General features: G+C 34.1%; 4 protein-coding genes across 4 annotated transcripts in view; 1 reads left to right on the forward strand and 3 right to left on the reverse strand.

Annotated features, from left to right (window-relative positions):
- The window catches only part of LOC129005390 (zwei Ig domain protein zig-8-like), a 9,890-nt gene extending 3,057 nt beyond the window's left edge, over positions 1-6,833 (reverse strand). The window contains exons 1-5 of the mRNA XM_054434260.1: positions 6,749-6,833; positions 3,675-3,841; positions 3,277-3,368; positions 2,209-2,330; positions 1,233-1,410 (exon numbers count right to left, since the gene is read on the reverse strand). Of these exons, the coding sequence (XP_054290235.1) occupies positions 1,233-1,410; positions 2,209-2,330; positions 3,277-3,368; positions 3,675-3,841; positions 6,749-6,806 (617 nt within the window). The 5' untranslated portion in view covers positions 6,807-6,833. The remainder of the gene's footprint in view (positions 1-1,232; positions 1,411-2,208; positions 2,331-3,276; positions 3,369-3,674; positions 3,842-6,748) is intronic.
- Positions 6,834-46,070: 39,237 nt separating this feature from the next.
- On the reverse strand, positions 46,071-88,663 carry LOC129005359 (uncharacterized). The gene is made up of 10 exons (XM_054434224.1): positions 88,604-88,663; positions 85,207-85,430; positions 83,057-83,221; positions 81,535-81,637; positions 79,919-80,133; positions 77,190-77,326; positions 48,901-49,027; positions 47,111-47,275; positions 46,793-46,929; positions 46,071-46,538 (listed from the first exon to the last, which is right to left on the reverse strand). Exons 1-10 carry the CDS (start codon positions 88,638-88,640, stop codon positions 46,397-46,399), a joined length of 1,452 nt encoding a protein of 483 aa, XP_054290199.1. The 5' UTR covers positions 88,641-88,663; the 3' UTR covers positions 46,071-46,396.
- A 6,251-nt stretch (positions 88,664-94,914) lies between these two features.
- Positions 94,915-95,448, forward strand: LOC129005391 (uncharacterized). Its single transcript, XM_054434261.1, has one exon. It carries the CDS (start codon positions 94,915-94,917, stop codon positions 95,446-95,448), a length of 534 nt encoding a protein of 177 aa, XP_054290236.1.
- Positions 95,449-102,061: 6,613 nt separating this feature from the next.
- LOC129005392 (sodium-dependent serotonin transporter-like) lies at positions 102,062-121,664 on the reverse strand. Its single transcript, XM_054434262.1, has 9 exons — positions 121,656-121,664; positions 119,633-119,767; positions 117,969-118,072; positions 115,507-115,631; positions 107,878-107,976; positions 107,100-107,245; positions 105,269-105,469; positions 102,469-102,636; positions 102,062-102,227 (listed from the first exon to the last, which is right to left on the reverse strand). Exons 1-9 carry the CDS (start codon positions 121,662-121,664, stop codon positions 102,144-102,146), a joined length of 1,071 nt encoding a protein of 356 aa, XP_054290237.1. The 3' UTR covers positions 102,062-102,143.
- Positions 121,665-124,418: the final 2,754 nt, after the last annotated feature.

Genomic DNA, 124,418 nt, shown 5'->3' on the forward strand with positions numbered 1-124,418 from the left:
CATCTAAAATGTCACGGATTAATTTAAAATGACAATATCACGTTCTTTTGATATCAAACGCTTTGTCTTATAGCATTTCGGTATCTGGCTAGGATATTACATTTAGTACTTGTATGTGTATTGTACCTTGTTATTACTGTTCTTAATGTTAAACCAGGGTAATCATTTTCATGGTTATAGACGACCATAAGACGTTAGCATTTTAGGTGAACGAAATTAATTCTGTTCTCCATTTTTATGTCATAATATTTTTATAGCACAAGTGATTGTTTTTTATGTGAAATCATAATTATTTTGTACTATTCTTACAACACAGCTGGGTGTATTTTAACCCAAATAAGCAAAACAATGTTTATTGAATCGACTGAGATGTCTTGTGTAGATATGTCACTGACAAGACAAGTGTTTTCCTCAGTTGAATTGATAAACATAACATAACAAATATTATTGTTTTCTATTGAGTCCATAGTTCATAACATATTACATTTCCTTCATTAGAACAAGTGATATATAGATAACAATATTTTACCTCACTACTTTGCTATATTATTAATGGACAGCTTTTATTTTTATTTGTGCTGTTAATTCATAATTCTGTAGAATCACTTTAATTAATTAGCTAGAGGTTATCAAGTGCAGATTTAGCAGTGGTATTTTAAATCGACACAGTGTACAGTATAGACAATCTGTTAACTGGTTTTATCTAATAAACCCACTGTACTCCTTTTGTAGTAAAATTTGCAATAAGAACCCTTGAAATTGCGGGACAGTCTTTTTATACTTTAATACTTTTCAATGAAATGGCAACCTACAAAATAGAAATCTTTAGCCAAGTATGAATGAAGATGAGTGTAGGATGAGTGGCGCGATCATGATTCTTGTTATTGACTAAGGCCGACATGTTCCTTAGACACAGCTGTTAATTAATGGCCCATACAGCCAATGGCAACTAAGGGACCTACAGTTTATAGTGGTATCCAAACCCCATTTTTGCCTTGATATATACGAATTTAATCCTCTTCCCTGTTTAAAAAGGATTAAATTGTGAAGTGTATAAACACTTGAAATGAAAAATTAGCTATTTTAGTGGTAGAGCGCAGTCTTCAATCCCCAAGATCATGAAACAACGATGTGAGGTAAGACATGAAAATACTACATCTCCATAATCAATTCAAAAACCTCAGTTAAAACACCCGCCAATTCTTCTGTTCCCTCCAAATACACCGTCTCACCTGATGCCACCTCGGACGGTGTCAAAGTTGAGCACATGGTCTCCGTGCACCCAGGACACAAAGTGCTGAGGGCGAGGTACCCTAGTGATGCGGCACTTAAGTTCCAAAGTGCTACCGGCGTCGTAGAACTTGCTGAGGATACGCAAGCCTCGCTCATCCAGAATCTCGAGGTTCGGTACTAGCCAGAGAGAAAGAAATTATCAGTGTGCTGTTGGATAGTAAATTCATACATAATCATACATAAACTGCAATGCATTATTCATGTACTCCGACTCTATAAATTTCATGTCAATTCTACTAAACAATTTGCAGCTAATTAAGAACACACTTTTAAGTAAAAAATGTACTAGAGACGAAGGTTTGAAGTACACAAAACCAGTGAGGTTTTTTTCTTGAGGATGTAGCAAGGAGATGGACAGTGTTTAACCTAAGTCCAAGAACATTGTTACAACATCGTCAACCCAATAGGGGAGAGATTAATTGTATATTTCTATGATATGTGATATTACCCTTAGGCCTAATTAGTATATAGACTTGGCATTTCTGCTGTAAATTTGACTTTGTTAATGCTTATGTAGCCTGAAAGACAATAAACATATTCTTCTTCTTCTTATTCTTCTTCTTCTTATCCCCACTCTGCTACTGTAACCCCTTTTATTCCTATTGTATGTTTTCACCTTAAATTTGTGTAGTTGCCCAAATCATCGTTCAATGTATTTTAAACTACTAAAAAAAGTACTGAGACCAAAAAAAATGTTCAAGAAATGAGAAATTCGGAACTGCTACACCATCTCGCTGCGTCTTTACCCAGGGTTTATCTTAAAATGAGAATTTGAGAACAGCAGTCATTGGCTAGGCAAGGTGGAGAAGACGGGGTTTCAAACATTTTAGCATTCAATGATATCAAAACGATAAACGGTTAGTAAACAAATACGACTAGATACATCAAGATATTTGTGATCTTCTGGACTCGTACCTGTGACCTGTAGATATCTGTAGTACGTCACCGGAGGATGTGAAGTGACTTGACACTCGTAAAGACCTCGGTCGTCTTCCACCACTCCAGCGATGGTCAACTGCCACTCATTGTTTTCTGATCTACAAGAACAAGTAGATCAAACAGTGATTAACTTTGTGTCTTAAAGTTGTAGTTTAGATTCGGCTCCATTTCAAATTTACTTGTAAATAGATAAACCTATATAAATAATATTTTAAATTAAACAAAGATAACCATAAACTTTTAGGGGCCCTGTTGGGTGAACTTAGAGGTGATCCAAACGTTTAACATAGTCTCACTTCTATGTCTTGTCATGAAATAATAACTGCAATAATGTCACTCAGATGATTTTATAATTCGTTTCAGTTCAACTCAAGTAACTTCTAACCGTTTTAATTTGCACGAGTCCCTAAATGCTCCTAATAGTTTGATCATTTGTATGTCTAATGCATACACAGGTTTAGTTCTAGGTTCCCAGTAAAGTAATACATTCAAGTCAGTACTATTCAAGCTAAAAACTAATTAAATCTAATTATTTGGAACGTTTCTGACAGTTATTTTTAATTACTTAATTCCTTTTAAAATTATTTTTCTCTTTCATTTAGTCTGATGTTTTACATTGATAAAGTATTATTCCCATAGACCAACAAAAATCTATCCAATTTACCTTAAAGACCAATGGCAGAATTCAAGCTCACTACTCAAAAATGTGCATTCCTGTTCATGATAAATTTATCTTGGATAGCCTTTCAACCAGAAGATGATGTAAACAATAGTAGCGCTATTAAGTGTGGGGGAGCGAGCTAGTCTAGTGGTTAGAGCGCGGGACTCCGGGTCCTGGGGTCCCGGGTTCAAATCCCGCCAAATCACCAATGGATTTTATCTAAGTGATAATGCCGTAACACCTAGGTCTAGCCTGAAGTAATGTGAAAAACAATTCCGGGCTCGTGCCTAGCATCCTAGACAAAAAAAGTATGTGTACAACCAAAAATATGACTCAAAATGTATTGCGTACGTTATTTAATTGATATAGATCAAACTACTTACCTTTGAAACGTATATCTCGGATCCCTTGAGTATATCTCCAGCCCGACAGACAACAGTCGCAGCTGACCGTCATGACGTCTCAGCCAGGAAACCTGAACAAGATTGCCATTGTTTATCAATTAAAACCAATCAAAAATCAATATCTTACTTGGATAAAACATACTCATTCATGCAGACTCTTCATATAAATAGATCAAACGAATTTTAATGTTACCTAGAGGAAGTTTAATTGTTCCACCAAATTGGACACTATTACTAAATTATAAAAAAACAATATTTGCATTAATTTAATACCCCTAATGACTACTAGTGTGACCCTAGGTGTTGGGGAGGGAGTTATGAGGGGAGGGGGGTATTCCTCAAAATTCTAACCCACCATACTAATTGCCACTACTGACCGTGTTCCTCTCAGTAAGGTCGTCGAAGGCGCACTGGAGGATGGCGGTCGCTCCCGCCTGGACCGTCAGGTTCAAGAATGGGGCGGAGTCCTTGGTCGGAGGATCCTCTCCCAGACTGAGGTCCTCGTCGTCCCAGAGCGGGTAGAGGGAGTCATTGTCACTCAGGTCTGGAAAAAATATTTTATTGGTTACAATAACAAAATTAAACTTTTGCGAAAGTTAATTCTTTAGAGGTTATGTGGCTTATTGTATTTTTTAAATGTTTAAAGTTCTCCACCAAGCAGATAAATAAATATACATGAATTATCGATTCAAATTCATCGTAAATTACTTGTGTACATTATATGGGTGTCTGCAGGTGGTTAATTTATATTTAAATGTGTTTATCAATTATCAATGATTCATTATCAGTTATTGAGATGGGGGACGCGACTTATTTCACTTCATCATAAATGTACAGATTAAGTATTTATTTATTGTTGTTCGTGTAATATGTATACGTAAACCCATAAACAAATAAGACACATATTTCCCTCGTCCTACCGTAAACCATAACAACATGGAAGTCAGTAAAATTAGATTAGGCAGTGTGAATTTAAGCTGTCTATACTCTAGTTTAGTTTGGCTAGGCTGGATCGGTTTTCAAGTAGGAGTACTATATTTTAATTATGTTAACGTCAAATATTATTTGTTTAGGTTGACCAAAAACGTATGGTAGAAAATATAAGCAGTCAAAACAGTGTTTTCTCTTTATGTTCCTCGATTATACTTAGTGCTGCATTTAAAATACATTACTTTTAGTGTTACTTCGGGGTTTTAATCCTTATTGCTACACCATCCAAACTTGATTGATACATAACCCATCAAATATTTCTTTGATACTCAACATTTACACGATATTCCATTATCGATATACAAGAAATGAAAATCAATGGTTATCAAGGCAATTCACTGAGGTTTTTAAAATGAATATCTCACGATTGGGAAGTCATTAGTATTTATAAAACCTAGTAGAATAATTGTTGCAATGTTTTATAGATACATTTATAGTTATGTATGAATTTATGAACTAACTAATTATGAATAAGTACCGGTAGTCCCATAGTTTGCAATGAGAGGACAGATGCTATATTGCAGATGTTTTACCCTTTAATGCACTCAACACTGACCTTTGCTAGGATTATACAACTGGTGTAATTTATCACCTGCATGGAAATACTGCATTTGTACTGTTGTAGAAAAGTAACAAAAATAGAAAAAGTCAAACACTCTGTTTTGTCTACTCACTACAAATAGACCAAAACATACATGATATTGGTCGGAAAGAGTTACAAATTTTGTACTTTCACGGTAATTTCCATACTAGTGTTTTGATAATTTTACCATGGATAATCCAATAAATATTTCAGTAAAGTGTTCCTGTCTTGTCGGATTTTAGCGAATTTCCCTATAGGGAAGTAGCTATTACCGTAGGTCTCATGGTAAGACCTAAGCCCGGGACCGATTTACTTTTTCATTTTGATGTCCCCAGAGGCCAAAAACACCATTTGTTCAAATTTTTATATATCTATATATATATATATATATATATGTGTGTGTGTGTGTGTGTGTGTGTGTGTGTGTCCATCCGCACGATAACTTGAGTAATTTTTGTCCGATGTTGATCAAATTTGGTTTGAAGGTGTAAGGCGGGATAAAATTGAATGAGTTCGCAAACCAGCATGATCGGACTATGGGAACGGGGGTTTACGGGGGGTTTTATGGGGTAAAAATAGGTTTTTGCCATTTTTTACCCTAAAACACAAAATTTCACAATTTCTTTTTAAACCATTTTGTATAGCTTAAAAAAACAAATAATTTAGTATATTGAAGCGTTATTATGCGCCTAATTGTTATGGAGAAAATTCAAAAAAATTGTAATTTTAAAATTCCCATGTTATTCTTATGGAGAATAAGTCAACTGTTGTAGTTTGCTTGTTTATGAACATATTTTGATCGATTTTGGAAAATACTTTTATTTCTTACTAAACTATTATCATTAAAAAAAAAATCTTTTTTACCCTCCCTGTTGCAGCAAACCTAAGTACTCGTTAAACTAATTCTATTTAAATAGGAAATAAATGTGCTATTTTTATGGAGGCATTTTAGTGTAAATCCAGTCGGGTTAGTGGAAATTCGCTTAGTCTGCAGGTTTGCTGCGGCGGGGGTATTTTATTTATTTAAGTATTTTCCATCAGCACCTCTCTAGAAGGTGCCAGCCCGTCCATTCAGGTGTCAATTACAGTATTGGATTTAAAGAATGAGAATTAATTCTGTGCAAACAATAAATTTAAAGCTGCAACTGTGATATCAATCATTATGTAAGAATGTAAATTGTACATAAATTTAAAAAGTATAAAACTAGTGTAATATTTTTTAATAGTTGAATAACAACTAAACTATTAGTGTTACTACACTTATTTGAAATAATTATTTGAATTATTCTGCTATCCATAATTTTCCTATCAAATACAGATAAAAAAGGGAAAAATTTTAAAATAAGATTTGATCCCATTAGGATTCAGAGGAAAATTGGCTTAATAACTGGCTGGATAGCTGAGTGGTTAGTGCTCGCCTAGTAATCAAAAGGTCACCGGTTCGATCCCCACACCATTCTACACTCATCCTTCACTCATATTTGGGTTAAAATACGCACCTAGGTGGCGTCCACATCTCAATGATTGATGATTGATAATTGATAATAATTGAAAATGCTAAATGAGAGCATGAATCAAAATATATTAATTCATAAAGGGTTTGCCGAGCTGACGAGATCGGTTACACAAACTGCGCTGAAATAAATTGGTCCAATATAAAATGCTTGACATCCAAAGGTTATTGGGAAAGACTAAAATAGCTAACACAAATTGACATCGATCAATAGTGTAATCTAGATAATCTTTTAGGTTTACTTTTCTTTTGATCAAATAGTTTTGTTAATGGATAAACATAATAACTAAACTACACGAACAAAACGTGTAAGTACTTAAAGATTAGTTATTGTCATTTTTAGTTTTTACAAAAACAAATCTTACCGTTTTGAGCTGAAGGACAGTGTATCCACAAACTGATTAAAACAAGCTCCAAGATCATCTTGAGATCATCTCATAATGGAATCTGAAACAATTATAAAATCCTAGATCAGAAGATGTTTGGCCATAACGTCACAAAACATTTAACGATTTTCATCAACCATTTAGAACAAAATGATATTCTGATTTCTAATTTTGATTTCTTAGGTTCAAATTTTAGTTTACAAGCAAATTATGTCTGTACTTCGTCGATTACCTAATCAATGAACTGACTTACGGGTGCTTACGGTCAACATATTATGACTGTAACTCCATTTTGATCCATGATTTAATAAGCCTATACAGTATACAGTAATAATACTATACTAATAATAAACGAAGTATAAAATACAGATTCATATTTGCTTGCAAACCAAAATTTGATCCTAAGAAAAATCTAAATATGAAATTATTTATTTTTTCAATCGTTAAATGAATCTACATAATTAATCTAAAGTAGTATTGCATGTTTAAAAATATAACTTTAAAATATTCAATGAATACTGAAAGCCTAATTCTACGTTATTAGTGAAAAATGTAACTATTGTAATTAACCGTTACGTTTAAACAATTTTATAGTAAGTTAAAAATGGGGTTCGCAGATATTCAAAAAGGTGTTACGTATGAAATTTCAGCAATTATTTCAAGTTGGTGAAACAAATAATTGTTGTCTTCCACTATAAACATTGTAAGACATACTTATATTTAGCCTCATTGTGGTGCTTGGGCACATGGGTTGGCAAATCACAATATCAATACAACACGTGTATATGCTATGACACTATGCAACTCTAAAGGGGAATGGGGAGATCAACCCATAATAATCTCACCACCCTTAACAGACGTGATCCTGAAACTCTCAAGGGGGTATAAGTCGGGTTATATTGGTTTTGCGTGGATTAGTAATCGAACAGCTGACATTATAACACTTATAGCATATGTATAGGGATTAAGCTATTACCATTGACTATTGGATACAGAAGAAGACATCCCTATATGGATCAGCTGTCGCAAATATTTTACTAAAAAAGAATGTAGTTGAGCCAGTCACAGATTGTGCTAGTGTCTAAAACTCTATTTTGTACCTTATTTTTCGTTCTTGACATAGTTGCTGGGTCACAACAGTTCTATAGCTCATAATAAGTTATTCTATCAGTTTAACTTGGTAAAAACCATCATGTTATCGGCTGAAATCAGTAATTTAGATCAACGCAATCTGTAGGTGGCTCACATCAACTAAGACAAATTGTATTAAAAACCCCTTAGGTCTCAAGGTAAGACATAGACCAGGACAGATTTCTTTTCGTTTTACATACTTGATTACCTTACCCGTATTAGCAAACCTATGTACTCATTAAACCTAGTGTTCTTTCAAAGAGAAATACATTAATGAATTGTCTTAGTAAAAATCCAATTGAGCAAAGTCTGCAGGTTTGATGCTGTGTGGGTGATTCAATATTGACAACGTTTAGTGGCGTATTTTGCATTAATAAACTTCGTATTTCAGGTTAAACAGGTTTTCGTATGGCAAAATGTTACCATTACTGCCATAGTTTGCCAAATGCAACTTTTTTTCAAATTTGGATGCAAAATGTTGTTGTGTTATACAAATGAATATAGCACAATAAGTTGGAACAGTTTTACTTATGTTGTGAAATAATTTCTCTATCAAAGATAAAGGTTTTCTCGCAATTGAGACCTATGGTTTATATGTCTTTCTACAAGAGATATATTGACCTACAATTTAAAGTACCCTTTAGAATACCAGGTTATGACATAACGAAATAGCCAGTTATTGGTGACTAGGAATTTGATCATAGATTTCCTAAACAGAAGGCGTGCGTTCTAGCTTTGACTACAATAGTCAATGGTTCCAGCCTAGACTACTACCAAGAAAATTTCGCATGAAACATAAATACAGTTTACAACACTGATTTGTTTTTAACGTAAGCTAACAATGGTATAAATCTGCTGTTCTGTAGTTTTTTAGTGAAGCGACTTGTTAGAGTAAAATACAAAACCGTTTTGCACAACGGCACCAGGACATCAATAAATCAGCAACCCATAACGCCATTTCCATCCAAGTTTACTTGCGGATATTGAAAAACATTCCACAGTCATTTATCTCCTTAAAATGTTTCTGTTCAGTCTTCTTGTAAAATCCTTTAGATCTTTTGCAGACCACTTATTGAAAAAGGTATGTTCGATCAACTTTCTGTATCCTTTAAGTTTATTGTATTGCACATATAAAGCTGTAATTTATAGATACAAATTAGACACTTAAATAGATTTGGATGTGAAACTGTATTTAAATTGGTAATTTGTTTGTTTACGATCCTTATTGAGTACACAAGTTAGTAGTTTTTAATGTTCATTGAACTAATAAAATATAGGAAATTCAGTCAACTTACATTTTTACAATTCAATAGGAGATTTAATTTCGAGACCATTTTTTACTAAGTTGCCAAGACACAATGATTTCTAAATCTCTTATATTAATACGTGAGGGCTGTTTTTTGTGAACAAAACTCCTCCGTTATTTCTGGATCGATTTTAACGTTTGAGGTGTCAAAAAATAATTCGTCTCAATTCGTAGTTTTGCATAAAGGTTTTAGAATTTAAAAACTCTAACCCTTAAGGGCACGAGACGCTCTCAAAGGTCGCGGTTTCCCCATAATAATTACATTGAAATTAAATGTTAAAACAAAAACAGATGTATATAAAAAGAAACTCTGGACACTTCATGTTGTCACAGTGGTAAAGTAAACCTACCTAAAGTCAGATCAAATAAATACATGCAAGAAATGTTTACTGGTAATAGCTTTAAGTTGGGAAACATTCGTAGAAAACACTAAAATATAAGGTCGGGTCCAAAAAATTCTAAATTATTTTTACAAGAAGCGTTTATTAATTCAAAGCGCTATTAAATAGCGTGAGTATTTCAATTAGTTACATAAGTATTTAGTGTGGTCTTTTAAACTCATCGAAAATTATGACCGTTATTACTGTAGCTTTAAAATAACTTCTGTATAATACCGGTACTTGAAAATTGCTCGATTTCGAGCAACAGGAACACTAGTTAAAGTGAATATGATTGAAAAGGAATGTATACTTCATAAATATAAAATAAATAATTTTGTTTTGTCAACTATTGTCTGTGAAAAGCACAGCTGTGGCAGCTATTTGTCTGTGTGTTGTTTGTTGTGTATATTTAACAATATATACACAACGACATATTATAAGCAACGATTATTTCTAAGGGTCTAAAAGTGGTTAACTATTATTTTGTTTTCAAATGTTGGACCTTCAAAAAAATGTGTTATTATTTTTCATCTTGACTTTAGAAAGAACCTTTTGAGGCTGTTTCAATTACAACTAACCATCATGTTTGTTTGTTTCAATTTAAAACCGCATCACCTCAAACATTTTAGAGTTTAAATTTACTTACATTGTTTACAAGACAATGATAACTTACAACGTCTGAATAAACAATTCTGGGCGAGGTTTAGAAAAAGATAAGTCAAAGCACGTTCCAAGTAAATTATTACTGCTGGTGAACCCGAGACAAGAGCTTCCTCCTTCTAGCGACAGTTTTTTTGTGGTATATTTTAGGCTACAAAAATAAAAATTGTTAATTCAAGTTATTAAATAGTCTATTTTCATATTCAATAAACTAAACAATACATATTTCGGCTCGTTTTTTAGAATAGTCTGTGGATGGTCTGTATTTAAAAAAGAAATTGACTTGCCTTGAGAAATATCCACAAAAAAGTTATAATGAGTAACCATACAATATTCGTCTATGTTTTTCATATGGGTATACAATTTACGAAATAAAACTATATACAAAGACAATCCTTACCTTTGACTGTCCCAAGTAAATATGCAGCAATTACGTTATTTGATATAATTAACATAGATTTCAAATAATTTATAGACGAAATTATATGACGAAACAATAATTAGTCTACGGTTGTTGTATTATTCTACTACCTAATAAATTATTTGTCTAAAATTATTAGTACTCGAAACAATTCAAGAATAATGTTTAAGATGTTCATTTGGCTATTTAAATCACATTTGACTTATGTGTAATTTCAATATGGATACAGATTAAGGTTGTCAAACTAGTATGTCATTGAAATAGTTAATTACTCGATGATTTGAAATATTCTCAATCATAGATTTACAAAATGCCACGATCACAAAACCTACATTGATGCTTTTTTATAAGACGAATTCTTCATTATTTGATAGTATATATACGTGGAATAGACGTTAAATAGTACATATACGTAAGAAATTTAATTTCAATAATGGCTATACTCATTCAAGATAATATATAAAATAGACAAGCTCACTCAGTTTACCTATTTCAGAAATAAAAACTCATATAGCCATCTAAAATAAGGTTATATAATAACCGAAACTAAAATAAAATCAGATTGATAGTGTTGAAATACTTGCAAAATTTTAATAATTATCTTTAGAATTCCTGTTATTGTACATTTGAGGAAAGCAATTTAGTATTTCCTTAAATGGACATAGCATCATATATTTTAAATTTCTATCAGTAAAAATGTATTTAAATGTCCTGAATTTGTGTTTATTTTTAAGTGCCTATGTATAAAATAAATTGTACATACTCTTTTTTAATAATTTCATACATACTATATAGAATATGCACTACACGAGTGTTGAAAATATTATATTAGTTGAGGAACATAAATGTGCTAAGTAAGAATCTAGAAATCTAAAATAACTCGTCCAATTTTTTACCGGTCATGTTTAAGATACAGAAAATATGTATTAGAAGTTGAAAATTAACAGCCTACAGTAGTAAACTTGAACTCAAAACAAACAGATCAACAACATTAATCTTTTGTGTCACAGAAAGAAGACAAAAACTATAAAACGCCACTGCCAAAGTTGTCGACACCTCGGAAAAGGTTTTTTGTTCGTCTCAACCCAGAGCTGTTCTTCATTCTGTTTGTAGTTGTAAATAAAGGTAAAAAGAAAAGTTTAAGTTTTCAATGTGTATTAAAAAACGTATATATTACTTTAATGATATCTTAGACGCTGTAATCTTTATGGTAACAATTAATTGTTCAGTTAGAATTATATATAAAATCCCGTTTGTGAGTAAATAAAATTTAACAAGTTTGTAACTAGTATTACTAAAATTGTGATACCGAAAATATAGTCGACTGTGAATGAAACCATAGAAAATAAAAACTATTCTCTATTAACATAAAATGGTAAAATGCTAATATTTTTTATGATTGATTTACAATAGGATGTTTTGACAAATCTTCAATAATTTTATGATTTTAACTAGTATTACAACTTAAAAATGCTTCTTAGCTTCATTTTATCATTCTAAAAAGAATTGAAACTTAGAAAGCCGAACGGAGCGTTCATTTCGAACAATTGTTCGGTTTGGTTTCAAATCCCGTTTGTGAATTTATAAAATTTAAATATTTTTTTATTATTATAGTTCAAAATGTGGCCATTAAAATATAGTCGAATTTAAGAAAGAAACAATCCAGTAATTGATAAATATCTTATATTGATATAAAATTGAAGTAGCTATTACCGTAGGTGGCACGGTAAGACCACCAAACACCGATAGACCCGGGACCAATTTACTTTTTAATTTTGATGTGGTAATATGGTATATATGTGGTATATATATATGTGGTAATATGTGGTGTATATGTGTATATACATATATACATTTCAACGAATAGCGTTTTTGGCCTCTGGGTACATTGTATATATATACAATGTACCCAGAGGCCAAAAGGTTTGTATATATATATTTATATAGGTTTGTATATATATATATACAAACCTATATATATAGGTTTGTATAGGGTTATATATGTGTCCATGAACTCGAGAATCGTTGTCTGATTTTGATGAAATTTGATTCAAAGGTTAAGGTGGGATAAACTTGAATGAGTTCGCGAACCAGCATGATCGGACCACGAGAACGAGGATTTCTGGAGAGTTTTATGGGGTAGAAATTGGTTTTTGTCATTTTTAGTCCTCACAACACAATATTTCCCAATTTGTCTCTAGACCTTTTTAAAGACCTTAAAAAATCAAACCATTTAGTATATCAAAGTGTTTTTGTACAATCATTGGTAACGGAGAAAATTTTAAAATAATTGTAAATTAAAAATTCCCGTGTTATTCTTACGGAGAATATTTTAAAATGTTGTAGTTGCTTGTTTATGGATATATTTTCATCAAACTTAGCAAATTTCTTTCTTTATACCAAGCTATTAATATTTTACTAAAAACCACACTATATTAGTTTCCTCGGGGCAGCAAACCTAGGTACTCGTTTAACCTAATGTAATTTAAATAGATTCAATGGAAAATCGATTCACTTAGTGGGTAGGTTTGCTGCGGCGGGAGTATCATGATTTTAAATAATATTTCGACTTTAAATAGCTTCACAGTTTCAATTTCTCTCCAAACAGTCGAAACTTTTGAAAGCCAAACGAAGCGTTCAATTTGAAAGTCTCTTTCGTTTCAAGTTACAGACAATCCATTGTTTGTGCCGCTGCCGGAATGCTAAATATATCGTATTGATTGGATTTACTCGAATTTCAAACTGCTTTCCACATTCAGTGTGTTAATATTAGAGAACGAGTCATTACGTGTTAAATTATTATGATTCTATACCAATAATGTTTAATCGTTTGTATCTCTATGTTGATTTTAAGAATATGAAATGGGTAAACTCTGGAATTGAAAGGTAGTATTTAAGTGATTTAATTATATTCGTTGAATTCTGTTTTAAGACTTTTTTGGATTTTCAATCTACATTAAGAAATTGTAATTTTTTGTATTTTTAAATGTTAAAAAGTCGAACGTACTAGAAGCATATTCTAATAACATGCTGTGTGTACAATGTAGTTGTTAATGTATGAAAAAGTATGAATATAATTATGTACAGTAATTTATACAAATAAATATTCAAGTAAGCCTCAAAATTAAATACGCCGTCACGATATTAGGTAGTGTGCTTAGAAAATGTGTGTGTTAGAATGAGTTAATAATTATATTATAATGATATTTGTTCATAACTTAGCTTAGCTTCAACCGTATTTTAACAACACCAAATAGGAGGGCATTGGTGAGAAATTTGTTTTTATTGTACTAACTAGTATTACAATACACTCTAATAAATTAATTATTAATATATAGCAAGTTTTTATATAGTTTTATAATATCATTAAAGAATTCAATGATCTTTACAATTCAGAAGTAAAATCATTTAATTAATTAGGCAATTTAGTTTATATGCAGACATGAAAAATCCCTGTCATTGGAATTTAAATCAATTTATAAGACGATTTTTAGTAATTTAATACTATTTAGCTACACTTTTGGCTATTGAAAAAGGAATACATTATTTATTATGTTTACCAGTTTTTTCCCTCATCAATCTAAATTAAATACTATGTGGGTGCAATTAAATAATGCAGCTAGTTCCAACAAAAGACATGCAGTAAAATTATATTAATAGATTATTTATGATTTAGCAACCTGGTCCTGTATATTCCTTATGCAAGAATCACTGCACCCAACATCAGCTCCCAACAACAGTCTACGCGCTACTGACGCTCTTACAACTGTGAAACCACACCAAGTTAGTTCGGGTGGTTCCGACACAGTTCGGGAATCATCGGCTTGGTTCGTGAATGTTCGGTTATTACCAATTTATAATTTATAATTTTTATTTATGTTAAAATGTCATGCCTTAAACGTCTCGTTCAAAATAGTAACGAATTATGTGAAAATGTAAAATGTGTTTAAAATCAATAAACAAAATCGACAATAAACGAACATTATAATTTTTGCCGTATTTTCGTACGCAATTCTGCTTACTACAATATCAACTGTCCTACTAAACCGATTTTTACGATTAAGGTGTCATTGTAAAGCTTATGATCTTGCTACCCCTCTAGCGTTTGATTCTTTTAGATTTTGTTTTCTAAGATTTTGTGTTCGCTGACTAAGTTTCTTAAAACGTTTTGAATGTGAATTTTAATGGGAACAGTCAATCTTTTTATTGATCTTTTTAACCAGTCAGATTGTAAACAAGAGACAAAACAGTTTATGAAATTGATTTTACATAGTCTACTTTTTAATCTGTGACCTGATTGAGGATCGAAATAGTATATTACGTTACTAGTCCTGAAAATAAATGTTTACCGGACGAGTGTGGTCGTTTCCGTGCGAGACGAAGTCGAGTACGGGATTACCATACGAGTCCGGTTAACACATTTTAGACGAGTTACGTACGCTAGTTTACGCCATACTACTAAATCTGTACAAATCCTTACATATTACCACCAACTAAAGGACTAAAAATCACTAGTCATAACCTTTAAGAGAGGTTATGTTGTTGTTTATAACCACTCATTGTCATCCAAATACAGTATAATCAGCTGATTGGTGTCCGGTAAAACTCATTACAGTACAGTAGTACGCAATGAAACCCCATTTGATTAAGCTGGCGGCAAACAGCTGTTTTCTGGACTAAATCCTTGCGTGGGAAGTTTGTCAAAATAGTGTAGTGTGGGGTAAACTACTTTTTCATTACACTGTCTCAAAAACAGCTGTCTTACGGATCGTTTTAAGTCCCTACTCCGGATTCGAATCATATGGTCATGTCAAAGCTTATCTCAAAAACAAATCAGCTGTTCTGATCCTTCAAAATGCTTTAACAATATAGAAACAAACTTTTTTTGTTTCTTACATAACCTAATTCATTCGGTGTTACTGTATTTTGGAGTAGTGACAGTGAAAATGGAACCAATAAGTAATCGATTTGTTTGGTAAAGTAAACGTTCCTTTTTAATCAAACGGGTTTGGCTATATTTTGTATTTTCTGCTATAATATATGACAATGTAATGAAAAATATTGTTCGCAACTCATCCTAAAATGCTTTATTGTGACTTAATCAAATTTCCGGACCATCGTCTCAAAAAAGCCTACTTTAGATTGGCCTTTAAAAAAAGTTTAACTCTGATAAAATACGTAATTTGCACACGGATCCACTCATTAAGTTCATGATTCCACACCAAGAAACAAGCTCAATAGTAAACGTTAAAATCATTCTAAACGTAGGAAATAACCTTTCATAAAACTCAATGAATGTACTAGTTACATTTCCTCCAAATTATCAATTAAATTAATTTCCTTTCACTAAATAATGCAATTCTTTATTAGGGGTGATGTTTGAAAAGCTGCACACAATTTAAATCGAATTCATACAAAAATCTGTACATCATACTTTATAACTTTGATATATATATTCACACTATAAAACTATAATCTAACATTGCTTTTCCTCTGTTGTTTTCTACGAAAGAATATATTTGACAATCACACACCACGCCGACTACAGGAAAGGTTTATAAATCACTATTGTCAACAGTTTTCCGTTATCTCAACTCCACAACGCATCAACGAAGCTTGGATTGATATTACAGTTTTCGATGGCTTTTATCCTGTTTATAAATACCGCGTTAAACTGAAATGTGACAACAGTAGGTTGAATGACTGTTTGATAATTAATTGAAGAAATAATTAATGGGATTAAGCTATTACCAATCGTGAAAACAATTACTAGAGCAATTTTGTATTTTTGGTTATTTGCAAGGTAATTTTCCAAATTCAAGTTCACTAACAGGAAATCTCTGAGTTGTAAGTTTAACTATCGACGTTTTTATCATAACTCGTACATAATTAAAAGGAAAATTAACACAAGAAGTGTTTATACTAAATGGATAAGATATGTAGTTAATACCTTCACTTTTGAATAACTTAAACTTTTTATATATATCTTGTCACGGATTTATAAAAACCCACTCTAAAAACTTTGAAATTTTATTATTCACGAGATAAAAGTTAAGTTTTGTCAAGTTGTTATTTACTAAATCTATAAGTATAAAAGAGGATGTTTGTATATATATATGTTTGGCAATGATAAACTCCGACACCGCTTAACCGATTGCCACGAAACTTGGTACATACGTGTAGAATTTCATGGAATAGGTTTATACACCATCAATTTTGTGATCCGTCCAATCGGCTCCGCCCCAGTGGCTCCGGAGTTTCCCATGTTAACCTTATGAGAAATGGAATTAATGAATCTTAACAGCTGTTTCAATTAAACAAGTTGGTTCTGTTCTATGATGTTCAATAGCATTAAAGTTACAAGGATTACCAACAGGGTGCAGCACTATTATTTCTTTTACATTTATGACAACAGCTAATTTGCAACCAAAAGGTGAGTGAGCATAGCGAACGAACTTCAACCTGGAGTCGAGTTAGCGTAGTGAACGAGCTAACCTGAAGGCAAGTGAGCGTAGCGAACGAGCTAACCTGAAGGCAAGTGAGCGCAGCGAACGAGCTGTAACCTAAAGGTGAGTGAGCGTAGCGGACGAGCTCCAACCTAAAGGTGAGTGAGCGTAGCGAACGAACTTCATCTAGGACGTTATTTAGCCATGCGAACAAGATCATCTTGAAAATTAAGAAGTTAAACGGGGCAAAGCCCGCGGGTTACAGCTAGTATGAATGTAATAGCTATTTACCTTACAAGTGTAGTAAGAGCGTTTTTACATCACGCAGGTGAATGTTGTGCAACGAGCGGAAGCGAGTTGCATAATTTACCGAAGTCATGTAAACACGCTCTTGCGTAACGTGTAACGTACAAGATTTTACCTGACCCGACAATATACAGGAGGTTACGAACAATATTTTTCATTATCCATATCCATCTTCTAACAGTAACGTTCATTTACAAACAAAAGCTAGGTTAGGAAAATTCTTCAAAACATAACAATAAAATTCAAGCACACAGCTGATTTCTAGCGTTAAACGTCGTTGGCTCCATAGAGGTATATTTTTTAAGTTAATCACTCAATGTTATTTAAATGGGTTTCATTACATCACCGAGTGAGTTTTTTTAACTTTACATCACTCGAGAAGTAACGAAGTTATATACATCACGCTTGGGATAGGGAAGTTTAACATGGCGGGTTAGGTAAAATAACAAAATACTTGCATAAAGATCACGTAGAAACAGCTGAAATCCTTTTTAATTTGTTTTTGGTTTTTTACTACCTACCTACTTCTAAAGTTTAGAAGTTGAAAACTTCTACTTAGGATTGTAGCATGTATAAAACATACTTTCAAAAGTGGTACCTACTCAAACAAATATAATTTAGCAAGGCATAATTTTACTCTTGATTTATTTAATGAAAATGTCGAGGATATAACCTTTTAGGACTAAACAATAGAACAAACATTATTATTTGTCGCATACAATTTTAGCTTCTCGTCAAAGCAAACTCAATAAAATGAATTAGACTATAATGAGCACAGCAATGCATCCCTAATTGCAGTGTTTCATGATCAAAAGACGCTGCTAAGTAAAGAACAGCAAGAGAGGCCAGTAATTATGTCTGCATTACCCTCTTAATGATGGTTCAGCTCCTATGTTTTGTACTCGTTTCCGTATCTTGTTCTTATATAAAAGCTGTGAGTCAGAGTAAGATGATTTGATTCCTTGTGTTTTAATATTTGATCAATACAAACTATATCGGTATGATTATGTAAAGAGTTTTTAATTTCTTCTATGTGGGCGAGCTCAAAATTTGCAAGAAAAATAAGATTACTTGTAGGAGAACCTTGGGGTACCTTATACGTAACGTATACAGTATATGCTTAACTGGCTTATCTTGAAATAATCGTACTTATATGAGACGAAATGTTAAAATACGTGCATTTATCCAACGACTTAACTTTTAAGATGATTCCAAACTCTCATTTTATTTTTTTTTTATTTTTTTATTTTTTTTATTTATTTTTTTTTATCTACGCCAGTGGCATTTTTCTAATGAAGTCAAACACTTTTAAGGGAAAGCGGTCCAAACCCATTAAAGTTTAGTGGATGTGCCGGGGATTGAACCCGTCCCTCCCGCACCGAAGTCCGAGACGCTAACCACTAGGCTAGCAACACAACCAACGTTGTTATTTATTATTTATTTTATCTTAAGGATTTTAATTCATAATATGCCATGTACAATCACTAAAGTAAAACACGTTTGACCTCCACGTAATAGATTACAATATTCCATACTTAAAATCTGTAATCTCGTTGGTTATATTTATAATTTTACCGAAAACATTCCTAACGAGTAGTCAATCAAATGCTCAAGTAACTTCAAAATAATCTCTTGACTTTGTATTAGGTTGTTGAAGCCTCATTAATTCCTGAAGTAAATTTCTTTTCAAGTGGTGAGTAACTTGTTTGTTTATCAATACAAAACAGAACCTCTTTTTAACCAAACAATTATTTAAAGAGTCATTAACCTTTTCAATCACCAAAAACCAAGGGTTCACAAAGTTTCTACTTAAAACTGTATGTGACATAGATTCCACTTTTGAGGGTTTTAGTTTTTTTTATTATTATTAATTTTGTAGCTTAATAATGTTTTGATTTCCTGGAATTATTGGTAGCCATTTCCATCTATTAGAATGAAAATACCTTAAAAAGGTAGGTAATATCCTAGAATCGGAATTGAACTGGTATAAAAAAGATCAAACACTCACTATTTAGACCTGGTTGGTTGTATTTCACTGGTCACTGCCCCCCCCCCCCTACATTCAACAATACCCTCCCCCACCATTTAAGGTCAAACAAACTGGAGGGAATGTGGCATTTTTAGGTAGAGAAAAGGTTATATTTTTATTTTAAGTTTTATATAAATTGTTACGTAATATTTTACTTGAGCTGGAAATTCTGTTCAACGTTAAGTGTACTAAGCACATAATATATTTGCAAATAAAGTCAGGTGAACTTTGGCTTTGGATTAAAAGGAAATGCAAAGCGTGAATGTTTTCCCAAGGGAAGGAGGCAGGTGAAATAATGCAAGGAGGTCAGAACAATAAAGAGCTGCGGTGCTTGGTTAAGAGCAATGTAAATAAACCGATTGTGAAGCCAATGGAGCTGTTTACAAGGCCCAGAGGCCTATAACTATAAACTTTTGTTTACACCTGGAGTAAATTATAATATAAATAGTTTAAAGTCTGTTTATCTATTAACTAGCAATTCCATATCCTTACTTCTTACTAAACACTTGTGTTAAAATCTATATATTTTATAATTAGCATAAAAGGATACCAATTAAGTATATAGATGAGAACTAGTAAGTTTTAGAGTAAAATGAACGTCCTTTGTAATAGTTCAATTTTTATAGCTTCTTCATTCAATTTTGTTATTATTTCGATTACATTATTTTCTGTTTGGATTCTATTCCGGTTATAAAATTTAAAATAATATGGGGAAATGTTGCTAAAGGGCAGTTATATGTCATATAAATAAGATAACCTGTGGTATGTACCAAAATACCCCCACCGCAGCAAACCTGCAGACTAAGCAAATTTCCATTTGCCTGACTGCATTTACACTAAAATGTCTCCTTAAAAGTATCACATTTATTCCCTATTTAAATAAAATTATTTTAACGAGTACTTAGGTTTGCTGCAACAGGGAGGGTAAAAATGAATTTTTTTTTTTTTGTAAAATGTCATAGTCTAGTATAAAATGAATACATTTTTCAAATTTAATCAAAATATGTTAATAAAGAGTAAACTACAACAGTTTACTTATTCTCCATAAGAATAACATGGGAATTTTAAATTTACATATTTTTTGAATTTTCTCCGTAACCATTAAGCGCATAATAACGCTTCAATATACTAAATTATTTGTTTTTTAAGCTCTACAAAATGGTTTGGAAAGAAATTGCTAAATTTTAAGTTTTAAGGGTCAAAAATGGGAAAACCTATTTTTACCCCATAAAACCCCCCATAAACCCCGGTTCCCATAGTCCGATCATGCTGGTTCGTGAACTCGTTCGAATAAACGTAGGTTTACACGTTTGTACCTCTAGGGACCTCAAAACGAAAAAATAAATCGGTCCCAGGTCCAGGTCTTACCATGAGTAATAGCTTATTCCCTATAGGGGAAATTCGGTAAAAGGTTAACTTTGGAATTTAAAAATACATTTTGGACTATCTTATATCAAAAAAATAACTTTCTGGAAATATCTCAAAGGAGTTATCTCTTATTTTTATAAAAAGAATAATGAAATATTTTTGATGGATAATTCTGTAGTTAATAGAGTTTATTACGGGCAACTTAAATAATAAAAAATATGGGTCTATTTGTTAAATTAGTGAATGTAACAGGCCTACAGTCATTCAATTTGTCATTACTATATCATGCACATTATTAAAGTTCCACATTACAAAACTCCAATACCAATAATATACCAATAAGGTATATTAGGTTTATGATTGCTAAACCTCAAATTGGTAGATAAATTTACGAAAATGAGAAGTGGAACACATTACTAAACACAATTGGACCAATTTAAAAGTATCAAAATCAAAAGCAACCTAATATAAAATATTCTTGTATGTTTTATACACAACAGTTCTTCCTTATACAACTTACAGTCTGCAGTGTTACTTTAACTATGAACATATCTCATACACGATATCACATGGGAGGGTTGTAACTCTTGTTTTGTTTTGAAAACTCGACTTTTACATTATACTAAACTTTGTGTTTCCTGAAATATACTGTTGCAATACACCTTCTCCCAAAAATATGTTTTTGTCTTAGGTCTATTTATTCAATATTTTTAATTTATACACGCAAAACTGATTTGTTGTGGTTAAATTATGTGTATTTAGACAAACAACTACTGTATTTATCAATATTTTCCTTTGTTTTAAGAATATTTTAACACCTTGAATCATTGACTTTGGATACTGTGGTCTTCCACTAAAAATCAACTGAAACCGATTTTTATTCAAATATACAGTTGAATGAGCCACAGTCAAAAATTATATTTTCCGCCTTAGATTGTGTTACTAAATTGATTATCATACTAATATTATAAATGTGAAAGTTTGTGTGTTTGTTTGTTTATTTGTTTGTTTGTTTGTTTGTTTGTTTTAAATGTGAAAGTTTGTGTGTTTGTTTATTTATTTGTTTGTTTGTTTAAAGTTCAATCACGCATTAACTACTGGTCGGATTGTGTTGAAATTTGGTATGATGATAGCTCACATTCCCGATTAACATATAGACATATTCTTACTACAAAAATCCTTTCGGGTTCCGCCCCAGCGGCTCTGGAGTTTCCCATGTTAACCTTATGAGTATTCATATTTAAAAGAAATTATATAATTTTGCCAGCTGTTTCAACTACACAATTTGTTTCTATGATATTCAATAGCATTAAAAGGTTATACGGTTTACCTACAGGGTGCAGCACCATTACTTCATACATTTATGACAACAACTAATTTGAACCAAGCAGCAACAAAAACCTGAATGTGAGAACTCTACTTCTTTCTATTGTTTAGGTGAAGTGGTAGAACATTATGGCCATGGTAGATGTTCTATATACTATATTATACCGTAGATTATAGTCAACCAAACTTTCTCAAAACGTGTCCTCTCTCATTGCAAATGCAAAGCACGAGTATTTAACTACGATAAGCAATGTATTGTAGCAGCAATACATTGCTACGGGGTAGCAGCAATGTATCGTACCAACCCCGTACGAAGGATGGGTACTCAGCTAGTGCGAGATAAAAATAAATAAATTAAATTTATTGAAATTGCAATTATTTACTTAATTTATTGTTCTGACGCAATTGATGAATTAATGTGTGTTGAAGAAATTTACCGTGGTGCTTATTCACCATAATGCTTGTTTATGTAGCAATATACATGTTGTTAAACATGTTTTGGAATTTAACTAGGGATACAGTTTAGTTCAAGGTTACGGTGGACAAAATCAGGAGTTTCAAGGTTAGGTTCGGTGTAAAAATTAGCATATTAGTATTTATTTACAAAACTCAAAAGATCCAATAACATTCTAAACCCGGTTTTTCCTCTTAAGTTCCCCACGCGAAAGTAAATTTAATATCCCGTTCGAAGTAACACATTTTTAAGTTTGAATGGTTGAAAAAAAAAAATAGAACAAACTGTTAGTAAAACATGAAGAGTTCTGCATCAACAGTTTGTCTTGTCAACAAATGATCAACAATCAACAATTAACACTTTGGATCAATCAACATCGACATTCAACTCTGCATTCATCAGCAACTGTCAATTATAACGTAACATCTGTCAGCGACTGTCAACTGTCAACTCTTGTGGAACAATATATTATTTTGGTTGAATAAAGTTTTAACTTCATTCCTACTGGACCTGCTTGATTATAGTGGCATAAGGTTAAAAACACTGTTATTCTAAGGAGGTTTTTATGGGATCAATCGATGAATAAAACATCTACACACACTCGAGAGTGTGTTTTAAAACAGCCGAATGATTCAGTGTGAGTGTAGAGTGAAGTGAGATTACATAAGTTTGTTACTGACTAAAATCAGATGTTTCCTTAGAACCATTATATGTAAAAGCCAATATTATAAATGAGAAAGTTTGGATGTATGGATGTATGGATGTATGGATGTATGTTTGTGACAAGTGAACGCGAAAAATACTGGTCGGATTGGGCTGAAATTTGGCATGATGATATCTCACATTCCCGATTAACATATAGGCATATTCTCATTTCAAAAATCCTTTCGGGCTCCGCCCCAGTGGCTCTGGAGTTTCCCATGTTAACCTTATGAGAAATTGAATTATTGAATCTTAACAGCTGTTTCAATTAAACAAGTTGGTTCTGTTCTATGATGTTCAATAGCATTAAAGTTACAAGGATTACCAACAGGGTGCAGCACTTTGCAGTCATACAATAATAAATTAAAATTTGTTACGTACAAATTCTATTCAATTGGGTATGGTATGATATTTAAATAATTCAAAGAAATTTTGTCTTTGTAACATGTACATTTCATTCTTGAACATTGAATATTTTAATCCTTCAATATTTTTAGAGCTGAAATGTTTCCTTTCACAACATTTATTTTTAAGTCGTCTCATTGGAGCTTAAACAAGAATTTAACTTAAATCAAAATTCCGCTTGGTACATAGTTAATTCTCAAAGAAAAGGGAAGGCTAGGTCCATTTTGGAACCACAAAAAAGCAACGGTGTTTTCTACAAGATAAATCTAATTTTTATAATTTTGACTTAAGGCTAAGGACATTGTTGTAACCTAAGGTTTTAAGTAAAAGTTTTCATGTTTCTTTATATGTATTCATTGGTAAGTCTAAAAGTTCAATAAAGTCCTCCAGATAAAAACAAATCTATTATTTTCTCGGCGCTTAAAATCTAGACAATGGGATTGAGATGTTTAAATATTCGACAACCCAAGGATACAAATGATAGATTGTAAAAGTTGAGAAGTGGAATAACCTCAGGGGACACCTTCGCGTCATCTACCTTTATCAGTATAAATCTTAATGTAAAAGTTTAATATTTAGAATATTTCAATAGTGGAGGTAAGCTAAGTTCGAATTGTTTATTTTAAATAATAACCTAAAATGAATAACAACTACATTCATTATTGTACCAACTAGTTGCTCAATTTTAAACTTAAGAATGTTACTTAACAAATATTTAATACAAAATGTAATGAAACTACTTTTTAATTTATGTTCTTATACGGTTATTGTTTAAGGCGAGGAGAGTAAAATTGATATTTTGTATTAATTGTCTAGCAATATTTCTTTACTTTGTATTTAATTGGAGTAAAAATAAATTAACTAAGAACGTACAAAGGTTTAGCTCATTCTGTTAAGGTATGAAATACAACGTCTGCGTTATCCTTTATTTCATCAAACGATAATGAAATTATCTGAGTCCTATTAAAGAATAAATGGTGTTATGAATTTAACATGAGGCTCTCTGAGATGCTTTTAATTTCAGCTTCTGAGAGAAATATTTTCTTAATTCCTCAATCGGTTGGCTAAAAAACTGTGCAATTTCGAATTTATTTATTGTAATCTGTATTTAGATTCCTAAAAAAAGTATTTTATCCAGGTTATAGTATTATTTTTAATTACATGCAACAAAAATCATTCATCGCATTACTATTTTTTATTTAAAGTATTTTTACTTGTGTCCGTAGTGTTATGAAAACCCATATTTCGTTGCTAAACCTTTTAATAGATACTATCAATATCAATTTAAGATGGATCCATAACTTTAACCAGCTAAATATAGTATTCACAGACCATACGTAAATACTTTGTTATATTTCTAAAATGCTAAGTGTGTCAAATGAATGTAACAATTTAGTAATTTCATCTTTCCAAAATACGAAGGTGTTAATTGAGTTACATAACTCCAATCAAAATTTCAAGTCACGGTGCATTAATTCCTTTAAACAATAAAAATAAATTTTTGTTAAAATTAACCAAACGAAAACTTTCTTCTCTACAGACATAGGCAGTCTCTAATGCTTGTGTTGATTAAGTATTATCAGTGACAACTTTACTGTGCTTCTTTTAAAACTGGCTTTAAAGTTGTGTTGAAAGTTAAAGTACCACCGTTTGACCATGTTGTACAACGCCCCTGTTTTTACCGGAATTTACAACCTAGAAAGCCCAACAACATTTACTTTAAGCTAAAATTGTACGAATTCCAATACTGATTCACTTTAAACATTTTGTTTATATTTACAAATACCTAAATAGCAACTTTGGCAACCGAACGATTTAAATGGTAAAACAATAATTTACTTATAGTAATATAAACATGAAAGGAGCTCATTATATACACTTAGGGATACGGAATTTTTAATTGTTGAGTAAGCTAATAAATAAGTTGTCTGAAGAATGTTTTAACATTATTAAACCTAAAATAGGTGACTCAAAAGAGGAAAACTATCTTTAAGATTACATTGATTCTCAACTTGTGTTATTAAAACATCAATTCATTCTATGACTGTATATTAAAGGCTACTTTTAGTAAAAACATTGCAGAAACCCTAAAGCAATAGTAATTAAGAAAAGCTAGGATGTTAAAATATTTTAAGGATATTATCATATTCTTTCCAAAAACATAAATTGTTAAATTATTGAAGTACTATTTAAATTTGGTCACAACAAAAAGGTGTATGAAACAACGGGATATGAATTTAAGTTTAAAGGGTCTGGAAAACTAGTTGAGAAAATCGATATGTATAGGGTGGAGCGCGGTAATTTGCTTATTTGGGAGTGGAATAAAAAAATTATGAACATGTAGAAACTTAATTTTATATTTCACTTACATTGAACAGTAATGAAATTTACAAATTATTTTGTTTTAAATATTATATCTGGCAAATGTTGACCTTCCCGATCCACACACTGCTGCATACGTTTTCTGAAGTTCTCATGCACTTTTTCAAGCATGTCGACTGGTATTCTGGCAATCTCAGCAGCAATATTGTTCCTTAGGTCTTCCAGGGTTTTGGGACGGTTGCAATACACCTTGGACTTCAGGTAACCCCAAAGGAAAAAATCGCATGGAGCTAAGTCTGGTGAGCGTGCCGGCCAGTTCAGATCACCATTGCGAGAGATGAGCCGTTCAGGAAACATTTGCCTCAAAAGATCAATGGTAACTCTCGCTGTATGTGCAGTGGCACCATCTTGTTGAAACCATGTATCCTCTAATTGCATTGCCTCAAGTGCTGGATGGAAAAAATCCTGCAGCATAGTTAGGTAACGTTCGGCATTCACAGTTGCCGGAAAAAAGTAAGGGCCAATGATGCCTACTCGTGATAAGGCGCACCACACAGTGACGCGGTCCGAATGCAGAGGTCTCTGATGAACTTCTCTGGGGTTTGTGTCACTCCAGTACCGCATGTTTTGCTTGTTTACACACCCACTGAGATGAAAATGTGCCTCATCAGAAAAGAACACAATTGCGTCACGAGGTATGGTTGCAAGCATGTCTTCACAAGATGTTCGTCGTGTCAAATAATCCCGTGCTGACAATTGTTGGACCACACACATTTTATATGGGTGGAAATGCAGTTCACTATGTAGAATCCGGTTGAGAGAACGCCTTGAAATGCCAAGAGCAAGTGCTTGCTTCCGAGCAGAGCGTTTCGGAGATTGCAATACTGCTGCTCTAACTCGTTCGATATTTTGTGGTGTTGTAACACTCCTCGCAGGTCCTCTTCGTACAGATACACATTCCCTGCTGTCCTGAATGCATTCACCCAATTCACAACTGATTGCCGTCCAGGAACACGTCCGCGTGGGGAAACAGCGAAACGCAAACGGAAAGCACGTTGCACTGCAATTATCGAGTAGTTATTTGAAAAATATGCTTCAACACAAAATGAACGCTCCTCACGTGTCCACTCCATGATGGCAACTCAAAATGAGCTGAAGACAAACTTCCGGTCAGTCACAACAATCATCGCCCACTTCCGCCTCTTTTTGACTAACAGTGCTGCCAACCACCTGCAACTCAAAATAGCAATTTCCCGCGCTCCACCCTGTATAAATTAAGAAAGTAAAATACTTTTTCCAGGTAGTAACTCCTACTTATTGAGCTGGATAGATACTACCGGCTATTTAAAAATGTTTCATCAACTTTTTGACACAAAACAAAATAAATTTGTGAGCATTAACACAATAAAAACAGCCCAAACTATCTTTTCCAATTATAAATACTGTAGCCTGTAGTACTGTATAAATATAAAGGTGTAAACAGCTCCAAATTTTAAATCTGCATGAATAGATAATCACATAATCTTGCAATAGTAAAATCAATTGAAATCTAAACACAATTGCCATCAAGCTCGTTATAAAGATCAACAACAGCGGATGTCACAATAACAATAACTGTTATGAAAACTCGAGTAATCCAGGGGCTTAGCATTTAGATTAAAACCAGGAAAACACTAAATTATCATTTCAACGTCTCTTGATTGTTATATGAATGTATAATAACTTAAAATGATATACCACCGGTAACAGTTTTACATATACAATTCGTCACTAGCCACTGTTGGTACAAATTATAACCAAATAGTGTACTGAATAGTCAATAATACATCAATCTAAAATAAATCAGTTTACTACTAGAATTAGAAAAGTGATGATGCTAACTGTATAATCAATAACGTGTTATCATAAAGACTATTATTCCATACCACTGTACCACTATTTAGATACTGAAGTGGTAAGACTTTGGACTGGAAGATACTGAAAATGTGCAATAATTAGAAAACTATTATAGAGTACACATTATATATCGTACAATTAACTTACTCCCTACAGTATTAATATGTTAAAAATAAATTTGTGCAATAATCCATGTATAAAGCCGTACCCATGAACTTTTGAGGAAACTACAAGTCACACCCCCATCAACCATATACTTACAATGTTCGTCATGACGAGAAACCTTGCGCAAAACTATCCATTATTTCATTGATTGCCCTATAAAGTCGTAATTCCTTTCTAAAGGGAACTTTCTGTATACCTAATGTTAAAAATACATCAGCTGTACTTATTTGTATGCTATTTTGCAACTTATTACCTTACTAGCTGTAACCCGCGGGCTTTGCCCCGTTTAACTTCTTAATTTTAAAGATTATCTCGTTCGCATGGCTCAATCACGTCCTGGTTGAAGTTTGTTCGCTCCGCTCACTCACCTTTAGGTTGGAGCTCGTTCGCTGCGCTCACTTGCCTTCAGGTTAGCTCGTTCGCTACGCTAACTCGATCACCTCCAGGTTGAAGTTCGTTCGCTCCGCTCACTCACCTTTTGGTTGCAAATTAGCTATGCTATTTTGCAACTTATTACCTTATTAAAATCAGGTGTGATTATTTGTTTGTATTACTGTATTCTGTTTTGTTTATTTCAGCTTAACTTAACAAATTAATACAGACGGGGTGAAGCAAGCCCGTGGGTAACAGCTAGTTAATTCCTACTGTTTTAACGGATTAAATTAAACAACAATCCTGCCCTAGCCTGTAAATGCTGCTTTCCCCTTTTATAACTGTTTTCACCGATTTAGCGTGAAATTATGTGGGGAACGCCGTGACATCTGTGTATATGCAATACCCGCACGACACTGAAGTAGCTAAATTGCATCATTGCGCCGTTGATTGTCTAAATGCTGCATTCCCCCGTTTATTTACCCTTGGCGGGGGAGTGCTGGATGTAAGGGTGGGAGACGGAGAGAGGGTAGTACACAGTAAAATACGACCAACCGCGGACTTAACTGTGAGTGTTTGGTCTTTTATACCAGATCAATTCCGATTCCTGCATAAATTCAACCGTTACTCCGAATAAACTAGTTGAATACGAAATTTCATTTTACTAGGAGGTATAAAAAAGTATTACTATCGTTACCAGCGTTTTGTTGGGTAAAAATGTGTGGCTGAGTAAATATGTTATGTTTGATAATTTAACACAATTAATAAACATCAAATATTTTAAAACGACCACCGTTTGTCTTGCTGGAGCAGTTTTTAATATCAATCATATGTCTGATGGTTACTTATGTAAATTGGTAGTTCTGCTTTGTTAAAATACATCAATGCAAAGGTTTACTAGAAGTTATTAATATTAAGTATTCTGTTGTTACCTTGTCTTGACACTACATGTTTCATAGCGACTGCCACATCTTCAAGTATATCCTCTTCTAAGATTCATTGCGAATAATATTAAATTTTAACAATAATACGGGATAAGCGTTGACGATACAGTATATACATTTACACACAAAATACCATACATTACTGGATCAGCGTCTCGTCTGGTCGGGCGGTGACGACTGCATTGTTGTGTCTAGCTCAAGGTCACGTGACATTTCGATCAGCTGTTACTTGTCTTGTTTTTCTAATTATTGTATCAACCAATGCATTTGATTGGCTATTTAGTTTTACCATTACAACTGTGTTAGTGTAATATTTTACTGGTTTTTTGTTTCAAAAATGTTTACGATTACAAGGAATATTTTGGATTAGGATCTCAAAATACAATTCAACAAATATTCCCAATTATATCCCATTTGAATCAAAAATTAACAACATCCAAAAAGTCTAGTATTTTTGATAGAAGTATTTGATTACACCTTAAGCTAGAGTAAAATTTAAAGATTTTACTTATGGTTAGCTAAAATTTAAGACTCTTTAACAGAATAAGAGAATGAAATCATCAACCTTCTAAACATGGCACCAATGGCACATAACCAACTATACATATTGTTTAGAATGTTGTAGTAGTTAAAACCATCATTGAGAGGGTAATGCAGACATAATTACTAGCCTTTCTTACTGTTGTTCACTTAGGAGCTTCTTTTGATCATGAAAAACTGCAATTAGGGAGGCATTGCAGCGCTAATAATCTTCCACTGCCATTCTAATTATTAAGTTTCCTAATGTGTTTGCTGCAAGGAGCCAGAGAATACAGTTTACTATTTTGCTCAGAAATAAATGTTCATTTTCTTATGCGGAAACCTATATACATTTTCAGTTGCCTATTCAATCGTAAGTAACTTAATGTTTGATTTTACAAAATTAGTTTGAACTATTAATTACGTTAGGTTAAATTGTTCATGTACCTAAATTTGAACGCTTTTGGACGTATTCCGTCGTATCAATAGCATAAATAATGTATAGTAACTTAAATTGTACTTTTGAAATTATTCAGCCAAAACGTAACTACAATTTAATCCTCAAATGTAATGAGCGTTGTAATTTCAGGAGCTATTATAAATGCATAGCGTCATTTGTGTATTTTAATGAGAAAATAATTTTTAAAGCACCGGCACCGGTAAGAAGTAAATCTCTTGATGCCCGCTGTGTTTTAATTACAAAATAAAAACCGCTCCTGCTCATTTTTACTTTCCCCAAATTATTTCATCAAAAATTTCTACTTTGAGTAGTGCATGAAAATATCCATTCTGGTCCCCTTAAATCGCAAAAGGTGGTTTTCACAGTGATGCCTGTATGTGTTGATGTGTACAGAGCTGACTACACTTTTGTGATATGATTTTGATTAAATTTGGTATGTGGGTTGTGGGTACTAACTAATCCATAGTGTCTTCAGGTGTTTCTTCATTTTTCAAAATTTTTATCTTTTAATGGGGATTTCCCTCCATAACAACTCATTTATCATAAAGACAGACGGAAAGATTTTGATTATAATTCAGTATTATGGTACTTTTAACTCTAAACAAAATGGTACGCCATTTCTCTAAATATTACTGTTCAAAAGTGAATGCAGCTTTGTGATTTTCCTTGCTAAATATCATAATTACTCCCACCTTCCACTCATTATAATGGTTATTGACAAGCTAATGGGTTAAAGTATGTCAGATTGTTAATACCGTTTATGTTTTCCTGTGAATCAAAATTCTGTAATTTGAATTATTTTAAATTATTTTTCAGTTACCGGTACATCGTAATAACTGAGACTGATATTTTCCACTGTGAGCTACAACTGTACAACTTTCATACATCATTAATTTACTGTTTCAACACAAATTGTTAATTCTGTTTTCCCCCCAATTTCAGGAATCTCGCGAATAATATATAGTCAGTGTTTATTGTTGGGGGAACTTGCCTATAACTCACAGTATACAGCTCCCAACCCGGGTTGTTGTAAAATGCCCAAACTGGGGTGCTTAAACTGTCAGCATTGCTTTATGTCTTTTTACACACCTAGTTTGGGTAATACGAGAAGAATAATCAATACATTGCGCTGTACTCATAATTTACATAGTTTTTAATTAAATATATTGCAACACTCTGAGGTATTTTAAAATTTGGACTTATTTTTTGTATGTTTTACTTTCAATAATTTTTACATCCACCATTCTGAATAAACTTCATATACGAGACAAAGTTTAAAGATTTTTTTGCTTGACCAATCAAAAATACAGAAGGCTACCGCTACCAAACACACTACAAGACAAAAAAATATATTTTCCAATAATTCATCTAGAAGTTTAAGAACTATTCATAGCTTGTGGTCAAGGAAGATTTCGTTAAGTAAAACTTTTGCTCCCCAAATACTTCGACTTGTAGTCAGGTTATTTTGGATTTTTTTTATTTTTGTCTTAAAATATATACACTACTCCTAATATAATAGAAATCAAAATGTTACCATCCGATAAATAATTATGAGGAATATACGTTTTTTATGAACAAATATCAAAAAAGAAAATACATTTACAGACCGATTGATTTACTTCTAGTACAAACAAGAAATTTTTATGTATGGGCTTTATAACCCAGCTTCATTGACTTCACAATCGTTGTATTTACATTGCTCTTAACCAAGCACCGCAGCTCTTTATTGTTCTGACCTCCTTGCATTATTTTACCTGCCTTGTTCCCTTGGGAAAAACATTCACGCTTTGCATTTCCTGCTACTTGAAATACGAAATACACCTATAACACTTTATAACCGAATATATTATACAGCATAAACACCCAAAGCTATACTCTATGTCGTAGAAATCATTTTTAGCCTAACCTGATAATCAAATTTCTAGAAAAATATGTAACTGCCTGAAGATTAAATTAGTAACTACTAAATGTGTATTGTAACCTAGTATGTCTTAAATTTGATTGTGAAATAATTTACTAACATGAGACGAATTAAATTACTTCATTTAAACGCACTGTGTTTCGTTTAAAAAATTAGAATTTCAAACAAAATATAAAGATTTTCGAACCATGGACAAACATACTATTTTCTGGTGTACACTTTTTTATTTAGTTGGTTGAAAAAAATTCAACAAATTGTTTGAATAACACGAGTGAACACTGCATCAACAGTTTGCCTTGTCACCAAATGTTCACCAATCAACAATTAACAGTTTGGATCAATCAACATCGACATTCAACTCTGCATTCATCAGCAACTGTCAATTATAACGTAACATCTGTCAGGGACTGTCAACTGTCAAGACAAGACATATTAATAACTTTTAGTTATTGACTGGTGTTTTAATTAGTTACATAGAACACATAATCTGATGAAATACAAGGGTGCTATCCTCTACAACAGTTTGTATATAAAATTAAATCAGTCAAAATAATTAGAAGCAACTCATGCATTTTGCATTACTTTTCAAGTTTTCATTAAAGTATAAATGATCGTATGAATAAAACATGAAATTTCAGGCGAAGATTCTTTTAATTCTAGCCGCCAAGATGAACAATTTCCTAATAATCCAACCAGTGTAAGTTGTAAGATTATGCAATAAATAAATTGATTTTCTACCTAAAGTCAAAATGTGAACAGGTTTAAGTTACAAGATTGCTTGATAAATAAGGTAAAATTGGTAATATGAAAATATCCTTAAAATGCTCCTTAATTAGCTTAGCTATTTAACAGTCAAATAATTTATTTCAAAATAAATATCTTGATAGTAAAATTTTTTAAATCAAATTTTGATTTATTCAATGTTTTTCAAACCTTTACTAGGATTTCATGGTTTTAAACTTACAGGTGCCTATCATAAAATAACAAATAGAGATTGTTCCATAATTTCATAGTGAAACAGCAAATGCCAATATGAACTGCATAAAATAACAAATCAAATTCCAAATAACAATTTTACAACCCAGGAGTGTTTAGTGATATCACGATTTATGTAGCAAAGCAAAACCGGAACCTCGACAACAAAACCATTTATCTTGGGTTGAGGGAGAAGATTAATCGTAGACAAAGTTAAAAAAACCGCAAAACTGTTCACATAAAAGGATTGAAGATAATTAAATTCAAACAAATTAATTGTAGTGATATATGTGTTTACTTAATGTTTTGTGAGTACTTAAAGGTTTTAAAATGGAATACATTGTTATATAAATCTTATAATAGCTTTTATAGTTTAATAGTAAACAAAATTTAAAGTTTCATTATGGAATAGAATTAGTTTACTTTAATAGGTAGTTTTATTTGTTAACAATCTACACTTAGTTTTTTATTATGACTAAAAAACCTTTAGGGAATAAAACCAATAATTTTATTTTTTATGTTGATTTGTCAGTTTTATCATAGACAAATAAAATTAAATATAGACCAACATCAGTGCTGCGGTTAGCATAAGTTCTGGCGTCCACCGCTATGAGCGCCTTGTAATTACGTAGCATGTGTGCCTTACGTAAATAGCAACTTTGGCATAACAGAACGATTTAAATGGTAAAACAATAATATACTTATAGTAATTTAAACATGAATGGAGCTCATTATATAGCCTACACTTAGGGATACGGAAATATTAATTGTTGAGTAAGCTAATAAGTAAGTAGTCTGAAGAATGTTTTGATATTATTAAACCTAAAATAGGTGACTCAAAAGAGGAAAACTATCTTTGGGATTTACTTTGTTTCTCAACTTGTGTTATTAAACTTCAATTCATTCTACAACTACTTTTAGAATAAAAATTTCAGAAAACCTAAAGCAATAATAACTAAGAAAAACTAGGATCTCACACAATTTTGAGAATATTATCATATCCTTTATAAAAACATAAATTGTTAAATTATTGAAATACTGTTTGAATTTCGTCACCACAACAAGGGGTGTAAAGCAACGGGATATGAATTTAAGTTTATAGGGTCTGGAAAACTAGTTAAGAAAATCTATATGTTTAAATTAAGAAAGTATAGTACTTTTTCTAGACAGTAACTCCTACTTATTGAGCTGGATAGATACTACCGGCTATTTAAAAATGTTTCATCAACTTTTTGACATGACAATAAATAAAATTCTGAGCATTAACACAGTAAAAACAGCCCAAACTATCTTTTTTCAACTATAAATACTTTAGGCCTACTATATAAAGGTGTAAACCGCTCCAAATTTTAAATCTGCATTAATAGATAATCACATAATCTTGCAATAGTAAAATTAATTGAAATCTAAATACAATTGCCATCAAGCTCGTTATAAAGATCAACAACAGCGGATGTCACAATAACAATAACAGTTATGAAAACTCGAGTAATCCAGGGGCTTAGCATTTAGATTAAAATCAGGAAAACACTAAATTATCATTTCAATGTCTCTTGATTGTTATATGAATGTAGAATAACCTAAAATGATACACTATCGGCAAAAGTTACATAATTTGTCTCTGGTTGCTGTTGTTTTTGAATACATGTAATTACCATAGACTAAGGGAGTATGTTTTATCCATACTATAACGCAATCGTTTATAGTCAATGTTATATAAATCTAAAATTAATTATATGAATATTACATCATTTGAACGTTAATTGATCAAGAACACTTCATACAACTTTTTTTCTACAAATTATTTCATTAAATTGGGGTTAGCTAGTTTAGTAATATTGACCGACACAACCTTCATGTGGTACTACGTTAAAATTAAATATGCCTATCTAAATTTATCCTATAAATTTAATTTAACAGTTTTTCGTTATTAATTGCAAGTCATTTTAAATATTTTCAAATGAAAGAAACTAAGGAGTGAATTAATATGAGACAAATCCTTACTTATTTCATCACTATGCCATTTTAGTTGTTTACTTATTTTGTTGTAATTTAGATTGGTTATTTTTATTAAAAGGCTAGACTAAATATCAATTACTCTAGTATTTTTCTACCAATGCTTATTGTTTATGCCATAATAATGCCCAATTGTATCAGGGAATGAGCCAATCATTCGTTCCTCTATATTGACTCATGCAATAACGAAACTTTATTTAATAAAAAAAAAATACTATCCCACTGTATACCAGAAAACCTAATGAAGAAAAATATGCACTAATTAAAATATTTTCAAAGGTTCACATAGTACGTAGTGCCCCACACGTATAATGTAATTAGACCATACATTTTAGCTATTCTATCTAATTAGTACTGTTAAACGGATTAAATTAAACGACAATCCTGTCCTAGCCTGTAAATGCTGCTTTCCCCATTTATTACTTTTTCACCGATTTAGCGTGGAGTTACGTGGGGAACGCCGTGACATCCGTTTATATGCAATACCCGCACGACAGTGAAGCAGCTAAATTGCATCATTGCGCTGTTCATTGTCTAAATGCTGCATTCCCCCGTTTATTTACCCTTGGCGGGGGTGCAGTGCTGGATGTAGGGGTGGGAGACGAAGAGAGCGTAGTAAACAGTAAAATACGACCAACCGCGGACTTAACTGTGAGTGTTTGGTCTTTTATACCACATCAATTCCGATTCCTGCATAAATTCAACCGTTACTCCGAATAAACTAGTTGAATACGAGATTTTATTTTACTAGGAGATTAAAAGTATTACCAGTGTTTGGTTGGGTAAAAATGTGTTGAAAAATATATATGAAATGTTTGATCATTTAGCCCAATTGGTAAAACATTAACATGTTTTAAAACCAACAAAAAACTATTCGTCTTGCTGGAAATGTGAGTTTAAACAAGTGTGTCTTATGCAAATTTATCTTTAGTAGGACGAGCCCGGAATTGTTTTTCACATTACTTCAGGCTAGACCTAGGGGTTGCAGCATTATCACATGGATAAAATTCATTGGTGATTTATAGGGATATGAACCAGGCACCTCTGGAACCGAAGTCCCGCGCTCTAACCAGTAGACCAGCTCGCTCCCCATCTTCCTCTTTTACTTACTAGGGTTAATTAATATTAAGTATTCGATTACCTTGCAATTATCCTTTTATTCTAGTTACACTGTTTTATGGCGACTGCCACGTCTTAAAGTATATCCTCTTCTAAGATTCATTACGAATACTATTTAACACTAATACGGGATAAGCGTTGACGATACATTATATACATTTACAGACAAAATACCATACATTATTGGACCAGCGTCACGTCAAATCGGGTCGGCGACGACTGCATTATTGTGTCTAGCTCAAAATCACGTGACATTTCGATCAGCTGTTACTTGTCTTGTTTTCCTAATTATTGTATCAACCAATGCATTTGATTGGCTATTTAGTTTTACCATTACAACTATGTTAGTGTCAGATTTTACTGCTTTATGGTTTCAAAATTTGCTACATTTTATTACAAGGAATATTTTGGATTAGGATCTCAAAATACAATTTTAATCTTCCCAATTTTATCCCATTTGAATTAAAAATGAACAACATTCAAACAGCCTCGTATTTTTGATAGGAGTATTTGATTACACCTTAAGCTATAGTTAAATTATTCATGGTTAAATGAGATCTTGCTAAAATTTAAGGCTATTTAACAGAATAAGAGAATGAAATCGTCAACCTTCTAAACATGGCACAAATGGCACATAACCAACGATACACATTGTTTAGAATGTTGTAGTAGTTAAAACCATCATTGAGAGGGTAATGCAGACATAATTACTAGCCTGTCTTACTGTTGTTCACTTAGGAGCTTCTTTTGATCATGAAAAACTGCAATTAGGGAGGCATTGCAGCGCTAATAATCTTCCACTGCCATTCTAATTATTAAGTTTCCTAATGTGTTGCTGCAAACGGAGCAAGAGAATACAGTTTACTACTTTGCTCAGAAATAAATGTTAATTTTCTCATGCGGAAACCTATATACATTTTCAGTTGCCTATTCAATCGTAAGTAACTTAATGTTTGATTTTATAAAATTAGTTTGAACTATTAACTATGTTAGGTTAAATAGTCCACATACATGAATTTGAACGCTTTTGGACGTATTCCGTCGTGCATCTCAATAGTATAAAAAATGTAAAGTAACTTAAATTGGACTTTTGAAATTATTCAGCTAAAACGTAACTACAATTTAATCCCCAAATGTAATGAGCGTTGTAATTTCAGGAGCTATTATAAATGCATAGAGTCATTTGTGTATTTTAATGAGAAAATAATTTTTTAAGCACCGGCACCGGTAAGAAGTAAATCTCTTGATGTTCGCTGTGTTTTAATTACAAAATAAAAACCGCTCCTGCTCATTTTTACTTTCCCAAAATTATTTCATCAAAATGTTTGACTTTGAGAGAAGCATGGAAATATCCGTTCTGGTCCCCTTAAAACGCAAAAGGTGGTTTTCACAGTGATGCCTGTATGTGTTGATGTGTACAGAGCTACAGACTACACTTTTGTGGTATGATTTTGATGAAATTTGGTATGTGGGTTGTGGACCATTTTTTGAAAAAAAAATTTATTGTGATTTCCCTCCATTGACAACTAATTTATCACAAAGATTACCGGAACGATTTTTTTACATTTAGTATATTATAGTACTTTTAACTCTAAACAAAATGGTACGCCATTTCTCTAAATATTACGGTTCAAAAGTCATTGCAGCTAGTGATTTTCCTTGCCAAATATCATAATTACTCCCACCTTCCACCCATTATAATGGTTATTCACAAGCTAATGGGATAAAGTATGTCAGATTGTTAATACCGTTTATGTTTCCCTGTGAATCAAAATTATGTAATTTGAATTATTTTAAATTATTTTTCAGTTACCGGTACATCGTAACTGAGACTACGATATTTCCTCTGTGAGCTACAACTATACAACTTTCATACATCATTAATTAACTGTTTTAACACAAATTGTTTACTCCGTTTTTCCCCCAATTTCAGGAATCTCGCGAATAATATATAGTCAGTGTTTATTGTTGGGGGAACTTGCCTATAACTCACAGTATACAGCTCCCAACTCGGGGTGTTGTAAAATGCCCAAACTGGGGTGCTTAAACTGTCGGCATTGCTTTATGTCTTTTTACACCCCTAGTTTGGGTTATACGAGAAGAATAATCAATGCATTGCGCTGTACTCATAATTTACATAGTTTTTAATTAAATATATTGCAATACTCTGAGGTTTTTTAAAATTTGGACTTATTTTTTTATGTTTTACTTTCAATTTTTTTATTTACATCCACCAAAATCTGAATAAACTTTAAATACGAGACGAAGTTTGAAGATCTTTTGTTTGTTTAACCAATTAAAAATACAGAAGGCTACCGCTACCAAACACACCACAAAACCTTTGCTTTGCAAATACATCAACTTGTAGTCAGGTTATTTTGCAATTTTTTTTCGTTTTGTCTTAAGATATACACAATACACCTAATATAATATAAATCAAAATGTTACCATCCGATAAATAATTATGAGGAATATAGGTTTTTTTATGAACAAATATCAAAAAAGATAATACATTTACAGACGGATTGATTTACTTTTAGAACAAACAAGAAATTTATAGGTATGGGCTTTATAACCCAGCTTCATTGGCTTCACAATCGTTGTATTTACATTGCTCTTAACCAAGCACCGCAGCTCTTTATTGTTCTGACCTCCTTGCATTATTTTACCTGCCTCCTTCCCTTGGGAAAAACATTCACACTTTACATTTCCTGCTACTTGAAATACAAAATACACCTTTAACACTTTATAATAAAATATATTATACTATATAAACACCCGCTATACTATATGTCTAAGAAATCATTTTTAGCCTAACCTCAAAATCAAATTTCTAGAAAAATGTGTAACTGCCTGAAGATTAAATTAGTATCTTCTAAATGTGTATTGTAACCTAGTATGTCTTAAATTTGATTGTGAAATAATTTACTACCATGAGACGAATGAAATCACTTCATTTAAACGCACTGTGTTTCGTTTAAAAAATTAGAATTTCAAACAAAATATAAAGATTTTCGAATTATGGACAAACATACTATTTTCTGGAGTACGCTTTTTTAGATTTAGTTGGTTGAAAAACAAATTGTTTGAATAACACGAGTGAAAACTGCATCAACAGTTTGTCTTGTCACCAAATGTTCAACAATCAACAATTAACAGTTTGGATCAATCAACATCGACATTCAACTCTGCATTCATCAGCAACTGTCAATTATAACGTAACATCTGTCAGCGACTGTCAACTGTCAAGAAAAATTTATAACTTTTAGTTGTTGACTGGTGTTTTAATTAGTTACATACAACATGTAATCTGATGAAATACAAGGGTGCTATCCTCTACAACAGTATGTATAGAAATAAAATTAAATCAGTCAAAATAATTAGAAGCAACTCATGCATTTTGCATTACTTTTCAAGTTTTCATTAAAGTATAAATGATCGTATGAATAAAACATGAAATTTCAGGCGAAGATTCTTTTAATCCTAGCCGCCAAGATGAACAATCTCCTACTAATCCATCCAGTGTAAGTTGTAAGATTATGCAATAAAAAAATTGATTTTCCAGCTTACATCAAAATGTGAACTGTTTTGGTTCACACAATTGCTTGATAAATAAGATGAAATTGATAATGTGAAAATATCCTTCAAATTACCCTAAATTAATGTTAACCTAGCTATTTAACAGTCAAATAATGTATTTCACAATAAATATCTTGATGGTGAACTTTCTGAAATCTAATTTTGATTTATTCAATGTTTTCAAACGTTTACTAAGATTTCATGGTTTTAATCTTACAGGTATCATAAAATAACAAATAAAGATTGATCCATAATTTCATAGCGAAACAGCAAATGCCAATATGAACTGCATAACATAACAAATCAAATTCCAAATAACAATTTTACAACCCTGAAGTGTTTAGTGATATCACGATTTATGTAGCAAAGCAAAACCGGAACCTCGACAACAAAACCATTTGTCTTGGGTTGAGGGAGAAGATAAATCGTAGACAAAGTTTAAAAACAGCAACAAACTGTTCACATAAAAGGATTTAAGATAATTAAATTCAAACAAATTAATTGTACAATAGACGAAGCACATATATATGTGTGTGTGAATATATATGTGTTTAATTATTGTTTTGTGAGTTCTCCTACCTAAAGGTTTTAAAATAAAATACATCGTTATATAAATCTTATTATGGCTTTTATACCTTTATAGTAAAAAAATTTATGATTCATTATAGGACAGAATATAATTAGTTTACTTTAGTAGGTAGTTTTATGTGTTGTAACAATCTAGACTTAGTTTTTTATTATGACTAAAAAAACTTTAGGGAATATAACCAATAATTTTATTTTTTATGTTGATTTGTCAGTTTTATCATAGACAAATAAAACTAAATATAGACCAACATCAGTGCTGCGGTTAGCATATGTTCTGGCGTCCACCGCTGTGAGCGCCGTGTAATTACGTAGCATGTGCGCCTTAACTACACGGCGCTCCCAGCGGTGGGCGCCAGAACTTATGCTAACCGCAGTACTGATGTCGGTCTATATTTAATTCTATTTGTCTATGGTTTTATGGTCACAAGTTTGACTATGTTCACGGAAATAAATAACACATTCAGTAAGCCTAGAACAATCAGTTATTTACATCAACGCAGAAATATTGTACATTTTGGATTTCTGATGTATAAAATATTCAGCGATTCAAGGATGCAAATGATAGATTGTAAAAGTTGAGAAGTAGAATAACCTCAGGGGATACCTTCGCGTCGTCTGTCTTCATCAAAGTATAAATCTTAATATCAAAGTTTAATCCTTTTTAAACAGTTTCTAACGTTAATACTTCAGGTACAATTAACCTTAAAATAATAATAAAACTGCAATAGGTAGTCCTATATATTTTATTTTACACATTAATTATATATTCCGATCACCTTTTTAGGCAAAAACGCCATCAACAAAATATTAATTATATGTGCTAAATTCCAATATTACTATAAAATACTAATTTTAAATTCGAAAAGGGAGGATTAGGTTTAAGTTGACTCGCAGGATTCCCAATTAATTATTTATTTATTGTAAATACATGGTGTTATTAGATATTGTAATTTATGTATGTAACAATTTATTTTCAAAATTAGAAAGCAAAGAATTTTTGTTTCAATATAACTTTATTGTGTTTAATAAAGGATATAAATCTGTCCCATGTCTGTTCCAATTTATCTTTCATTTTTAAAGTCCAGTATAGCTTTTTTAAACAAAAGAATATTGATGTATCTACGCTTACTGCCTAGTTGAAAAAATTATGTAGTTCCTATTGGATGATTAATTCATGCTTCTTTATTGAAATTAGTAAAAAAAAAACACAATATGAATTTACATACAATGTGGTTAATACCAACAGGTATTACTACTCCAAATAGCAAACATACATCCTTTTCTACATTTCAATTCATTTTTAATTTAAAAGACATTCAATTCTCCTAATAAAACAAACATCTTCACTTTTAAATAATTGTTCTTTTACAAAAAAAAACTATAGATTTACAAAATAATCAACAATTTTAAAATTGAGTTTCCATCACTTAAGTGGTTTGGATTAATTAATCGTGGAAATGAAACTACAGCCCTCCCGTGAGCATAAATTGCCTCATTTCCACCCTTCTATTCCCCCAAGTTAAGGGGTGTGTTAAATGTACAGCTAGGAGGCGGTTAACAGTGAAATATAACCAACCAGGACTCAACAGTGACTGTTGGGTCTTTTATATGTTGATTCAGATTCCCGCATGACTCAACTGTTACTGCCAACATAACAGACTCTAAAGAAAACTTTGGATTTAGATTTGGATTTTATGTGATTTAATTTACCAGCATTGCATGTAGTAGGGGGTCAATTTGATGAGTGTTAAGTGGAACAGATTTTTAAATGTGATCATTCAATGACACACCAGGTCTAAAAGATGTTTATCGTTTGCCAGTTTTTTTGTACGGAAGGCATATTGTATAAAACGAGACAGGGAAAATGTGGGCCTAATTAAAACTCATTTGGCCTCGGGAAACCAACCAGCATCCTTATCAAATGTGGTTTTATGTCTGGACTGTTTCCTTATGGATCACAGTAGTTACTGCAAAATACTTATTACTAAAGATCAAAGCAACACCCCCTAAACAGAATCTGCAGTGTTAAGGTCAAACTATTAAAGCAGTCTCGAATGTCGCAAAGCAGTTGTACGTCCTTTAGAACCTAAGTCATAATGCCATTCGGACCTGGAGTATTTTGGCGTATAGTGGACACTGCTGCGGCACCATTGTCCCATCCCAGGCCCCTAAAGGATCCTTTAGGCAGTGCCAGGAATTAACACTTGACCAACAGGGACCTACCCAAGAAACTCCAGTAAGCACCGGTCACCCATTTATTCACCTCTGCGGGAAACTTTCTGAGAACATTTGTTTATTTTAGGAAGGCATCTCTCACATAATTTCTGACAGATGCAAGATTTGAACCCTTAATCTACAGTGCTTCCTTCTGGCTAGGGAGATAGCACTCCAGACCAACTAGCCAATAATCCGACTTAACAATCCACAAAACTATCTTTACTAGTAAACAAAATGCCAAAAGGAAATAGATTTAATATTGTTTTTAAGGTTGTAGTTCATGTGGGCAGTGTTCTCAGCCTGTTTTGTTGAGTTTTTCATGCAAAAATAGTTTAGGCTACATAAAAATGTATCAAGATTTTGTTTATTGAACACAATACAGCCAATATAATTTTTTTTGGGTCCTCTAGGGTTAATGATTTATGAGGGATTCCAACCATCTCACCTTCACTACTTTTAAGTAAGAATATTGTGAATAAAACGAGAACAGAATGCTGCAAGAGTTAAACCATCATTAAGAGGGTAATGCAGGCATAATTACTGGCCTCTCTTACTGTTAAACTACTTAGAAGCTTCTTTTAATCATGAAACAATGCAATTACAAAGACATGCTGCTCTAGAGTTTTGAACCATTAATTTAATTGAGTTTGGTAAATTTAAAAACTAAAAATCTATTTTTTTTCCTAGGACGCTAGGCACGAGCCTGGGATTGTTTTTCACATTACTTCAGGCTAGACCTAGGGGTTGCGACATTATCACTTAGATAAAATCCATTAGTGACTTAGCGGGGATCGAACCCGGGACCTCAGGGACTGAAGTCCCGCGCTCTAACCACTACGCCAGCTCGCTCCCCCGATTACTGCTGATGGGAGTTATAAAATATTCCAAGATCATTGAGATTTTTACATTTAATTAAGAAACAAACTAAAATCAAGGTTTGCAAAATATCATGTGCAGGCCTCCATATATTCTTATTAAATTGATGACAGCAGGTTAACTGATTGAAGTGGAGATTTTTACCCATTTGTTAATACGTTATGTTGATTGTCATAGACAAAAATACTGTAATAACTAAACTAAAAATTAAAATCCAATGTATTCCTTAGGTTAAACAAGCCTCAATTTTAGGAGCGGGTTATAATATTATAGATTCATGACATCATTTACATTTTAATGAAAGAAATTTTAAAAGCACAGGCATAAGCTAATTATCTAAATGCCAGCTATGTTTTTAGATCCAAACAATAAATTATAACAATGGTCAACAATTTAAAAAAAAAGTTTTTATATAAACAATACATTAATTAAGGACTACATTAAATCATTCTGTGTCAAAAACTGTCATTATCTTTGTATCTATTCTTATTGAAATTATTTAATTATTTTAAATTATCTTTCAGAATTTAGAATTGGTGATTCTAATTAGTTTTTATTAGTAAAGGCCATTTCACTCTGATGGCATCGCATTTCGTCGGTGAAGCAACATAATAAACGTCGCCAGTGCAACGTCTACTTTTGTGAGCCGAGCATTTGCACAGTAGACGGTTCAGTGGTTCGTGTCTCTGCCTACTTAAACCGTTTTAATTTAAAACGTTTAATCGTACATATTCGAATCTTTCATCATGTGTCACTATTTGCAGACTGATTCCATCCTTTGATTAATTTAATGACAAACAAAGTGGGTACTTTGTTGCTTCAATGATGATTACTGAAACAAAAGTTAATAGTCACTGTCACTGCTTTCACTGCAGTCCAACCAAGGCATACTTAAGCTTAAGTCTGGCTCATACCAATTAACACTAAACACCATCTCTAGCCCAGTCTACAAAGAACATAAATTGATCAACAAAATACTTGAAACAAACAACCAGTAATGCTCTCGCCCACAACTCAAACTGTGGACAAATTCAAACGAATACAACATTTCGGTGTAAACTGTTTCATAGCTTACGTATTAATACTCTACGTTGCCTGAAGACGTCACTCAAGCAACTCTACGCCAATGTGGAAAGGCATTAACCTTAATTATGTTTGGGAATTAGTTCGCCCAACCGTGGCTGTCTTACATTCCCAGGACGTTCTACATTCTGAGGATATAATCCCAAGAGATATTACAATTGTACAGTATTATATACCATCTATTATTATTGATTCTCTATTTATAAAGCACAAAACACATAATATTAACAAACACAGGAACAAAAACAACAAACACCTTGAATGTAAAACAAGTTTATAACCAAATGTGTACAAAAGAAACTGTACACTTTATATACATGTCATAACAAGTAAAAAAATCTATCACAATCGTTTGATCAAACAAAATAAGACAAAAGGTTCCCAACTCTTTCAGATGATTAAACAATTTACCGTCTGTGAATTTTAACACATTTTTTTTGTAATAACGCAATGCTGCAACTGAACATTACTTAATTTACTCACACAGTCTAGCAATTCTTAAGATGTGACTGCCAGTTAAAATAATTAATTAATAGTTATAGCACCTTCACGGAGCAAACACAAGACTAGCACAGTTGCTGAGAAGCTAAGGATTATTGAAGTGTAATTAGAAATGTCAAACACAGAAGAGTCAGAAATCCGGACTAATTGGCGTTGTACCTTATCTCAATTAAGATTCTAATTGCCTGGATTTACACTAAATATATTATTGATTTACGTAACGTATGAAGGTGATTTTTTATTAAAACAGTACTTGTCAATGTTTGTTTTAGAGCATATACTGTGCTGTTTTATTTGAAAAAAATAATAAATTAAATTGTAATTTTATTTAAAAACATGATTCAGTTGTCGTTAAGTACTAGGCTTAGAATTACAAGAAATTTCGGAATTTTTGCAGCATCAAATTACAAAGTATGGCAACTTAACTTTGCTTAACATTTAAGTTTGTTGTTTTAAACAACTGCTTATACCAATACTGTTTATATTTATTGTAAACCCTGTATATTAGTTCAAACTTTGAATGGGGATGTTTTGTGCTGTCATGGATCTAGAATTAAATCCAGATCAGTACAATGAAATCAATCAACTGAGTTAACATGTAAATGGATGTCAAGGTTTTGAAATATAACGTAAAAAGGATATGATTGTTTTACGTAAATACGGTGAGAATGAAGTGCATTACAAGGTAGAAGTAACATGAAACATGAAACTTCAACATTGATACAACTAGCAATCCCCGATGTAAATTACTGATTCCGGTCAAGTATGCCAATTTTTTAACCAAGTCAATCTAATAGGTTGACTATTAGCTACAACACATTTTCTGCCTCGTAACTATTTTAGTAGAACAGACAAGGTAGAACATAGAATTTTAGACAGCAGCTCATTCTGTGACTGAATCATTCAACTACAGTGTTTTTACTTTTTAGTAAAAAAAATTGGCGACATATCCTCCATGTAGATAGGATGTATAATTCAGTATCGAAACGTCAATGCTTAAAGGCACCTTGAACAAAGACATCTCAATCATGAAAATTGGTTAGGTAGTAATTTAAAGTAGACGTTATACATATATCGTAATAAATAAATATAACAGCTTAGTAAAGTTGGGCACCTTAACTCAGTAAATATCACATTACATCAGTCGTAGACGAGTCTTCCGACGGAGAGCCGGGTGAACTCTTTGTCAGACAGCATGTGCCACGAGTGTCCAAACCTCTGGGACACTTCACGTTCTGTGTCCTCGTATGAGCGTGAAGACATACGCAGCCACTCGTAGAACCTACAACAGTTTAGTGCAAAATATGTAGCCATGTAGTGAAGATTCTGAACTATTCTTTTGATTGCTTGGTTCCTAAGTAAAAGGGCACTTAATACTTTGAAATTATTAGTCTAAGTGTAATGAACAAACCACTGTGATTTAGCTATAAGCTATTCAAATTAATTGTGATTTATTTTGTAAACAAACCTTGTGTATAGTATTTCCGACAATACTTCAGCAGATCAATTCTCGACTAACGATACATTTGAGCTTACCCAGGTGACCACTCAGGGTTGCGTGGCCAATCACAACGCAGTATGACTGCGTTGCGTCTGATATACAGATGACGCAGGTTCTTGCCTACGTCAGCTAACAGCAGTACTGTACTGGTTGATATCCTCTCTCTTACTACCTAAAAAATAATACAAAATCAACATATCTTTAGATGTAGGGCCTTATAATATTTATACTTGTTAGGTTGAAGGTTCAATGGATGCACAATTTGAGCTGGCAAGTAATCCTACTTTCAACCTTTGGAAACCTTTCGATGCTATTGGTCCTTTGAAACGAGACAACTTGATTAGATTACTTACCAGAGTGTGAAGTTTCGGGCAGGCTCGACAAAGCATCAGTAAAAACGGGTCGATGCGGTCATTGAAGCTCTTAGGCTGATGGAATCTAGGTAGGCCAATGTGACCAAAGACACATAACTTCTCTTGGTAAAGGTCTATGGCTCGCGTAACCACGTCAGTCTGCAACTGCAACAAGGAAATATCATTCAAGGAAGTGTGGGATTTCAGTAGACTTCCTCGGGCGCAGTAGATACGTAAGGACTGGATCCTTGCCCAAACTAAAAAGGATAAACCTTCACAAGTTCGTAAGAACATGAAAGGATATGTATTTTAAAACCATGCATTGTAAAATTTTGAAAACAGTACCAATAAAGAATTTGATTGAATTTCAACCTCCATGTTCAATTTAAGTACTAAAACATTTGGTCAATGTACTTGCATTAGTTGCATTTATACAATTCAGTATATATATTTATACTGGATAAATATATTTTCCTATATATTTATACAACTCTTATGAATGCAAAGCAGAGTGTGAAGAATAGAAGAATTTCTACTGCTTCAGCAAACAACTAATCGCATCTTATAAGTAAATACACCTGACAACTCTCAAAGAACCGCAGTTGAAAACTTCTTGAATCCACCACGGGAATTGGGAGTGGAAGTTTTTTATTTTGCTGCGCCGTGCCTCCATTAGGTTGCGAGGTGTGGGCAGATAATAAGGAGCAAAAACAGCAATGGCAAAAACTGGTACATCTAGTATTTTCTTCTGGGTTTTCCCCTTATTCCGCAAATGAAGGAACATAATATTAAACCCACAAGCTCCTTCCAGTTCCATCACGATCAATATAAAACAATGAACTGAGCAAGTGTGGTGGCTAATGAAGTGGTTCGCCACCAATCACGCTTCCAAAGTACCATGGTGGCCTAGTGTGCAGAAGCCCTACAGGAACATATTATGTACATTGTTTCCAAAAGCACAAGTCTTACAGGTTATGACTACAGTAACCCTTTTTAACCACAACCCTATTGCAGAGCCATCCTTATAAAATGCGAGGCTTGGGGCAATAAATAGTTTTACGAGGCCTTGTTTAATAATGTTTCTGGGGGGCCGGGGGGGTATGGAATACCCTCGAGCATATTTAGGCCGGAGCATATTTATACTGACATATTTAGGCCAACGAGGCCTTCCCCGGTGCGAGGCCTGGAGCAGACGCTTCACCCTAAGGACAGCACTGCCCTATTGGTTTCGACTTTGCTTATTTTTAAGGGTACGCTCTACTCGTCTGGCATGCGCGAATGGAAAGGGTTTAGTTCTTCCTGATTGTAGCCCCAATTGTGAACCAATTTAAAAGATCTTGGTGTCATATTTTTCGTTAAATACTATTGTAGTTTTGCCGTTTTTTAAATTTTGATAGTTTAAAAAATGTTGGGCTCAAAGGTTGGTAAAAATGTTAAAATACCCATTTTTTATCATAAGTTTTAACGCATACAAATAATTTTTAAAGAAAAATAAAAAACGGGAAAAGTGAAATAGATTCTTAAAAACAAGAACCTGCCGTTAGTTTACTAAAAAGTTGAAGGATAACTATGTAATCAAGCAGACTCGAAAGGCTTGCAAGAGCTCTTCAAGGCGCTGTTCAATGCAATGGTATAGGGACATCGGCGTTCGGCAACTTCATATTGAGAAATCCGAGCTAAGGTAGGTAGAGCACACCCTTAACAGCAATTGCACAATATATTATAAACGTGTCGTTCCACTAAGCTAGGAATGTGACTGAGAGGCTTTTGTACAGTATCAACTATTGTACCTTACACTGAGGACTGGAGTACAACACTGTGTGTACAGGAGCTCCTTCTTGCCACAGCAAATGTCGCTCTCTAGTGCTTTCCACCCTTAGATGTACCTTCAGTCCTGGGTTGCGCTTGGCACAATCCCTGCACAAACAATAAGGGTATCAGCAGACTTACTTACTTTCTCCCATAAGCTTGACATTAATACCCCCGCCGCAGCAAATCGTTCCCATGGCTCAATCATGTCCTGGTTGAAGTTTGTTCGCTACGCTCACTCACCTTTAGGTTGGAGCTTGTTCGCTGCGCTCACTTGCCTTCAGGTGAGCTCGTTCGCTACGCTAACTCGCATCTAGGTTGAAGTTTGTTCGCTACGCTCACTCACCTTTTGGTTGCAAATTAGCTGTTGTCATAAATTTAAAAAGAATAATAGTGCTGCACGCTGTTGGTAAACCTATTAACTTTTTAATGCTATTGAACATCAAAGAATCAAATTGTTTAGTTGGACCCAGCTGTTAAGATTCTTTAATTCAATTTAAATATGAGTACTCAAAAGGTTAACATGGGAAACTCCAGAGCCACTAGGGCGGAGCCCTTTTGGTGGATCTGCACCAAACTTCACACAAACCATCGTTGAATAATGCCTGAAAGTTTCATTACAATCTGTCGAGCGGTTTCAGAATCCATGAAGGACAAACAAACAAACATACATTGGATTTTATATATATAAGAAGATTTAAATAACATTAATTTTAGTGAGTACTTAGGTTTGCAGCTACAGGGAAGATATCGTGGCGTGTTTTATATTGCAATGTTGATAGCTTAGTATGAAATAAAGAAAATTTCCAAATTTGGTTAAAATATATCAATAAACAAGCAAACTACAACAGTTTATTTATTCTCCATAAGAATAACATGGGAATTTTAAATTTAGAATTTTTTAACTATCTCCGTAACCGTTGGGCAAACGATGTTTCAATATACAAAAATTATTTTTTTTTTAAGCTCTACAAAATGGTTTGGAGAGAAATTATGAATGTTTGTGTTTTTAGAGTCAAAAATGGGAAAGATCAATTTTAACCCCATAATACCCCTCATAAACCCGTTCCCATCGTCCGATTATGCTGGTTCGCGAACTCGTTCGAATAAACAATATAGGTTTAGACGTTTGTACTACATTTTTTCAAAATCGGATAATTTTTGCTTGAGTTGTCACGCTAACGAACACAGACAAATACGCACACACAAGCACACACATTTATATATATATATATATATATATATATACTAGCAGAGTACCCGTCCTTCGTACGGGGTTGGAATATAAGTATAAAATGCTTATTGCAGTTATACTCAAGCTTTGCGTTTGCAATAAGGCAGGACACAGTTTGATAAAATTTGCTTTTTTTAATTTACAGTATTCTATAGTACTAGTGGAACCCCGTCGAAATCGACGGTTAATCTTGAGGTTTTATGTAAATTCAGCTAACTGCGATAGATAGAGTGAAGTCATTAAAATCTTAGTTAAATGAAGGGAGGATAAGCATAATAATAAGCCACTTATCATGTCCGCTATCATGTCAAAGCCACTTTCACTATATGGGAGAATGAGTTCATATAATTAGTCTTCCATGTTACGGAAAGAGTCAATATTTATTACTAACAACTAATTCCATCTGCTTTAGAAAAATCATTCAGATTGTATCCAGATTTATAAGTAAATCTTCATCTTTGGTCATAAAAATACAGAATTTTATCAGCATTTAAATAAGTTTCTTTTTTTGTATTTGATAAAAATATCTGATTCTCCAGATCAGTAACATTCTTACTTCGATCTAAGCAATTTTAATTCCTTCTCTTGCCACATCGACCCATGTATTTAATCAGAACAGGATTCTTACTTGATAATTCATTAACTTATGGGGTAGTTTTGCCTGGCCATATCGACCACATAAAGCTGTGCATGTTTTTCGTGGATGGAATGAACCATAATTGTAGGAAATTTGATCACAAATCTTGAACATTTGCGGAACCAAATCCATAACCTAGTCCAGCCTTGGTAACAAATTATGCAAATGCGATGAGATGTGATGACACTGTTGTGTTTCCCAATGTTTTGTATGTAGTGAGGTTTAGATGCGTTGTTCGACCTAGCTACATGTGTCAACGCCTTTAAATGTTATCAATGCAGTTCAAAAAATGAAAAACTCAAAAAGTGATGAATTATGGAATGTCAAATAATTTACTGAAAAATATTATTTATAGTTTACATGTACCTCTTGCTAATTGTATAAACTCATTGTTAGAAGCTGGAGTATTCCCAGACTTGTTGAAGGTCTCACGTGTTTGTCCAGTCTATAAGAAGGGTCCAAGAGATAAACCCCAAAGTTATCGTCCTATCTCAGTAATTCCGGTAATTGGTAAATTAATTGAAATCTTGGTCTTTGAACAGGTTAATGAGTATTTTGAGGAGAACAACTTGTTTAATGTATCCCAATTTGGATTTAGAAAGGGAATGTCCACTATTGATGCTCTTGATAATCTAATTCGTCAGATTCATGGGGCATTTGAAAATAGGTTATTTGCTCAGGGCACTTTTTGTGACCTGAGCAAGGCGTTTGATTGTGTTGATTTTAAAATTCTTATAAACAAATTACAAAATTATGGGTTTCGAGGGCCATCTCTACAATTCTTTTCATCTTACCTAAACAATCGTAAACAAATAGTAAGTATTAATGGCAATACGTCTCAAGAAAAGAATGTAAAATGGGGCGTTCCCCAAGGCTCAGTCCTTGGTCCACTTTTATATTTAATTTATTTTAATGACCTTCCATTGGCAGTAAAGAGTCAAACTATTCTTTATGCTGACGATACAACATTTCTTCATGTAAACCCCAACCTAACAGAACTAAAAAATCTTGTCCTTGAAACAAAGCTAAAAGCATCAAATTGGTTTAATGCGAATGGATTTTTGCTTAATGAAGAAAAAACCCAAAACATGATTTTTACACTAAAACAAATCCCCACTATGAGTGATCTAAATAATAGCACAGCTGTAAAATTTTTGGGCCTTCAAATTGATAATCAACTCACATGGAATGCTCACATAGATTATTTATCTTCAAGATTGTCTCGTGTGGTGCATCTCTTAGATCGTCTGGTAGATCAGGTTCCTAAGAAATATGTAAGGACGGCCTATTTTGCGTACTTCCAGTCAATCATGAGATACGGATTGGTGCTTTGGGGTGGTAGTGGTAGAATAAAAGAAATTTTGATTCTCCAAAAGAGGGCTTTAAGAGCTATGACAGGGACACACCCTGATCATTTCAAACCTCTTTTTATAGATCTGCAAATTCAAACTGCAGTAAATTTGTTCATTTATGATCTGATTGTTTATATATTAAAAACCCCTGAATATCTTCAATTTAATAATCACAGTCACAACACTCGTTTTAAAAATACTGCACTGTTAGAATCCCATCGTCTTAGTAAAACTAGTAATTGCCACATAATTTTATCAATTAAAGTGTATAATTCAGTAAAAAATAATATAAATTTTCATTCAATTAACAAATTTAAGGCTATGTTTTATAATTATCTACTTCAGAACCCTTTTTATAGTCTGGATGATTATTTTAAACTGGGAGAAATTGTCCTTTAGTTTGGTTTTAATTTCAGTTAAGAATGTGAATGGAGTTGAAAGTTAATTGTAATATTTGGCCTGTAAGAGTATTTTGTTGTTTATTTTAAGACTTGGTTTGAAAACTGCAAATAGACTTTGTCAATGATATGTAAATGTATCCTTATGGCAAATAAAGATTGATTGATTGATTGATTGATTGTGTACATCAAAGTAAAAACCCTGTAGGCCTACACATTTTTTTTTTAAATACCTGAATTGACATTAGTTCACCTACTTCACCAAAACCATAGATGAAAAATACTCCGTAGTTAGTCTATTCCAAAACTTGAACACAGCTCTCATCCTCAACGTAAGTTACTCATCTATGACACAATTTTCAACCCGATTATCGAAAACTTTCATACCAATAAATGAATTTCTGGTGTTCTTTCTTGAATTCAAAAATAAATGGTGATTGAAAGTAGGGAAAAAAGGCAAGTGCCAACCTTACAATATATATAAGCTAACCCGATAAGGAATAATTATATGTTCCTTTGAAAATGATATGTCACAGTTATTTCATAATTTAAAATTTTCTAAGAGCAATAAAGCATAGATTTTTGAACAAAACATTTAAAATGTATTATAAATTCATCATTTTGTTGAAACTATAAAAAAACTTGCCATGCAGTGGGGAATCAATAATAAACATTTAATTTTGACAGTTTCCTTTGAATAAAATTTTAATATTAACATCTGGTTCATTAAAAGTAGTGTAAAATTATCCATATGGTCATAATGTAAACAAAATTGCTGAGTGAACTTTAAAGGCCTCTGGGGCAGAGCCCCAAGGAAATTTACTTTGTTTCTCTTTTGAAAGCTCACCTACAGACCAATACCTTTCTTTAGACACCCCTACCAAGTTTCTACACCCAGCCGTTCTCTCAAATTAGCTGTGACAAAAACCCCGTTTTCCTCCATAAGAATAACATGGGATGGGACTTTAAAGGCCACTGGGGCAGAGCCCCGAGGGAATTTACCACGTTTCTCTTTTGATGGCTCATCTACAGACCAAGACCTTTCTTTAGACACCCCTACCGAGTTTCTACGCCCAGCCGTTCTCTCAAAATAGATATGACAAAGAAAAACAGTTTCAAATTAATATATAGAATAGTGTACCTGTTGCTCGAATTCGAGCAATTGTTAAGCATTACAGGCGACTCACGAAGATTATGGAAATACTCACATCTACACAACAGTTAGATATAATCCAAATCTTTTGTAAATATCTTATCTTTTCTCAAAAAGCTGATCTTGTTTTTTAGTGTTTCTACAAATTTTTCCCTCTCATAGCCGCATTAGGTAGTCTACAATAAGGATTATAAATTTTTTAAAAACCATTATTTCTTTTCTTCTACTTGGTTGTGTTCTATGACTTTTTCTATGTTTCCATTGTTTGCAAATCGTTTATTTCAATGATTGCTCAAGAAATGTAGCATATTGTTAATTCAGTTTTATTTTTAGCCTACATCAAATTGTCCAGGATTTCTCGCTTTTATCCATTGTAATAATTTCACCAACCCAAGTTTCGTCTACAGATGCAATACGCCAAAGAATATCACCGACGTACAATCATTATATACAATAACATGGGAAAACAACACAATACAATACAACACAATACAATAGAAGTGGTAAAAAAGGCAGAAACCAAGCCATACAATAGATATAAGTTAACTACATAAGAAATAATTTTAAGAGTTACTGTGATATTAAGATTTTTCATCACTCCTCACCGAAAGTAACTATTTTCGATAACAGCTGTCATCTATGAAAGTTGTTGTTTCCCAAGCTCTAATTTAGGGCGAGGGAAAATCGATCAGCTGATTTTCCCTCGCTCTAAATTTACTTTCCCTCGCTCTCAATTAGTTCTCCATTTATTCACTACGCGCGCTAGTGTTTTGTTACGGTTTTATTTAATGATTTGAATCAGCTGTATGTATTGTTCAAAGTAGTTTTATTCTTTTATTTTGATTTTTGAAGTATTGATAAATATACGAAGGTTTCCTTTAGAATATTTAATTTAATTTTTATATTTAAAAAATTAAACGAAAATATACTAAGGTTTACTTTTAGAAGATTTGTATTTTATTTTTATGTTTAAACAAATTGTTTGATAAATAATTATTGTAATATTACTGAGGTCTGCTTATCTGTGTTTGTGTATTTTTGCGTCGTAATGAAAAGTATCGTTCATAACTCGTACCGAAAGTTATTATCCGGCACTTGCTCCATTATTCCCGTCCTCGGCTTCGCCTCGTACATGAAAATAGCTCTCACGTACTCGGCTTTGCCTCGCACGTGAAATTGGAGTTCCCTGTGTTCGGCTTCGCCTCACACAAAAACTTGAGCGCGCGCCGGAAAATGCCACTTTCGGTCCTAGTAATGAAATATACTATTCCATTGATTTGGTAATAGAACATTATATTGCATAACATGACACGATGCAGAATAAAATCTATTTTAAAATCAGAAAAACCCATTGCAAATACTGTACTTCATTTTGAAAAATTCAATAAATCACAATTTAAATATTAACAGCTATTTCATTAAAAAGTAGTGTAGAATTATGCATATGGTAAACAAATTTGAAGAGGCAACTTTAAAGGCTTCTGGGGCAGAGCCCCAAGGGAATTTACCTCGTTCCTCTTTTGATGGCTCATCTCATCTATAGACCAAGACCTTTCTTTAGAGACCCCTACCAAGTTTCTACGTCCAGCCGCTCTCTCAAATTAGCTGGGACAAAAACCCAGTTTTTCCTCCATAAGAATAACATGAGATGGGAATTCAAAGGCCACTGGGGCAGAGCCCCAAGGGAATTTACCATGTTTCTCTTTTGATGGCTCATCTATAGACCAAGACCTTTCTTTAGACACCTCTACCGAGTTTCTACGCCCAGCCGTTCTCTCAATTTAGCTATGACAAAGAAAAACAGTTTCAAATTAATATATAGATTAGACATCTACCATAGCCATAATGTTCTACCACTTCACCTAAACAATAGAGAAAAATAAATTATCAAGAATTTGCAAAATATCACAAATTATTAATGAAATGAAAAACATAAACATAACTGTAAACCATCCTACTTTGACAGTTCTCATTGTGAATCACAGTTTTTTGTTGCTGCTTAGTTCAAATTAGCTGTGTTCATAAATGCAAAAAATATAGTGCTGCACCCTGTTGGTAAATCCTATAACTTTTTAATGCATTCCATATCATAGAACCAACTTTTTTAGTTGAAACAGCTGACTAAATTCTTTAATTCCCTTTAAATATGAATACTCATAAGGTTAACATGGGGAATTACAGAGCCACTGGGGCGGAGCCCGAAAGGATTTTTGAGATAAGAATATGCCTATATGTTAATCGGGAATGTAAGCTATCATCATGCCAAATTTCAGCCCAATCCATCCAGTGATTTATGCATGATTGAACTTCAAACACACAAACTTTCAGATTTATAATATTAGTAAGATATATATATACAGGTTGTTTTTTTTTTTTAACTTGCATCTTTATTTATGTAAAAACCGCAATAGATAGAAATATGCAGTTGGCGGGAATCAACTATTGACGTAGGGGGCAAAATTATTTTGAATTCTACGTTACATTCACATTCCCCCCCTTTCCCCCAACTTAATTTTTTTAAATAGCAAGGTACCCCTTGTGACATATCAAATAAAAGAGCATGGAAAAAGAAAATGTTTGATGAAAAAAAAATTGAAAATCGGTTCATAAATTTGTGAGATATTCCCCCCTCCCCTCCCCCCGGAACTTAATTTTTTTAATAGCAAGGTACCCCTTGTGACATATCAAACGAAAGAGCATGAAAAAAGAAAATTTTTGGTGAAAAAATTTTAAAATCGGCTAAAGGCAGGGACACACTTGTCATACACCCTTCCGATCCGACTCAGATCATACTGTGGTACGACTGTCGGAGAAGGGAATGGTAGATAACTTTGAACACGGTTGTTTACACCTCTCCGACACGCGTCACGTCATACTCCGATCCTACTCCGATTTTGACTCCGATCACGCACCGACACTGCAGTCTATTCGTTTGTCGGATGCAGGATGGGTTGTTTCTTAAAAATCACCTTTATTCTTAAGATTTAAGAATAATGGTTTAAGATAAATATATGCCGATGCTTGATGTGAAATCTGTGCGTGCATACCTTCAATTTGAGACCTCGATCATGAAAATCGGACGGGTAGAAGAGCCAAACGAGTCTGACTTTCTTCCTCTTCATCTAGACAAACCTCCATCATGGCTGAATCCCGAAGTCCAAAGTTTTTGAACATGTTTACCACCTTCTGCTGCACGTAGTTTACAAATCAGACTGGCAGACTGGCAAGTGTTGATCGACCGGTGGAGGAAATCGGGCATGGGTCGGAAGCGTGTATGACATGTGTGTTCACCCCCTCCGATCCCGCACCGATCCTTCTGGAATCCCGCAAATCGGATAGTAGTAGGATCGGAAGAGTGTATGACAAGTGTGTCCCCGCCTTAACTTGTTTTTTAATAGCAAGGTACCCGCCCTTGTGACATATCAAATGAAAAATAAATTTCACCAAACATTTTCTTTTTTCATGCTCTTTCATTTGATATGTCACAAGGGGTACCTTGCTATTAAAAGTTCCGGGGAGGGGGAGGGGGAAATATCTCGCAAATTTATGAACCGATTTTCAATTTTTTTTCATCAAACATTTTCTTTTTTCATGCTCTTTCATTTGATATGTCACAAGGGGTACCTTGCTATTTAAAAAAAATAAGTTGGTGGCAGGGGGGGAGTTGGGGGGGAATGTGAATGTAACGTAGAATTCAAAACAATTGGGCCCCCTACGTCAATAGATGATTGTAGTATATTCACAAAAGAATAAAACAAACTAGTAAAAGAAAGAACATTTTTATCTTATTGCCATCTCAACACTGAAACAAACATCATAACAAAAACATAAACCATATGCTTTTAACAAGACAATATAGAATAGAATATTAGACATATGATCCAATATCACACTTCTCCCCCTTCAGATAAAGCTCCGCTTCTCTTACGTAGCTGGTCTGCGTGTTTTCGCTTCAGAAGTCCACCAACCCTGACTTGGTATGATAGCTCACCAGTTCTTGATGCAATCACTCCTGGATTCCAACCGGCACCTATTTCTCTCTGCACCCAGACTTCTTCCCCCTCAGAAAATTCCCTACGTCTACTTTTGCCATCGTTATACTCCTTTTGTTTAAAAACTGATTCTGCTATCACGTCTTTCACCGTAGGCTTCAAATTGTCCAATGGAGATCGAAGTCTTTTGCCGAAGAACAGTTCAGATGGAGGTTTGCTCGTAGATTTTTGTGGTGTGTTTCTGTAGGCAAACAATAGCTTCGCCAACCTTTGTGTTTGATCTTGCCTGTCACCTTTGCTGGACAAATATCTTGACTTGAATGTTTTGATGAACCGTTCAACTTGGCCATTCGTCTTCGGATGATATGGTGTACTGCAGACATGTTTTATCGCGTTATCCTTGCAAAACTTCTCAAATAGCTCTGACGTAAACTGTGTCCCATTGTCAGTGACTATCATTCTAGGAACTCCATAGCGAGAAAACCATTCCCGTAACTTGTTCACTGTACTGGCAGCCGTAATAGATCTAACCATTGATATCTCTGGCCATTTAGAAAATGCATCTACACCAACTAACCAATACCACCCATCAAATGGTCCAGCATAATCCAAGTGTAACCGTTCCCATGGACCATCTGGTACATTCCACGAGTACAGAGGTACCTCCGGTTCCCTTGGACGGTTCATCTGACACCCATTACAAGTCTTCACATACGTTTCTATGTCTTCGTCAATCTTGCTCCACCACACATAGAACCGTGACAAACTCCGCATAGCTTCAATTCCAGGATGTCCTTGATGTAAAACACGTAGTGTTTTCTTTTGAAGGGTCTGTGGAACCACTATTCTATTTCCCCACATCAGAATTCCTTTCACAGAAGAGAGTTCTTCCCGTCTGTGAAAAAATGGAGACAAATATGAAAGATCCTTAGGCAACTTTTGTGGCCATTGTGATTCCATAAACATCATTACCCGCTTGCAAGTCTCGTCTTTTCTAGTTTCCTCTTGCAGTTCCTTTGATGTCAGAGCCATATCGTCTATCTTTTCCTGAACCAGTAGTTTTGCAGACAACTCTTCTCTTGATGGGAGGTCACTCTCACTGGGCAGTCTAGAGAGTGCATCCGCCAACACGTTGTTCCTACCTTCTATATACTTTATATCAAAGTCGTAGTTGTTTAAGAAAATAGCCCATCGAACCAACCTGTTATTCATCGTCTTGGTCAAATCCCGATGTTTACCAAATATTCTCTCTAAAGGTTTGTGGTCACTAGTTAAGGTAAAATGTCTGCCATAAAGATACTGGTGGAATTTGACCACTCCAAACACGCAAGCAAGTGCTTCCCTGTCAATTGATGAATATCGCTTTTCTGATTCCTGCAAAGTACGCGAAGCAAATGCAACTGGTCTTTCTACACCATCGTGATCAGTTTGTAGAATAATTGCTGCTACACCAACCTCCGAGGCATCACAGGATACTGTTATGGGCAACTCATCTCGGTAAGGAACAACCGTTGCATCTTCTGCAATCAGATTGCGTGCTCTGTCAAACTCCTCTTGTTCTTGGTGATTCCACACCCAAGAAGTCTTGGAACTTGTTAATCGGTGTAATCTTGAACAAAGACCATGAAGATGAGGAATGAACTTCTCATAATAGTTGATGGCTCCCAAAAACGCTCGAAGCTCTTTCTTGTTTGTTGGAGTCTTGGCTTCCTTTAATGCCTTTACTTTATCTTCCCTAGGATGTATTCCATCTTGATCAATTTTATGCCCCAAATAGTAGACACTGTTTTGACCTAACTGACATTTTTCTTTCTTCACCTTTATCCCCGCAGCTTCGAGACGTTTCAACACTGTTCTGACATTGCCCAGGTGCTCTTCTTTGGTTCTTCCACTGACTATGATATCATCTATGTTCACCCCAACCAAAGGGATATCACTGAGGAGATTTTCCATGAAACGCTGAAATTTGGCTGGAGCATCAGTTAAGCCAAATGCAAGGCGTTTGTAGCGGAAATACCCCATATGAGTAGCTATTATTAAGTAGTTTCGATCTTCCTCTGCAACCTCTAACTGTAAGTATGCATCTTTCAAATCAATTACAGTAAATGATCGACCTCCAGCAATTTTGTTTGTCAAATCAGCAAAAGTAGGCATCTGATAAACTTCAGGCACAATTGCCTTGTTCACGGTAACCCTGAAGTCTCCACAAATCCTAACCCTACCTCCTCCTTTGTTGACATTTACAGTAGGCGTTGACCAGACTATTGCTGTTTCACTTGGATCAACCTTCTCTAAGACTCCGCACTCAACTAGTCGGTTCAGCTCATTCTCTGCGGAATTTTTCAAAGGAAAGGGTACTCTTCTGGCTTTCAGCGCAATTGGTGGAAAATCCTTCTTTACATGTATTCTAGCCTTTACTCCTTCAATTTTACCCAATCCATCAGAGAAAACACTATCAAATTCCTTCACCAATGATTGGGCTTCCTCTTCCGTAATATTCACATCATCATTTGTTACATTGTTTGATTTTACACTAACTTCAGGTGGAAGTTTCATTCCAAATGATACCATCCACGGAAGTCCAAACAATGGAATGTCATCTTTTTCCATTACTGCAACTGGCAATTTCCTAGTTTCCCCATTCAAACACACTGACACATAGCATTTGCCTAAACATGCTAACGGTGTTTGACCATAGCCTGTCAACCCGGAGAGAGGTTTAACCTGGGGCTTACCGAGTTTCTTCCATAATGTCTGCCCAATTGTAGAAATTCTAGCACCAGAATCAAATTCCATAAGGCAGGGCAGTCCATTCACATTCACTCTTATTGAGGCACGTGGAGTTCTGTTTGAAATCTTCTTAAGAGCATGAAGATCAGATTCCACCCCATCTGAACTGTGCTCACCATCGGAATACTTCGTGTCAATTTTACTGACAAACTTCCTTTGGCACACCCTAGCAAAATGTCCTATCTTCCGGCATTTGAGACACTCCTGGCCTTTTGCTGGACATTTCTCCTTGACACATTTATATCTGCCACAGTTCTCACATCCATTTACTTGACCAGTTGTTTGCCGCTTCTTGACAAAACATACGTTCGATGTAGTACTGGCATTCACCTCGTTTCTGGCACGCTCCATCGACCTGGCCAGCTGGAACACTCTCTCTGCCGTGACAACACTGCCACCGGTCTCTACACCATCCGGCCAACGATGCCTTACTTCCACTTCAAATTGTTCATTGAACACCCCTGCGATGAAACGATCCCGGATCCGTTCATCCAAGCCTTGGCCATACCGACAGTGTTTGCTTAATTTCTTTAACCGGGTGAAATATTCTGTGAAGGACTCACTTTCATTCCTCACAGCTCTTTCAAACTCAAAACGGGCAGCGAAAATCGTTTGGTTTGGACCATACAGTGTGAAAAATGCAGTCTTAATTTCGTCATATGAACAAGAATCAAGGTTCTTCGGGATGAAATAATTTTGCATCTTCTGGAGTGGTTCACTTCCCACATAAGCCAGTAGTAAGTCTTTTCTCGCCTCCTTACTACGCTCATCTGAACCCCCCAACCCTTTCACCCGACAAACACGTTGAAAATGTTCAATGTACTCTTCTGCTGTTTCTTCACATTTGTATTTCTCAAAGACAAACTTCTCCATTTTCCTCTCCAACTCACTGTGAGACTCTTCATCAACTTCCCTATCACTCTTCTGCTTCTTTCTAGACATCCTCGTCGCCAGTGTAGTATATTCACAAAAGAATAAAACAAACTAGTAAAAGAAAGAACATTTTTATCTTATTGCCATCTCAACACTGAAACAAACATCATAACAAAAACATAAACCATATGCTTTTAACAAGACAATATAGAATAGAATATTAGACATATGATCCAATATCACAATGATTCCCGCAAACTGCATATTTCTATCTATTGCGGTTTTTACATAAATAAAGATGCAAGTTTTTAAAAAAACACCCTGTATACAGGGTGTTTTTAAAAGAATGCCGAGATTTTTAATGGTAATTGCTGGGGTAATTACTATTCAAGGTAACTAAACGTTTTATACGTCAAATTGAAGCTAAAATAACTAAGTTTTGTTCCCGTGTAGCACGGGGGGAAACTTTGACCTTGACGTGAGTAAAACAGGTGCAGAGTGGTAAGCCGCTATTGTGACTCATATGCCTGAATCCAGTCGCCAGTACGACGTTTATGGCGCAACAGAAGACACAGATTGTAATCTGTAGTTCGCAGAGTTTATATTCATTGCTAAATTAAACTAAATTTAAATCTACTTGATAATAAAGGAACTTGAAGCTGGTTTAATGAGTTTCATGGCACCAAAGTGTTTTGACAGGACATTCACCTGGCCGGCTAAAAACAAGCGATGACACAGTGTGCGACGATGTCTTCAGTTTAACAAACCTAAATTGGCCAATTTATGATGTTATCTATAAAAGAAACAGAAAAGATTCAGTTAAGACATCAGATAAACCCGCCGATCGCCCTAAGCGTACAGACTTTGCCAGTTTTATGCTCATATAAGATTGATAAAAATCTGAATTTTATTAAATCATTCCGAATTGTATGAAAGAATGAGAAAAAAAATGTATTCTTTTCCCTTCAATTTGACGTTTAAATCGTTTTAACTATCTTGAATAGTCCCCGAACAACGACCGTATGAAATCCCGGCATTCTTTTAAAAACAGCCTGGATATATGGATTTATATGTATTAATTTATATATAGACATATATATGAACTAGCAGAGTACCCGTCCTTCGTACGGGGTTGGAATATAAGTATAAAATGCTTATTGCAGTTATACTCAAGCTTTGCGTTTGAAATAAGGGAGGACACAGTTTGATAAAATTTGCTTTTTTAAATTTACAGTATTCTATAGTATTACACATCTACCATAGCCATAATGTTCTACCACTTCACCTAAACAATAGAGAAAAATAAATTATCAACAATTCGCAAAATATCACAAATTATTCATGAAATGAAAAACATAAACATAGCTAACTGTAAACAATCCTACTTTGACAGTTCTCATTGTGAATCACAGTTTTTTGTTGCTGCTTAGTTCAAATTAGCTTTTTTCATAAATTCAAATAAAATATAGTGCTGCACCTTGTTGGTAAATCTTATAACTTTTTAATGCTTTTCCATATCATAGAACCAACTTTTTTAGTTGAAACAGCTGACTAAATTCTTTCATTCCCTTTAAATATGAATACTCATAGGTTAACATGGGGAATTACAGAGCCACTGGGGTGGAGCCCGAAAGGATTTTTGAGATAAGAATATGCCTATATGTTAATCGGGAATGTAAGCTATCATCATGCCAAATTTCAGTCCAATCCATCCAGTGGTTTATGCGTGATTGAACTTCAAACACACAAACAAACAAACAAACAAACAAACAAACACACAAACTTTCACATCTATAATATTAGTAAGATATATATACGTAAGATATATATAGTTGGATATATATAGTTGGATATATATACGAATGGTGTTTTTTCCCTCTGAGGACCTCAAAACGAAAAAGTAAATCAGTCCCAGGTCTAGGTCTTACCATGAGACCTACGGTAATAGCTTATTCCCTACATTTTAAATTCGCTGAAAGCATAAGAAACATCATGTTGTTGAAAACTGATCACAATTCTCTTTGGCACTGTGTCAATGCCAATCAAACCAAAAATTGGCATGGTACTTGCTTGTTAAAGTTTAACAACAAGCTTTCTATTCTCTTTGGTTTTGTGCAACTGATAATTTTCATTGGTTATTTAATGGCATGTGTCTTCCTTATTAAGAAATGATGAACTGAGTATTGACTGATCCAAAGTCCCACGGAGGAGTCTACATATCGTTACGTTGTCGTGTTCATCACTATCAGCCTGGGCTTGTGATTTGCATCTTAAATAGCCTGTTTATGCTTAGAAAAATTCCATTGTACATAGCTTAGAATCTTGGCACGGCTCTCTCTAAACATTTTGATCTCATAGAACCAGGAATCTGTCAATCGAAACCAAGTAGTTTGTTTTGCCAGTCCATAAGAACTCCAAGGGTTATTCACATTAGTAGAATTTGAAATATTTTGAGGTAAGAATGGAATCAATCTAGTACTCTTTTTTTAGAGCAATTATTGAGTTGGAAAAAAATTTAGATTTTAATATTAGATCTTAAGTAAGTAAACAGTATCAGCGATATGTATACTTTCTCCCACTAGCTTGTCAACAATCGTTACCATGGACATGGATAAGTGGTTAGAGAGGAAATTTAATAAATTATTTTAAAAATCAATAGAGTTGCAACTATTTTTAAATCGTAATTTTTACAGCAATAGGGGTTGTACCATTTCGTTTAGAGTTAAAAACATTAAACTAATACAACATATACACAATTTGAATTAAAGTTGGTCAAGTCGTTTCATGAAAATCCGATTTTCCGTGACATTAATAAGTTTTTATAGGGAAAATGACAAAAGTTGCAATAACATTTCAACCGTAATTTTTACAGCAATAGGGGTTATACCATCTTGTTCAGAATCAAAATTAAGTATAACATCGTCAATTTTGAGAAATTTTTTTTTTTTGTAGGGTTTAACGGGAAAATCACCATTACAAATTTAAATTTAAAAAATATTATAAATATTTCTTTGAATATGTTGCAACTTTGCATGGAGAGTTTATATTAAGTTTTTTTTCAGGTTACCAATATGGAACAATCCCCAGACTTCAAAAACCTCCCTTTTATCTTCAAAGTCATCTTTTCTTTGGACATAAAAAAACGTAGCCTCAACAAGTATATAGTTTCGTTGAGATTTTTCTTCTACATCCTCTTCTTTTACACCACGTTATCTTGCATAACCAACAATGAAAATGAAGGAAATGATTTCTCTAAATATCACGATTTAATTGTTATATTTGTAGTGATTTCTATTGAACTATTCGTAATTATAAACAAGTCGCAGTTGTGTTCTTTGGTAGAGATTCTGCTAGAACCAATCGTTGAAATAGAGAGGAACACTGTTCAATGGAAATTGGTTGAGGATTTCAACAGACAAATTACATTGTATGGGAAAGTTAGTTTGGTTTTATACGTTTCTTTCGTCCCTTTATTCTGTTTGCTTCCACTGCTTCTGTCGTTGCAAACAGAAATGGGAATCAACGATGAAATTTGTGCAGATCTTACCATGGGGTGGATATGGAAGTCTGAATCGTCTTTGCTCCTACTCTTGTATCCCATATCAGGTTTTCTGATGATGTTACAAATTGCGGGGATGTATCTGCTCTCTCTGGTTTTGATTTACATGGTCGCAAAGACCAAGTTTACCACAAAACTGCTTCTCGTTGACTTGAACGATGTGAACAAAATAATGGATAAAACGAATGAACAATCATATTACTATTACTTGTCTACCTTGAGGGCAAAAGATGAGGAGAGTGTGGGTGGTAATGTTCAAAGAAAAGATTTTCCCCAACAAAACTGTACAGAACAAAAAATAATCAATGCAGTCAATTTCAGCAGCTTAAAACTACTGAAACCTCTTAACAAAACTTTCCATGAGAAAGGAATACAAATCTATTTGGAAAAACTTGTGAAACGTCACATCAATATCATAAAGTAAGTAGGTATGATATTTACTTGTGTTTTCCTTCAGCAATCCTATTTAATATTTTAGTTAGTTTGTAAAGTAGAAATAAATAAATAAAAATCAAAATTATATTACTAATAGCTAGTTAGATAATTGATGTTGATATCAGCCAAATTGCTTTTAATTAGGACCATACTATCTCTTATCAGTCTTATCTATTAATTAAATTCAATGTCTTTTAAATTATTACAGTACAGGTTAAGATAAATGGCAACATGTAGGAAGTGTTGTCTAACTTTCATAAAATAGATTAAATACGTTGAAGGCTAATCAATTGATCTTAAGTAAGATGTTATCTTAGCAAATTTCCCTATTAGTACAATAAAAATATGTTTTGACCCAAAAAAATTAGCACAACCAGGGAATTTGGTACAGATGTTGGGTGTACCTTCCTTTTGAACATACTAAAAGTCCCCTAAAATTGAAGCTGTGCTACGGCCGCCATGTTGGAAAATGGCGGCATATTTCTGTATTTTTCGCTATGGTGACTTTATTATTAGAGATACAGGAAAAAGCTAAGTATACAAAATGTATGTCATCGAAAGATACACATTTTTTGTATTTACCATCTTTCTCTAAACCCAACGGTTTTTGAGTTATTTGTTATTAAGTATATTTAGTTTTTTTCTATTTATCAAAAATAGGTGAAATACATGGAAATTGACCGTTACTTTCAAGGATTATGATAATTTATCCCATTTAGTTAAATAGTGTGATACTATAAAATCTTAAAATTTAAGCTTATTTTATGAGTAAAACAACTCCGCCACAGCAAACCTGCAGACTCAGCAAATTTCCATTTGATTGGATGTTTTATTAAATGTATATAAATAAAATTAGGTTCAACAGGTGCCTAGGTTTGCTGTTACAGGTAGGTTATTATAGTGTGTGTTTTTTTTAAGTAAAATATCAATAGCTTAGAATAAAATAACTAATTTTCCAAGTTTGATCATAATATATCTGTTGTATTAAGTCTGTTATTTTTATCATATGATTTACTTGTGTTTGAATATGTTCTGTTGTCAGATGATTTTTGTTAACATGTTTTGGTAAACATTGGTTGAGTTTTGAAATAGAGTTTGTTGAAGCAAGATGTTTGATTAGTATTCTTGAATTAGAAATAGAACATGGTGGCAGCTTAGTGGATTTTTTATTGAACAAAGTCTAAAAACAGCCATACTGTCAAGTAAGGGCAGAAAAAAACTAAATACTCGTAGGCAAAGGTATGAGGACAACGGGGAGGACGACGCTCAAAGTGAATTCAACTACATGTCAGAAAGGTATTCTAGAAAGACTGAAGAAGAGTCATTAGGTTTTGCATTGGGACAGACAAACCGAGAAAATAATGCAGTTTTGTGTACTCCTACTCCGATGATAAATCTAACGTTACCAACTCCAGAAACCTTCTCTTTTACTCCGAATGAAAATCGGAATTTTCCTGGAGGAATCGCTTTCAAAGGTACAGACAGGGTTGCGGTCTGGATAGCACTTCCGACGCTCGGAAAATCGATATACTTTTGTTTACAATGGGTAGTAGGAGTGAAAATATTTTCGATTCGTTTTCACCAAAATATGACGAGGCTCTTCGGGCCTTTGATGAATACTTTGTGCCAAGACGAAATATAATTTATGAGAGAACAAAATTTCTGAGACACAAGCAAGGGAGTGATCCATCTGAAAAATTCATAACAGATTTGCATGGCCTTGCAAAAACGTGTGCATGGGGTGAACTGAACGATGAGATGATGCTTCTGGTCCTCATTATTGGTATGAAAGATGACGCTCTAAGTGATGGACTCCAGCTGGACTCTCAATTGACTCTGGGGAAAGCAATTAATACCTTGCGCCAACACGAGGAGCTAGAACGCTAAAAACATGAACTCGCCAATACTAATGTTTTTATGGTGAATAAAACGTCAGTACAAGTCGGTAAAACAAATTTGTCTGAAGGAGCTGGTGAACAGAAATTCATCGAGGATGCTACAAGAAAAAAGTGCAGGAAATGTGGTTATAACTGGCACGGATCACTGGCCGAATGCCCTGCTAGGAAAGCAATATGTGACAAATGTTCCGAAATTGGACATTTTTTGCGATGCTGTCCCTCCCGCAAAAAGTGGATGAGAAGAAACAAAAACGTTGTTAAGAAAATCGAACAGCAAGATTCAGACAGTGGATATCAAAAGGTTCCTGAGATTTTCATAGGAAATATAGACAACAGTGACAAAGCCTGGGTTCAGGAGGTAAAAGCAAGCTGTGGAAACCAAGATTTAGGTCTTATAAAATTTAAACTTGACACAGCAGCTGATGTAACCATGATTCCAGTAAGAGTTGTCGGTGATTTTATTAAGACTCTGCCTCTAGGAAAGTGCAAATCCCCTGTGTTTAGCGCAAAGAAGAAAGAACAAATCAATATTTTGGGAACTTTAAGGCTAAGGCTTGAGCATAAGGGTGTATCGGTTTATGATCTTGCATATATTTCTGAGGAGATCACTGTTCCACTTCTTAGAAGACGTTCCTGTGCAGAACTGAACCTGGTGAGGAGGATTTTTTCTGTAGATTCACCTGATATTGACTGGGCTACTAAGTATTCTAATTTATTTCAAGGGTTGGGAAATATGAAAGGAGAGTACAAGATTGAAATGAAGGAGAATGCAGTTCCTTACGCTATATCCACCCCCAGGGTTGTACCAATACCTTTAAAAACCAAGGTGAAAGAGCAGTTAGACGATATGCTTGAGAAAGGAGTGATTGTCCCAGTTGAACACGCGACTGATTGGTGTGCACCAATGGTAGTTTGCACAAAAAAGGGAGGTGGGGTTAGGATCTGCGTAGACCTATCCAAACTCAACAACAGTGTGAAACGAAGGTTTTATCCTATTCCAAAGATTGAACTTTCATTGGCCGAGATTGCGGAAGCCGAATACTTCAGCAAGATCGATGCGAATTCCGGGTTCTGGCAACTGAACCTTGCAGAGGAGTAACAAGATTATACAACATTTATCACCCCTTTTGGGAGGTATAAATTCCACAAGTTACCTTAGGAATTACGTCCCCTCCTGAAGAGTTTCAGCGCCGCATGTCAAAAACTTTAGAAGGGGTAAAGAACTGTTTAGTGCACATTGACGACTGTCTGATATGGGGAAGAACGAAAGAAGAACACGACGAGTGTCTTATAGCCGTTCTAGAGAGAGTGCAAACTAATGGAATCACCTTACAATTTTTTTAAATTTAATTGCAACTATTTTCAATAAACTTTCTTTGTAAGAATGTTCGAGTAAATGGTGCAACATTTTGCAGGTACGTTCAACTAACTGACCAATGCTATCGATTTCAACTGATGGCGTTTATTCAAATCGGAACATTATGTGTGGCAATGTCAGCTCCAAAGCTTAGTTTGGTGAGTTTAGAGAAAACAATTTGTTTTTTGAAAACCGTAATCATAAATCAATAGTCTATCTGAAATAGTGTATTTGACTTTGGATGGTGAAGAATGAGGGGAAAGCCACAATATAATACAAAAGTACACTCTTTTTTGGACATCTCAAGTTCAACTACATTTACTTCACTGAATACATTGTTTATTTGAATGCAGTATAAATTGCTAGCGTTTACCAAGATAGTGTTAAGTTTTCACTAATTTATATAGTTTAGTCAAATTTGTTATTAGGGTAAAGAACTGCTAAAGCCTGAATACATCATTAGCATAGAGGAGGTGACTGGATACCTGATAATAATCGGCGTACTCAATCATATAGGACAAACCCTTCTTGACAAGGTAAAAGTGTGTTTTTCTTTTAAAATATTTCTTTATTCAAGATGGTTATACCATTGGCTTTTGATACTATTAGAATTCTCATCATATTGTTTAATCAGTTGTTAAAAATAAAATTAATTGGTTTAATGATGAACTTAAAAAGGCTAAGGATTTAATGTTATGCCTAACACTACTAATATTATTGCTGTTGTTTTACAATGCTTACAGGAACATGAAAAGGGACAAATCGGGCCAGAGTGAGGCAGCACATAGCTCTTATTTGTTTTTTAAAAGACAGTACAAAGCTAAGATAAAGAAAGCAAAAAGACAAGCATAATCTTATTTTATTGAAAATTCAAAGAACAAATGTAAGGCTGCTTGGGAGGTAATATCTAAAGAAACTCTACCCACCACATCTACAAGAAAAATTACACTCAATCCAAATCAGTTAAATCACTTTTTTGTTGAGTCAGTCTCTGAAATAAAAAAGAACATACCTGATACTGACACCTTGGCACAAAATCTGGTTAAGTCATCACGACACAATGCACTGTGTTTCATTGGGCAGCAACAACAGCGGAGGACGTCATTGAAACTGTTTCTACAATTTTTAATTCCAGGAGTACTGATTTTTATTGGATTTCTAATTACTTGCTCAAAGCATCGTTAATCATATTTACGAACCATTGACATTTGTCTTAAATCAATGTTTAGTTCATGGGTATTTTCCTGATTTATTGAAAACTAGCTGTACCCACGGGCTTTGCCCCGCTTAACTTCATAAGTATTCGCATGGCTCAATCACGTCCTGGTTGAAGTTCGTTCGCTACGCTCACTCACCTTCAGGTTGGAAATCGTTCGCTGCGCTCACTTGTTTTCAGGTTAGCTCGTTCGCTACGCTTACTCGCCTCCAGGTTGATGTTCGTTCGCTACGCTCACTCACCTTTTGTTTGCAAATTAGCTGTTGTCATAAATTTTAAAAAATCATCCCTTTTATTGTTTATAATACAGTACTTTTATAAAGGTTTTTATGTTTTAATATTTAACATTGGAGAATTTAAACGTTGTTAAGTGCACAGGTGTGCTGCGATTGGGGTTTAATACATTTGGACTTATTCAAAAGTAAAAATAGTTTTCTGTGCTGCACTCTGTAGAAACACTGTGGCACTATTTCAAATCATGGCTAATGCTAATACAGAATGTTGTAATTATTCAAACCTACAAAACAGTTGGTAAAAGTAAACATCTGCTTTTAAATTATATTTATTTGTAAACATTGTAGATCAAAAAGTCTGACATTGGCCCACTTAAAACCCTCTGGGGCAGAGCCCTTTTGATAGATCTGCACCAAACTTCACTCGAACCATCCTTGAAAGATGCTTAATAATGCCTGAAAGTTTCATTACAATCTGTCGAGCGGTTTCGGAGTCCATAACGTATATACATACACACACACACACATGCATAGTTCCTCTTTTATAGATATAGATATCAAAAGTAGTGCACAAAAAACCTGTGCACAAAAAAAGTGACAGATCTCTACCTCAGAATTATTGTCCAGTATCCATTGTATCGATATTTTTTTCGAAAGTCTTTGAATCCCTTATGCATTCTCAACTTGTCAAACGTTTTGAATTTAATGGTCTTCTATGTGATTGTCAACATGGTTTTAGGGCAAAAAAAATCTACAACGTCTGCTGTTTCTAGTCTGGTTAATAAAGTACTAGTGTCTTTTGAAAATAGAGAAACAGTCTCTCTTAAGCTTTGTGATTTAAGCAAGGCTTTTGATTGCTTCCATCATAAAAACATTTTTAACAAACTTCGATACTATAATATCGCAGAGAGCTCTCTTCAGTTGCTGCAATCTTAAATCTTATCTTTCAAATCGAACCCAATATGTTTCAGCGAATGGATGTCAGTCTTCAATACTAACCAACAATACCGGTGTTCCGCAAGGTTCTGTTCTTGGGCCATTTTTATTCACTGTTTTCATTAATGACTTTCCATCTAACGTTGCTTCTAAGGTATATATGCAGATGACACAACCTTACTATCTTCACACAGGAACTTAATGTGTCTTGAGGAACAAATAATAAGTAGTGTCTTCAACACAGCACAAAATTGGTTCTCTTAACAGGGAGAAAACTCAAAGCATGTTGCTTGGTTTGGCTCATGTTGAAGATTATCAAACTGTTAAATTACTGGGATTTTTTATTGACAACAAATTGAATTGGAAGTCTCATGTTGAGTATGTGTGGAGAACAATTTCAAGAGTTTCTTATCTCATGTGGAAGCTTCGGGATTTTGTGAGTTTTGAATATCTAAGGGTGGCTTACTATGATTTTTGTCAGTCCCATGTTTCGTATGGCATTACTCTTTGGGTTTTTTTGTGTAGGACATACTTACAATACAGAAAAACATCATTAGAACAATTTTTAGGACAAGTGACACTGAACATTGCAAACCACTTTTTATAAAACTCAAAGTAATGACTGTTATTAATCTTTACATTCACCACATTCTCATTTATACCAAACTACATATTACAGATTTCAATAATAGAAAAAATTCCATAGTCACAACACAAGAAGAAAAAACAAAATTGACCTTCCCCAGCACCGATTAGCAAAAACAGGAAACTGCTTCAAAATTAACTACGTGAGATTTTTCAATAAACTGCCTGACACTGCCCGATTTGTGACTATGAAACAATTTAAAATTAAATTATCTGAGTGGCTTATTGCCAATCCTTTTTATAAAATAGAAGAATTTTTATCATATCCTGTTATTATTAACTTTAAGATTTAATTAATGATATTGACTGTTATTGTTATTATTGTTCACCTGTATGTATCGTTACTGTTAAATTAGCATTTGTAAGTATGAGTAATTATTGCTGGAATGTAATGTATTTATTTAATTTATTGACTATGCCAATGTCTGTAAGTATGGATCAAAGGCAATAAAGATTCTTGATTCTTTAAGTTTTAAAAGGTTCTGCTTGAGTAAGCTCATGTCGACTTAGCTTCCTCTGAATTGTTTCAGATAAGAATTTAACATTTTAGTTAACAGCCCCGCACACACACATAAACAACATAAAAATGGGATCTGATTTCTCAATAAAAAATTAAATGTACTTCCAATATACAAAGTCATTGACAATTTTTCACAAAAGATGATCAATTCAAAATGTTTCTTTACCAACTATGATTTCTTATTCAAGCTAGTTAGAGCTTCTACACGATTTGAATCTGCCTGAACCCTTTTAAGACACAAAGAGTGTAACGAGTTTAAAAGTTGAAGATGCAAGTAGGTGTAGGTGTTAAGTTTAAATAACCAAACATGTTCATACTACGTTTTGAAATAAATGTAGCATATATTAACAAACGTTTCATGGAGCAGGCTAAACTTATAATTTCATTTTTCCAGTCTGAGTTGCTCCGGCAAGCACTGTTCAACTGCGACTGGACAGATAAGCCTCACAGTTTGAGGCGAGGACTTCTCATCATGCAGATCATGGCTTCTAGACCTCTCAAACTGACCATTGGTGGCATCTACAACCTCGGTATGGAGACATACGGCAATGTGAGTTAATTTGTAGTCTTCTTGAAAATAAAACAGTTGTTTTGAAAATAGTCGCCCGAGACTATACTAGGATTGACAATATAAGTGTAAGGTATATAAACCTATTTTATATTGTGATCAATTAATCCTGGAGGCAATGCTGGATAAACAAATATCTGGTAACTAAATAGTTGCCAATTGTTTACAGTTATGTTCATGTTATTAATTTAATAAATTATTTGTGATAGCCTATAGTACGAATGTTTGATAATTTACTTTTTTCATATTGTTTAGGTGCAGTGGTAGAGCATTATGACAATGGTAGATGTGTTATATACTATAGAACTAGAATACCGTAAATTTAAAGAACCAAATTTTCTCAAACCGTGTCCTCCCCCATTGCAAACGCAGAGCACGAGTAACTGAAATAAGAATTTTATAGACCTATTGTATGAAGGACAGGTAGGTACCTACTCTGCTAATAATCTTAAAGATTTAAAAATACCCCCGCCGCAGCAAACCTGCCGACTAAGCGAATTTCCATTTCTCTGAATGATTTTCAATTAAATCTATTTAAATAACATTGGGTTTAACGAGTACCTAGGTTTGCTGCCACAAGGAAACTAAAACTAATTTTTATAAAATAGTTACTTGTTTTGACTTTTTATAGTAACAAAACATTCCTCACACTGCTTACACTTAACAAAACTTCTCAAATGTTATTAAAGTAATATTATTAAAATAATTAAAGTAATATTTACATTTAAAGAATTAATTAAATAAGAACGCCTTCGCAAAGAAAACGCAACTACAACACGCTTCTGTATTGCGGGTTTTGCATTGACTTTCTGCAGGCGTTTTAATTTTTTTTTTTTTTAATTCTCGTCTCCATAAAAATCCCGGCCAAAAAGAAATCTCGTCTCGTGTAACGAGATTTAAAATTTCCCGAAAATTTCCCAAAGTTTCGAGACTTGACCATCCCTACTAATAAAGTGTGTTTTAGTAAAATATTAATAGCTTAGTATAAAATAAATAAATTTGCCAAGTTTGATCAAAATATATCCATAAACAAACAAACTACAACATTTTCAATATTCTCCATAAGAATAACATGGGAATTTTTCATTTACAATTTTTTGAATTTTCTCCGTTACCAATAACCGTACAAAAACACTTTGATATACTAAATTATTTGTTTTTTTAAGCTCTTTAATATGGTCTAGAGATAAATTGGGAAATTTTGTGTTTTAGGAGTCAAAAATGAGAAAACCCAATTTTTAAACCCATAAAACCCCCCGTAAAACCCCGTTCCCATGGTCCGATCATGCTGGTTCGTGAACTCATTCAAGTTTATCCCGCCTTACACCTTTAAACCAAATTTCATCCAAATCGGACAAAAATTACTCATGTTATCGTGCGGATGGAGACACATATATATAGATATATATATACAAATTTGAACGAATGGTGTTTTTGGCCTCTGGGGACATCAAAATGAAAAAGTTAATTTGGTCCCGGGCCTAGGTCTTACCATGAGACCTACGGTAATAGCTACTTCCCTATAGGGAAATTCGCTAAAATTCAAGCACAGATTTCACATCAAGCATCGGCATATATTTATCTACAGTCCCACTCGACTTAAACGTAAACAAAAAATGCTCCCCATGCATTTCTTATGGGAGTTAAATTTGGTTTTTCTTTTCCGAGTTCCTTTATGGCTCTTCTACCCGACCTATTTTTATGATTGAGGTCTCAAATTGAAGGTATGCACGCACAGATTTGCCATCAAGCATCGGCATAAAATTATCTATAGTCTGACTCGGTTTATACGTAAACAAAATTTGCTCTCCATGTATTTCTTATGGGAGTTAAATTTGGTTTCTCTTTTCCGAGTTCGTTTGGCTCTTCTATTTCACCAGTATTTCACTGTATTTCACCAGTTATAATTATATAGGCTAATCCTATATATTTTGGTCTAAGACACTTCAGTGAAATCCCGGCTTACATTTGAGCTATTAGTGATTCAAATCGGACGAGTTTCAAGCAAATGCAAGGTGAACAACCAACATATAAATTATTATTCATAAGGTATTTCTATGATTAAAAATCAATAGCTCCAGTATTATTTACTTTTCATTATACGTTTTAGATTCAAAATAATCAGGAAATTATAGGCTTTAATTAGAATTATTGATCGTTTGCTCAATAGCTTGATAGCTCAAGATACTGTATTCAGTGGCAGATCTAGAACAGTCACAAGGGGGGGGGGGCGAACCAGGGGGTCTGGGGGGTTCGGGGGTACCCTCCCAAAAAAATTGGTGTAAACTATAAGTCTCCAAAATGGCAGTTTTATACAATTTCTTTGTCCAAAGTTAGCATGACAAATTATTATTTGCCATGTGTATGCACTACTGTATTACATGAAGTAAAAAATATATGCATATGTATGCCCGAGGGGGGGGGACGGTCGCCCCCTTTGCCCCCACCCCTCTGGATCCGCCACTGACTGTATTACTCAATCAAATATTTGATTATTTCTCGGATATGATATTTATTTCAACGCTGAGGAGCAGCATGGGTCCTCTATATTTTAATATACTAAACATATGTATTTTTTCAGGTTATTTCAGCCCTATATTCATACATCAGTTTGATGCAATCTCTTCACTAATTATATCAACATCTACTTCATTTTGAGAACGAAGATGATTGCTGCTTGGTTTAATAAATAAATATATAAAATATTTTATCTCATATTGCACTTTAGATTGTTGAAAATAAACAAATGTTTGCTTGCTGTACTAAGGAAATCTTGAAGTTTTCCTCTATATTGTGGTTGACCCTACTCTGTGTCTGAAATACCCCTTCCACAACAAACCTGCAGACCAAGTGAATTTCAATTTGTCTGATTGGGTTGTTAATAAAACATTTCCGATTTCCATAATCAAGACATCTTTGCTCCTCATTGAAATAACATTAGATTAAACTATTACAAGATCTGCTGCCAAAAACGTTTTTCCACCAAATTTTAATACTGTAGTATAGAATGAAATAAAAATTTGCCAAATTTGATCAACATCTATAAACAAGCGAACTATAGCAGCAGTGGCAGTTCCGGGGGGGGGGGGGAAGAACACAGGAGCTAAAGCCCCCCCCCCCCCATTGGACCCTACAAGAATTAATTTAAACATACATTTCGTCCTTATAACACGCAATATTATAAAACAGACAGCAATGTAGTTTTTACCAAATTAAATAAGCAATAGTAGGATTAGTATAAAGCCCCACACAGATAAGCTTTGTGGGACAATAGCACGACAAATAAAACAATATTAGGCCTACGCTATGCAAAGTTGTAGTTTATATAGTCAATGGTTGTACGCATCATCCGATTTTTCCAGCAGTCAGCGTGACAGCGAGGACGGGTAAACAGCTGATTTTATGTTCCAAGTTGTCTGCTAGCTACTATAACTAACACAGTCATCAGCGGTAGCGCCAGTAGCCTATAATTTGACACTATATCGTGGGTTGTCTACTGTGACTAGTTTATAGCTGCTATTGACTAGTTTAAAAACATTTCATGTAGTAAGGAAACTGTGACAGATCTATGCAATGGAGAGAAATATAAGGTACTTGCTTGAATGACATATAACAGGTGAAATGGGACATAAAACCCCTCGATAAACCCAGTTCCCATGGTCCGATCATGCTGGTTTGCAAACTCATTCAAGTTTCACCTTCAAACCACATTTTATCAAAATCGGGCAAAAATTACCTAAGTTATTGTCTGATGTATGGATAGATATATATAGTATATGTATACCTATATATAAATTTGAACAAATGGTGTTTTTGGCCTCTGGGGACATCAAAATTAAAAAGAAATTGTGAAAATCTGATTATTATGGGTGAAATTAAAAATAAAATTTCAAAACTCATTAAAGAACCATGGATTAGTACCTTTTTTGTTCTTTTCTGCGCCATTGGTATTTTTTATTTTTTAGAGGTGATGAAAGAGAGAGCAATATTCAAAAGCATTAAGGGAAAGCGGTCCAAACCCAAATGCTTTGTGGGCGTGCCAAGAATGAAGCCCGTCCCTCCCACACCTAACCAGAGTGCAACCAGAGTGCAAGCGGAATCAGATCAAGATTTTCGGCGCTTGGATAATCTGAGTCAGATGTTTTGTTGGTGGCCACAGTGGAAGCAGGAAACACGCCGCCAGTACTGACTCGGTTAGCAAGGAAACAAGTCAGTCGTTGTTATGGAATCGTCGAATGAGGAATCAACGTGTAAAATTATAGCGTCTGAAACTGTTGTGAAGTTACAGCCAGTGAAGTTACAGCAAATCCCCCCCCCCCTCTGAATTGGTATTCTTGTACCAAATTTAATCTAAATCGAACCACAACTGTAGTCTGTTGCTACAAATACACACAACATAACACACAAACATAACTTTGAAAACCACTTTTTTAGTTCAAGGTCTTTTTTTAACCAAACAGTCTCAGAGTATTACCTCCAACACTTGCTCCCCACAGCTGTCACGTCCAGCGGAGTGTAACGGTTTTGCAGGATGTGAAGATGCCTCAGTCGAATCTCTCCTAGCAAGTAGATCACTTCTGCTCCCAAGTTCTGCGGACTAATCTCTAGCACCTGTAAGAAATAAATAATGTCTATAACAGGATGATATACCCCATAACATTTTGTCACTTTTAAAAATGTCACATCTTTCACTCTCAAAAAGGCTATGCTTTAATTTTATCATATGGTAGGAAAACTGCTACACTTTACGATAATTACTTGTTTTTAGAAAACTAGTAAATTTAAGTGTTTGTCAGATCAGTGGTTGAGCAGTTGAAAAGACGTTCCGCTAAAGCATGGTATTGCATTTGGAATGTCGGATTGTATCTTGAGAATAAAATTATACAGTCTAACCTTGATATAACGAACCTAGATACAACGAATTCCTTGATATAACGAATTTTTTTAAATCCCCTAGAACTCTCCATAAGACACAATGTATATTTTACCTCTACATAACGAACAAACAATAACAACGACCTTGATTTAACAAATTTTTCATGATTTCTGCTAAAATAAGACACCTCAATATAGCAAATTTATCATTGTCAGAACCTCTACATTGCGAATTTAACCTCTGCATAACGAATTGTCTACGTCTTTCCCTCGATATAACAAATCCCCCACCCCATTATTGTTTTTGAAAAATCTGTTTCTTTATCAAATGAAATCGAAAGGCGACGTCATCGCTTGCGCTAACATTCGTCTGCTCCGTTTTACACAGCTTTGTCTGCTGTCGCTGTGTGCGCTATGTTGCAACTGAGAACTGATTTCATTCACTGAGGACTGAGATGACGACGTAATGTTTAGTAAGCTTTGATTGGGCGATAAGTAACTATGGTGAATCGTACAATTTTTGGATAAAGAGAAACCTAAGAAAGGATATAAAAACAAAACCAAAGAGAAAGAATAGCAACATTGTTATTTTAACATTCCTTTTTCGAGTGTTTTTATTATCTTTAAGTTGGCTATGATTATACACTTTTATAATTACTTATCTAATAATTTATTGTTTTCAATACGATTTGTTTCAACTAGCAACACCAATGCTATATATAGTTAATGATTATTATTGACATTCCTCTGTTGTGATAAATCAGTACCTTACTGTAAGTAGCTTACCGACCTATCACGAGCAGTAGCTTACAAAACTTTCTACTACTGTTTTGTTTTGTTCTTTACATGGTTTGTGACTACGCAATAGTGTTTGGCTAGGTTTTAGGAGGGTTAGAACAAGCTGTGATTTTAAACTTACAGTTTTTTAACCTGTACCAAGGTCAATGCCATTGTCATGATTGCGCAATATTCAAGATCCCTCCCCTTTATTATGCAGGATAATTTAGGTTCTACTGTACACTGTAAACACTGTACTGTAAAGTATTGTAGCCTATGCTACTTTAATTGTGTTTTAATGATGTCTAATCCCGACCTATATTAACCGACGCTGGTTCTGAACCTCAACTTAGCGAAATTCCTGCAAACATAACCTCTATATAACGAACCTCGTTTTAACGAAATCCTTGATATAACGAATATTCAGTTCGGTCCCTTCAGATTCGTTATACTGAGGTTGGACTGTAATTGTATTTCACCATCCAAAAATATGTTGGTCTAAAATAGGGTAAATCATACAGTGAAAAACACAGAAATGTATTACCTTTAAGCATTTGGCGAACGCCCTACCATCGAACCAACTCTGCTGCTCCTTCAAACTCAACATTTTACGTTTCTCATTTTTCAAGTGCTACCGTTTTTTATGAATTTGACAACCAACAATTAAATTGTGTTTGCACTAGGAATAGTGCCAATGCGCAGAATAAAAAACCACTGGTAAATATCCCCTTGCATAGCAGCTACTAAATTGTTGTTTTAAACATTCTATGAGAACTAAAATCGTATGACTGATCGATGACAAAAAGGCCAGACGTGTATGCCTATTACCTACACAGCCGAAGTATACATAATTGAAACTGCTCAGTCAGTTTTCCCTTCTCTGTGTTCAGCATAGATGTAGAGTTGAAGATATCGGATATCCTACTAACTCACTTGTAATATTTTTCAAAAGGACTGTAATCCATCCTCTTGACTTTGACATGCTACCCTCGCTGACGTACTGTGTGCGTGTAAAGCGCCGCTACCATCGGGGACAGATTTTTGAGTCAGTCATGTGCCACACAAGACCTGATTATTGGTGTGAGACATAACATGTATTTTAACAGGCTATGTGCGCTGATGCTAATCCCCAAGCGAAGAAGCTATTAAACCGTTTACAAAGCACATTTTCAGTGCTAAAGGAGCAAATGGTTGTTTCGTTCTGAGATATTTTCAAAATGTTAGTGGTTATTGGAATAATGGGGGCAATGGGTTGTTGGATCACTTTGTATTGCATTAATATCTCTCTTTTGTATTCCAGCATGGATCAACCCTATTTAAACATCGACGCCATCGAATATTGAATTTATCCTTAGGCAATTAACATAAATCTCTTCTGATGAACTTTCGCACTCAACTACACTCCAATACATTATGTTTCAAACATGCAAAAGACATTGTATTCAATTCTGAACAACACGACACATTTCATAAGACACTGTGTACGAGACACCAGCGTGTAGCCTGCTTACACCTCACAAATCCATAATAAGTTTAACGTGTTTGACTGACCTGTAGGTTCAAGAACACCCCCACATGCAGCAGTTGACAAGCAGTCTTGGTAGGGTTGATCAGTTTCAGTCTTTTGAGAGTCTCAGTCTGGTTGCAACACACTTGGTCCAGCAGATACAACGCCTCGTGGTGGTCCAACATCAGGTCGATCAGTTCTAGGTTACGCAGCGACGACAGATTTCCCATCAGCCGCTTCAAAGCCTCTAGTAGTTTGCCTAAAAAAAAACCAATGAAACTATTAGTTAGGCCTATAGAAGAATTTTTTTGTATCCAACCCAGAAAGAGAAAAACACTGTTAAAGGAAAGTAGTACACAAGTAAGCCATTATACTCCATGTTCACCGTGCAGTACATATGGGAGATAGCTGGGACATTTTACTCTCTTTTGTACCATACCTATTGTAGATACGTATTTAAACTCAGTTAAGACAAAGTTAGTATGGTATGGTAAATAATAGTAATGAAAAATTTAAATGTAGCATAGAATTTTTTGGTGTTTTAAAACTAGGTTTGCTGATAGGCCTACTTCCATTTTAAATAAAAGGTGAACCTTTATATTACTGCATGACGAACAGAGAATTGAAGCTAGCAACACATCAAAACTAGTGAGACAAAAAGCAGTTTTTTGACACAAACCATAGTAAACAGCTCACCATTCTAAAATTCCGTCCTGTCTATATTAGCCTATACCGTACTTACTATCAGTAGCAAAAAAAGGACACAATTTTTTTCCCCCAAGAAATCTGGGCAATATTCTGGACAAACCTCACATACACTTGTTGATTTCAATTTGGGCCCTAGAACTATTACAAAAAAAACTTGTTAGCATAATGTTAACTTTACTATTTCACTGAAGTTTTTAAGACCATCATTTCTAGCTTCATGAGAATTTTAAAATTTTAATGGAGACGTCTAAGGCTTTATCTTGGCTTAGGGCTACAATAGTCTACATCTTAGGTTTGATTAGGCCTATTTAGCTACACTTTTTTTACTAGCTCATCAAATAAGGTTTAAGAGATAACAAAATTGGCCATCTTACCTCCATCTGTAGTCTAAAATATCCATCAAGAAGGAAGGATATGACCAAGTTTAGTTTCGATACAAGGACAACATTTTTAATGTGTGCAACAGGACAAATCATCAGAATAAATACCATGACATGTTTTATGCCATGTTTGAACATAACAGAAAACAAAGACATAACAAAAAACCAACAACAATAGCTATCATAATTTATCGGTCCCGGCAACAGCACTATTTATTTATTTCGATGTTTTGTCTTGCTGCTCAGTTGACAAAATTGTGCAATGAAACTGTTCAGTGTCGTGATGACAATTTTGGACCAAGAAAGAAGGTGGGATAACATTTTGTGTCACAAAAGGAGTCCAAAGGCTATGGATTTTTAAAAGGAAAAAAGTAAACTGTGTGCAGTGATGTAGTGGAAGTGAACGCAAGGAAAAACTGTAGGCCTACCCACTTTTGCTTTTTCCACAAATCCTATCTTTTTAGACAATGGTGATCATTACTACATTAGAAAATTCACCACTACACTACTTACCATGTAAAATACTATTACACAAACACTCTGTTCATGGCTATTAATAATGAAAAACTCACCTCCGGTCCCGTAAAGTCTTCTGTTTCTCTGGTGATCTTCCTCTCTTGGGTTCATGTTGCAGGGAAAAGTGTACTTCAGAGTATGGATCAGGGACCCTACGCCCTAGAAACAATAAAAAAAATTATGTAAATCAAAATAGTGGAGTAAAATTACAGTGAGTGGTTCGAATTAATTGCATTTTTGACCCACAATGGAATACATGCCCTTGTCAATTTCTTTAAATGTGACTTGGTCTAGTTAGGATACTGATATAGATTTGCTTGGCTTTTTGCTATTGAAACCAATAAACTTTGGAGCACTAAAGAGAAAATAACACTGTTAACTAAGTCAATAAAACTGTCTGTTGCTTGCAAGAAAAATTAGACCTCATCACCTATCTGCACTATAACCACAGCATGCAAAAAAAAATGTAGGCCTAGGCTTTGTTTTAGTAATAAGTTTTTTCCCAATGCCTGGGAATATCTCTTGCGATCACACTCTTCTTTATACACAATAACCTTAAAAGAAAACCAACAAAACGGTGTTATTAAATGGAAGCTAGGCCATAGTTGGAATTAGTTTTTTTTTCAAATTTCCCGCTTCTCTACAAAGTTTATGTTAAATCTACAGTCTTCTCTCAGTCATCGAAAAATCACGTACAATTTTCAGTTTTCTCGGTTCTTCTGACTTTAATCTTATTTAGAACAAATAGCTTTTTTAAAATTTAAATACTTATTAATTTTTTTTCCACAACAGATGGTCTGGTTTAGGTAGAACTCAGGTGTGGTTGGATTAAGGCAGTCAGCGTCCGTCACTAGTGTGTGAGCACGTGGTTTGCCGAAAGTTTAAAAACTTAAGGGTGGGGTAGGTTGGCAGCAATGACAGTATTGCTGTTCTGCAGAGTTGCCAAAGCGATAGTGATTACCTTTGATTCAAAAATTGAAAAATTCTCATGTCAGTCTTGGGAATACAAAAGTCCTCTTATTCCTACAAAATAGTACGGTTGTATTATTCTGAGGATTTAAACAACAATGTAATTATGCTCGCCCTGTTAGTTTTTTCCCTATTACAACTCTTTACTTGTACCCTTCAATCCATTACAATGATAATGTATTTACAGAGCGTAGGGTAGGTTGGCAGCGCTACATTCAGTCAGACAGAAAATGCCGTTGCATAAAGGGTTCCATTAGATCCTAAGTAAAAAAAAAAACTCCCCGACAGAAAGTTTGTGCTGGTAATTCAGAAAAATCCCTGGACTGTGCCTCACTCAACTCTTAAGAATTACTTAACTTCACCTCTGTATTCTTGAATTTGGCTGGAGGCTCGCGCGCTTGCTTCCTCTGACATTTGCGGCTGAACTAAAGCATGACTCACCTGAGCGGCGAGCGGCGTTTTTGCGAAAATCTATTTTCACTTGGAACCATGACTTGTGACGACAATCATACTGTGGCCACCCTCAACAAATCTACACGCAACCAATTGAGACAAGATAGAGCGGCCGCTCACTGCTCGTATCGTACTCGGGGCCTATAACCGCCATACCTTGACAGTACGACGATCCCTCCCCTGATGTTCTGCGTAGTACGACAACATGTTCATGAACTCATACAGGTTGTAGAAGTTGATCATCGGAGAGAAGACCAACACTCGTATGTGCATTCCGATGCTGCTGAGACACTGTTGGGTCCGTATGTGATCCAAGATGTACTGAAACATGTCACAAAGTTAACTGGGGCTATTGTATTGTTCTCAAAATCCTTACTTTACACAATTCTATACTAGATGAGTTTTGTACAACGCCTTCACACCCGGGAGCGTTATGTAACCCTTCAATTTCGGGCCTTTCTCGTCACACGTAAAGAGACATTGCTACGGTTTGACGAGACTTGTCACTACACAGGTAGGATGTGGCTGGCATCTGACAACAAATCAATGAATAATGTTGTACTGTACCTGTATTGACCTTATTTTTACTGTAGCTGTAGCACAGATCACAGCTGTTCCCAATCGTAGTGAGGTTAACAAAGAATATTTGTTTTCAAATATGAAAACGAAAACCATATAAGTTGATAGTACTATGTTTAAGGTTGTAAATATGGACATAAAGGTCCAGTTGGTAGTTCACGAGGTATTTTAAAATTCTATATTAAAAATGAATTCATGAATTTACTTGTGACTAGCATCAACACTTATGTCGAACAGTAAATAGCAAAGAGGGATGGTTTGGCTGCGTTTGGAAGAAAACTACCATAGCAGGGTTCAGGGAAAGTTTAAATACCCCCGCCGCAGCAAACCTGCCGTCTAAGCGAATTTCCATTTGGCCGAATTGATTTTCAATTGATCTATTTAAATAACATTAGGTTTAACGAGTACCTAGGTTTGCTGCTACAAGGAAACTAATAAAGTAGTGTGTTTTTAGTAAAATATTGATAGCTTACTATAAAATAAATAAATTTGCCAAGTTTGATCAAAATATATCCATAAACAAGCAAACTACAACATTTTACAATATTCTCCATAAGAATAACATGGGAATTTTAAATTTACAATTTTTTTAGTTTTATCCGTAACCAATAACCGTACAAAAACACTTTGATATACTGAATTGTTTGTTTTTTTAAGCTCTTTAAGAAGGTTTAGAGAAAAATTGGGAAATTTTGTGTTTTGAGGGTAAAAAGTGAGAAAAACCAATTTTTACCCCATAAAACCCTGTTCCCATGGTCGGATCATGCTGGATCGCGAACTCATTCAAGTTTATCCCGCCTTACACCTTCAAACCAAATTTCATCAAAATCGGATAAAAATTACTCAAGTTATCGTGTTCACGGACACATATATATATATATAAATCTATATATATATATATACCTATATATATATATATATATACATATATATATATATATATACATATATATATATATATACATATATAAAAATTTGAACGAATGGTTTTTTGGGCTTCTGGGGACATTAAAATGAAAAAGTAAATCGGTCCCGGGCCTAAGTCTTACCATGAGACCTACGGTAATAGCTACTTCCCTATAGGGAAATTCGCTAAAACCTCAATTGGAAGGGCAAAATGATGAATAAGTCCAGCACAAAAAAATCGTTTAGATAGTAGAGGGAAATATGAAATATTTAATCTAGAATACATCTGGAAAGAATGTGGAAAAATAATGAGAATGGATAAAAACGTAACACAAAATAACTATTTAAACAAGTAAATTCTGTAGCTTCTCAGTCAAGGGCTGCCAACAGCTGTTTGGTTCGTGTCTGAACCGTGTGCATAACCCAAACAATGAACAAGTTGTCTGATTGTCAGACAAAAATGTCACCAGAAGCTGAGCTATTTCAGCCTTTAATCCAACAGACAATGGTTTCCTCATTTAAAAATTGGTTCGATGCCAATTCTCACAGTTAAAATACTATCTGATCCTTTGGGTATTGCTAAAATTACTGCAAGAGCTCAGTTTTCCTTAAATGACTAGAATATGAAACTGAAAGGCCAAAGGTAAACTATGTGTGTTTAAATTTTAGTAAAAAAATAAAAAGGTAGGTATACCTTTAAGGTAGGGCTACTGGTAAACCTTAGAATAGCCTACCTTTTTTTGAGTTAAAATTGGTCTCTGATCTAATTTTTCATACATTTTTATAGATTTAAAATAAATTTTGCATAATTTGTGACTAACCTGCCAGCCTGAGTAATAATTGAACTTGCGACGAGTAAGGGTTGTGTCTCGGAACACAAATGTGGCCCATGCTTGTGACAGGTAGAACCCCCTGTTCCACGAGGAGCATGTCAGCGAAGCGTAATACTTCTGTTCAGCGTTGAGATACGAGAATATCCTTTCCAACACCAGGTCGGGCAACTCACACCAACGATCTTCCTCGATCCGAGGGAACTTTGGTTTCTCTGTAACATTAAACTGCCTCTGTTATTTTGTGTCTTTCGTCATACTACCAGCAACATTATTTGAGAAGTAAGTGACACAACCCATACACTCGTACGTGGCCTGAATGAAAATAGGCTAACTTAAGTTTACCAGAGTGTATGTTATAGGCTAAGTCGAAGATGAGCGACTGTTGGATGAATTACACAAGATGGCAGCCTGATTCTTTGGCTAGGAATATTCTGATTTGACTGAAATAAGTTACAATTTTATTTTATTAAGTATCAATTTATATTCATACAGAGGTGTCCGTAGTAAGCTAATAGGCCGATATAAGTTATAGCTGGGTACCTGAGTGGTTGGCTAGTGCTCGCCTAACTTATCCGTCTGAAGGTCAGTGGTTCGATACTGAGATGCAGCTTTTAAACCGTTTGAAACTAAACATAGGCCTAGCCATGGCAACTTGGGCTTCTAATAACTTATATAGTCCTAACAAATGAAACAGCTGCTCTTAAGTCAGGAATAATGCTACTCAAGGCATCTAACTATTCCAAACTCATCTTTATTCATAGCTAATTTTTTTATGTTTTCATTTTTGGTCAGCTTTATCGGATAGATTGTGTCAATTTAATTACTAGGCCAATAGATAGGCCTATATAATTTTTACAAAACTAAGTAATATTTAAACAGACACTACCTTACAGAAACTTTGTGGTATGGCGGTTTGGATTATTTAAGACTAGTTTTGAATATCATCAGGATGGAAAGACTGGCTCTTCAAGCTCGGCCAACGAGTACAACGGCCTTCAGTGCTTTAAGGAGGGTCTTTTCTGAAAGGCTTAATCTTCAAATCTCTTACAGTTTTGGGAAGCAAGTTAAAAATCTTAATAGCATACCGTGGGTATTATTTCAGGGATCTGCTTAGACGACATCAGGGCATATCAAAGTCTACTACGTTTTGTGCCTCATAAGTAGGCTATATTGGTCTCTCCTGGCAAAGTCAGTTTCCTTTTCCTTCAGGAGACCAAGGATGTTGTACACATACTGGCTGAACACAGTTTTAGTAGGTACTTGAAGTTCTTCAAAAATCGGGCGACAGTGGACATATCCCGCAAATGTAATCACCTGAAGTGCCATCTTTTGCAGTCGTAGAACCTGATGCGCAGCTGAACAGTGACCCCACAGTACCAAGCCGTATGTTATATGAAACTGTGGAAGAGGGCGTGGTAAACAGTCATCAGATAAGGCGAACGATTTCTGATGCGCCATATAGTTGCATCTCCGTTCTCATAGTAATGGTAGTACGTAATACAAAGCCACATATCCTAACCTAAGAACTACCATTTGTTACTTGTCATCTATCATCTAGGCCTAGTCCTAAAGGTGGATTGTACTTACAAATGAAATAATTGTAGACCTAGTATCAATGTTATTTGAGGGCAGTTTTCCATCCAAAAACACTACTGTTCTACTACATCTAACCGAAACGTTATTCGTAACACGTACTGGATGCCTAATGAAAAAGTTTAACGGAGGTTTTCAATAAGGCAGAGGATACGCGTCCGGTAACCGGACGTGGATTAGACGTCCGGCAATTACTGTCATAACCTAACCTAACCAACCAAACTTGCTGATAGTGAAAAAATCGAATTAAGGTGAAATTCTTTCTCTATAAAAAAAATTATAAATGCCAAAAATTCTAATAAAAGATGTACAGTTAAGAATAAATGGTATTGAATGCAAACTCTTCGACAAAAAGTTAAAGTCATCAATGGGATTCGAACCCTGGACCTATTGCATATCAGCCGAGCATCTTATCCACTACACCACGAACACCGATGGCTGGTCATTGTATTGTTGTGGTAAAGGCGTTCCAGGCTCCCGCAACCCCATGACGTCATTGCCGTACGCCTTATCCACGTCCGGTTACCGGACGCGTATCCTCTATGTTTCATAATTGACATTACCTTAATACCTTTCACTCTCATCGTTGTATTAATTACTTGATTGTTATGTATTAATCAATCTAGGCTATATAAATAATATTTAACTAAAAACTATTCTTCAATGCACTCGATGCAACAATATTGTTCATGTTTACAACTTTTGTTTACGTTTTTTGTTATGATTTGAAACGAAGTTTCGATTCCGATAATCCAAATCCACTAATCCACGTTCCGACAGACCATGGCTTGGACTTGGAATTATTTTTTTCTCAGATGGTATAGACGAGAGAAAATGGCAAAACTGAAAGCAGTCAATGATTATGGATGCTTAACATTGACTTTAGATTCTGCTATTTGGCTTATTGTCCGATTGAAGAAATTGATTTTGATATATGAATGATTTCCAGTGATTTTAAACCGTTTGAAACTAAACATAGGCCTAGCCATGGCAACTATTGGGCTTCAAATAGATGGTCCTAACTAATGAAACAGCTAATCTTAAATCACGAACAATGCTACGTGCGTTGAAGGATAAATTCGATCTTTCTCTAATTAGGAGGTAAATTTTGCAACGTGTGTATGACATTTTATTACAATCGTTGTTACCTATTTTGGTTAAGATAAACTTGGTGAAATTGCAAGAGATACATAATACTGGTTGACGCGATAGTATTGGACTGGACGGAAACATACCATCAAATTTTCTTTAGCTGATCCATGCAAATAAAGTACCTATGACAAAGTAAGTGAATATTTAAATTTTGTAAAAAATGCGTAAAGTACCATGCAATAACTAATAGTGGTTGGCCAATTGCAGAATTTCTGTTACTGTACTTTTTGAAAACTCTTTTTTAAAGGTATCCCCAATAAGGTATATAATACGGTGTGGTATATCCTAACAACTACGGATTGCTAATACAATACAACATTATGTCAACATTGTCAACAGTCAAAAAGTGTACAGTATTTGCATGCAACATTGGAGTGCATTTCAAAAAACATGTTTACTCATTTGTATTATTGATTTTTGTCAACTGAAGAGCTAAAACTATTTCTTCTGCTTTACAGTATCCATGAACTAAAATACTAAAATTTAAGACTATTACAAAAAACTCAAAGGTTATGCAACAAAATGTTTAATAAAAATTGTAAATGTCCCTTTTGCAAACAATGATACAAACTTAGAGTTAAGAAGTACTTTTATTCTATAAATGCCTAAGATAAATAATAATACGATTAAATACAATTACTGAATTTGCGCACTGGCGTCTTCTTCTGTGTATCCATCGCTGAGGCACAGCACCAACTGATTCCCCGATCTGCGGCCGGGCCATGCTGCAATTTGGAACTCTGCCCAATTACTTAAACTACGAGTGCAGCTATAAGAATGCACTTTTAATTAGATTAAACCACTTAAATAGTTTACACTATGTCCATTTTAAGTACTCCCAACTCTAGTGTTTGTAAAGCAGTGATCTCGTGACAAATTTTGGAGCCACCCCAGCGGTTCGTCGGTTTTAGCTTTCCAGGAAGTGGTTTACCTGGCCTCTGTTTTAATTACGCACACGTGTCTCATGAGTATTAGTATAAGATGTTGGGAGTGTCGTACCGTAATTCTCTTGCTTGATCAGTACTGCCAACCTAGATGCTGAGTTGGCTTCATTTCAGGTCTTAAATACCTCATCTTGGCCAACACCCACTACGCTTTAAGGTCACGTGAATATCTGTAATCAACAATTACGATTTCAAGACTTCGGATCACTTCAACTCTCTATACTGATGAAAATAGATTTAGAGTCTGGGACCAGTTGCTTTTTAGGCTATAAAACTAAAAATAAGATAATACGAATTTTGTTCTTGTGTTTGAGTAGGTACATGCGGTTAGTGGTGTCCTAATTGGTGAAGGAATAGCTGATTATCCATTTTGTTAACATAACTGTTAATTTTAACAGTTTATCTTTTTAGTCACAGCATTGTCGAAGGGCTATCAATATTTAAGTGGACAGGTCACAAATAAGTGACCCAGCTTGAATTTGTGAATTTCAAACTAATACTTTGATTAAGTAACCGTTATACTAATTATATTTAAATAGGGAATAATAATGTGATATTTTTAAGGAAACATTTTAGTGTAAATCCAACCAAGCAAACGAAAATCTGGTTAGTCTGCAGGTTTGCTGTGGCGGAGGTACCTATTATTAATACTTATGAAATCTAACGGGGTGAAACCCGTGGGTAACGGCTAGTGTTTCATAAACGCTGTATGAAGCTACTATTTATTTATTTATTTGACAGTTCATTTAACACAAATACATGTGAATGTGGTATAGCGTGGGCTTCGGTTCTGGGAACCCGGGTTTAAATCTCAACTATCACCAATGGATTATAGCAATGTATTGCTTCGGCCCTTTATAGACAGTCTAGACCTAGTCTGAAAATGGGTTAAACGGTTTCAGAATAGATCCTAGCGTTCTAAGATGTAGATAGGACAAAAAATATACATAACGAAACCCCTTCGACCTCTTCTGCTAATCTTCAGCGATGAATAGCGTAGAAAAACTTACCCAACTGCTCAGAAATATATGAAGAACAGCTGATTTATACAGTTTTGCTACAACAATGGCATTTGTGTACATGACTGGTCCATATGTGTTATATTTGGACCAGACAACATCGGTGCCCGGCAAGGTTTAAAATTAGCAGACCAAAAGAGATTTCTAGCTATTCTTATCGTATTTCCCACTGACTTGTTGATATTTTGTAGCTTATTGTTCTTATGATTAATTGTTGACGTTGGTTAGCACTGCGTCTTTCTAAAGATAAAATAAGCAACAGCTGTTTCTAGGATCAAAAAGTGCCGCACACGTGTGCGCTTTTAGAAAACACTGGGCATAAAAATGTCTTGATAAAAAATACCTCAATAGTTCAACACTTAAAATGTTTGCGTGGGCTATTTTTTTTAATCTAAAACGAATCTCAAACTATTGTTAACAACAAATAAAAAATGGTTTAACCAAGGCAATTTGGTTCAATAATGAATTAATTGTTCAAACTTTAGATAGAATCTTCAGCATCCAATAGTCAATGATAGAATATGCTTATACAGAAACTATACTTATTGACTGAAGTACACGATTTCATAAGTTATTGTTGTGTTTATTATTATTTTTACTATAATATAAATTAATTTAAAAAATAGTTCAAATTAAGTAGCCTAAGTGTTAGCATTCTTGGATTTAGAGAATCATGGATTTTCAAATGAAAAATAATAGCTATACAAATTTGATTTGAGATTAACTGATATATTTTCGGTAGTTTTGTTTATGAGGAAGCTAGTATTCATAAAGTGAAACTAACTCATTAAAACTGTCGCCTTTTACAGAACTTGAAGTTCAATTTTTAACAATAACAAAATCACACACCAGATTAATTTGATTTAGTTTTTAAATATGTTTACTCTTGACATGGTTTGTTTATAATTCAAAGAACCAACGATGGACAAGTAGTTATTGACTTCGGCGAAGATTCATTTTCCCGCCAGATACTGTATTTGTAGAGACATCAGCTGTTTGGAGTCACGTGACATGCTAAGAACACATGTCACCAATAACAGCTGGACATTTCAAGAGTGAGTTAAGAGGGTTTCCGAGCGTATCATTGGATAATTGATTCCCTCTTGAAAATTCACCTGTCAAGGATGTTAATTTTTTAAACCAAGTTTTGTAAATTGAGGGATGTCAAAGTATGGTGGAATATTATTTACCTTCGCAAAATCTGTTATGTACGAATCTTATTTGTTTTTAATATAAGATTACCTAAAATATAAGATCCTATTTTTGTTGAGCATGAATTATGTCATAATAATAAATGTAATTCAAATTAGGTACCTAATTGTAAATATAAAAATGAAAGATAAACGATAAATTCTTGATCAAGAATGCAACATTAAAGAATTCTTTTTTACTCGACATCTGATAATTTTTATGCAAGTGTTAATAAAGTTATCATTTAGAAAAAATTTTACAAATTTAAGGTGGACCTATGTTTCTTCTCTGCGTAGAGGGTGTTCAATTTGTTATATTATGTTTTTTTTTCATGTTATTAACTGAGTACAAACAATTATTACGAACTAATATAGGGGACTAGCTGGTCTAGTGGTAGAACGCGGGACTTCGGTCCCTGAGGTGCGGGGCTCGAATCCCGCCAATCACCAATGGACGTATCTAAATGATAATTCCACAAACCATAGGTCTAACCTAAATTAATTTGACTAACGATCCTGGGCTGGACCCTAACGTTCTAGGACAACAAATTACAAAATAATAGAGGCATGTTTACCAATAAATTTAGCGCACTGTTAAATTTAGGCTACACCGCAACAGAGAAGAAAGATGCATTTTACATCAGTACAATAAATACTAACGAAATATAAAACGCACACCATAACAAGATTATTTATATTCCATGTTGGATGAGATTTATGCTTGTAAATTTCAAAGTGTTTACGTGTTTTAAACGGCCAACGATATTTAGGTGGAGTCTTAGGTATTGCCTGGTGTGACTGGTGTGAGAGACATATTAAACTCATTGAGTAAGAAGGTATGCTGCGACAGGGGTATCGTTGAAGCAGATCCGCCTCAGACGATGTTGTTAACTACGCCAATATGACACGTCTGCGGCGAAGCAGAAAACTTTCTCTTGACTTTCAAAAATAAACTTCAGATCTGTTTTCTTGGTTCTTTAACAACTTCCAAATCTTTTCTGTAAAACCGTATTGATTGATGATTTTGAGTAGTTTTAACGCTTTATAACTTTTAAACTATTAAACTTGCCGCTATAAAATACACATCAAACGAAAAAGCAACTCAAAGAGTTTACGCCTTTCAAAGACACATCATTTGACAAAATCGATCCAACAGAACTGAAGATTTAATTGTACAAAGTTAAAAAGTAATCTCCAACTTTTTTTACCACTAGAAATTTGGAGGTTACTTGACGTTTTTGCAAATAACTTTTAAATGGTGATGAAATCGACCAAAGTGGAAGGTATTATTCCGAAAGAGAATAAAATTTCCTAAAATCTAATATTAGGCATTTTTTGAAAATACTCAAGAAAGGTACAAAAAATTGCCTCAAAATGAAAAAAATGGAAAATCCCCGTCTTCAATGTAGATAATAAACATAGCAAACATTAAATTTCACACTTTTTTATTTTAAGCCAAATTTAGGCTACATTTATTGAGTATTTTCAAGATATGCGTAATAGTAGATTGTAGGAAATTTTATTCTCTTTCGGAATATTTACCTTCCACTTTGGTCGATTTCCTCACCATTTAAAAGTTATTTGCAAAAACGTCAAGTAACCTCCAAATTTCTAGTGGTAAAAAAGTTGGAGATTACTTTTTAACATTGTACAATTAAATCTACAGTTCTGTTAGATCGAATTTGTTAAATGATGTGTCTTTGGAAGGCATAAACTCTTTGAGTTGCTTTTTCGTTTGATGTGTACGCGTATTTTATAGCGGTAAGTTTAATAGTAGAAAAATTATAAAGCATTAAAAATGGGTCCATCATTTAGAATAACCCTGTATTTAGAGATTAATTTAGTTCATTATTGTACTTAACTAAAATCGCTTAAAACAATTAAGTTGGTCTTTTACTCACTGACTAAAGAAGTTTAACAGCGTTTTATCACGTTTGTTTTTCATATTTCGTATATATTTGTGCTCTTTGTAAGAATAACTAATGACGATACCAGTTTATTTGGATTAAAGAAGGACGCCATTGAAACCTATAAATCATGTTTTTTTAACTTTGCTAATAAATTATTAGACATTTCCTCTACGTCTGGAATTAGTTTCTAATTCTGTGTACATCCAAGTAGGCAACCAACAGTAAACGCACATACATTTACTTTAAACATAATAGCAAAATGTACACTGATAAATTGTACCCCATACACTACTTGAAAATGTATTTTTATAAAGTAACATCGTTTTGTTTATTTGAACCCCTCGCTTTTTCCCTTAAGATACCTAGACAACTCTTGAAAGAGCGCTAGTTTGAATCCTGTGGCGCTCACATAAAATTAAAGATAATGGATATAAATGTGCTTTCGGAAAGCGTCTATTCTTTCGTACTTAGTTCTGGAGACAAAGGTGAGATTTCCTCTAGATCAGACATGATAAAATATCCCCAAAGTAAGAACTATTCCTCAGTAACTCTCAGTGACCCTAAGTATAACATATGGCCCGTATGGGTTGGTCGCGACTACTATGTTTACAAGCCAGTGTTTACTTTGAGGGCGTTTGGTTTTCGTCAGAAAATCTAAACAATCACAAGCGTCCTTCTTTGAAATTTCTGATACGCCTTTAGTCCATTACATCCTTTGTAATACTATGTTGGAGGTTTGTTTCAAATCCAGCTCTAAATCTGGCACATCATATAATAAAAGTTCTACAAGTATTTCATAATCAGGGATTGATTCGAATTTGCTTGCTTTGCTTTTCGTGAACTATGATCGTGATTCTTGATTGATACAAAAAGGAAAACGAAGGGTAAAAAGTTTGTCGAAAAGGACTTGCAATCTTTCAAGAAACTGTTTTCGAGGACTTGTTGAAAGATTTACGAACTTCCCAACTTCAACTAGTTCATTATTTTCACTTGTTAAAACTGAACTCAGGGGGTTAAAGTGTATATCTACATATTGTAAACGTTACTGTGTTGGTAAGGTTGTTCCGTTCTTGTTTCTCTTGTCAAGAATATATAGGATGTAAATAAAAAGACACACATTTACATTATGATTGCTCATGTGTGGTTAGTAAACCTGGTTAATATTACACATATAACGGATAACAACTCTATCAGTAAGAAGCAATTTTAATTAAAATCATTTCTATTTGTTAACCTAATGACATTCACTACAAATTCCCGTATATGTACGCTATTACAAGTCTAAAAATAAGTCTTTTATATACCAATCAGTCGAAATATTTTGTTTATTTACTACGTATGGTTAAGATTTAGTTTTGTGCAAATTTAATTCTTAGGATGTTAATTTTATATCTTACGTTTTAAAAATATTGACTTTTTCGTTAAGACAAAATCTACTTCAATAATGGGCTGTCCAGTCAATTTAATTTAAAACCGCATGTGTAAGTACAAAGCCTCAAGGCAAAAGAATTTGACAAACATTTTCAGACTTCAAAATGTACGCAATAGAATAAAACAAATCTACTTGCTTAACTGAAATCTCTTAAAACAAGTTTTTATATTTTACTCACTAACTAGACATGTTAAAAAAATGCAAATAATTTCTAATAATCATTCAATTACCCTAAATGTAATTTCCCCCCTAGATTAGTGCTATGAATCTAGTTATTCTAGTTATTGTGCATTAGGATTTGAACATATATTTTTTTATTGAAGCTATGTATAAAATCAATCAATGTCAATCAATCAATCAATCAATCAATCAATCAATCAATCAATCAATGTCACATTGTTACCTTCATTGAACCCTGAGTTGCATGTGCGAAACATTTGCAGCAGAGCAAACAAAATGCTCGGATTTGTCTTCCGCTTTTCAAAAGGCTTAAGCGACACGGCCTTAAAGACTTTGTACTGCACTTTGGTACGCCAAATCCTTGAATATGGCTCTCCAGTATGGAACCCCCACCAGAAGTTTCTCATAGAGGAACTAGAGTCTATCCAAAGAAGATTTCTCCGAATGGTGGGTGTCAGGAACGGTCTTCCCTATCGTCAGGTTCCCATCGAGGAAGTATCTCGTGATCTGGGACTCCAATCTCTTGCTGATCGCAGATTCACGGCTGACGTTGTACTGCTGTCAAAGATCCTTAACGGCATGATCGACTGTCCCGATATGCTGAGCCAGATCCTGTTCAGGACCCCTTCAGCCACTCGTTCCAGAGACCTGTTCGCTAGGCAGCAACATCGTACCAACTATGCAGCAAACGACACGATGTACCGACTTCAGAGATCTGGTAATAGCGTCGCCGACGTCGTTGACTTTTTCTCGGACAGTATACCAGTGCTCAAGAGGAGGATCGCCAGTCTGCATGAGTTGTCTGTCTAGGAGATGCTACAGCGGAGGGAAGACATCTCACTCTGCATAACTTCTTAACTGTAAAGTCAATTGTTAATATTACTATGTTATACATCTCTATGTCAATATCAATCAAACTGCATGTAACCCATAGGGACCATTGTAATCCCCTATCTGTCCTTCAATAAATATTGCTACATATATATATATATAAAAAAAAAAGGCAGAAGGCAGAAGGGGACCCCCACAATCACACATTGCTTACTTTATATTTAGCCATATTTAGGCATTTTTAGTTTGGTTAAACATTTATATGCATGTTCGTCAGTATCTTGAGTTCTTTCTTTCTTATTGTTCAAATGTGAAAAAATGGAGTTTTCCGTTGAAATGTAAAAAAAAAAAAAAAAAAAATCGTTCATATAAAATAACAACTGTTCGGTTTTAACTTTCGTTTTGCTTGTTTTTTACGTACCTACAAGGGTTATCACTGTACATATTATTATCCTGCATTTAGGTTTATTAAATCTTTTTTGTAGAAATTTCACACTAAATGAACGGAATATGTTATTCCCACGAGAGAAGGTCTTTACACTCCACAAACAATCTCTTAACCCTAACAACAAGAGTGATAAGAGACCAAATTTACAGCCCCATGAAAGTCAAATGTACAGTATTGAATGAACATGAGGGTTTACCTGACGGATAGCCGGGCTGGACAGTGATATAAATTATTGTTTGCTAATTCGTTAAAAGTATTCTATTAAAATCGTCAATTTCAAAAAAATTGTAATACCATTAAATCTGGCACAGTATTTTTCAATAACAAAATTCGAGGAAACGGAATTTTAACCGTAGACGGTGTCTCATTCAACCGTGTTCTTTTTAATAAAATATAGAAAGTGTTGCAATCCAGTTCACATTCAGAGTTAAGTAGAATTAAGTAGAGTTAAGAGTGGGAATGAACTGGTTAACATTTCCTTGGCGTCATTTTAGCCCACCTCCACTACATGCCACAATGTAAATATATTGAAAGTTTAACAATATGATTATAGTAGTTTACGCAAGGATTGCGTAAAGATAGTGTTAACGACACGAGCAGAAAATTTAAGGTACGAGCCTTGGCGAGTGCCTTAAAAACTTCTACGAGTGTCTTTAACACTATTTATGCGAGTTGCGTACACTACTTTACCTACGACACTGTTTTAATTACTAAAAATCACTATTCATAATTTCTAAAATAGGTTATGTTTTCGTTTATAACCTCTCATTGCCACTGACAGTGATGCAACGAAACACACTAATTGCACCAATCAACAATTAAATTGGCCTGAACAGCTGATTAGTTGAATTTTGAATCATTACAATTTTACTTCTCCTCTCTCAATCCTTGAACCTCATTGGTCAGTTACCCGTGTTGTTATGAGTAAAACTATGTTGTTATGAAAGTAAACAATGCTGTTATGAGATACTTTTAAATTCTAAGAACTGTACTGAAACGGCTACTTTAAAAAATGGTCGTAGGTAAAGAAGTTTATTGGCAATACCAAACAGTAACAAAATTTAATTTGTAGTTATAAACTGCATATTGAAATATTTAATCGTTCTTTTGTTCATAGAACACTTAAAATTTGTTATGAAAATGTGCAAATTGAATTTGAAATGAAAGATAAGTAATTTTGCAATGTTTATAGTCACAAGAAAAATTATTTGTGTTACTAAAGAATTTTTTTTACTTTAAGACTGTTTTCGGATTTAATAATATTAAGTCATGCATCACAATTTTATGAATCATACTTTAATTTTGAATACGTTATGTATTGGTTTTGAACGTCAATTCAACGTATGCTGAAGTATGTCAAAGATCAACATAAAGTCGTCTCTTCACAAAAATGAATACACAATTCAAATTTTAATGTGATAAAAATATTCCAAGTGTTTTTGAATAATCTGTATGTGATAACTTGAAGGAAACGACATTATTACAAGTATTGTTACAAAAACTAATATGAAATTCAACCCGTTGAATTCCAGCAAAATGTTGACGTGAGAAGTTTGTTTGGCATTTTTAATATCCAGATTCTGTTTAATTTTTCTGTTGTTTTATCAAATTGTGCCTTAATTTTTCAACGAGAAATTCAAAAATCAAAACAGCATGGATCTCAGTTGTATGACACGATTATTAAAAATTGTTATATTATTTGATCCCAGTATTTGCATGTCTCAACTTATGTAGTATGTAAGACTTGACTGAATATATTTTATTGAAACTATTTAATTAAATATTTTTTATCTAGTAACTTGACCATGCTAATTATTATACAGGCTAAACTGGCCAAGTTAGGTACCTAATATAATTGTTTAGTGCTAATTGTTTACAATGATAAAACTAAAATTTAAAACTGATTAATTTTTAGTTTCACTTATCTGTGTTATAGTTTATAGAACTTCCCTACGCTATCCTAACATTCTTATTAAGGTAATGCTCGGTATCTGACTATAATATTAGTAAGGGTTGATAGTGGTTGCTATTGAAACATATAATCATATTATTATGGATGTTGAAACGAAATATCTACCACTATAAAATGTCTGGCTTTTTAACAAATTTTGTTTTGTTGTTTTCAGCCGCCCATTAAACCTTTACTTGAAACAAAAGGGAGCTTATTGTATTCATGTTTGACTAATTAGTTCATTAGCTACTTAATTAATTGTCAACTATTATCGTCAATTGTTGAAAGCCGAAACGTATATTTTCGTTACATTATATATTTTTTGAATTCCTTAATTATATTAGTGTATATTGTTATGCCTTTAAATCATCGTATAGTTATTACATTAAAAAATTTAACTGCAATAATATATTTGTTAAAGTATATTTCTTCCTCGGTTACATAGTTTTGTAAAACTATTTGCAGCAGTTCTATTATTTTACTTTTCAAGCTAAAAACGAATACAACATAATATTTCATAAACTAATTTAGACTTAAATGAAAGGGTTGGTGGTAAATAATACCACTCTCAACCCAATTCTTAGCAGAAATATTCAAACCCATCCATTTCACAGTATCCATGACGCACAGTAATATTTTTTTGACTCTCCACTACTTGAAACCCCCAAAACTAAATCTGACCTAAATTACACTCGTGGCTTCCAGACAAAAAACGAGATCACAACAGGTTAAAGAAATACACTCGGTACACAGAACATTTGTTTATTTATGCCAATGTAACAGGCAACATTGTACACGATGATTGTACCTAGCTTCTCGATCTATAAAATGTACAACATGGCGCTTACATAGACACAGACACAGTTTTATACGCCTTTGACCGTGCATGGCTGTAGCTCGGTCATGGCTAGGCACCAACACATCGTCGCCCGGTCCTAGTAAAGTAGTCTCGACTCATTCTATACTTGGGTTTCAAAAGATGTGTTTCACGCAAATATTTTAAAATAAGGCAATAATATCTCGGAATTTTTTGATAGTACATATCGACAATACACACATGAAGAAGTGTGACCTTTATGATTTAATTCGTACAAAAGTCCATTCTCTAAACACATATTTCTTTTTCTGAACAGTATCTTGCAAATATGTTTCAATAAAAATTTTTTTGAAAGTTTTAATGCATTGTAAATTATACGGGTTTGTCTTTCCTTGTTGGATGTTATTTTCTGTATACATTTTATGTTTCATACCTTATTATGGTTGGATAGATTTTTTTTTAATTTGCTTACAAAGATATATATTTCTCATGTCATGGTTTTCTTAAGTTATCTCAAATGTATATACAATTCAACATTGTGCAGTGGAGTTTGCGTTATCCAATTAGAAGTAATAATTATTATAGGCATTCGATTAATCACGAATACTAGAAAAGACCCACGGTATGGATTATAAACATAAACAAATGACGTTTATGGCCCGAAAGTGAACAAAACCATATGTTAATTAATGATATTAGTATAGGGGATTTGTTTATGATCCATACCATTATAATAATTAGGAATTTGCAAATTTTAAAATCGAATTTACAAATATCATTAAATTAACCACTATAATTGTTAATATTCACACGTTTTTCTCTCAACGAAAAACAATTTCTTGTACCGTTTTTATTGTTTAAAACCCCAATTTTGTATTGAATACTAATGAGGAGGTGGTTTATTGTCTAAATTACTCTAAATTACTCTTCATATGCACACATAACGCTTGTAACTTTACAATATTCCATATTTGGTAAACATTTATGTCGACGATTTTCGAACAGAAATCCAAGCACCGAATAAAGCCAAAAGACTAAATCTCATACCGAAGTCATCAGATATAGGGTCGGGCGACTTAGACATTTGTACAGAGACAGTTAGGCTCTACCTATATAGTATTATGTACAATATATAGTACTATCCTCTACGCAATATCACCATAAAACAGTGTTGATGAGACGGGTAGAATAGTATATACATAGCTGGGAAAACATTGATATATTGTCATATGCATTGGTAAGATATAAGTACAAAAGGGCAGTTCTTAATATTACGCCTTGATTATTCTTGTGGAGAAGCATCAAGGGCTTCATTGTAAACTGGCCCTTTGGAAACACTTAGAAATAACTGTTGATGTGCGTAGCTCCTTTAAAAATAAACGTTTTAAGTTCAAAGATTAGCAATTTTACAAACGCGCACTTATGTTGTATTATAAAACTACCCTGTGAAGCAAAATATAAGATGGATTAAACAAATGTGTTAAAAAAACTAAACTAAAGTAAAAATATATTGTATGTTTGTTAAAATGTCTGTTAGTATAGTTTTAGTGAGACCCACATACAAATTAGAAATATTCTTAATATTATTAGGTCTAACGCGATATATAAAAATAATGCAAATTAATTAACCATCGTAATAAATAAAATGCATTTTTTAAATCATCCTAATCAGTAATCGCCACATTATTCATTTTCAATTACTTCCAGGAAAATAGCTTGATATTTCTTACGGATTAATATCTGTTGAACATTGTTAAATAACTTTTACTTAATTTAAAACCTTTTAAAAAGTAAAAAAAAATCGATAAGCACAATATGAGTACACTCAGAACACGTTACCTGTTTCACCAAATAAATTTCTTATATTTATGATATAATATCGGAATTTTACCGTACAACACCTATATATTAACTAGGCAAGACTTATTGGGGTGGACTTCCGTATATGTTGGCACAAACAACCGAATGAAAATATCGATCGATATATCGAATGAAACAATCGAATGATCGATATTTTTATTCGGTTGTTTGTGCCAACAGATACGGAAGTCTACCCACTTATTGTTGCCTCAAAGAAGATAGAAATTTGAAACACCAAACAGCTGTTGAGGTAATTTTAAATCGAGAAAGTGTATATAAAATGACGACATCCAACGTAACATAAATTTAACATGTCTGGTATGTTACACATTATTGCTGATCTACACTACGTGGCAATAACAAAATGGCGTACTTAGTTGGCAGTAGTTTTGGAGCATTAAAACAGTGTTTGTAAATTGAAAAGCATCTATGTTTTGGCATAGACAAAAAATATCAACCGTAAGCTCAGCTGCGGTTACCATAGGTTCTGGCGCACACCGCTGGGAGCGCCAAGTAGTTCCGGCATATGCGCTAAGTAACATGACCCTTCCAGCGGTTTACGCCAGAACCTATGGTAACCATGGTAACCACAGCACGGCTGACAGTCTATATTTTAATTCTTTTTGTCTATGGGTTTGGTTAGGTTTGAAACTGGTTTCACGAAAAACCTTCTCTTAATTTGTGTGTTTGGTTTTGATTCAACAGAACATCGTGATGCTTACAAGATGCTATAAATCAGACTGGCTTACAATGAAAACTTGTGTTAAGTCTGACTTAAAATGTGTGAACTGAGAAAGGTTAGCCCAAATTATTATTCTGCAGCGTTTAAGTCTACTAAATAATTCTGTTGGTGTTATATTGTGTATGCGAAATACCTTTACACCGACCACATAACCCCTGTATCCTAACGGCTATAATATACTTCTGACATACAACATTTAAGTACGGGTACCAAGTTGTATTAACGTTATTGTCTGGAAATACAAGAGCAGTTAGATAGACACGTGAACATCATAAACTCCAAACGATATAAAAATTACTTCTGAAAAAAAACTAAGTATAAACAATTACAAAATTGATATCAAAATATTTCATTCGCGATAAAACATTATAACTACAAATATTAACACATCCTTATTGTCAATCGGCAACCGTAACACGCACACAGGAAATTTGTAAAAATGTCTACAAAATACACCTAACTATACATCCAGTACGAACAAAATATAGTCTAAATACGTATATAAATATCCTTTACCTAACCTATAACTATCATTTACAGCCACCGATAACGACATCGACTTACACTTACATATATACTAAAATATACAACTGCACCACGGGTTATATACATATAGTATATATATATATATATATATATATATATATATAAATGCACAAATACGTCATTTTGGAACCAAATATGTATACACCCCGCATTGTGAAGCCCTGCCGTCTTGGCTGTTGACGCCAGAACACTGCTGCCTTCTATACGAATCAAGCAACTATCGTACATATAAAAAACATAGAACGGTATTTATAGTTAAAGCCTCCACCAAGGTATGGGTTCTGTACACTGGTTAGACCAACCACTCCAGTCAAACGTGGGTGCCGGTGCCATAGGAGGTATTTATGGCGGTGGTCTCTGACAACTCCTCTGGTTTCATTATTATTGACAATCTCTGCAACATAAAATTGATCAAAGTCAGAGATAAGGCGTACAACAAATTAGATAACCTAGGTGTAAAAGGGTAATCTAACAGGTTAAGCTTCCACAAAAATATAAAAAAATCGGGATAACCTAGTTGACTGGTGATTAAAAGAATTTTATTGAGCTATTTTTACATTATGTGAATGAAAATTTAAACCACAGAAGTGTTGACAAAATGAAATACTCCTTATATTACTTTCAAAGCACATTACCTTCAAACAAGAGCCGGGAGTAATGAGGAACTTGTAGATGATGTAGATAGGAATACACGAGATCGAGGAGGCAGTGAGCAACCATCCCATGGTGATGCTCCACTGTGGGTACACGTAGTCACCAGCTAGCATATCCTCGTAGCTGAGCAGTGAGAACACGAAGATGACCTGGTAGAAAACAGCACAACTTGTAAACTATATAGGAATACATGAGATGGAGGGAGGCAGTGAGCAACCATCCCATGGTGATGCTCCACTGTGGGTACACGTAGTCACCAGCGAGCATATCCTCGTAGCTGAGCAGTGAGAACACGAAAATGACCTGGTAGAAAACAACAAAATTTGTAAACTATATAGGAATACATGAGATGGAGGAGGCAGTGAGCAACCATCCCATGGTGATGCTCCACTGTGTGTACACGTAGTCACCAGCGAGCATATCCTCGTAGCTGAGCAGTGAGAACACGAAGATGACCTGGTAGAAAACAACAAAATTTGTAAACTATATAGGAATACATGAGATGGAGGGAGGCAGTGAGCAACCATCCCATGGTGATGCTCCACTGTGGGTACACGTAGTCACCAGCGAGCATATCCTCGTAGCTGAGCAGTGAGAACACGAAGATGACCTGGTAGAAAACAACAAAATTTGTAAACTATATAGGAATACATGAGATGGAGGGAGGCAGTGAGCAACCATCCCATGGTGATGCTCCACTGTGTGTACACGTAGTCACCAGCGAGCATATCCTCGTAGCTGAGCAGTGAGAACACGAAGATGACCTGGTAGAAAACAGCACAACTTGTAAACTATATAGGAATACATGAGATGGAGGAGGCAGTGAGCACTGAGCAACCATCCCATATTGATGCTCCACTGTGGGTACACGTAGTCACCAGCGAGCATATCCTCATAGCTGAGCAGTGAGAACACGAAGATGACCTGGTAGAAAACAACACAACTTGTAAACTATATAGGAATACATGATCTGGATGAGGCAGTGAGCAACCATCCCATGGTGATGCTCCACTGTGGGTACACGTAGTCACCAGCGAGCATATCCTCGTAGCTGAGCAGTGAGAACACGAAGATGACCTAGTAGAAAACAACACAGCTTGTAAACTATATAGGAATACATGAGATGGAGGAGGCAGTGAGCACTGAGCAACCATCCCATATTGATGCTTCACTGTGGGTACACGTAGTCACCAGCGAGCATATCCTCGTAGCTGAGCAGTGAGAACACGAAGATGACCTGGTAGAAAACAACACAACTTGTAAACTATATAGGAATACATGAGATGGAGAAGGCAGTGAGCAACCATCCCATGGTGATGCTCCACTGTGGGTAGACGTAGTCACCAGCGAGCATATCCTCGTAGCTGAGCAGTGAGAACACGAAGATGACCTGGTAGAAAACAACACAACTTGTAAACTATATAGGAATACAAGAGATGGATGAGGCAGTGAGCAACCATCCCATGGTGATGCTCCACTGTGGGTACACGTAGTCACCAGCGAGCATATCCTCGTAGCTGAGCAGTGAGAACACGAAGATGACCTGGTAGGAAACAACACAACTTGTAAACTATATAGGAATACATGAGATGGATGAGGCAGTGAGCAACCATCCCATGGTGATGCTCCACTGTGGGTAGACGTAGTCACCAGCGAGCATATCCTCGTAGCTGAGCAGTGAGAACACGAAGATGACCTGGTAGAAAACAACACAACTTGTAAACTATATAGGAATACATGAGATGGAGGAGGCAGTGAGCAACCATCCCATGTTGATGCTCCACTGTGGGTACACGTAGTCACCAGCAAGCATATCCTCGTAGCTGAGCAGTGAGAACACGAAGATGACCTGGTAGAAAACAACACAACTTGTAAACTATATAGGAATACATGAGATGGAGGAGGCAGTGAGCAACCATCCCATGTTGATGCTCCACTGTGGGTACACGTAGTCACCAGCAAGCATATCCTCGTAGCTGAGCAGTGAGAACACGAAGATGACCTGGTAGAAAACAACACAACTTGTAAACTATATAGGAATACATGAGATGGAGGAGGCTGTGAGCAACCATCCCATGTTGATGCTCCACTGTGGGTACACGTAGTCACCAGCAAGCATATCCTCGTAGCTGAGCAGTGAGAACACGAAGATGACCTGGTAGAAAACAACACAACTTGTAAACTATATAGGAATACATGAGATGGAGGAGGCAGTGAGCAACCATCCCATGTTGATGCTCCACTGTGGGTACACGTAGTCACCAGCGAGCATATCCTCATAGCTGAGCAGTGAGAACACGAAGATGACCTGGTAGGAAAATACACAAAATGTTGATGAAAGGTAAACATGTTGAAAGACCAGACAAAATCCCTAAACTTTTTTTTTTTTACATCAACCAAGAAAATATACCTAAAATGTTTATACAAAATGATTTTTTTTTTGGGATGAGGTAAAAGTGCATTTACGAACCCTGAGATGCTCAATGGCATCTCAGTAGTCTCAATGTCTCCGAACTGCCGACTAAAAACCCTCATCTCCTATGACACTAGCCTGGAACAGCATAGCACATTACTTCGGGCTATGCCTTTTAAACTGCCACTAGGGCTTACCATCTTATTTCCTCCGAAAACTAAGGCCAATCAATATTGACCTTATCTCGAAATAATATAAATTGAAAGCCTAAAAGGAAATTTATACTTGAGGAGGAAACTCAATTATTTGCGACAAATTCTATTTAGTTTTCCCACATTAAATATGATTTATCAGTAAATATTACTCACCAGGAGGAAGACAGGACTAATGTAGCCCCAGCAGAGTCTCCAGAAAAGTCCTGGACGATGTCCCAGCATGCACTCGATGTCCGAGGAAAACTGTTCCACACCGTACACCCAGCAGACTCCAGCCGCCTCCACGAACACGACGAACAGGATGGCGAGGCCGGGCCCGTACACGTTCAACAGATTGACCAGGTACACTCCGCCCTGCGAAAAATGGAGAAGTTATTACAGAAACAAGGTGAAAACACGTCTTAAAGTTTTTAGGAAACCCACTCAAGACCCTACGAGAACAAAGATTTGTTGGTGTAGTCGATGTCCCACTTAACATTGGTCCAGTTAAATATTAAGTTGATTGGTTATAGATATCGCTGTGGTGGTGTAAGTCTAAGTCCGCTTGAGGGGAAATTAATTTTTAGCAGTACAGAGTATTCAATTAATTGAATTATGACGAATTTTCTTTAAAATTCCACCAAAACAATTGTCAATAAATATTCTAGTTTTAAACATTGTAATGAAAGGAAATAAATTGCTATACTAAGTTTTAAAAAGCAGTTAAAAATTCGAGGAAAAATAAAACGGCAGAAAGTAAATAATCCATTTTTTTTAAACAAAACCAACAAACTGCAACATTAAGTATTCACTCAGGAATATCTTACACAAAATCGCTTAAATTCATTTAACTTTTAATTAAATTAAGTAGGTAAATCTTTAAATCACCATCATAAGTAAATTATTTAAACCGAACCTTAAACGTATTACATTTAAAACGCTTTTCACAACGAAAAAGAAAAAAGGCAAGACCACTAAAGGGACGAAATGAAAGAGCCAACCGCTTAATTCATCTTCAAGAGGAAGTATTACATCCAAGACAATCTCTTAGCTCTGACAAACCGGAGCAGATAACGCGTAAAGTTTACAACCGTTGAATTGTAGATTCGACCTCTGAGGGAACGAGTCTTCAGTGAACGACTCCGAATGCATGAACATGAGTCTACCTGGTGATAAAGTGGAAGATCCATCTTGTCCAAACGAACCGCACTCATCTGATACCACTGTTGGAAATTAACTGTTCTTTTCTAAAGGATTTCATTCGTGCTTAGTTCTTCTTTACCGCTGTATTTAGGCGTGGTATGTATTGTATCGGTCAGAAAATATTTTAATTGAGTATGTTTTTTTGTAAAAACTATAAAAGTATAGTTTTTGCTAACTATAACTGCAGAACCTAAAAGGCTAGTGCATATTTGTAGTTCAATTTACCATGTTTTATTTTTTAGAAGTAGTACCATTGATTAAAGAGTAAAAAATGTATCTAATCATTACTAGAAATTTATACCCTCTGTAATATGTGGTAGTAGCTATCAACATAAAGGTTTAGTGAAGAAATCTATGTATGAGGTAATTTAAAGCATCCTTATTCTCAATTTTTGTTGTCAGTTAGTTCATACATTTACCAGATCATAGAACCTACTGCTTATAACCTCAATAAGGAACTCATTATGATTGCCAAAACATATTTTTTACAATTCCTATATATATTTAGTAGGTTGAAGTGGACTATACTTATAAAAAATAACCTTTTTTAAAGGAGTAAAACAAAAGAAAAGCTTGCATAAGCAAATAGTTTACAATGCTTTCCTTAAAAATGTTTCATAGAAAGAGTTTCAGGTGATAATAATTGAATGATCTTCTTTTTCACTCATCTCATTATATACCTAAAAAAATAAATGAGTAGAAATATATTCATTGTACGTATATGAAATCGTACTTTTCGTAGTTTTAGAGTCATTTCACACTATAAATACAGTTAGGTAAAAATAAAACATTGCAAGCTTACATATGTCGTGGTAGGCAGCGCACAAATGTACACTCCGGTCAACAGGACAGCCACGAACACTTCCCTGTTTCGCCCCAACATCCTGGGGTACTCGTCACACAGGGCGGTGATCATGGCTTCCAGGCCACCAAACGTGCTGTCCAGGCCTGCCAACATGTGAGATGTAATAAACAACAGGTATGCCAACATTACAAACAAATATTGTCATCAATGAAGTTTTGTAGTACAGTAAAAAAAAAAATAGTCTTCCAGCCCTTTTTCGATACACCTTGAAACATACTGTTAACATTAGTGACAAGGTAAATATGAAATATGTTTCGTCTGGATTTGGGCTTGATGACTGGTGTAGCTTTTCAGAATCGATATTGTGCATCTCACACTCAAACTCATCTTTATGTATTTTTACCATCCTTTAACTGTTCAAAGAAATATTAAAGCAACCTCGACCAATGTTTAAAGTATTTTATTATGTTTATATATAGACCTAACGCGTAAATGTTAATCAGTGAAATATTTGGTGCATTATCAAGAAACCCCAATAATAGAGAACCCTGGTTGCTCATTAATGGTCATTAATTTATCTGATCGTACTAGAACACTCGTAACTGTATAAATCTGTGTTCGCGTGAAGTACAGGAGCCAGGAGCAAGCATCGTATATGAAGGAAAAGGGTAAGTGTAAACACATTTTCATAGACAACATTTATTTACTTGAAGATTTTCACGTACATCTATCAAATGTCTGTTTCATACTAAAAACTATTTTGGAAAAACATTACCTAATGTGATGAGCATGAGGAAGAAAATTATGGACCAGAATACGGAGCCGGTCATCGTTGCAATGGCTTCTGGGTAGACGATGAACACTAGTCCTGGACCTGAGAAAAAAATGTATTGTTATACATCTGTTGATCTTTGTATTCAAACTGATAATTTTCAATAATAAGTATCAAATGTAATATTTAACAACTTGCCCATCACAAAACCTAATTGAATGAAGGAAATATAATATTATGACCAAGTAAAGTCTATTTAATATACTTTTGACTTGATTGTATTTAAGACTGATTCGTCAGTGATTTATTTAATTGTATCTTTAATTTACATTCTTATTTATTCCTGTGATGAGAAGTGCATTTAGTAAACAGGCAGAAAAAAATTCTTCAATGAGATTTGTGATTATATTTCCGTATTTTATTAATCTTTTGCGGTTTTTATTTTAGTAAGTCAACACAATAAATCGCGTATCCAATATTATCAATTAATTAATTATTCTATTTTACGTTTGTCTTAATCTTCAGAAAGAATAAATTACGATTTAATCCCAAATTTGAATATAACACTTTTTTGTGTAATTCCATAATTTTGTTCCCTACGTAGCTTCAAAATACACAAAAGTATTAAGTATTTACTGTAAATCCAATCCTATATATAATACGAGTAAAGTTTGAATACTTGTCCACTCGATCTGGGAATCGGCCCTAACAAAATCGTTTATATTTACGGAATAACTAAGTTCTGTGCCAAAAATAAGTTCTAGACCAGTGGTATAGCCAGGAAAAATCTATTTTCGCCATAATATGAGTGCAAACTTTTGAAAATTTAACATGGGCCTTATGAGAAAACATTCCGCCATTGTTGTCATTTTGTTTACATTTTAAGACATAACGTGACGTTCTGTACCCACGGGCACCTCAGCTTGCGCATGCTATTTGTAGCATATGTTTACACAGACCAAAAGGAAATAACAATGTGTGTATACAGAGCAAAGGAAATTAACATTCAGATTATACCATTGAGCATATTATACTATAACTGAAAAACCAATTTCTGTCAATGTCGAGTGCGGTAGTTAAATTAATGAGAGGATGGAATAATCTTTAATTAGCTTTAACTTATACACCTCCTTTTATATTTATTGGGTAGTAGATTTCTGCTAAATTTATTTCAACTTAACTATTATTTCACGTGCAATGTTACTACATTCCCTATTGTAATGAATCTTCTAATATAAGTCATGCAGTAAATGATCACAACACTCATGAAGGCTTACCGTATTATTGCCCATAAGCTGAATACTGAAGCTACTGAAGGTAATTCTTTCTCATAGTATCAATAACAATATCATACAATTACTTTTGATCAACTGATTCTATGGCTTAAATTTCAATTCTAACATTGGAAGCGCACTAGACTTAGGCTTCACATAAGTTCTAAAATATGAGAAACTAACCCATACTAATTATGTACAGAATTGAAAATGCTAACTTATTATTAAATTAAATATTTAGCATTTGTTACTGTGACTCATTAGTAGATTACTTGACCATAAACTTTATTAACATTGTGAAACGTTTATATTTTTTAATGTCATTTATGATAATTGTAAAATTAGAGTGTATAAATGTTCAAATTTTATTAAATATAAGTGTGAAGCAAAATAAAAATAAAAATATGCAATGAATATTATAACAAATTAAAATAAGAGAAAGCATTAGACTAAAATAAATTATACTACATGTTTTAATACTTATGATTTTGTAAAAAGTGAACTCAAAATAATTATTTATTTCAGGCCGAAACTTCCAATTTTGGGTGGAAAACTATGGTATGGATGACATTCAGAATTTTCAAGACGAGGGAAATGAAGAAACCCACAATGTCAGCGAATTAGAAGCCATTGGTCGCAGACAATATAGCAATTTGAATAACGAACAAAAAGACTTGGTTGATGCTGTTATGGAAGCAATAGAAGACCCGATGAGTTGCATCCCCAAGTGTTTTTTCCTCGATGGACCAGGAGGTACAGGGAAGACATACGTGTACAATACCCTCTACCATCTAATTCTTGGAAAAAAATCTTAATGTAAAATGCATGGCATATACCGGCATTGCATCAATCTTGCTACCTGAAGGACGTACTACCCATAGGACTTTTGGTCTAAAAGTTCCATTGACTAGCGATTCTAAATCATCAATTCAGCCAGGCACTCAGAAGGCCCAAGAACTGGCAGAAGTAGACGTATTTATGATGGACGAAGCACCAATGCTACCAAAATATGGCCTAAGTTGTATTGACGGACTCCTGCGAAGCTTAGGAAACAGAAACTTGCCTTTTGGAGGAAAAACTATGATCCTAGGAGGAGACTTCCGCCAATGCCTTCCAGTCCAGCCTAGAGCAAATCGATCTGAGCTGATCGACCTTTCTGTAAAACGTTGCAGTATTTGGAAGTTTTTCAAGCTCTTCTCTCTTCATCAAAACATGAGAGTCAATCTCGATGAAAGTGCATTTGCTGGATATCTCCTTCAACTTGGAAATGGAGATTTGCCCACCAACAATGACTGTGAAATAAATATTCCCGATGACATTATTTCAAATGAAAATATTGTTGAACAAATATATGGCGATTGCCTAGCCAACAGAGATTACAATGCTATGAGAGATAGAGCCATCCTTGCACCTTTAAATAGAGATGTTGATAATATCAATAACGAGATCATCCAAATTATCCCTGGACAAGAAACAATTTATAAAAGTTTTGATTCAGTAAAAGATGAACCTGATGGAGCTCTCAAATTCCCAACTGAGTTTTTAAACTCAATTGAAATATCAGATTTACCACCTCATGAACTCCGACTAAAAAACAACGTCGTTATAATGTTACTCAGAAACCTAGACGTGACGGAGGGTTTATGCAATGGCACAAGACTGATTGTCACGGAGTTGTGTCCGAACATTATTAAGGCTAAAATAATTACTGGCAGTCATTCTGGTCGAGATGTACACATTCCAAGAGTCACTCTTGATTCGAGCAAGTGTCAACTCGGATGTTCGCTGCAAAGACATCAGTTTCCAGTTCGACCAGCTTTTGCTATGACCATCCATAAGTCTCAAGGCCAAACCTTTCAGTCTGTTGGTGTTGTGTTAAACAACCCCGTATTCATGCATGGGATGCTCTATGTAGCTTCCTCCAGAGTACGAACAAGAAACTCTTTAAAAGTTGTTTTGCCATCTAGAGACAGAAAATTAACTAAAAACGTTGTTTGGATGGAAATATTCAGATGAACAATATTGAAAATGTTAGTTCATTTTGGTCTATGTAATTAATATTTAAATTTGTACCATAATAACTAGCTTACCTTACTTGAAATTATTTAGTTTGGATTAAATAGTTTGTTGACTTAATTGTCGATAATCTGAAGAATATAGTCAAATTAGAATCTAGAGCAGAGGTAAAATATGTAATTGTATTATATCATATTTTACCACAGTTGAATGCTTATCACCATTACATTTTTATAGTTTAAAATTGGTTTAAAACTGACTAATTTGAATTCTTATGTGTTTGTTATGTTATTTGTTTTAGTCTATAAAAAACAATCGTATAAACAATTTGTAGTTTTCATGTTTTTACAATAAATGCAGCCTCAGTCTGTGATATTAATTGTAACTACTGTGATATTTTTCTTTGTTTGTTTAAGAAAACTATTTGGAAAAGTGAATTGAGATGCTTACAGTTCTTGTGTGGAAATCCTTAGAACTTAAATTGCAATATTATAGCATGCCATGTTGTCTATACTCAACTACAATGTAGCCAAATTAGGATGTTTTTATTTTTTTGAAAAATAAATCACAATATTTTATTGTTTAAAGATAGAATAAATTACTATATTAATTTACATGAGAATCATCAATTTTGCTTAAAAAACAAAGTCAACTACAATATTACTATTATAACAGACTGATAAACAATTATGTTTTTGATAGATGACATTGAACAAATATTTCTCTCAGAGTAAATACTAATGATTTCCCGAGCAAAGCTCGGTCCCCAGGTACTACTCATATAACAGAGCAAAACAAGTTAATCGCGTAAGATTAATACAACTTTTGAACAAAACTTCTGTTTAGTTTTGGACAGCATTAATAAAGCGATGCCGAATTGCGTCCAGAGTCTTAGGCCTGAAATGTCAGTGACAAATTCGCGAAACAAATAGTCCGGGGAAGACGAATCATTGACTTGAGAGATAATTGAGTTACTGAAGTTAGTCAGCAACAAACAGGACTCAGCGAGATCATTTGATTATACAAACAAACTCGAACAATTAGTCATCTAAGACGGTTCGTTTTGTCATATAGCTGTAAGTGTTATTAATCTAAGACGAAACAAATAGAGGTCTTTTCCCCATTAAACAGGTTTAATTTGATAGTAATTAAAAACCAAAAGTGTATCTTTAAAATCTTTGATGTGAAACTACTTAATTAGTTGGTACAAATAAAGGAAATGGTATATAATTTTAATTACGAATGTATGTTAAGTTAAGATAATTTTCATATTGTAGTCGTAGATGTTAATTTTTTGCTACCACAACTAATCCTACTTTATATTTCGGAAGTTCTAATCTACTTTTCAGAACATAGTGGCATCCAAAATTTAAACCTCTATATATTTTAAGAGAGCGACCTTTTTGATTGGAGTTCATTTTTGTTTATTGCAAGTTCGTATTGTTTCAAGTTATTGTGGACAATTTTCTTTACTGGTTTGTAAAATGTCTTGCATCGTTTTGCGGTTTGGAATCTGGCCCCCATCTTCAGGTGAGAATGCTATGAAAGATTTAATACAGTTGAACTTTATTAAATCCTGTGTCTAAGGAACAGTAACAAGACTACAAGATAGCGTCACTCATCCTACACTCTTCTCAGTTCATACTTTGCTTAAAATACCTACATTAGTACGGTTGCCATTTCAAAGAAAAGTATTAAGAGTATTAAAGAACCTAGAGCAAAGATTAATATTAGAATTTGTATGGGATGGAACATAGGATGCGCATCATAATCAGATAAGTGCAAAAACTTTCGGAAACATAATAGCTAAAGGCAACACAATTTTGAAGTAAAAAAACTTATCAAGCAAAAAAGAGTGTAAGAATAGTTTTCCTGTGTAAACTTGTATTTTGCTTATAAAAAGCAACAACGTTTCCCAAAACCCCCTAAACAAAAATAACTTTTATGATAACTTGCGGAAGATTAACAACACTGAATGATTGGAAGGAAGGCCATATCTACAACAAATTATTGAAACTAAATTAAAACATCTCTAGTCTTGAGATGGTAATCCGAAAAACGGATAATGAGTTTTATCTTTGAGACTTTCCAACTTGTACATCGCAAAGCAAGGGTCAAAACTGTGAACAACCACAATGCGCTTCATATCACACGGTCGAGAAGATACAAACTTGCAATATTCCCCATTGTTCCCCAACTTTTGCAATTGTCTTCAAACAAGAGGCAAAGATACGGTTGGGAAACAATCTCATTGTGACCAATCGAAAATAGGCAAACTTTATAAAGTTTTAAATAGATAATGTGTTGGAGTTGTAAAGTTTGTGTAAATTTGTTCCCTTTCAAAACTAGATTAAAGTTCACATTTCATATCAAGACTATAACAACTGTCTCTTCGAAACTCGTCTTCAATAATATCATTTCAGTAAATAAACAAATAAATAAAAATGCCTTTATTTAGGGGTACGAGCGAGTTTCATGATACACGATTTTCAAACTAACTCAAGTCACTAAATCTAAACTATCCTAATATATTAACATAGGTATATAAAAAATTTCAACAGAATGATTTACAACATAAAATTCACACTTGTTTTTTTGTTTTCATTGATTTTGTTTTAATTGCGGCCCTGAATGAGTTGTAAGATTTCGAACCCTTAATCACTTGAGGTAGGCCATTGTACAACTGCGGGCCAAAATAAGAAAAAGACCTTCTTCCAGTCTCAAGCCTCACTTTAGGAAAGTGAAGCCTGAGGTCAGAGCGAGTACTATGTAGACAGATCTCCCTCCTATACTTCTAAGAAATTAAACATTAATAAGTTCTTATTTTTTTAATTACATATTTTGTAAAATAACGCAGTTTGAATTAGAAAATAAAGCTGCAAGGAGTTTAGCTTTTCCATATCGTCTTAATAAAAAGCACAAGGAGTCAAAGTACTATCTAAAACTGTAAATGATTATACCGAACTTTGAAATTTACAAAAATCATCTCTCTTGCTTGACATGTCAAAACTCTTTTACATTAATTTATGCTAAAAAAACTATAGACTAACCAACATAATGCTGTATGCTTTATGCATAAACCTGTATGCTTTATCTATGCTAAAACTGAGAAAATATCAGAGCTCAAGGTACCCTAAAGACAACAGACTAACTAAATATAAATGAAAACAGATTTGAACATTGGTTCATCAAAATAAAAGAAGAATGTCCCACCAATTTATATTTTTTATGATTTTATTATTTCACTTTAGTTTGACTACAAGAAATGTACATTGAGTACCTAAATTTGGTATCAAAAACAAAGTATACAATGTTTGTTAAGTTCTTATAGCCATTAACGAGGAAATAATAGATGAAACTAATTATTATGTGTTTTTATAGTTTGTTTGTATATTATTATAACTACAAAGGTTACGGTATTGCATGTAAATCAATGGGCTCCCTTCGTAAATTTTTGTGTAAGTTTAGAATGAATCGATAACAGTCCTCATGTAATATGGTAATATTGAAGTTCTCATCTAAATACAAACCAAATTATACATTTTCACAGTCTTTGAGCAGATTGTAAATTAAATAAAGTAAAAAAAAAACTAAAAGCTTTCTTATAATACTACTTAAGGCAAAGTTATTCGTGAAAAGATTTTTGGAAAGAATTTGGTAAATCACATTTTCTAGTCTCCCAAAATATTGGTTTTATTGTTTGAAGTTTTTGTCCGGGCAGGAAGATTTAGCACCCCCTTGATAGAACGTTATGAAAATTTGCACTGATTTAAAGCTTTTGTTGTAATCTGTTCTTTTGTTTTTTTTTACACAGCGTTAATAGCTGTTCTCATTTTCTCAGGAATAGTATAATATATTAACAATTAACACAAACTATTATCTATCCGACGAAAGACTTTTTAAAAATAAATAAATTATGAATTAATTAAAATGTATTTATTAGCCAGCGTCCCTTAGTAAGTTTAGTGTAGATCACTTAAAACATTAAAAAAATAATCGTTCAAACCCAAATTGATTTTGTAATTTATTTATGATTATAATATCAATTTATAATTGATTTTTTTAAATGCCAACCTTTAGAAATTACTACTCAAAGACTGTGTAATTATTTATCAAACATTATCTATGAGATATAAAACGTTACTTGAAACCCTTTTGATCTACTGTATGTTGTATAACCTTCTTTAGTAAAATACAAATTAATACATTCTACAACAAAAAATTAAGTGAAAAAGTGAGCATATAAAACATTTTTGTAATATTTTCTTTTCGTATACATGTAAGCTAATTATTTATTGTCATTTTTAGATTATTCAAAAATAATTATTCATTATCCACTTACCTTCAAGCCCGACCTGGTCAACACTCTTGTTCTGCACATGCGCCATGTAGCCTAGCACAGAGAAGATGACGAAGCCTGCCAAGAAACTTGTCAAACAGTTGATGCTACTCGTGACTATAGCGTCCCTGGAACACCAAAATATACTGTAAATTATACATATACAAAAACACGAAATAATAGTTGATAATTTCACAACAGCCAAAGATTCATTCCATGTTTTCAGTTAGTTAAAGTGATAACAATTTAAGCATATATAACGGATTAAAGTCGTTTATGCCAATCAATATTTTATGTACATGCAACCGATAACATGTATGTACCTGAATTGTTGTGCAAACTGAAAGTAGGTTGTTGAAAAGAGCAAAGTTTAAAGCTTAGTTTAAAATAATTGTTCATGAAAAGTATGGCAAAAGGTTAGCACGAACAATTTGATGGTTTGATGGCACGACCACGGTTAAACATTTTAAACCGCAATTTAAAAATTTTAAATAAAATCTTTTTGTAAATATTCGTTTACGTATTATAGATTTTAGCGAATTTCCCATATAGGGAATAAGCTATTACCGTAGTACTCACGGTAAGACCTGGACCCGGGACCGATTTTTTTTTCGTTTTGAGGTCCCTAGAGGTCAAAAACACCATCCGTTCAAATTCATATATATATATATATTTATATATATATATATATATGTGTCCGTTAGCGCGATAACTCGAGCAAAAATGATCCGATTTTGATGAAATTTGGTACAAACATGTAAACCTACGTTTATTCGAACGAGTTCGCGAACCAGCATGATCGGACCATGGGAACGGGGGTTTATGGGGGCTTTTATGGGGAAAAAACGGGTTTTTCCCATTTTTGACCCAAAAAACATAAAATTTTGCAATTTCTTTCGAAACTATTTTGTAGAGCTTAAAAAAACAAATAATTTAGTATATTGAAGCATTATAATGCGCCTAATGGTTACGGAGAAAATTCCAAAAAATTGTAAATTTAAAATTCCCATGTTATTCTTATGGAGAATAAGTAAACTGTTGTAGTTTGCTTGTTTATAAACATATTTTGCCCAAATTTGGAAAATGTTTTTATTTCTTACTAACTATTAACATTTTACATAAAAAACACTTTTACCCTCCCTGTTGCAGCAAACCTAAGTATGTTTTAAACTGATTCTATTTAAATCTATATAAATAAAATTAGAGTTTTGTCTGTACATTGCTTAGAATAATGAACTTTTTGGTTATTTTTACATTTCATAGGTCAGAGAAACCGAATCAAACCTTATCTCAATTTCTGTCTGTCTGTCTGTCTGTCTGTCTGTCTGTCTATCTGTCATTCTCTTGGTAACGCTAAAATACGCACTTTATTACAACTACTCCTCAATAACTATAGCACTGTCCCGCCTGAAACTTATTTTCCAAATACTATACATATATGAGATGGTTTTAGACGTATTTCATCGAATATGAGACAGTTAGATATTTAACAGTAAACCCTTGAAAATCAAGTTTTTGTCGATTTTTGACGTGGAATTTCTGGAAGCCCATGTTAACCTTATGAGAAATGAAATTATTGAATCTTAACAGCTGTTTCAATTAAACAAGTTGGTTCTGTTCTGTGATGTTCAATAGCATTAAAGTTACAAGGATTACCAACAGGGTGCAGCACTAGCACTATTATTTCTTTTACATTTATGACAACAGCTAATTTGCAACCTGGAGGCGAGTGAGCGTAGCGAACGAGCTAACCTGAAGGCAAGTGAGCGTAGCGAACGAGCTAACCTGAAGGAAAGTGAGCGCAGCGAACGAGCTCCAACATACAGGTGAGTGAGCGTAGCGAACGAACTTCAACCAGGACGTGATTGAGCCATGCAAACGAGATCAGATAGTAAAAATAAAAGTAAGCCTACCGTTATAGGATCGACCGGCAGACACAGAGGTAATTTAACCTTTTATTGATTGTCATACCGATCCGGAACAACAAAAAACAACATAAAATGAAGCTATGTATAATAGTTTGGCCAGCATATCTTAAAATATGCAAACCAACTGCTGTTCTTTATATAAGAAGGTTTCAACTGAATATTATAAGATCCCCGTGCGTAGAACGGGTACACAGCTAGTAGGGAATAAATGTGATAATTTTAAGGAGACATTTTAGTGTAAATCCATTCAGGGAAATGGAAATTCGCTTAGTCTGCAGGTTTGCTGCGGCGGGGGTATTTTTTAATCATTGAGCTTTTCTCACAAAAGCATTGTGGAAAATCCATCATCCCATGTAGGAATTAAAATTTATTAGTATTATTATTGAGCATAATGAATCATTAAAAGTTGCTATACTGTTATGATGACAAATATTATCAAGCTATTTGTGTGTAAAAGATACTACTATTATTTTTCAAATTCCTTCACCTAGGGGTAGGCAGAAGCATTATTGCCACTGTGCTTATAATATAGATTACCTGTAACAATTGTTGTTGAATTTATTATAACTTGAAAGCGCCAACAAGGTTCCGAACCCGGGGCCAAGCGAGAAGAATATCTGGGAGGCAGCGTCTATCCAGACCTAGGGAAGGAAGGAAGATTACTTTGTAAAAAATATTTCATTTGTATTCCACAGTAGTAAAACAAAATTCTTTAGCCCTCGCTTATCTCCGTTGTAAGATCAAGGACATCTAGTATGTAGGTTAGGTTGATGTAGTAACACTTCGGCCCAGTAACATTTCGGCCAAACTCAAATTTCTTAGAAAAACAGTATCACTTCGTCCCACTCGCTTTTACAGATGATTAAATAAGCTAATGGAGTAACATTTCGGCCCGACGAAAAATTGACAAGGGTTGAGGAACGCAGTTCAGGTATTTCAGGGGGGTTCAGGGTTTTTTTAGACGTACATGACCTGTATACTTTGCAACCACCCTTTGGTTGAATGTCGCCCAACCGTCACCCCTTGCATCCTCTGACCTCACATGACGGAGAATCGGTGGAATATTACCTAACCTAACCTAACCTAACCTGTCAAATATTTTGTTGGGACGAAGTGTTACTAGTGGGCAGGTAGAGAGTTGGACCGTAGGCCACATCTGAGGGTTTCGGACCGAAATGTTACTGGGCCGAAGTGTTACTTGGGCCGAAGTGTTACGACACGTGTAGGATAACACCCTTTCATTAATATGAAAAATAGTATCCAATAAAGGCTCTAGGATTTAGAAGGAAGTGTACATTGGACCACAAAACAATTCACGATGTTATTCGGATTAACGCAATATCTTGATCTACACTAACGACTAACGAATCATATTTTTTTTAGAAAATAATTAAAATTTACACGTGCCTCATCAACACCGTTGTGTTTGTGAATTTGTTCATACTCGTTGCATTCTCTAGATGAGAATTGAACTTGTAACCTGGTGAATTTTCATAATAATAATATTTCCAAATGTATTAACCCCGGTTTAGATAATTCCTAAAAGCCTTTTCTCAGCTACACAACCAGATTTGGAAATTTAAAACTCATATTTAAATGGATCAAACAGATATAAGCGAGGCTTAAAAATTAAGAAAAGGGGCAATTTTATTTGGCTTTTGTAACTCTACGCCCACTTAACAATTCGAGGTTACAAGTAACTATACTTTAAAATATCTACTTTGAAAACCATTCCATTGTAGATATACAAATAATATACAAAACCTTCACCTCGTCTTGATAAAAATATTTTAAATCACGATCAACAAACGTTTCATCATTCTCCATCTGAAGGCAAGTTGAAAGCGTTTCGTGTTTTAGCTGTCCATAAAATTGTCACGTAGGTCAGTTGTTTATTATTTAATTTATACACATGTAATTGTTATATTGTTTCTCGGGGTAGACTTTCGTATCTGTTTAAAAAAAACAACCGAATGAAAAAGTATGAGATATATCGAATGAAACAATCGATGTATTGAACAATCGATATATTGATCGATATATTCATTCGGTTGTTTTTGCCAACAGATTTGGAAGTCTATCCGTTTCATTTACGGGTTGAATGATCCAATAATTCCCAGTACAACTCGCTAAGACCGTGAGAAACATAATCAAATGACTTAGTAAACTCAAATTTATTACTTACAATTACTTGGAATTACCTTTGAGTTTTTGAGCTTGTGCCACTGAGGGGTAAGGTAGTATCTGATTCCTTCGGCCGCCCCTGGCAATGAGACTCCGCGGACTAGAAGGATGATGAGCACGAAATACGGGGCTAGTGCGGTGATCCATACAGCCTGCGAGAAACAGGAATCAATCAAATTCCAAGTTTAGACAAAAATTTTATTTCAGAAATATTCTGAACAATATTTTTCCCTTATGTCCCACCTTTACATTCTAGAACGATAGAGTCTAACAGTTCTACATTAGGCAATGCCTGGTCAGTCCACAGGTTTAAAGATTGTCATTAGACAGGTAGATCCGTAAACGTCCACAGTTTCGAGAGGGAGTTATTATTCAATTGATTGGCATCCATTTTTTAAGAGGTTGGCGGCCTCTTTTAACCTTGCATTTGCCCGCCCACATAGACTACAGATCTGTGCGTGTAACCACAGATAATAGGGGTTATATTATCTGTGGTGTAACGTATGCAGCAGGGCAAGGGGTGAGCCGGTACAGTACGAAGTTGAACTGTACTCATAAAATGTTTGTGACAGTGACCAGGATCCGAACCATGTGATCGTTGATCCGAACCGACGACATCGCTGCCTTGGGCCCGAAATCCGTGACGCTACCAACTGAGCCACCGACTCACCAATCATCAGCAGAAAAAGGAAAACCACAATTATCGTGTAATTTAAATTTTGAATAAATAATAGAATGTAATAATTTAAACAAATGTGACGATGTTTGATTCAATTCAATGTAGAATTAACTACACAGAAATTGATGAAACTAACAGGTTCGATAGATTTTTGTTTCCACCCTTATTTAAAGAAGATAAGGGTGGAACCCTTATTTTGTTATGATTTAAAGAAGAAGAAGAAGAAGAAGAAGAAAGAATAAAGTTGTTTTCTTCTTCATCATCACCCGGAAATAAACGGTTTAATCTTAAGTTTATTTTAATTTTAGTATAGACTGTTACTGACCGAATGCATTCACCATAAAAATATATTTGTAAAGAAAATGGTTAACGCGAGAGATTTCACTTTTTTATAATATAAATAACAGATAATTTGATTTCTGTTTGGTCAAAGAGACTGATCATAATTGCTCAAACAAACGTACACAAATGCTAGAATGAAAGATTATTTGACTCAACAAATAAAATAGTTCATTAAAAATACAGAATGAAAAACACGAGTTATTTGTGTGAGTGATTGGAGTTTGTGCTCAGATCATTATGGGAGGTGATTTCTGCAAGTGAAATCAAAGTGAGCCGCTGTGGAAAAGTTAAAGAGGTCTTCTAAGAGTCAATTGGATGATAATACCACCAAGAGTCACTCTATCCCAACTTAACACTTGAAAAGGAAAACAACGGAGACGCTTCAAGGACCACTCTCGATCTAGAATTTCAAAGGATTCCGATTCCAAAGTACTTTCATTTGGGAACGTATCTACTGAAAAACACGCTGATAGAAAAATAATGGCAGTAAAAATTCATCTCAAATTGCAAAAATTTCATCAAGAGGTCAAGAAGTGTATGGTGAAATTTGTATATTTTTATAGTACCCACCAAAAAAATACTGGTGGATGAAAACATCAGTTTATTAGGTAAAATAATCATTATACACCAAAAGCGTTTTCGAGGAATGAAAAAAACAACTTGTGAAAAACGCGTTCGAACTAAATACTTCGGAAAACCAAATTTTACACAATAACCCCATTCTCATAGTTTAAACATGCTTGTTCACAAACTCGTCCGAATAAACGTAAGTTTACACCTCTGGGTTCCTCAAAACAAAAAGTAAACCGATCTCAAGTCAAGGTCTAACCATGAGACCTACAGTATATGGGAAACTAGCAGAGTACCCGTCCTTCGTACGGGGTTGGCAAATAAGTATAAAGTGCTTATTGCAGTTATGCTCAAGCTTTGCTTTTGTAATGGGGAAGGACACGATTTGGTAAAATTAAATTTGTTTCTTTAAATTTACGCTATGCTATAGTGCTGTATAAAACATCTACCATAGCCATAATGATCTACCACTGCACCTAAATAATAGGAAAAAAATAATTATCAAATCACACAATATCACAAATTATTCATTAAATTAAAAAATGGACATAACTGTATTCATTAAATAAATTAAAACATAAACATGACTGTAAACAATCCTACTTTGAAGGTTCACATGGAGTAGCACAGCATTTTGTTGCTGCTTAGTTCAAATTAGCTGTTGTCATAAATGCAAAAAAAATTATAGTGCTGCACCCTGTTGGTAAATCTTATAACTTTTAATGCTTTTGCATATCATAGAAACATTTTTTAGTTGAAACAGCTGACTAAAATCTTTTAATTCCTTTTAAATATGAATATAAGGTTAACATGAGGGAACAACAGAGCCACTGGGGCGGAGCCCGAAAGGAATTTTGAGATAAGAATAGGCCTATATGTTAATCGGGAATGTAAGCTATCATCATGCCAAATTTCAGCCCAATCCGTCCAGTGGTTATTGCGTGATTGAACTTCAAACAAACAAACAAACAAACAAACAAACAAACAAACACACAAACTTTCACATTTATTATATTATATATAGTATGATTTGTTAAAACCCTAGAAAACTGGATACAGACGAATATTAATTTTTAATACATTCCTCTACACAAATCAACAGATCAATATTGACATGTAGGAAGTGATAGATAGGTCCATATATGAACTAAGCGTCCATTCTGTTACATCAAGCTGTGCGGTTGTGGTGGACCCATAATTAACTAGGGGTTTGTTTGTGTCTAGTTTAGTCACCAAAATGCGGGGAAGCACCATTGTGGCCTTTTAGTTGAGCTTTGATTTGTAATTGTATAGAGTTGACGTTTTTTATTTGTTCCTAATTTACCGCGTTTGGAAATACAGAGTTTCGGCACAAGTACAAAGGGTTGTTTTTTAATTTAATTTTTAGATAAATTATTTTAAAGTTCAAATGTATTAAATTGCTTAAAAAGGTTCATAGTAGGGATTAAAAATGTACGTTCCAACATAGTTTGCTTCGAAATGTCCAATACAAACATAATTTTGCACGGGTCAAAAAATAACTGTCATTTTAGGTGGTTTTACTGTACTAATAAGCCCATCTCTTCCCAGCAACTAACGTTAATTTTAGAAAATTTTGTTGAATGATTAACATGTAATTAACATTATCTCTAATTTATTAAACCTATTAAATGCACTTTGCATTGTCTCGACTTAATATTTGCAGTAACTTGTGTATATACAGTACTACCACAGAGATAGGGTACTTTATTACTTATCTGTGATACAACGAGATGTTTTCCAATCTTATTTATTTTTTAAACACAATTTTCAAATGTTTCTGCCTTAGTTTTGCTCGTTTCTAACCTTACAAAGTTTAAAATCCATTCACCACCTATTTGTATATCGAACTCAATGTTTAGATCCACAGTTAGTGCTGGTGTATGATAACAAATTAAATACACGATTTCTAAACCAGGACACTCATTTGACAGTTTGTAAGTAAAATGCACACACACACACACACTACGACACGTTTTATCACACAATTAACAATGTTAACAATGTCACATAATTAAATCAATTCTGGAATTTTCATGTAAACGTATTTGTTACGAACAATCTAAATAAAATATAACTATTGACTCATAATAGTAGAATACTTTGGTGAAAATTGGGTGGAAAAGAATGAAAAGCCAGGCTAATAACTGGTCTTAGCAAGTCTAGCGACTGAAGTACAAACAGACAAAGTTCTCTGTTGATAAAGTGATTCGTTTACACAGATGACGATTGCTCTGTTGTATACGGTCATTGAAAACGTTTTCGTTTTCATTTCTTTGATAATGCCTTCAGGATGAATGGTTTTTTTGGCTGTATTAGAGATTCCGTTAGTAAATAACTGTTTTGGTTTGTTATCTTTTTTCGCTGATAACAGATAATTGTGTAACCTAACGTCGAACTAAAAACTTTAAAAGGATTATGAGTATTTTCGAGTTGGTGCAACAACAAAAATTTAGCCTATGCAACCCAACCTGCACTGAGCTAGGCTAACCTAGCTTAACTTAGACTAATTTTGATTGGACAATTTTCAATAGGAGCGACCCTCTTTTGTGTTTAAATGTGTTGAAACTTTTTATTGGGCGTTTTCAAAGGGCAGCACCACTATTAAATGTTGCCCCGTTCAAACGAAGGTAATGTAAACTTACCTAAAATTACCAATACATAGGGCAACCTATTAACCTAATACGTACATCGGGAAAATTTTGATAGTTGCATCCCTCTTCTTGAGAATAACCTATTAATATCTCATTGGGACGGTAAATTCTATGTAAATATTTTATTTCTCTTCTTTAATCTGATCGCTATGATCCTAATGGGTGACAATACTGTACTGCTTGTAGCACCTATTACTATACTACATCCACAAAGTTTAGGTTTTAGGGGTAGTAATCTATCCCCTCTACTATACCCCAAATCGTAAAAATAGCTCGAAAAAATAGCTCAAAAGCCGAGGTTTGTCAAAACATCGATCAGAAATAACATATTAAGCCAAAAAAGTAGTAGGGGAACTTCCCCTTCAAACCGCCTAGATTTTTTGAACAGACTTTAGTACAAAGAGGTATCCTTTATCCATTTATCCCCTCTACTATCCCCCCTTCAAAAAACCTCAACAGCTGAGGTCTGTCAAAACGTCAAGCAGTTGTAAAGCGAAAAAAGTAGTATGGCAACATCCCTTCAAACCGCCTAGATTTTTT

This window comes from Macrosteles quadrilineatus, unplaced genomic scaffold (assembly GCF_028750875.1).
Source record: "Macrosteles quadrilineatus isolate MER2022 unplaced genomic scaffold, UCM_ALF_1.0 Scaffold_20__1_contigs__length_2534061, whole genome shotgun sequence".
NCBI classification, from domain to species: domain Eukaryota; kingdom Metazoa; phylum Arthropoda; class Insecta; order Hemiptera; family Cicadellidae; genus Macrosteles; species Macrosteles quadrilineatus.

Excerpts from the sequence above, each read along its gene's own strand:
- LOC129005391 (XM_054434261.1), top strand. The coding sequence starts at position 94,915 with ATGCTCGGATTTGTCTTCCGCTTTTCAAAAGGCTTAAGCGACACGGCC.
- LOC129005359 (XM_054434224.1), bottom strand. The coding sequence starts at position 88,640 with ATGGATACACAGAAGAAGACGCCAGTGCGCAAATTCA. Across the intron at positions 81,638-83,056 it reads GGGATCGTCGTACTGTCAAG|GGCGTAGGGTCCCTGATCCA; the intron begins GTATGGCGGTTA and ends TATTGTTTCTAG. Across the intron at positions 77,327-79,918 it reads GGGTGTTCTTGAACCTACAG|GTGCTAGAGATTAGTCCGCA; the intron begins GTCAGTCAAACA and ends TATTTCTTACAG.
- LOC129005392 (XM_054434262.1), bottom strand. Across the intron at positions 107,246-107,877 it reads CCTCATGCTCATCACATTAG|GCCTGGACAGCACGTTTGGT; the intron begins GTAATGTTTTTC and ends ACATGTTGGCAG. Across the intron at positions 102,228-102,468 it reads CTCCCGGCTCTTGTTTGAAG|AGATTGTCAATAATAATGAA; the intron begins GTAATGTGCTTT and ends TTTATGTTGCAG.